Raw genomic sequence first — 144,179 nt, forward strand, 5'->3', positions numbered from 1 at the left:
TATTCTCAGTCCAGCAGTGACAGTGAGGTGTTTAAAAACTCCATCAGCATTGCTGTGTCTTATCCACTCATACCAGCACAACACACACTAACACACCCTAACACACCAGCACCATGTCAGTGTCACTGCAGTGCTGAGAATGATCCACCACCAAATAATACCTGCTCTGTGGGGGTCCTGATCATTGAAGAACGGGGTGAAAGCAGGCTAAAAAGGTATGTAGAGAAACAGATGGCCTACAGTCAGTAATTGTAGAACTACAAAGTGCTTCTATATGGTAAGTGGAGCTGATAAAATAGACAGTGAGTGTGGAAACAAGGAGGTGGTTTTAATGTTATGGCTCGGTGTATACTGTACAAAAGTATGTAATTCTAAGTAAGGTAAGTACTACTAAGTACTACTAAAGTAAGTAAAGTACTATTGTTGTTCTTCATGAGCTCTTAATAATCACTTATTTATTTTCTTTACCCATAATGCAACTTCTTTCCATTCAGTGTATTCTTAAAATCGGCAATTAAAGTCTGCTGCAACCATAGCGAACGCTCTCATACCCAAACTTTTTTATTTACCCTAACATATCAGGTCAGCCTAAAATATCATGTGTGCTGCATCACCTCCCTAACAAGTTCGATAACAAGAAGTGCCGGCTCTAACAACAGGGCTTCTTGTCATCCTACCAGCAGGGCTGCAGCCAAATTAGGAGGTAAATGAATACCTCCAACATACAGTGGAACTGCAGTATTTTCAAATTTACACTCTAGGTGTTAATTTAATGCTGGTGATTTGGGTGTTTTAGGTTGTTGTCAGTGCTGGTGGTGAAGTGTGTACAAGCCTACTCAAGTGTCTAATTCTGCACATGCATGCCCTCTAATAAGCAGCTATGGCTCCTTATGAGGCTTCAGCACTCAAAGGTAGTTTGCTGTACATCCATGATCAGCAGCCCCGGTTCTGGACTGCTTTGCTTGGGGGGGCAGTAAAACCTAATGAGGGGGCATGTTGATAGTCATGTTTTTGAAGCCAGAAATATATTCAAGGCTTGATTTGTGCATGAATGATGACAGCCAAGCTATTGATACTGGCTTAAAGTGATGTATGAGGTAAAGAAATAAAAATGCATGTTTTCGAACTTAAACTTAAAACCCAATGATTAAAAAATACATGTTGATTATGTAAATGGAGAAAAAAGATTATCTAATTGTATTTCATTTTAATACGCCCCCTTAATTAAATTGCCATTACTAATAGAACAACTCTATTTCTTGAAAGGCTTTAATACAAATTTAAGTCAAAGCTGACAAATGTACCTACACACAGACTGAGAATATTCAAACGTGGAAATAGGAATGAGTGAGAATATTTATATTATTGGGAAATTAAAATATAAAGAAAACAAAAGAATACTAATTCTGTAAAAAAAAAGTGTTTACCAGTATACCTGCCTCTCGCTCACACTAACAGAACATATACTGCCGAACTGAACTGTTTGGGGCAGTCTGCCGATTTTTATATGACTCAAAGAGCCAATCAGGAATAAGCAAGGAAATATCTTCACACTGTAAAACAAAATGCATTTTTGTGATTGGTTCAGAGATAATTTTAAAAATATAGCCGTTGCTTGCATTGTGCTTGGGGGGGCAAAGACACAATTTGGGGGGGCAATGCCCCCCTCAGCCCCCCCCTAGCGCCGGCCCTGATGATCAGTGAAAAAGATTTCTACTGGGAATGGTTGCATCAACAACATTCATTTATTGTGGAAAAAAAAACTCATCTCAGAGTTTCATTTCATTAATGAAAAGAATACAATGATAAATAATACGAAGAAAATAGTGAATGAATTTAATGAATATTTTGCAAAAGTTGGGTATAATTTAGCAAAAGAAATTGTGGAGCCAAAAAATAAGAAGGGTGTAGATAAAGATATTGCTTATAAAAACCCCCACCAAATTTTTATATGGAGAACTGATGAAAATTAAATACTGGATATTGTAAAAAAATTTAAAAATAAAAAGTCCACTGATTGGACTGAAATTGATATGACATTGGTTAAAACTATCATAGAATCTATTGTGAAACCGTTTACATATATCTGCAATCAGTCCTTTCAAACAGGTGTATTTCCTAATTAGCAAAAATTATTCCGATTTATAAAAATGGTGACAGACATCAGTTCTCCAATTATAGACCAGTTTCCCTGCTCTCCCAGTTCTCAAAGATTCTAGAAAAACTATTTGTAGATAGGCTTGATAAATTTATAGAAAAACATAATTTATTGAGTGAACATCAGTATGGCTTTAGAACAAATAGGTCCACTTCGATGGCAGTGATGCAACTGGTAGAAGAGATTACAACTGCAATAGATAACAAAGAATACACTGTTGGGGTTTTTATAGACTTAAAAAAAGCATTTGACACTATTGACCATGATTTATTAATGGACAAAATGGAGAGATATGGTTTTAGAGGAGTAGCATATTCATGGCTCAAGAGTTACTTAGATGAACGATATCAATATGTACAAATAAATAACATTAAATCAAAACTAATGAAAGTCACTTGTGGTGTTCCACAAGGTTCAGTGCTTGGACCTAAGTTGTTTATATTGTATATGAATTATATCTGTACAGTGTCTAAATTGTTAAAATTTGTTTTATTTGCTGATGACACTAGTTTATATTGTTCTGGGACAAATTTGGAACAGCTTCTGAATATAGTGGAAAGTGAATTGAATGTGTTAAAGATATGGTTTGATATTAACAGGCTATCATTGAATTTAAATAAAACAAAATTTATACTTTTTGGAAATCAAAAAAATTAAGAATGAAGTTAAAATTATGATCAATGATGTTGAAATAGAAAGGGTGTATGAAAATTAATTTTTGGGCGTAATAATTGACCATAAATTATGTTGGAAACAACACATAAGTAATGTGAAAACAAAAATGTCTAAAACTATTGCAATATTGTATAAAACCAAAGATATTTTGAATAAACAATCACTCTATATATTATATTGTTCTTTCATAGTTCCATATATGACTTACTGTGTGGAGGTATGGGGAAACACATACAAAACCAACATTAAACCAATATTCATGCTACAGAAAAAAGCTTTAAGAATTATAAATCGATTGGATTATTATGCACCAACCAAACAACTATTTACCAAATTGCAGGTTTTAAAATTTTGTGATCTAGTCGATTTTAATATTGCACAGATAATGTATAAAGCACAAAATAATTTACTTCCAAACTCTATTCAGGGGCTGTTTGAAATAAAAGAGAGCAAATATGGACTTAGGAGAACAGGTATATTTAAAAAAATAAGAGTAAGGACAAATCTAAAAGATAGGTGTATATCTGCTAAAGGGGTACAGTTGTGGAACAGCTTTGATAAAGATTTAAGAATGTGTTGCTCACTCGGTAAATTTAAAAAAATGTTTAAAAATAAGGTGGTCAGTACTTATTAAACTGAGGATTGATTATTATTATGTATGAAATGTTTTTGACATGTTGATTTGTTTTTATTATTAAATTTTCTATTTTTATTTATATGTACAGTGTATCACAAAAGTGAGTACACCCCTCACATTTCTGCAGATATTTAAGTATATCTTTTCATGGGACAACACTGACAAAATGACACTTTGACACAATGAAAAGTAGTCTGTGTGCAGCTTATATAACAGTGTAAATTTATTCTTCCCTCAAAATAACTCAATATACAGCCATTAATGTCTAAACCACCGGCAACAAAAGTGAGTACACTCCTTAGTAAAAGTTCCTGAAGTGTCAATATTTTGTGTGGCCACCATTATTTCCCAGAACTGCCTTAACTCTCCTGGGCATGGAGTTTACCAGAGCTTCACAGGTTGCCACTGGAATGCTTTTCCACTCCTCCATGACGACATCACGGAGCTGGCGGATATTCGAGACTTTGCGCTCCTCCACCTTCCGCTTGAGGATGCCCCAAAGATGTTCTATTGGGTTTAGGTCTGGAGACATGCTTGGCCAGTCCATCACCTTTACCCTCAGCCTCTTCAATAAAGCAGTGGTCGTCTTAGAGGTGTGTTTGGGGTCATTATCATGCTGGAACACTGCCCTGCGACCCAGTTTCTGGAGGGAGGGGATCATGCTCTGCTTCAGTATTTCACAGTACATATTGGAGTTCATGTGTCCCTCAATGAAATGTAACTCCCCAACACCTGCTGCACTCATGCAGCCCCAGACCATGGCATTCCCACCACCATGCTTGACTGTAGGCATGACACACTTATCTTTGTACTCCTCACCTGATTGCCGCCACACATGCTTGAGACCATCTGAACCAAACAAATTAATCTTGGTCTCATCAGACCATAGGACATGGTTCCAGTAATCCATGTCCTTTGTTGACATGTCTTTCTTGTGTAGAGACTTCAGAAGAGGCTTCCTTCTGGGGTGACAGCCATGCAGACCAATTTGATGTAGTGTGCGGCGTATGGTCTGAGCACTGACAGGCTGACCCCCCACCTTTTCAATCTCTGCAGCAATGCTGACAGCACTCCTGCGCCTATCTTTCAAAGACAGCAGTTGGATGTGACGCTGAGCACATGCACTCAGCTTCTTTGGACGACCAACGCGAGGTCTTTTCTGAGTGGACCCTGCTCTTTTAAAACGCTGGATGATCTTGGCCACTGTGCTGCAGCTCAGTTTCAGGGTGTTAGCAATCTTCTTGTAGCCTTGGCCATCTTCATGTAGTGCAACAATTCATCTTTTAAGATCCTCAGAGAGTTCTTTGCCATGAGGTGCCATGTTGGAACTTTCAGTGACCAGTATAAGAGAGTGTGAGAGCTGTACTACTAAATTGAACACACCTGCTCCCTATGCACACCTGAGACCTAGTAACACTAACAAATCACATGACATTTTGGAGGGAAAATGACAAGCAGTGCTCAATTTGGACATTTAGGGGTGTAGTCTCTTAGGGGTGTACTCACTTTTGTTGCCGGTGGTTTAGACATTAATGGCTGTATATTGAGTTATTTTGAGGGAAGAATAAATTTACACTGTTATATAAGCTGCACACAGACTACTTTTCATTGTGTCAAAGTGTCATTTTGTCAGTGTTGTCCCATGAAAAGATATACTTAAATATCTGCAGAAATGTGAGGGGTGTACTCACTTTTGTGATACACTGTATATGTATATGTGTGTATGTGTATGTAGATGTGTATGTATGTATATATGTATATATGTATGTATGTATATGTGTATGTATGTGTATATATGTATATTTATATATATTATGTATATATTATGTATATATATATATATATATATATATATATATATATATACTGTATATATATATTTTTTTTTTTTTGATAATTATTTGTGTTACTTATAAACAGAAATAAAAAAATTGTATAAGTATTAAAAAGGGTAGTCAAAATAAGCTAACGCTTCAGACTACACCTTTTCGGTTAGTACAAATATGGATGTATAAACAACATAGATGTATAAATGTTGAAAAAGGAAAAAACCGAAATAAAATAAATGAATGAAAATCTCAGAGTACTTAATAAGCTGTGTTCCTCGGGTTGTCAAAATCTAAACATCAGTACGGAAACTTTTACGTTAAATAAATTATCCTTTTTGTCTTTAGCCTGGGCGGCTCAGTGGGTAGCACTGTTGCCTCACAACAAGAACGTCCTGGGTTCGATCCCCAGGCGGGGTGGTCCAGGTTCTTTCTGTGTGGAGTTTGCAAGTTCTCCCCGTGTCTGCATGGGTTTCCTCTGGGAGCTCCGGTTTCCTCCCACAGTCCAAAAACATGCAGTCAGGTTAATTGGAAACACTGAATTGCCCTATAGGTGAATGGGTGTGTGTATGTGTGAGTGTGTGTCTGCCCTGCGATGGACTGGTGCCCTGTTCAGGGTGTTACTGTGTGCCTTGCGCCCATTGAAAAGCTGGGATAGGCTCCAGCACCCCCCACCCGCGACCCTAATTGGATAAGCGGTTAAAAAAAGTGAGGGAGTGTCTTCAGCCCACAAAACAAAAGAAGGACTTGTCATACTACAGCTCGTTTTTACTGTCAGTCTCTGGTGATCATGAGCCTAAAGAAATAAGCAGCATTTACAGATGTTGTAGATATATGGCTCAGGCTTTGCATAGTGAGTTTAAACACACATTTGTAGATGTGGAGATAAACTAGGTTTACTCAGAAGGGTTTTTAGAGGTGGTTGTGGAGTTATATTCATTACAGAAGCATGTGGATTTTAATGCAATGGCATCTAAGGGATCAAACGTTACAGTCATTCAGAACTCTTTTGGCCTTGCCCTTTAGATTTGTTGGATTCTTTAAATCCTTTAATATTTTAGTAGAATATATATATATATATATCTCTGAAATTCCTTGCACATTTTTAGAATGTAAGGCTTAATCCACTCTTGCTTGTACATGACTAAGCTTTTTGTGAAAGCTCCTTTTATTATAACATCGCTGTTACCTATTCATCTGGGGAAAGTTCCAAAGCAGATGTTTTTGATCTTTTTTTAATTACATCAGCTATTGAATTTTAAAATATTTAGTCTAATTACACGTATTGTAAAAACCCAATTAAAAACTAAGTGAATTCTGATAAAAATGGAAAGCTGTGGTTTGTAGAATGTATTTACAGATACGTCATTAAAACAGAAAGAGAATACATACTCATTGTTTTACCTTTTAAACTATATTGATTTTAAAAAATGCATGATATTCCTATTTTGATGCCTGAAACATTCCAAAGATCAAGCATAGCATTATGACCACTTTCCTAATATTGTGTTGGTCCCCCTTTTTCTGCCAAAACAGCCCTGACCCGTCGAGGCATGGACTCTACTAGTCTCCTGAAGGTCTGCTGTGATATCTGGCACTAAGACGTTAGCAGCAGATCCTTTAACTCCTGTAAGTTGTGAGGTGGGGCCTCCATGGATCGGACTTGTTTGTCCAGCACATCCCACAGATGCTCGATTGGATTGAGATCTGGGGAATTAGGAGGCCAAGTCAAAACCTCAAACTTGTTGTTGTGCTCCTCAAACGATTCCCGAACCATTGCTTTGTGGCAGGGTGCATTATCTTGCTGAAAAAGGCCACAGCCATCAGGGAATACCGGTTCCATGAAAGGGTGTACATGGTCTGCAACAATGCTTAGGTAGGTGGTACGTGTCAAAGTAACATCCACATGGATGGCAGGACCCAAGGTTTCCCAGCAGAACATTGCCCAAAGCATCACTCTGCCCCCACCGGCTTGCCTTTTTCCCATAGTGCATCCTGGTGCCATGTGTTCCCCAGGTAAGCGACGCACACGCACCTGGCCATCCACGTGATGTAAAAGAAAACGTGATTCATCAGACCAGGCCTCCTACTTCCATTGATCCGTGGTCTAGTTCCGATGCTCACGTGTCCATTGTCGGCGGTGAACAGGGGTCAGCATGGGCACCCTGACCCCATACACAACAAACTGCAAAGCACTGTGTATTCTGACACCTTTCTATCAGAACCAGCATTAACTTCTCCAGCAATTTGAGCTACAGTAGCTTGTCTGTTGGATGTGCTATAATGCTCTTCCTGCATTTAAGAACTGTCTTATTTGTAAAATATATAGGAAACAGATAACCTAAGACATGGAGATTAAGCCTGTCAGCATATACTTGCTGTTTTTGAGACACTATAACCCAGTTATATGCCCATAAAGGTTTTGCCTTACCCAAGTCACTCAGGCCTAATCATATTATGTACCATCATATACCCAACTTTTAAAATATTTCAGTAGTTTTAAAAATGACTATGACGTACAAGTGACGTGTACAAGTGTTACAAAATAGACATTGCCATTCACATGTTCTGGGTGGAGCTCTCCATGTTTTGGCTCATCAGTGTATACGTCGTGTTACAATATTAAAACCACCTGCTTTATTTCGTGTATGCCATTCTTGTGCCATCAAAACAGCTGTGTTGTTGAAACATGTACTTCATAGGGCAGCAGATTTTTAAAGTACTGTACATTGCAAGATGAATCCTGTTTGTCCAGCACATCCCACAGAAGCTCGGATTGAGATCTGGGGAATCTAAAGGCTAGTCAACAAGAGTTCTTTGTCATGTTTCTTACGTCATTCCTGAACAGTTTTTGTAGCGTGGCAAGGCACATTATCCTGCTGATCAAGGTCACTGTAATTAGGAAATATTGTTGCAGTAAAGGGGTATACTTGGTCTGCATCAGAGTTTAATTAGGTGGTACATGGACAAGTAATTTCCTGATGAATGCCAGGAGCCAAAATTTGCAAGCAGAATATTGCCCAGAGAATCACCCTGCCTCTGTAGTCTTGACTTTTCCCTATAGTGAATCCTGGTGCCTGATGAGCAACAAAAAAGCCTTCAACTGTCTACGTGATGTAAAAAATAAATAAAAAATACATTTATCTGACCAGGCTACCTTCTTTCACTGCTCTTCATTGCTCATGCACCCATTGTAGGTACTTTGTTTTGGTGGTGGACAGAGAACAGCATGGGCTAGCTGCAAGGCACTTTATGTTCTGACACATATTAATTAGAGTCAGCATGAACATTTTCAACAATTTGTCTAACAGTAGCTCTTTTGTGGGTTTGTACAAAAGAGCAGAGCCTTCAGTCCCCACAAGCATCAGAGAGACTTGGATGCCCATGACCTACTACCCACTGAATGCCAGGAAAACCCCACAGGAACTACTGGATTGGAGATGTTCTGACCCAGTCATCTAGCCATCACATTTTGGTCCTTGTCAAGTTGCTCAGAGCTTTGTGGTTGCCCCTTTCAACACATCAACTTCAAAAACTGACTGATACACTATATTGCCAAAAGTATTCACTCGTCTGCCTTCACACGCATATGAACTTAGGTGACATCCCATTCTTAATCCATAGGGTTTAATACGATGTCGGCCCACCCTTTGCAGCTACAGTATAACAGCTTCTGGGAAGGCCTTCCACAAGATGTTGGACAAAAAGGCCTGGCTCGCAGTCGCCGCTCTAATCCATTCCAAAGGTGTTCTATCAGTTTGAGGTCAGGACTCTCTGCAGGCTAGTCAATTTCTTCCATGCCAAACTCGCTCATCCTTGTCTTTATGGACCTTGCTTTGTGCACTGGTGTGCAGTCATGTTGGAACAGGAAGGGGCCATCCCCAAACTGTTCCCACAAAGTTGGGAGCATGAAATTGTCCAAAATCTCTTGGTATGCTGAAGAATTAAGAGTTCCTTTTACTGGAACTAAGGGTCAAGCTAAACTCCTGAAAAACAACCCCACACCATAATCCCCCCTCCACCAAACTTTACACCTGGCACAATGCAGTCAGACAATAACCGTTCTCCTGGCAACCGCCAAACCCAGACTCATCCATGAGATTGCCAGACGGAGAAGCATGGTTCATCACTCCAGAGAACACGTCTCCACTGCTCTAGAGTCCAGTGGCGGCATGCTTTACACCACTGTAACCGACGCTTTGCATTGCTCTTGGTGACGTAAGGCTTGGATGCAGCTTCTAGGCCATGAAAACCCATTCCATGAAGCTCTCTACGCACTAGTCTTAAGCTAATCTGAAGGCCACTTAAAGTTTGGAGGTCTGTAGCAATTGACTCTGCAGAAAGTTGACGACCTCTGTGCACTATGCTCCTCAGCATCCGCTGACCCCGCTCTGTCATTTTACGTGGCCTAACACTTTGTGGCCGAATTGCTGTCGTGTCCAATCGCTTCCAGTTTGTTATAATACCACTGACAATTGACTGTGGAATATTTAGTAGAGAGGAAATTTCCTGACTGGACTTGTTGCACAGGTGGCATCCTATCACGATACCACGCTGGAATTCACTGAGCTCCTGAGAGTGACCCATTCTTTTACTAATATTTGTAGAAGCAGTCTACATGTCTAGGTGCTTGGTTTTATACACCTGTGGCCATGGAAGTGATTGGAACACCTGAATTCAATGATTTGGATGGGTGAGTAAATACTTTTGGCAATATAGTGTATTTCCCACCACTTCACTGGTGCCACCATAACAATATGTCATTTACTCCACCTGTCTTTGATAATCTGTTTGCAGATTGACCAAAAACTTGCTTTGTTCCTGACCACATATTTTGGATTGGGATTTTGAACTGTTTGCTTATAATTTTGTCCCAATTAAAATGCCTGCACTTGCATCCTAACTCGCCTCTCCAAGTCTTCAATACAGTATTCTTTTAATGTATTTTTAATAATCTTTTTTAATGTAGATTTTTTTTTACATTCTTCAGTCAATCTGAAAGATTTTAATTACTTCTGACTACTTCACACAGATCTGTCCTACATCACACAGATTTCAACATAATTAGCTAACTCTGAGTCTGAATAATTTTTCTGGTTGCTATGGTAAGTGGGACATCATGTAGAATAAGTTGAAAAAAAAGTTTTATATGAACATATTTTTTCAGCATTGTGGAACCTCATCTACACCACATCAAATGGTTGATGACCTTTCTCTTTCTAGATTTTTTTTAATAATCATTGTAGACCAGTTGAGTAGGGTGGGCTCCATGTTAATTAATCTGTTTGAGTTAAGACACCGAGAATGGCACTGAGTTTGCAATATTTTGTGTTAATTAAAATGGTAATTAGACAGAATCCCTGAAGCCTTAGTGTGAGTCACAGACCTTTTTAGGTCAAACTGAACTTGTCTCCCCTGGACACTGCCAATACTCAGAAACTGTGAGAATAAAAACTTGGAATGCTACAGCATACTGATAAACTATATAGCCAAAAGTATGTGGATACCTTTTCTAATCTTTAAATGAAAATACTACAGCTACACACATTGGTGAGTGATGTATTAGATTAATTACATAAAATAAATTACATGCTTTTATATTTGTGTGTGGAGGACCTTAACCTAAGCCTAGTGAACACTTTTAAGATAAATTGTAATGCAGATTCTACACCAAGTCTGCTTGTTCAACATCAATGCTTAATCTGTTAAACACTCTTATAATTGAATTAGCACAAAGTTCTACAGATCCACTATTTCTTTGGGGGAGTATTATCTTCATAGAGTGACATGATTAGGTAAAAAATATGTTATAGTAGTTTATAGTTTGAATTTAACTCTTGTTAATAGAGACATCCATTCATAAGATGGGCAAATGTATGTGGACAGACCTTCAGACCATAATCATTTTTGACATCTTATGTCAAAAGCATGGACAATAATATGGAGTTGCCTATATACTCCCCCTCCTAGTTATAGTATGTCTATCATGGTTATAGTATTCTTCATTCTAGTGGAGTTGGTCTGGAGAAATGTATCTGTGGAACTTGGTTTAGGAATTGACATTTTTTGTGTCTGTATGTATCACACTATGCATGGAGAAAATAAAGAAGAGCAGAAAGTTGTCAGAGAATGTAAACCTGCCCAATTGTATCCTTGAGATTGTCCATGCTTTTGCACAAGTAAATAAGAAATAGTTTGGTGTTATATCAGAAAGCTGGGTCTACATGGTCTACATTAGAGTATATCAGACAGTAGGACAATGACTTTATACTTCGAAATACACATGGATTAAGCCAAGGTGCTGGAGAGTTCTAAAGTGGCTGGCAATGAGTCCAGATCTAAATCCCATCAAACACATGCAGAGAAATTTAAAACAACAGTTACGAGTCAGCACCCTTCATATCTGAGAGACCTGGCAAAAGAAGAATTAATTAAAATTAATTGATGTTTACAGGATAATATTTATTTTAATTTTTGTTTCCAAAGGGTGTGCTGCTATAAGTTAAAGTCTGTTGCTTGAGTTCTTTCTTGAATAATAGATTTTATTTTATTTTTTCTTAGCTTTTTGTGTTGTTCCAATGCAAACATAAGAAATAAACATTTATACCAAATCATTTGTAATTGCATCAGTTTTCTGGTAGAAGTGGTACATTTTTCTCAAGACGTTCAGGGGTCATCAGTGTACACTGACAAACCACAATATTAAAACACCTGCCTTATTTTGTGTATACAAAGAGACATGGACTCCAAGACTTCTGAAAGTGCCCTGTAGTATCTCACACCAAGATTTTAACATCACATTTTTAAAGTCCTGTAAGGTCTTAGGTGGGGCCTTTTTGAATCTGAATCTTGTTTGACCAACACATTCCACAAATGCTCGGATTGAGATGTGGGGAATCTGGTGGCCAAGTTCACACTCAATTCTTTGTCAGGTTGCTCAAAGCATTCCTGAACATTTTTTGCATGTGACAAGGCACATTATCCTGCTGATTAAGACCACTAATATTAAGAAATACCATTTTATACACCTAAAAAAAAATGCAAAGGCTGTCCATTTGGTATATACACTGATCAGCCATAATATTAAAACCACCTCCTTGTTTTTACACTCACTGTCGATTTTATCAGCTCCATTTACCATACATAAGCACTTTGAAGTTCTACAATTTCGGACTGTAGTACATCTATTTCTCTACATACCTTTTTAGCCTGCTTTTACCCTGTTCTTCAATGGTCAGGACCCCCACAGGACCACTACAGAGTAGGTATTATTTGGGTGTTGGATCATTCTCAGCCCTGCAGTGAAACTGACATGGTGGTGGTGTTAGTGTGTGTTGTGCTGGTATGAGTGGATAAGACACAGCAGAGCTGCTGGAGTTTTTAAATATCATGCCCATTCACTGTCCACTCTATTAGACACTCCTACCTGGTTGGTCCACCTTGTAGATGTAAAGTCAGAGATGATTGCTCATTTATTGCTGCTGTTTGAGTTGGTTATCTTCTAGACCTTCATCAGTGGTCACAGGACGCTGCCCACGGGGCGCTGATGGCTGGATATATATTTGGTTGGTGGACTATTCTCAGTCCAGCAGTGACAGTGAGTAATTGCATAAACAATGCAACTACAAAAATAGAAGACGTTCAGGAAGGTTTAGCATATATTAAGATTTATTTGGTTGCATCCTTCCTCAAGCATTATGGCTAACAGGACTTGTCCATATATCATTTCACTTGAGTAATATACTCACTAATTATCTTCCACTAACAGAAGTATCACTATTAACTGAGACAGTGCTTGCATCAATAAACATCAGTCAAGTAACAGCTAGTCATTTCATTTTATAAATATGCAGAGTTTAGCTCTTTAGAGCAGCACTTTAATTTTCAAATAATTCTAAAAGTTAACTAGGAGAAAGGGCTTGCTCTACATTGCTACATAATGCATCAAATAAGTTACATTGCAGAAAGACAAGAATGAGGGGCAGACAATATATTAAGTTCTTTCTTCATCCTTTGAAACTGAATGGCAAGGACCCCCCTCCCCTCGGCTCTGAGGCTGACTCATGACATCTATAATAAAGCTGTCGACTGAAGTTGGAGAAATAAACTGAAAAATTCTTAACTTCAGCTGTGACGGCTTTTGAATGAGTGGCTAAAAAAAGAAACATAGGCAGCAGGTCACTGATAATACACTGTGTGTATATATACAGTATATATACAGTGTATCACAAAAGTGAGTACACCCCTCACATTTCTGCAAATATTTTATTATATCTTTTCATGGGACAACACTATAGAAATAAAACTTGGATATAAGTTAGAGTAGTCAGTGTACAACTTGTATAGCAGTGTAGATTTACTGTCTTCTGAAAATAACTCAACACACAGCCATTAATGTCTAAATAGCTGGCAACATAAGTGAGTACACCCCACAGTGAACATGTCCAAATTGTGCCCAAAGTGTCAATATTTTGTGTGACCACCATTATTATCCAGCACTGCCTTAACCCTCCTGGGCATGGAATTCACCAGAGCTGCACAGGTTGCTACTGGAATCCTCTTCCACTCCTCCATGATGACATCACGGAGCTGGTGGATGTTAGACACCTTGAACTCCTCCACCTTCCACTTGAGGATGCGCCACAGGTGCTCAATTGGGTTTAGTCCATCACCTTTACCTTCAGCTTCCTCAGCAAGGCAGTTGTCATCTTGGAGGTTGTGTTTGGGGTCGTTATCCAGTTTTCGAAGGGAGGGGATCATGCTCTGTTTCAGAATGTCACAATACATGTTGGAATTCATGTTTCCCTCAATGAACTGCAGCTCCCCAGTGCCAGCAACACTCATGCAGCCCAAGACCATGATGCTACCACCACCATGCTTGACTGTAGGCAAGATACAGTTGTCTTGGTACTTCTCACCAGGGCGCCGCCACACATGCTGGACACCATCTGAGCCAAACAAGTTTATCTTGGTCTCGTCAGACCACAGGGCATTCCAGTAATCCATGTTCTTGGACTGCTTGTCTTCAGCAAACTGTTTGCGGGCTTTCTTGTGCGTCAGCTTCCTTCTGGGATGACGACCATGCAGACTGAGTTGATGCAGTGTGCGGCGTATGGTCTGAGCACTGACAGGCTGACCTCCCATGTCTTCAACCTCTGCAGCAATGCTGGCAGCACTCATGTGTCTATTTTTTAAAGCCAACCTCTGGATATGATGCCGAACACGTGGACTCAACTTCTTTGGTCGACCCTGGGGAAGCCTGTTCCGAGTGGAACCTGTCCTGGAAAACCGCTGTATGACCTTGGCCACCATGCTGTAGCTCAGTTTCAGGGTGTTAGCAATCTTCTTATAGCCCAGGCCATCTTTGTGGAGAGCAACAATTCTATTTCTCACATCCTCAGAGAGTTCTTTGCCATGAGGTGCCATGTTGAATATCCAGTGGCCAGTATGAGAGAATTGTACCCAAAACACCAAATTTAACAGCCCTGCTCCCCATTTACACCTGGGACCTTGACACATGACACCAGGGAGGGACAACGACACATTTGGGCACAATTTGGACATGTTCACTGTGGGGTGTACTCACTTATGTTGCCAGCTATTTAGACATTAATGGCTGTGTGTTGAGTTATTTTCAGAAGACAGTAAATCTACACTGCTATACAAGCTGTACACTGACTACTCTAAGTTATATCCAAGTTTCATGTCTATAGTGTTGTCCCATGAAAAGATATAATGAAATATTTGCAGAAATGTGAGGGGTATACTCACTTTTGTGATACACTGTATATATACAGTGTATCACAAAAGTGAGTACACCCCTCACATTTCTGCAGATATTTAAGTATATCTTTTCATGGGACAACACTGACAAAATGACACTTTGACACAATGAAAAGTAGTCTGTGTGCAGCTTATATAACAGTGTAAATTTATTCTTCCCTCAAAATAACTCAATATACAGCCATTAATGTCTAAACCACCGGCAACAAAAGTGAGTACACCCCTAAGAGACTACACCCCTAAATGTCCAAATTGAGCACTGCTTGTCATTTTCCCTCCAAAATGTCATGTGATTTGTTAGTGTTACTAGGTCTCAGGTGTGCATAGGGAGCAGGTGTGTTCAATTTAGTAGTACAGCTCTCACACTCTCTCATACTGGTCACTGAAAGTTCCAACATGGCACCTCATGGCAAAGAACTCTCTGAGGATCTTAAAAGACGAACTGTTGCGCTACATGAAGATGGCCAAGGCTACAAGAAGATTGCCAACACCCTGAAACTGAGCTGCAGCACAGTGGCCAAGATCATCCAGTGTTTTAAAAGAGCAGGGTCCACTCAGAACAGACCTCGCGTCGGTCGTCCAAAGAAGCCGAGTGCACGTGCTCAGCGTCACATCCAACTGCTGTCTTTGAAAGATAGGCGCAGGAGTGCTGTCAGCATTGCTGCAGAGATTGAAAAGGTGGGGGGTCAGCCTGTCAGTGCTCAGACCATACGCCGCACACTACATCAAATTGGTCTGCATGGCTGTCACCCCAGAAGGAAGCCTCTTCTGAAGTCTCTACACAAGAAAGCCCGCAAACAGTTTGCTGAAGACATGTCAACAAAGGACATGGATTACTGGAACCATGTCCTATGGTCTGATGAGACCAAGATTAATTTGTTTGGTTCAGATGGTCTCAAGCATGTGTGGCGGCAATCAGGTGAGGAGTACAAAGATAAGTGTGTCATGCCTACAGTCAAGCATGGTGGTGGGAATGCCATGGTCTGGGGCTGCATGAGTGCAGCAGGTGTTGGGGAGTTACATTTCATTGAGGGACACATTAACTCCAATATGTACTGTGAAATACTGAAGCAGAGCATGATCCCCTCCCTCCGGAAACTGGGTCGCAGGTCAGTGTTCCAGCATGATAATGACCCCAAACACACCTCTAAGACGACCACTGCTTTATTGAAGAGGCTGAGGGTAAAGGTGATGGACTGGCCAAACATGTCTCCAGACCTAAACCAAATAGAACATCTTTGGGGCATCCTCAAGCGGAAGGTGGAGGAGCGCAAAGTCTCGAATATCCGCCAGCTCCGTGATGTCGTCATGGAGGAGTGGAAAAGCATTCCAGTGGCAACCTGTGAAGCTCTGGTAAACTCCATGCCCAGGAGAGTTAAGGCAGTTCTGGGAAATAATGGTGGCCACACAAAATATTGACACTTCAGGAACTTTCACTGAGGGGTGTACTCACTTTTGTTGCCGGTGGTTTAGACATTATTGGCTGTATATTGAGTTATTTTGAGGGAAGAATAAATTGACACTGTTATATAAGCTGCACACAGACTACTTTTCATTGTGTCAAAGTGTCATTTTGTCAGTGTTGTCCCATGAAAAGATATACTTAAATATCTGCAGAAATGTGAGGGGTGTACTCACTTTTGTGATACACTGTATATACACATGAGATAACAGAGTGGAAAAAACTACAAGGGCACAGATTTGAACATTCAGAACTGAAACATACTTTGACATGGGTATGCCGATGCTAAAAATTCGAAATCCAATAAAAGTACTGCATCTGTATCAAAGGAGTTACTTTTTTTTTTTATGTGCCCACTTGCCACATAAACTGTAGTTGCAGTTACAGAATCATGCCCATCTGCCATGCACTTTTTTGGTGAACTTGATTGACACATGCTGGTAGATTGAGCAGCTGGTTCTATTTTGACCACCAGTTTTTATTCTATATTTTATCTCTTTTCTGTCCATTATCTCTGCAGTGCGATATATACACTGATCAGCGATAAAATTAAAACCACCTCCTTGTTTCTACACAAATTGTCAATTTTATCAGCTTCACTCACCATATAGAAGCACTTTGTAGTTCTACAATTACTGACTGTAGTCCATCTATTTCTCTGCATGCTTTGTTAGCCCCCCTTTCATGCTGTTCTTCAATGGTCAGGACTCTTCCAGTGTTCTGTGGGCGTTCTGACCATTGAAGAACAGGGTGAAAGCTTTCATGCATTTGTTTTGAAACTGGTTAGTTTCTATTATTTTGGACACTGCTTCACTCTTGCCAGTTCTGCAGGTTTATATATATATATATATATAAATGAAGTAAGATGGAGTAAGGGAGATCACACAGAAAAGACAGAGAAAAGGATCTTCACCCCACAGGGACATAAGCATATGCTGCCTTCAGCGAACGTTAGATAAGGCAGATAGCCATCTGCTCCCCTCACAGGGGCATCTGTAATAAGCCCCTGGTGAAATGTATGACCACAAGGAGAAAGTGAAAATAATATATTAAAAGGAAAAATACAAAAGCTGAGTTGCCACATAAACCAGCTACTTAATCCACAAGCCAATGGCAACCCAGCCTTTCAAGAAAAAATGGCTACACATCTGACACTACCTGCGCTTAGGAGGAATATCACGTGGCAGCCCGCTGCAAAGATGAAACACCCCTCCGGCTGAGTCCCCAGGAATCAGTTCAAAAGAATGCCGGCAAAAAAGGCCAGCAGAAAAGAGAGCTGAGCATAGTTCAGCCCAGTGGACCAGTCTTGGAGGTTATGCAGGTGACTCAACACAACCTACTGAGCACAGTGAGACAATGATGAGGTGTTTGACAGTCTGGTCTTTAAAGATCCTCACACAATTAACACTTAACGAGGCACAGAGGGTGTTGATTCAAGTAACACTAATTTATGCCTGACTGTGCTTGATAGTGGTCGTCATCCTGGTTTAGGGTCCATATACATTATTTTCTTACACTTGTGAGCACACTTGACTTTCAAATGTTCTGATAATCCTTTGATTTTATTGTTCCTGTAACACATTCTCAAGTTCTCCAGTCCTAGAGGCACCAAAGCAACCCCACAACATTATGGATCCTTAACCATGTTCCACTGTTGGCAGGGTGCTTTTTGTCCTTGTACACATTGCCAAAGAGTATGGTTTTCTCTGTCCATACATTGTGTTTTGTATTTTGAGTTCAGTTGCTCTTTCTTTAATGCCTTTTATTTAAGCGGTGGAATTCTTCTTGTCTCTCACAAATGGAGCCCAATTTTGATCAATTTGCAGGCATGGTACGGGTTATAACCATTACTACAGATGTCTTTAGATGTTCTTTAGATGATGTTTGTGGTTTCACTGCCACATTTCATAACACTTTTTGTAGGGTTCTCTCCAACCTTTCTTATATATACTGGAAGGTTCTTGACAAGTTCCATAAGCAGCAAACTTCTTACTAAGCCAGGATGTCAAGGTCTTTGGAGATTTTCTTGTACTTTTTAGACTGCTTGTGCTTAGTGATAATAGCATTTCTGGTCTTCTCAGACAGCTCTCTTATCTTTTCAATTGTGAACAAGAAAAAAGAAATAAAACCGTCTTTTTAAGCAACAGAGCCACCATTCATAGGCAAATTAAAGTCATGTCAGCACTGACAAGTTGGGTACAAGGAAGTCTAATTTCTACTTAATCACAGGTTAGTCTGATTTTGTCCTTTGTTTTAAACTGAACAATCCTGGCATTGTTTTCAACTTTGTCTCCTTTTTTTCCTGCCAAGTTTTTATGTATTTTTTTGTGTTATGTATTTGTGAATGTATGTATTCAATTACGTTTTTATTTATTTTACCAACAGGTGTTTTTGTTTTTCTAGACTTTAGACACACTACAGCATAAAATATAAATTGCGCTCTGACCCCAGCCTCCAAACAAGCAGAGATATGAGGAAAAAACATTTCACTGTACACACACACACACACACACACACACACACACACACACACACACACACACACACACACACACACACACACACACACACACACACACACACATATATATATATATATATATACAGTGGGGCCAAAAAGTATTTAGTCAGCCACTGATTGTGCAGGTTCTCCTACTTAGAAAGATGAGAGAGGTCTGTAATTTTCATCATAGGTACACTTCAACTATGAGAGACAAAATGAGAAAAAAAAATCCAGGAAATCACATTGTAGGATTTTTAAAGAATTTATTTGTAAATTCTGGTGGAAAATAAGTATTTGGTCAATAACAAAAGTTCAACTCAATACTTTGTAACATAACCTTTGTTGGCAATGACAGAGATCAAACATTTCCTGTAAGTCTTCACCAGGTTTGCACACACTGTAGCTGATATTTTGGCCCATTCCTCCATGCAGATCTCCTCTAGAGCAGTGATGTTTTGGAGCTGTCGCTGGGCAACACGGACTCAACAAATTTTTTATGGGGTTGACGTCTGGAGACTGGCTAGGCCACTCCAGGACCTTGAAATGCTTTTTACGGAGCCACTCCTTCGTTGCTCGAGCGGTGTGTTTGGGATCATTGTCATGCTGGAAGACCCAGCCACGTTCCATCTTCAATGCTCTCACTGATGGAAGGAGGTTTGGGCTTAAAATCTCACGATACATGGCCCCGTTCATTCTTCTCTTAACACGGATCAGTCGTCCTGTCCCCTTTGCAGAAAAACAGCCCCAAAGCATGATGTTTCCACCCCCATGCTTCACAGTAGGTATGGTGTTCTTGGGTTTTTCTTCTTCCTCCAAACACGACGAGTTGAGTTTTTACCAAAAAGTTCCATTTTGGTTTCATCTGACCACATGATATTCTCCCAATCCTCTTCTGGATCATCCATAAGCTCTCTGGCAAACTTCAGACGGGCCTGGACATGCACTGGCTTAAGCAGGGGGACACGCCTGGCACTGAAGGATTTGAGTCCTTCTCGACGTAGTGTGTTACTGATGGTAGCCTTTGTACTTTGGTCCCAGCTCTCTGCAGGTCATTTATCAGGTCCCTCCGTGTAGTTCTGGGATTTTTAGTTCTGTGGACAGGTGTCTTTTATACAGATAACGATGTCAAACAGGTGCCATTAATACAGGTAACGAGTGGAGGACAGAAGAGCTTCTTAATGAAGAAGTTACAGGTCTGTGAGAGCCAGAAATCTTGCTTGTTTGTTATTGACCAAATACTTATTTTCCACCATAATTTACAAATAAATTCTTTAAAAATCCTACAATGTGATTTCCTGGATTTTTTTTTCTCATTTTGTCTCTCATAGTTGAAGTGTACCTATGATGAAAATTATAGACCTCTCTCATCTTTCTAAGTAGGAGAACTTGCACAATCAGTGGCTGACTAAATACTTTTTGACCCCACATATATATATATATATATACAGTGTATCACAAAAGTGAGTACACCCCTCACATTTCTGCAAATATTTCATTATATCTTTTCATGGGACAACACTATAGAAATAAAACTTGGATATAACTTAGAGTAGTCAGTGTACAACTTGTATAGCAGTGTAGATTTACTGTCTTCTGAAAATAACTCAACACACAGCCATTAATGTCTAAATAGCTGGCAACATAAGTGAGTACACCCCACAGTGAACATGTACAAATTGTGCCCAAAGTGTCAATATTTTGTGTGATCACCATTATTTTCCAGCACTGCCTTAACCCTCCTGGGCATGGAATTCACCAGAGCTACACAGGTTGCTACTGGAATCCTCTTCCACTCCTCCGTGATGACATCACGGAGCTGGTGGATGTTAGACACCTTGAACTCCTCCACCTTCCACTTGAGGATGCGCCACAGGTGCTCAATTGGGTTTAGTCCATCACCTTTACCTTCAGCTTCCTCAGCAAGGCAGTTGTCATCTTGGAGGTTGTGTTTGGGGTCGTTGTCCTGTTGGAAAACTGCCATGAGGCCCAGTTTTCGAAGGGAGGGGATCATGCTCTGTTTCAGAATGTCACAGTACATGTTGAAATTCATGTTTCCCTCAATGAACTGCAGCTCCCCAGTGCCAGCAACACTCATGCAGCCCAAGACCATGATGCTACCACCACCATGCTTGACTGTAGGCAAGATACAGTTGTCTTGGTACTTCTCACCAGGGCGCCGCCACACATGCTGGACACCATCTGAGCCAAACAAGTTTATCTTGGTCTCGTCAGACCACAGGGCATTCCAGTAATCCATGTTCTTGGACTGCTTGTCTTCAGCAAACTGTTTGCTGGCTTTCTTGTGCGTCAGCTTCCTTCTGGGATGACGACCATGCAGACCGAGTTGATGCAGTGTGCGGCGTATGGTCTGAGCACTGACAGGCTGACCTCCCACGTCTTCAACCTCTGCAGCAATGCTGGCAGCACTCATGTGTCTATTTTTTAAAGCCAACCTCTGGATATGACGCCGAACACGTGGACTCAACTTCTTTGGTCGACCCTGGCGAAGCCTGTTCCGAGTGGAACCTGTCCTGGAAAACCGCTGTATGACCTTGGCCACCATGCTGTAGCTCAGTTTCAGGGTGTTAGCAATCTTCTTATAGCCCAGGCCATCTTTGTGGAGTGCAACAATTCTATTTCTCACATCCTCAGAGAGTTCTTTGCCATGAGGTGCCATGTTGAATATCCAGTGGCCAGTATGAGAGAATTGTACCCAAAACACCAAATTTAACAGCCCTGCTCCCCATTTACACCTGGGACCTTGACACATGACACCAGGGAGGGACAACGACACATTTGGGCACAATTTGGACATATTCACTGTGGGGTGTACTCACTTATGTTGCCAGCTATTTAGACATTAATGGCTGTGTGTTGAGTTATTTTCAGAAGACAGTAAATCTACACTGCTATACAAGCTGTACACTGACTACTCTAAGTTATATCCAAGTTTCATGTCTATAGTGTTGTCCCATGAAAAGATATAATGAAACATTTGCAGAAATGTGAGGGGTGTACTCACTTTTGTGATACACTGTATATATATATATATATATATATATATATATATATACAGCCCCAAATCATAAAAAGTTGGGACGGTATGGAAAATGCAAATAAAATAAAAATGCAGTGTTCCTTACATTTATTTTAACTTTCATTTGATTGCAGACAGTTTGAACCCAAGATATTTAATCTTTTGTCTGCTCAACTTAATTTCATTTATTAATATACCTCCATTCCTGCATTTCAGGCCTGCAACACATTCCAAAAAAATTTAGGATGAGGGCAATTTAGGGCTAGTAATGAGGTAAAAAAACTAAATAATTATGTAATTCCAAACAGGTGATGTCAACAGGTGATTGTTATCATGGTTTGGTACAAAAGCAGCATCCAGTAATTCAGTCTTTAATGAGAAAAGATGATCAGAGGATCTCCAGTTTGTCACAAATGCGTGAGAAAATTATTCAAATGTTTAAAAACAATGTACCTTAAATAAAGATTGGAAGGGATTTGCATATTTCTCCATCTACAGTGCATAATATCACTAAACGATTCAAGGAATCGGGAGGAATTTCAGTGCATAAAGGCCAAGGGCGCAAGCTTAAGCTGAATGCCCTTGATCTTTGATTCCTCAGACGGCACTGCATCAAGAACCACCACTCAACAATAGCTGATATAACCACATGGGCAAGGGATTACTGTGGCAAACCTTTGTCAGGCACTACAATACAGAGTTACATGCACAGAAGCGACGTTGACTTCTCTGGGCTCAGAGGCATCTAGGATGAACCATCACACAGTGGAAACGTGTATTGTGGTTAGAAGAATCAGCATTCCAGGTCTTTTTTTGAAAAAATGGACGCCGCATGCTCTGGACCAAAGACGAAAAAAACCATCCAGTCTGTTATCAGCAACAAGTCCAAAAGCCAGGGTCTGTCATGGTATGGAGCTGTGTCAGTGCTCTTGGCAAAGATCATTTACACTTCTGTGATGGCAGCATTAATGCAGAAAAGTACCTTGAGATCTTAGAGCAACATATGCTGCTTTCAGGACATCATCTTTTCCAGGGACGTCCATGCATTTTTCAACTAGACAATGCAAAACCACATGCTGCACACATTACAAAGGCATGGCTGCGGAAGAAGAGGGTACGAATACTGGACTGGCCTGCCTGCAGTCCTGACCTGTCCCCAATAGAGAAAAATGCGACAACAACGACCCCGTACTGTTGCACATCTTAAGACGTGTTTGCAGGAAGAATTGGACAAAATAAAAGCTGAAACACTAAATCACTTGGTATCCTTGGTGCCAAAACGTCTTTTAAGTGTGGTAAAAAAGAATGGCAACATTATAAAGTGGTAAATGCTTTAGTGTCCCAACTTTTTTCGGAATGTTTTGCAGGCCTGAAATGCAGGAATAGACATTCATTAATAAATGCAATGAAGTTGAGCAGACAAACAAGAAATATCTCAGGTTCATTCTGTCTGCAATCAAATAAAAGTCAAAGTAAATGTAAGAAACTCTGTGGTTTTTATTATCTGCATTTCCCTTGCTGTCCCAACTTTTTCTGATTTGGGGTTGTATCTTGTTTGCAGCACAGCGCAATAAAAACACTTGTTAAAAGCGTAATGCTTGAAAGTAATACAATTTGGTTAATATAAATACACAGACATATTGCCACATTTTCGGATACCTCTCACTGTATGATACAAGCATATGGTTGTAATTGTGGATGTGGTTAGTCCAGTTTTTAGTTATAAATGTTGACATTGAAGGTACCGTAGCTAGCTGGCAAGTGTCAACCTTCACAGATTCACAGACACTTTTATATAATAAATGAATTTGACATCAGTCATTTTATAAATAAATTCACTGTTATTGTATTGCATGATAAATCGTTGGCAATGTGGTTTAGCACTCTGCATGTATTTTCGAATGGTAATTTTCTCTGCTTTCTCATTTCCATTGTGATATCAGTGCTAGCTTTAATGAGCAGAAGGCCGGGCCTTTAATTCACTATCAATCATGTGTCACAATAATCCTTTCCACACTGGCTGTCTCTCCTTGATTTTCTCTCTGAGGGCACAAATATGTTTGGATGCATTATCCGTGCATTGTTGAGTGCCTCCTCCATTTCCAAAATCCTCTGTATATGTCTTCATTCTTTTCTCTCTCTCTTTCTCTCTCTACCACACATTACCCTCATCCATTCTTCTCTCTCCCTCTCTCTCTCTCTTTCTCTGCCATAACTAACACCCACTCATTACTTGCAGCTGTTCCAATTCCCCTGTTCATGCTGCCACTGTATCCGTCACACATGAAAATAATGTGTACTCACATGTACTTTCTCTTGTAAAAGACATTTCTCTGCTGTTTATTAAACTTAAAAACATTTATATGTTTCTATTATGACAGCATGAGAAATATAGACAATCCATTTGGTCTTCATGGCATTTACAGTATTTTACCTCTGGTTGTTTTATGGTAAGGAAAAATATTTCATCATCAGTGATGGAGTAAGCTACAATTTATAAATGTTAATGGTGTCTGAGGGAACCATTAAAAGACCTTACATCAGTGGCAGACCAATTGATTGCACTTAATGATAACAAATAAATAATGCAAGCCTTTTGATTTAAAGTAGTTGTGTGTGTGTGTGTGTGTGTGTGTGTACAAAGGTAGTTGGGAATCATGATTTTGTTAAGAGATATTGCACTTGGCTTTACACTTCATTACGGACACAGTTAATACCTCTCAACGATAAGGGTCATTAAAATGAGCAATTAGTCACAAGTTAATTGCTTGATTCATTGACATGACATTTAGAATGCATTTAGATATTATCTTTAAGGAATCTATCAGCTAAATCAGCCTCCACTGTGAGAAAAACACTTTTAATTTTATTCTTATGTATGTTGGCGTATGATGGACTAGTGTGTCCAGTCTAATGTGTAAGTCTCAAAACCCACTGCAACCCAAATAGGAAAATAAAAACTAAACATAATGATTCCCCCCCCCCAATTTTCCTCCCAATCTAGTTGTATCTAATCCTATTGCGTTACGCGTTCTCTCTACTGATGTTGATCTCCACCCTGGTTGAGGAGAGCCGAGACTAACACACTGCCCCTCCGACACTTGTGCAGTAGCCGACTTTTCACCTGCAAGAGGCAAGTTCATATGCGGATCAGCTTTGTGTATGGAGAGACACACCCTGTTCCCATTATCCCTCAACTCTGTTCTGTTCTGCTCCTCAAATCAGTTATGAGGTCTCCCGGCACCCTGCCCTTGAACAAAAGCCAATTGTTGTTTAGAGGCAGTTGTGGCTCAGTGGTTAAGGGACAGGGCTAGTAATCAAAAGGTTGCTGGTTCAAGCCGCACAATCTGCCGCTGTTGGGCCCTTGAGTAAGGCCCTTAACCCTCAATTGCTTGCAATGTATACAGTCACTGTTGTAAGTCGCTTGGGATAAAAGCATCTGCTAAATGCCAAAAATGTAAATGTTGTTCATGTAGGCGCCCAGCCTGCTGGATGGCAGAGCCGAGTTTCAAGCCGACGAGTTCAGCTCTGGTGTGCTAGCATGTTTTACCGCTGCGCCACCTGAGCGCCAACATAATGATTTTTAGACAACAAAAAATACCTTGTCATAAATACATTCATTGCTTCAATTGTTTATACATTAATTTATTAATTTGTTAATTATTACCTACCTCTTCATTCCATTCAAGACCCTGTTTGGTCTGATGCTATACTGTATTAAGCATGGGGCAAAAATACAATAGTACTGCTACAATACATCTTTTACATACATGATTTTTGGAGGTGGAAGGTTACCTGAATACATAGAGAACATGTCTGTACTAAGAATTATGCATAATAATACAAATACAATTATGCATAATAATACAAAAAATAAATACAGGTCCCTAGGACCAATGTTGCTGTGTAGCACCCGCACCATCTCCTGTGCCACTGTGCTTATCATTTAACAGTTGCATGACACATATAAGTTACATTTTACTTGAACCCTCTGTCATTAGACATATAATTACATTTTAGGAAATGACTTTGTGTTGTTTGACTCTTAAGTTTGGTCTTACTAACCAGACATTATAAACCAGTACTGATTTTTAATTGGCCAAGAGGCCTGAGCAAGGGTAATGCTGACAGTACACAAGGCTTTAGATTAAGTGATGCTGAAGGAAGTAAAGGACTGCTGACATTACACATGGTGGTCTGACTAATTGTGACTGGAACTCCTGTTGATAATACACTAGCACTGTAGTAAATCCAAACTGTTCATAAGTGTTGCTATGTTACCCAATTCAATTTAATACTTATTTAATATTAGAAATATTTACTATTAGCATTAAAATTGAGTGTCCTTGTGATGGATGACTACCTGTTCCTACCTTTCGCCCAATAATTCAGACTCACTGTGACCCTGACCGGGATAAAGCAATAGTAAAACAGACATTGAATGAATTGAATGATGGAGTGGTGGTGGCCAAAGCCCTGCAATGGATTGGTGCTCTGTCCCGGGTTTTTCTGCCATGCAAACAGTGTTTTCTGGTAGAACTGAACCCACAGTGACCCTGCCCAGGATAAAGCAGTTAATGTAAATGAAATAAAAATGAATAATGCATTTTTATATAAATGATTTTGTATGAGCAAATATTTAGCAAAAGGTGTGACTGGAGCACATGGACTCTGTCATTAGAAGGATTTTCTATAAAGACAGAACAAGACATAAAGATTCATTGTTAGATGAGTTTGTAATCGAGAGTCAATTAAGAAGTCATGTCCTTTTTTTGGCTCAGATGATTGATGTAGTGGAAACTCAGCAGCTAAGGGACTGAACTATTTATCAGAAGGTTGCCAATTGATGCCCCCCAATTTGGGCCCCTAAGCAAGGCATTTAACCCATAATTTTAGGTCATTATGGATAAAAGCTTCTGCTCAATGCAAACGTAAACGTAATGTAAATGATGTGTCAGTCTCTTTTGTGTGGATTCACCTTGTGATTGAATAGTGAGGTGTGTCAAGCCCTGTTACAGAAACCAGGACCAATCTTTCAAGATATTCTACCTTTTCTGACAGGTTGGGATAAGTTACTCTATATATCAAGAGGTTAATTAGCTGTGTGCACATTCCTCAAATGCATTTTATCGGCAGTTTTATGATGAATAAAGTGGGAGATGATTTGATATTTTTGGTTTTTAGTTGTAACACATCAAGCCATGGTAAGTGTTAAGCTCACATATTAGGCATTGGAAAGTAAATGGCATGATACGTTTGTCAAAGATTGGGTGTGGCTTGATCATTTTACATTATTATTATAATAATTATTATTGGTAAAAACTAAATGTTATTTGAAAGCAATGGAAGGCCTGGTAATTATTTGTATTTATTGATTTTATTAGTTGGCTTATAAACATTTATTTTAATTACTATTGTCCATCTTCAAAAAATGTGTCCCTCTACAACTGCAACTTACAATTACAATTGCCAGAGATTAAACCTGGATTACTGGAGAGAGGAAGAGATTTAACCTGGTTTACTAGAGCTGCCTGGCATCAAGAGTACAATTTTTGCATCATACCACCCCATATTCACTGATCAGCCATAACAAACCACCTCCTCGTTTCTACACTCACTGTCCATTTTATCATTTTACCACTTACCATATAGAAGCACTTTGTAGTTCTACAATTACTGACTGTAGTATCCATCTGTTTCTCTGCATGCTTTGTTAGCCCTTTTTCATGCTGTTCTTTAAGGGTCAGGACTTTCCCAGGAGCACTACAGAGTAGGTATTATTTGGGTGGTGGGTGATTCTCAGCACTGCAGTGACACTGACATGGTGATGGTGTGTTAGTGTGTGTTGTGCTGGCATGAGTGGATCAGACACAGCAATGCTGATGGAGTTTTTAAACACCTCATTGTCACTGCTGGACTGAGAATAGTCCACCAACCAAAAATATCCAGCCAACAGCGCCCTCTGACCACTGATAAAGATCTGAAAGATGACCAACTTAAACAGCAGCAATAGATGAGCGATCGTCTCTGACTTTACATCTACAAGGTCGACCAACTAGGGTGTGTCTAATAGAGTGGACAGTGAGTGGACACGGCATTTCAAAAAATCCAGCAGCATTGCTGTGTCTGATCCACTCATACCAGCACAACACACACTAACATGCCACCACCATGTCAGTGTCACTGCAGTGCTGAGAATGATTCACCACCTAAATAATACCTGCTCTGTGATGGTCCTGTGGGGGTCCTGACCATTGAAGAACAAGGTGGAAGCAGGCTAAAAAGGTATGTAAAGAAATAGATGGACTACAGTCAGTAATTGTACAACTACAAAGTGCTTCTATATGGTAAGTGGAGCTGATAAAATGAACAGTGAGTGTAGAATGTTTAATGTTATGGCTGATCGGTGTAAATCCTGCATAATGTTTTCTTTTTTTTTTTTGATCTGCTTGATATATTCTATGCATACAGAGTCTGTAAATTTTTCCTTTGTTTCACCAGTAATAGTGAAAGAACTGCATCATTTCATGTCAAAATGTCTAAAAAGTCTGAGATTTTTTCATTTGAACCCACCTAATTTGGCCAATAAATATCTGGGATACTGGGCTGCCTTAAACTGTGATCAAAAAACATTTTCCAGCTGAAAGTTAAAAGTGCTTTTGAAGTCTGGAAGAAAAAATTATTTATGCTTTTATCTTGTCTCCACTAACATAATTCTCAGTATCTTTATCTTCTGTCAGTATTTTGGTTAACAGGACTACAGCTGGTTGAGCACTTAGTGGGCTAAAAAGCATGACTATATACTGTACCACTTATTTTACTTCATTTTATTGGCTTTCCATTATTTTACAATGCTATAAACGTTTTTATATGGGTTTTTGAAGCATCGATTGACCCTTGCTCACATAAATTTCAAATATGTTTCACTTAGATCAGCCATCTGTTTTAACAAGGCTTCAAACAAAAGACAAAAGTCAATAGATATCCTTTTAAATGAATCACATTTTTATTCTTTAGTCAGCAGAGAGAGCTGATAGTGTATATTTCCTTTATCTTTACAGTGCCAGTTCATGTGTTCTGTCTAATATTTTTTTATTTATTTGTCATTTCCTGATTGCTCTTTCCTGATTAAAAAAAATGCATCACTGATACTGAAACATATCTTAAATTTGCTGGAGAAACAAAAACACAGTTAAGGGCAGTGATAGCTCAGTGGTTAAGGTACTGGACTAGTAACCAAAAGGTTTCCGGTTCCAGCTCCACCACCGCAAGGTTGCCACTGTTGGGCCCCTGAGCAAGGCCCTTAACCCTTAAAAAAATGTGTTCAGTTGTAAGTCGCTTTGGATAAAAGCGTCTGCTAAATGCCGAAAATTTAAATATGTAAATGTAAATCAGAAAGAACAGTTAGGACAGTGAAAAAAATACATCCATTCTCACATTTCAGGCCTGTAACACATTATTTAGATAGGATGGGGGCAATTTAGGCTAGTAATGAGGTTAAAATAAAATAAATAAATATATGCATCTTTTCACAGCGCAGTGCAAAACCACTTGCTGCACACATTACAAAGGCATGGCTTCAGAAGAAGTGGGTATGGGTATTGGACTGCCTGCAGTCCTGACCTGTCCCCAATAGAGAATGTGTGGAGAATTTCTCAACAAAAGATGCAACAACGACAACCCTGTACTGTTGCACACGTTACATGTTTGCACGAAGAATGGGACAAAATAACACCTAATACAATTGGTATCCTAGGTTTCGAAAAGTACAGTGGTACACAGCACAATGGGTGACCCCTTGCTCTTACCCCAGCTTACAAACATATACTAAATATGCAGAACAAGCATTCTCCAAGGAAACAGCCATTGTGGCTGTCACTGAAAAGCTTATTATCAGTCCTGATCCGCCCAAATCTATCTGCAGCTTTTAACACAGCAAATTACAGCATTTGCCTGTCCACCCTCTCCAGCTATCGAAAAAATGGTTTAGCATGGCAGTGGATGGCTTCCTTAGAATGCAAGGGCATTATAACTGAATGGCATGGAGGGGATCTACAGCACCTGAATGCATACCTTTAACCGGATTCCCACATGGTTCTCATTTGTTTTCCACATCTGTTTTCCGCTCTTATGGTAAGACATCCCTATGATGTCTTACCAGCAATGTCTGAAAGCCTCTCCACTTCAATGCAGGGGCCCACTCAGTTGCTGGAGGGTTTTGATGAGCATCCCCTTTGGCAGCAAGGATTGTCGCTCAAGACTTGCTCCACAATTTACAACTCTTGATGTGGTGGTTGTAGGCCCTCCACTGCCAGTTTTCCTTGGACATGGCATGCTGTCTTGCAAGCGGATGCGCACACCACATAGTCTCACAAGTGTTCAGCTTGAAGCTGATCTCACTGAGCATGGATTAATGAAGACTGATTGCGGTGACACACAAAGACTTGCATCTCTTTCTCCGCAACGAAGGTTCTGCACTGGCTTTAAGTCTCTATCTGGTTTAGCACACTTGATCTAAGGTCATGGGGACTGGCAGATGCTACTTTATTATGCTTCTGCTCCAAAGACAGCATTTTGCGAGTGGCCAACACCAACACATGGAGCTTCCTGGGTTTAGTGTGGCCTGACTACTACATGCCCTCACAGAGAAGAACTGGCCATTCCAATAAACTGACGGTTGCCAGCACAAATCTGCAAACCTAAATGTGATGTGAAAGATGGGTGAAAAAAATATCTATCAGACACTATTGCCAGTGATCAGAGCACAAGAGCTGTTCTCAGTCAGATCAATATTAGTGTAGAGTCAGTGATTGCAAATTTTAGTTATGTGCTAAGCCAGCAGGAGTGCAACTACTGCATCATGTGGGGAGAATTGTTGGCCACGGTAGTGGCGACAGAACACTTTTAACCCTATCTCTACGGTCAGCACTTCACTCTCCACACAGCTCACTTCAATTGCTCTGGCTATTGAACTTTAAGTCCAAAGAAAGCCAGCTGGCAAACTGGCTGTAGTTGCTACAGTCCTTTCAGTTTGACATGGGTCAGATCTATGTCAATGTTTATGGTTTGTCCTGGTAGCCATTTCTGTCTAAAGGATGCACCAAGTATACGGCCATTAAGAAAAGGGCAGCAGTCAGCACACCAGCAGCAAACCAGGGTCGTTGGCACATTGGAACTCTTGGAGTGCGCTCAGCTAACTGGCCGCAGACTAGAATGTCGATCCAGTGATTGGGCCAGTAGTAAGCTAGCTAGAACAGCAGCAAAACCTGATCACTGCACAGAAAAGCAACCATGCAGCTAGAGGAGATGTTGGACATACTGCACAGCGGTTTTGACAGCTTGTTGTTGCAGCAGCAATATGGCACTTGGCAATCCCATCAGTGCACAGGCAGGCGGGGTCTGGCAGGTTGGCTTTTTGCTAGAGGGGATGTTTAGCTTCTGGGTGTCTTCCAGTCGGCTGATGGAACATGGAGGTTGTTTTCCTGGTAGCCATCTCCTCCCTTATGCCCTTCAGTAAACGTTTGCTGCAGTCTGGGTGTCAATTAATCAGTGGCATCAGGGACATCGTTCTTGGAAGTGGCAGAGTTTTGCCATCACTTCATCATCACTGATGTCAGTGTCATCCTCTTCTGCAACACTGGTTTTGGGCTACCGTGTTTGCTGAAAATGTTATCTCATCCACTCATAGTAGTTAAATTGTCTGGAGCTGCTGTTGTAGGCGTGTGGGCTGTACCGCTCTAAGGAATGCATCCACAGTGAGGCTTTTTATGATGGCGGTGGTGAGCCATCCAAGCTTTTCACCCTGTTGTTGATCTTTCTGCTGCAGATTTTGTTATAGGTATGACAGCCGTGCTCTCTCTCTCCAAAGCACTGACTCAGATTTTCTGTCAGCATCTCTGATGTCAGGCTGTTCTTCAGTGGGAGGTCAACTAGCGCCTGAAGAACCACTTCAACTAGTTTGGACTTCAACTGTTGTTCCAGCCAGCCTCAGCCACTAACTCAAACTGCCTCAAGTTTGCCATTCAGCTGTTAATATTGTCATAGCACCATATTTCTGAAAGCTTTGCTAATTCCATATAGGTGACAGAAGCGCTTGATTCCAGAGCAAGGACACCATGGAGAACCGCAGCTCTACTTTTAAGTAGGCCTGATGACTTCTGCAAGTTGTATATCTCCAACAGTAGCCTAAGTGTGGGGAAGGGACTGCAAACCTTTGTCCAGAATGTCAATTTTCTTCAGGAGAGCAATCTATTGCAAACGCTACAGTATTTATAAAATAGTCAAATTAAGTTATATTACTTAGGCCGCTCAGGTGGCGCAGCAGTAAAAACACTCGCTGGAACAAGAGCTGGGATCTCGAATACATCGTATCGAGTCTCAGCTCTGCCTGCCGACTGGGCTGAGTGGCCACATGAACAACGATTGGCCTGTTGTTCAGATAGGGGTGGGAAATTAAAAGCTGGATAGGGACTCTCTCATAACTAATGCAATTACAACCTCTGCTGGTTGATTGATGGTGCCTGCACAGAGACGGAAAAAGAGTGCTGTCAGGGTGTGTCTCTCCGCACACAGTGCTGATCCGCATTGCACTCGTCAAAGTGTAGGCGACAAAATGCATACTGCTACTGCCCATTTGTCGGAGGGGGTGTGGGTTAGCTTTGTTCTCCTCAATCAGAGCGGTGATCGGCATTGGTGGAGAGGAAGCATGATGCAATCGGGCAGTTGGACGCACTAAAACCACATTAAAACCGCATTAAAACCACCTCTTTGTTGCTACAGTCACTGTCCATATTATTAGCTCCACTTACCATATAGAAGCACTTTGTAGTTCTACAATTACTGACTGTAATCCATCTGTTTCTTAGCCCCCTTTTACCCTGTTCTTCAATGGTCAGCACTGCAGTGACACTAACATGGTGGTGGTGTGTTGGTGTGTTTTGTGCTGGTATGAGTGGATGAGACACAGCAGCGCTGCTGGAGTTTTTAAGCACCTCACTGTCACTGCTGGACTGAGAATAGTCCACCACCAAAAACATCCAGCCAACAGCGCCCCATGGGCAGCGTCCTGTGACCACTGATGAAGGTCTAGAATATGACCAACTCAAACAGCAGCAATAGATGAGCGATCGTCTCTGACTTTACATCTACAAGGTGGATCAACTAGGTAGGAGTGTCTAATAGAGTGGACAGTGAGTGGACACGGTATTTAAAAACTCCAGCAGCGCTGCTGTGTCTGATCCACTCATACCAGCACAACACACACTAACACACCACCACCATGTCATTGTCACTGCAGTGCTGAGAATGATCCACCACCTAAATAATACCTGCACTGTGGTGGTCCTGTGGGGGTCCTGACCATTGAAAAACAGGGTGGAAGTGGAAAAAAAGCATGCAGAAAAACTGATGGACTACAGTCAGTAATTGTAGAACTTCAAAGTGCTTCTATATGGTAAGTGGAGCTGATAAAATGGACAGTGAGTGTAAAAACAAAGAGGTGGTTTTAATGTTATGGCTGATCACTGTATATATAAGGTTATATTACTTAGTTAAAGTTATAATCAAGAGTTGTGAAAGTTAAATATTTGAAACCATTAACATCAACAGATCCAGATAAAGCTTCAGCTGGAGATGAAAATCTTCACTTGCTGCATTCCAAATGTACTGAAGCTGAGTGTTAAAACTGCAAACGTAGCATATATTCTTTGATCAGTTAAAACACTTAAAAAAAAATCAACACATTCTTCTCTGATTTATTTATGCTGCAATATCCAGTAGCTCATATCTATGGAAAGCTGAAGGGGAGAAAAAGACCAGTAAAAGTGCCAGAAGCTGCTCATTTCCACACAAATAACCATGCAATGTTGACCAAATTAACAGAGACCCCAAAAATCACTCATGACTTCTCTCCATATCTCCCATTTCACACTCTGCAAATCTCTCTTTCCCTTATTTCCTCCATCCTGCTGATTACACAAACCCAGTGATGCTGGCACTCTCAAATATCAAATGTGGATTTCAAGTGGCTTTTTATCTCTTTTCTCTCTACAAAATAAGAAATGGATGAAAAGTGACAGGCTCATTTCTTCAGGACTTCAACTGAATAACAAGATCGCTGCCAAGATGAACAGACTGAATAATTGGCTGAACAAGTGAAAGCTACCTTCCTATTGTAAAAACTATTCCAAGTTTCTAAAATGGGTGATCTTTTGAATGACAGAAGCAATATTAAATGTATCTGGACAATCTAAATGCCTTTCTGATAGAAATGGTTTTTACTGTATTGACACGTACAGCACGTTGTAGCTGAGGCTTTGTTGAAATAGTGTAAACCATGAACTAGACAAGGTCATTTCTCAGAGCATTTAAATCTAGTAATATAGAACATTTCTAGCACTCATAGACAGGGAGCAAGCATGTCAAATGTATACATATATTATTTGTATATTATTCATTCATTTATTCATTAATTTATTCATTCATTTATTCATTCACTCATTCAGCTTTTACTAACCACTCTGTCTAGGGTGATTTTTTTCTGCTTAGGCTCTGATGAGACTAATGTGAAGGGCCATGCAACTTCAAAGTCATTAGGACCTAACTCCTACCTTCTCTCTAAAACATGCTAATAGGTATATGGGTGCTTCAAATTGGGCCTAGAAGTGAGTGAGTAAGTGAGTGAGTGGGTGAGTGAAATGTATGGTGTAGTTTAGTAGATTAGTGCTCTCTTCAGGGTGTATTTTAGACTTATTGCTGATAACAGTCTGGACGGTCCTTTTCATCTTTGGTTTGGAGCACAATGCATAGATAGATAGACAGATGGATGGACAGATGGGTGGATGGATGGACAAACAGACTGGTTGATTGTTGAAAAAATCTGGAATACTGGTATATCTGACCACAGTGTGTGTTGGTCCATCCCAGATGCCTCTGAGCCCAGAGAACTTGATGCTGCTTCTGGACATGGCTTCTTTTTTTGCACAGTAAAGTTTTAAGTGGCATTTGTGAATTTTACTGTGTATTGTAGTGCTTGACAAAGGTTTGCCAAAATAATTTCTCACCCATGTGGTTATATCAGCTAATTATAATTGACAGTTCTTAATGTAGTGCCATCTTAGGGATCAGGAATAATGGGTTCATCTTACACACTGGTTTCTTGGAATTGTTTAATAATATTATAAACTGTAGAGGGAAAAGTATGTTCTCTTTCAGGAACATTGTTTTGTTCTTATATTTGTTGACAAACTGGATATCCTCTGCTCATCTTTGCTCCTTAAAGTCTTAGCCTTTTGTTAATACTGCTTTTGTATCAAATCATGATTACAGTCACGTGTCACGTTGACATTTTTTAACCTCATTACTAGTCTTAAGTTGCCCCCTTCACAACTTTTTTGGAATGTGTTGCAGGCCTGAAATGCAAGAATGGAATGAAATTGGCCAGACAAACTAATAGCTTCACTACAGTTTTAATTACTCCCTTATGTTTTGCTTCGTATACCACTTGTATGTGTCAGATGAGATACAAGCAACTTATACTTTTAAATGTCTTGCCAATTTACTTGCTGATGGTCAATAATTGTGTATATTATGTTGATTATGTGCTTTAGTCACAATAATAAATATCCAGTTCTTTTAAGACTTTTAAAGGACTAGTCAATGAAACATGATTTAAAGAGTTTGTTGTAGAGAAACTTCAATGGCCGGCACATAGCTCTAAACTCAACCCCACTGGAATTCATTGGAGTGTTGAGCCAGGACTCATCTAACATTAGAGCCTGTCCTTATAAATGGTATGTGGACAAAATGGGCACAAATTCCATTTGCTTGTGAATAGCCTATCTAGAAGAGTGGCAACTGTTAATCATAAAGGCTAACAATTTCAAATTAATACCAGGTTTATGGAAAGATTTATGGGAATATATGTCCAACAAGCTGGTCAGGTGTCCAAGTGGTAGGTAATTAATCATAAACACAAATGCAGCATTTTATTTATGTATTTGTTTATTTATTTATTTTGGCTGCTGCTGAAAAATGAGAACAATAGTGCACTTTGCTAAATTTACTGTGACTTTTCTGAAATGCTAAGCAGACACGAATAGATGCCAGGAAAACCCTGTTTAGTAAACCTTCATCTAGGCATTTACAAAAGGTTTTATGGGTTTTTTTTCCTACTTATTGCTGTATGAGAAATTGAACTCGGAGAGAGAGAATAATGTGACATTTATTGGATAAACTAAAACCAGAGTGCACCCACAGAGTGGACAGAATAATGATGACGGCTGGAAAGGTCATGTCTAGATGTGTTTATGAGGTTTATACAGAGGTGTCACCTTGTCTTAATGATTTGTTTACTTGAGTCTTCACAATACAATTCTTAACCTTCAGATGAACTGACATGAAAAGAAATTTCTCCTTAAAAGCACATTAATGAGTGTTTGTTTGCAGTGTTTGCATTTCTGATGATAACTGGTTGCTATTCTTTTTCTTCTTTTTTCTGTTAAAAGATTGTTTACCATGCCACATTGTCAGGTTTCATTATCATCTCCTAAACAAAAAAGCAAGGGCTTTGTGGTTTACTTACCAGCTTTTAGTGATGTGCACCATCAAACAAATGAAAAACATGCTGTAGATTTAGAAAAGGCAACAACATGTAGCTACAGTATATGAAATAGTTATACAACAATGTTAATTTTAATCACACTGACAGAAACTGACATGTAGTGGAGACACAGTACTAAAATGTGTAGTGACCCAGCAGCTAATGCACATGATGTGAGCACTCTAACAGATTTTACATTTTACTTCTACACAAAAAAGCAGAGTGGTTCAGTCATCAGACAAACATGAAAAATCAGTGTATAATCAAGGAAGGCAACAAAATGTAGCTGCTGAATGCAATGTTGTCATACAGCCCAGTTTTTAATTACGATAATGGCAATCAGTTCAGTGAGATATGAGAGTGTAGCTGAAATACCAGTATTTTAATGAAATATAAAAGTAATTTCATTGTATGGTTTTTTTCCCTTAAACACCCTAAATGTAATAATAATATAATAACATAATATATCTCAATATATATAATATATAATAATAATATAAGTAAATACAGTTTGGACATGTATTATTATTATTATTATTTTTATTATTATTATTATTATTATTATTATTACAATTGATAAAAATAATAACATTGCTGCCACATGTACAGATATGACTGTGTATGAGCCAGCTTGTTCTCTAAATGTAAAAGGCTAAAACAAAGAAAGATTATACATCTTCTGGTGAACCATGGTAGAAACTCACTGATCAAATGTACAGAATTCACAGCACTTCACTTTTTCCACATTTTGTTATGTTACAGCCTTATTCCAAAATGGATTAAATTGATGAAATGTATTAAAAATAAAACATTAAAATATAACATGTACATAAGTATTCACAGCCTTTGCCATGACACTTAAAATTGAGCTCAGGAGCATCCTGTTTCCACTTATCCTTCAGATGTTTCTACAACTTGATTGGAGTCAACCTGTAGTAAATTCAGTTGATTGGACATTATTTGGAAAGGCACACACCTGTTTCTATAAGGTTCCACAGTACACAGTGCATTTCAGAGCACAAACCAAGCCATGAAGTCCAAGGAATTGTCTGTAGACCTCCGAGACAGGATTTCTGCAGCATTGAAGGTCCCAATGAGCACAGTGGCCGCCATCATCCGTAAATGGAAGAAGTTTGGCACCACCAGGACTCTTCCTAGAGCTGGCCACCTGGCCAATCTGAGCAATCGGGGTAGAAGGGCCTTAGAACCCAATGGTTACTCTGACAGAGCTCCAGTGTTGCTCTGTGGCGAGAGGAGAACCTTCGAGAGGGACAACCATTTCTGCAGCACTCCACCAATCAAGCCTGTATGGTAGAGTGGCCAGACGGAAGCCACTCCTCAGTAAAAGGCACATGACAGCCCATCTGGAGTTCACCAAAAGGCACCTGAAGGACTCTCAGGCCATGAGAAACAAAATCTTATCTCTGGTCTGATGAAACAAAGATTGAACTCTTTGGCCTGAATGCCAAGCATCATGTCTGGAGAAAACCAGGCGCCACTCATCACCTAGCCAATACCATTCCTATAGTGAAGTGGTAGCAGTATGGTGGTGGCAGCATCATGTTGTGGGGATGTTTTTCGGCAGCAGGAACTTGGAGACTAGTCAGGGTCGAGGGAAAGATGACTGCAGCAATGTACAGAGACATCCTTGATGATTACCTGCTCCAGAGCGCTCTGGACCTCAGACTGGAGCAAAGGTTCATCTTCCAACAGGAACGACCCTAAGCACACAGCCAAGATAAAAAAGGAGTGGCTTCGGGACAACTCTGTGAATGTCCTTGAGTGGCCAAGCCAGAGCTCAGACTTGAACCTGATTAATCATCTCTGAAGAGATCTAAAAATGGCTGTGCACCGATGCTCCCCATCCAACCTGATGGAGCTTGAGAGGTTCTGCAAAGAACAATGGGAGAAATTGCCCAAAAATAGGTGTGCCAAGCTTGTAGCATAATAATCAAAAAGACTTAAGACTGTTGCTGCCAAAGGTGCTTCAACAAGTTATTAAGCAAAGGCTGTGAATACTTATGTACATGTTATATTTTTGTGTTTTATTTTTAATAAATTTGCATGGGGTATTGTGTGTGTGTGTGTGTGTGTGTGTGTGTAGTTTTGAGGGAAAAATTAATTTAATCAATTTTGGAATAAGGCTGTAACATAACAAAATGTGGAAAAAGTGAAGCGCTGTGAATACTTTCCGGATGCACTATAACAAGTTTTGAAATAAGAAGCAGATGGTCAAGCTAAATTCCACAAGCACTTAAGTATCTCGTCCTCTAAGAGACTAAGATATTCTCACACAAGGCTCATACAAGTTGATAAGTGTCTTGTATATTCTCTTCTCAGTAAATGGCACCGTCTGTGCAATATTTAAACAGGTATTATATGTTTTCCTAAATCCTCAATGCCATATTTGTTTAGGTTCTGCTAAAATGCTAAATTACATATACACTGATCAGGCATAACATTAAAACCACCTCCTTGTTTCTACACTCACTGTCCATTTTATCAGCTCCACACCAAATTGAAGCACTTTGTAGTTCTACAATTACTGACTGTAGTCCATCTGTTTCTCTGCATACTTTTTTAGTCTGCTTTCACCCTGTTCTTCAATAATCAGGATGCCCACAGGACCACCACAGAGCAGGTATTATTTGGGTGTTGGATCATTCTCAGCACTGCAGTGACACTAACATGATGGTGGTGTGTTAGTGTGTGTTGTGCTGGTATGAGTGGATCAGACACAGCAGTGCTGATGGAGTTTTTAAACACTTCACTGTCACTGCTGGACTGAGAATAGTCCACCAACCAAAAATATCCAGCCAACAGTGCCCCGTGGGCAGCATCCTGTGACCACTGATGAAGGTGTAGAGGATGACCAACAGCAGCAATAGATGAGCGATCGTCTCTGACTTTACATCTACAAGGTGGCCAACTAGGTAGGAGTGTTTAATAGAGTGGACAGTGAGTGGACATGGTATTTAAAAACTCCAGCAGCGCTGCTGTGTCTGATACCAGCAAAACACACACTAACACAACACCACCATGTCATTATCACTGCAGTGCTGAGAATGATCCACCACCCAAAATAATACCTGCTCTGTGGTGGTCCTGTGGGGGTCTTGACCATTAAAGAACAGGGTGAAAGAAGGCCAAAAAGCTATGAAGAGAAACTGTAGTTCTACAATTACTGACTGTAGTCCATCAAAGTGCTTCTATATGGTAAATGGAGCTGATAAAATGGACAGTGAGTGTAGAAACAAGGAGATCGTTTTAATGTTATGGCTGATCGGTGTATTTGCAGGCACTGCTAATGCTCATGAAGTTTGAACAATTGTGCTAGCCTTAAAGACAAAACATGACTAATAGGTTGATAACAGAAATAAGCTCACATTTATTATGCAAATTAATAAAGACCAAAAAATTAAAATAAATAAATAAATAAAAAGAAAAAAAGCATTACAACAACATAGGAACAGCAAGTGCACTTACGCATGAACAATCTGCATCAGATAAAATGAGAAAACTTCAAAGCAGTTTAAACAGCGCAGAACATTACATAGCAAAGCAGAACTTCCAGCAGAACATCTATTAAGCCACAATATTCACTTAAATGTCAGTGCTTTATGTTCACATTAACGTCAGCGTTCTTGCACACATACTATTCCAGAATGGATGCAAGCTGTACAGAGTCCAAGAAGGCTCAAAATCAAATCTTTATATATGTATCTGTACGTATATATTAATATATTACACAAATATAAATTATTTCCGGCTTGAGAACGTCATTAAATTCACAGCTGGATATAAACAGAAAATTACAGCAAAGTAACATATGCATGAAAGGTAAGTCTGTAATTCATTCCATCGTGTTGTGTTGTATCATCAGGATCACTACATACATGTCCATAGTCTTCTGCTCAAGGCTTTTGACCAGAAGTGATTCTGGTTTACTTATTTAACATTTTGGGTGCAAATACTGGGGCAAGTATGGAGTCCTTGCTATGGAAATAGCAGGTAATTTTTCTCTTGGCTTGAAAGGAACAGTAAAACTGAAGAAAAACCAGTCCTGGATTATAGCAGAGCTCCCGTCACACAGCCACTGGCGAATAGTAGAAGAGCAAGACCATAGCTCGTAGCTATTCTGGTGCCTAGAGAAGAAATTACAGGCACATCCGTTATCTTAAATCTGACAGAGGCAAACAGTAAACAGTAAATCATGGGTATCAATTACATCTGAGCCTGCAGACAAGACTTATCACGGCGAACACAAATTTTGTCAGTTACAGATTGTATTGTTGCTACAAAACAGGTTTGATTTGTACACTAAAATAATCATAAAACAAAATGTTATTTATCTTTTTTATTTATTTGTGTTTATTCATTTTTTTTGGACTGGATAAAAACTGAGAAGAAAAGCTGCAGTTTGTAACAGAACTGAAGCTTGTGTCAGCAAGTTAGGAGATGTGACAATATTTTATGTTGTCAGCAAGTCTGAAGACAGCACTTTTTACTCAGAAATTCTTCTTTTTCCAATAGTTTGCATTCAAAATTTCAATACTTCAATTAACTTTTTGTTTGTTTGATTTTAAAGACTGCTACAGGTTATGTAATTGATGTTACATGGTTTTGTGATTCACACTGGTCTCAGCAATGTTCACTTCCCACCCATTCTTAGTCCTCTGATTTAAAGCTTTGTTTTTGCACCTGTTTTCAGTTCTGTTAATTACCTTGATTTAATGCATCTGTTTTGTTCGTAATTGCCTTGTTTCTCCCTATTTAAATGATCTTGTGTTTGCAGACCAATGCAAAGCATCAGAGCAATACACGAGCTTGTACTGAGCATTAGTTTAGACAGCTGTATTTCCTGAGAAAGGCTGGGGTCCTTCAACATATGTAGGAAACTCCTGCTGTGGTGTGCTGGGGAGTTTGTCCAACAAACACGGTTAGAAGACCGGTCAGAAGAGCCAGAGTGCTGGTCAGAATGGAGCTGGAATTACTAGCAACTGTGACAAAGAAACTGACTGCATGGCTTGGTGCTTTATTTTATACACCTGTGGCAACAGGACTGAATGAAATACCTGAATACAATGATTAAGACGTGTGTCCCAATACTTTTTTTTTTCATATAGTGTATGTATAAACCCTTTTTCAAAGAAGTTGGTACATTTTGTAAAATGCAATCAACTTCTGTATGTAAACAGATTTTGAATTTGGTGCCTGCTACAAACTCACACTATAAAACGTTTGGACAAAGCAAAATAAGAATAATAGGGTAATACAATATGCAAGTTCTACCTTTTTGAAACATTCCATACTAAGCAGATGAATTGGTACCATTTGAGGACAACTACACAAGCCTGTACTGAGCATTAGTTTAGACAGCTGTATTTCCTGAGTAGGCTGGGGTCCTTCAACATTGTATGCAGGAAACTCCTGCAGATGTTTTATTAATCTGTTTTTTCTATGCTGTGGTGTGCTGGGGAGGCAGCATTAAGAGGAGGGATGCAACACGGTTGGACAAACTGGCCAGGAGAGCCGGAGTGCTGGTCGGAATAGAGCTGGAATCACTAGCAACTGTGACAGAGAAACGGACTCTGTGCAAAGTGCTTTCCATTATGGACAATCAAAATCACCCACTGCACACAACTTTTCTGAAACAGAGAAGTGCATTCAGGGCCAGACTACTATCACAGTGCTGCTCCATAGACAGACTCAGAAAATCCTTTGTCCCCAGAGCCATTAGGCTCTTTAACTCTATGCAGGGAGGGTGGGGAGGAACTGAAGACTGAATGTATCAAAATTGTGGCACATGTATATACTGTATCTATGTACGTGGGTGTGCACATATGCACCTCTTTGTACATCTGCACAGTTTATATCTTTGCACTGTAGTACACTTTATAATTTATACTTTACAGTTGATAATTATAATCTATACCAGCCTTACGATGTATACCCAAAAAAACACCTCCACATGTAAACTCATGCCCTGTTGTTGTAGTGTGTTGTTGTGATTATGCAGGTACTTGTTTGTATAATGTGAATCTTTATAGTGTGTATTATTATTTTGATCTATGTAACTTGCTACTGAGGCAAGTACTAATTTTCTTCTCGGGATCGGGATTTCTAAAGTATATAAACCGATCAGCCATAACATTAAAACCTCCTTGTTTCTACACACATTGTCCATTTTATTAGCTCCACTTACCATTTAGAAGCACTTTGTAGTTCTACAATTGCTGACTGTAGTCCATCTGTTTCTCTACATACTTTGTTAACCTCCTTTCATGCTGTTCTTTAATGGTCAGAACTCTCCCACTATAGAGTAGGTATTACTTGGGTGTTGGATCATTCTCAGCACTGCAGTGACACTGACAGTGACGCTGGAATGAATGGATAAGACACAGCAGTGCTGATGGAGTTTTTAAACACCTCACTGTCACTGCTGGACTGAGAATAGTTTACCAACCAAAAATATCCAGCCAACAGCGCCCCGTGGGCAGCGTCCTGTGACCACTGATGAAGGTCTAGAAGATGACCAACTCAAACAGCAGCAATAGATGAGCGATCGTCTCTGACTTTACATCTACAAGCTGGACCAACAGGTAGGAGTGTCTAATAGAGTGGACAGTGAGTGGACATGGTATTTAAAACTCCAGCAGCGCTGCTATGTCTGATCCACTTACACACCACCACCATGTCATTGTCACTGCAGTGCTGAGAATGATCCACCATCTAAATAATACCTGCTCTGTATTGAAGAACAGGGTGAAAGGGGGCTAACAAATCATGCAAAGAAACAGATGGACTACAGTCAGTAATTGTAGAACTACAAAGTGCTTCTATATGGTAAGTGGAGCTGATAAAACGGACAGTGATTGTAGAAACAAAGAGGTGGTTTTAATGTTATGACTGATCAGTGTATCTATCTATCCGTCTGTCTGTCTGCCTGTCTGTCTGTCTACTATTTTGTGTCTTGTCTAATTTTTTTTAAATACTTTGCCTTGACCCATAGCCTTGTCTATGATGGCCTTTGCAGATTGACTGACTTCGCTTTGTTCTTAATTACGTCTTTTTGATTGTTTGATTTTTTTAACTTGCTAAAATAATTGCATACTGTTCTTCCAACAGTACTTGACAAAGTGAATTATTTAAACGATCTGAGGCTTTTAGGGTAGGCAAGATACGTTATTTTTAGGACTGGTAAGCTTTGCCTCGTTCATTCATTCATTTATTCACTGTCTGTTTTACCACTATTACATCATGGTCAGTGACACTGTGCGTCTGATTCATTGGTTGAAAGGCAGGAAACACCCCAACCAGGTTGCTATTCAATCACAAGGCAGACACACACATACACAACACTCCTTACTGAGAGGACCCATGTTGTTCCTGCTGTGTGGTGACCAAAGTCCTGACTGCATGTCTTTGGACTTGTCAGAAGAAACTGGATCACCCTGAAGGAACCCATGCAGACATGTAAAATCCACAAAGTTAGAATCCTGGCTGCCCAGCTAGGGTATCGTACCCAGGTTCTTCTTGCTGTGAGGTGACAGCACTACCCACTGTGTCACCATCACTGTGTCCTAGTTAAGGAGAATTTTCCTTCACTTGAAATAGGAGTCCTAGGGCAACTCCTTAAAAAGAACCCCACAGCATTTTACCTCCCCCACCAAACTGACCCAAGTTGGTACAAAGCAGTCAGGCAGGTAATGATCTCCTGGCATTTGCCAAACCCAGACTCGTAAATTAGAATGCCACATAAAGAAGCATGGTTCTTTAAGTTCACATCTTTACTAAGTCCAGTTGCTGTGTGCTGTACACCACTCCATTGCTTGGCACTGAAACTGTTGATGTAAGGCTTGCATTTAGCTACTCGGCCATGAAAACCCACGGCATGAAGCTCCCGGCGCAAAGTTTTTGTGCTGATGATAACCAGAGGAGGTTTGGAACTCTGCAGTTACTGATTCAGTCAAGAGTTGGTGATGTTTATGCACCACAATCAAATTCTGTGAGCTCTGTAGAACAACTCATTCTTAAACAAATGTTTGTATTGCATGGCTGGGTGCTTTATTTTATACACCTGTGGCAATAGGATTGAATGAAATACCTGAATTTAATGGTTAAGATGTGTGTACCAATACTTTTTATATAGTGTATGTATAAACCCCTTTTCAGAAAAGTTGGGACATTTTGTAAAATGCAATCAACTTGATTGTATATTGTGAGTGTAAACAGATTTTGAATTTGGTGCCTACTACAAACTCAAACTACAAAAAGTTTGGACAAGGCAAAATAAGAACAATAGGGTAATACAATATTCAGGTTCTAACGTTTTTAAACATTCCACACTAAGCAGGTGAATTGCTACCAGGTGAGGACAACGTAACTGGTAATAAAAAAATAGTCCACCAAGCAAAAATGGTTGTGGCTCATCCTGTGCCAAACCATATTAGAAAGTTCTCACTCTGAACTTTTTTAATGCATGATTGCAGTTAATGTAGGTATTTCACCATCTGCTACACATAATATTATAAAAAGTCTGGACAGGAAACAGGAAATCTGGACAATCTGTTTGTGTAGGACAAGGCCAGAAGCCACTGCTGAATCTGTGCAACCTTCAAGCTTTTGCATACTACAGTGATCAACAGTCCACCACTGCATCAAGAAATCTCATTCTGCATGTATTACAACAGTGTGGCTTCACAGACACAGAGTGCATGTGCTTGGAAGGCCTTCCTGTAGTCCAGATCTGTATTGAAAATGTATTGCACACCATGGAAAAGAGGATTCCTGTATCAAGCAATAATACTCAATGATTTAAAAGGGTATCTAATAGATAAACATGATGTACCACAGTGATAAACCTGTCACTGTCCAACTGTTTTATACAATTAAGTTGGTCAGTGGAAATTTTTAATTTGTACTTCTGTCATTTAAATAAAGGTTCAAGAGAATTGAGAAATTACACTTTTTCTGTTTGTTTTTATGGCAAAATGGACCAACATCTAGAATGTGGGTTTGTATATCCAGACACTTGTTTGTGAAGTATTTTTTAAGCTCATCATTCAAAGAGATGATTCATGAACGATGAACATTTTACATTAGATGGAGTGAATTAATAGGTGTTGTAATGGGACTCATAAAATAGAGCAATGATTCATGGATTTCCATCAGAAGACTCATGATTTGAAATATGGGTAATTGAATGTGTGCACTTATTAAGATAGAAGCTTGTTGACTAATAATAAGGATGATATGTTTCTCAATTTGCATAAAAATGTTAAAATATATGAGCTACAGACAAACAAAACACAAGTTAAAAGAGAGAGAGAGAGAGAGAGAGAGAGAGAGCTATAAAGTCCCTAATAAAAAGGCAACATTGAGGAAATGGAAAATGAAATTTTCACTAAATCACTGTGACATTTACGGGATTCTTCTGTCAGAGCAAGCACAGCAATTCTTTGAGAGGAGGAGCATCTGGGGAGTCTTTTTCTCCGGAACTACAGGAGTGAAGGGGGAAGAAAAAAAAAAAGATAGCAGCTCACAACCTCATGCTCCTCCCTGCCAGATTTCATTTAGTCCACGGTTATCAACTAGACAGGAGTGTTGCTCAGAAGCAATCATTGTTGGCTGAAGGCTTCAGTGGCCTCCTCCTCCTTTTTCTCTTTAAGGGGAATAATTAATCATTTGCCACATAGTCTCCACCCTAGGAGCCTGTGCGATGTGAATGATGTATGCTGACGTTATGGTAGAACTGCAGCCTGGGTTCATTTGGTTTGCCCATTAGATATCTGTAATGGTGTCATATCTGCACCTTTAGATTGTAACGAGCTCTGGCCAATTAGCTATAAGTAGAGTCAGGAGTCATCTCAGAATATCACAGCTTGTAATTAAAGCGAGCTGGTCTTGTAGATGTGGAGGTGTTAGGGTGCTCGAGGCACTTCAGTTTAGCAGACTGGTACTCCCAATAATTGTGAATATAATGTCGATTTTTGAAACTTTATTTTCATTGTGATATACAGTATTTTAGTAAGCTTAACAAGAATCATAAATTTTTTTTATTTTGCATAATTTTAACCAGTATTTTTAATTTTATATTTTTTTATACAGTACAACAATATCTGAGGGGTGGTTGCATGGTTAATGTACTGTATTATCAAGCTTGTGGGTTTTCTACTGTTGGACCCTTAATCAAAGCCTTAAATCATAAGTTGCTTGGACCGTTTACTGCAATATGGTCATAAGTATGTATACACCACTTCTTCTAATTACTTTAATTACTAATTACTAACTAATTACTACTAATACATTTAGATAATATGTCGTATTTATTGGTGGAGGACCTTCATTGGCCTCCACAGAGCCCCAACTTCAGCCTCAAGGAACACCTTTATGAGGAAGTGAAACCTTGATTACGTACCAAGCCTTCTTTTCCAGCATCAGAGACTGAACACACAAATGCTCTTTGGACTGAATAGGCATATGTTTATACAAACACACTCTAAAATCCTGCGGAAAGCCTTTTTGGAATAGTGTTATAGCTAGGGGGCTCTATGTTGGTTTTGAAATAAGAAGTCCAACAGGCTCATGGTCTGGTGTCCACAAACGTAAATATCGAGTACAAAGGTATTGAGGTGCAATGCAAATTTGCACAATATGTCACCACAATCTGTGCCTGCATTAACATTAATTTCACTAAAGCTGTAGCTTATCACACAAATTGTGCCTCTTAACACCTACTAACTATGCTCTGCTTTTCACATTTAAGTACAAATAAATATTTTTAGGGCAGCTCAATGAAGTTTAAAAATGATCTTTCATTGTTACGATCTAGATCTTGGTAAATCAAATAAAATATTAATGACATTATTTTAATCTCTTTACTTTTCGTGTGATCACATACATTTTTATCTGCATTTTCATGATGAAGAGACACATAATTAGCGTATTGCCATTAACAGAGCATGTAAAGTCTACATCTTTGCTCATATACCTGCTTCATACATATCATATATGTCTTTAAAAACAACACTAAACACTAAACTGAACCTACAAAGCTGGTACAAAAGCTTAAAACATCTAACCTACAGTGTCTATATACTTTATGTAAATATATACTTCCAATTGGCCATTCTCTGACAACATAAACACTTTATCATTAACATACACATATCTGTTACTAAACACTTTTTTGTGAATTTGGATGTAAACTATATGGCCAAATACTCTATATGGCCAAAAGTATTTGGACACCTGACTATGAGCTTGTTGGAAATCCCATTTAAACATGTATTAAAAGACTGATCTCTATGTGATCTTTTCAGCTATAACAAAAGCCACTTTTCTGGGAAAGGCTTCTTACAATACTTTGAAGTATGACTGTGGAAAGAGCATTTGCATGACTGGGCACTGATGTTGGTAAAAAAAAAAAAAGACACCTAAATTAATTCCAGGTAATTTCAAAGCTGAGTGTGGATGAGTTCAGGGATCTGTGCAGGCCACGAGAGTTTCTTTAATCCAAGCTTTTCTTTATGTTTTTATTGCCTTTGCTTGGTGCACTGGGGCACAATCATGCTGGAACAGGAAAGGGCATTGCCTAAACTGGAACACAAAAATAATAAAAAAATAAAAAATAAAATAGAGTTGATGTATTTTAGCCACACCAACTGCTAAAGATGTATAAAATGTACTAAAATAAATATGTTTTCAACTTTGCTAGAAAAAAAATAGCTACTTATTAGGACAATAAATAAAAGTTCTAATCAACTGTAACTGTGACAAACTTGTCTGGATGGGGATCCAAGTTTGTTAGACACAGTGCAGATGATGGTAAGGATCCCAAGGATCACTGTCTCCAAAAACTACCATTAAATCACCTCCATGCCAACAGATTATTGGAAACCTTGTCAAAAAAAGCCTTTCCTGTCTTCTAACCACAAATATGAGTGCATCAGATTTGTTTAACACTACTGGGACTTTGACTGTACCAAAGTTTGTTAGTCACTTGAAATAAAATATAGATAACACTAAAAAGAACCTGATGCCCACTGTTAAGTATGGTGGAGGGTCCGTGGAGTTGATTTTTTTTAGGACAGTAATGTCCCTGAGGACATCATTAGGGTACATGGCATCATGTACTTTATTAAATATCAAGACATTTGAAATCAAAATCTGCCTGCCTCTGCCAGGAAACATGAAGTTATCATTGGATCGTCCTGTACGACAATCCGCCGACACATCTAGATTAACAGAAAAAGTGTTTGTTGTATATTATATTATTATATTAAAGTATATTATAACACAAAAACAAGATTTTTCCATTATCATGTAAATCCCCTGATCTCAAACATTAAAGAGGCGAGTACATAAAAGATGACAGAGGACCAAGGACCCTGGTTTCAAATTCCCTGCACGATATTCTCCAACCTTTTATGATTTTATAGGAAAAGACTAAGAGCGGTTTTATTGGCAAAGGGAGGTTGTACAAAGTGTTACATGCAGGGTTGCCAATAACAGTGGCGCATGTGGTTTTGTTGTAAATATTTATTTCGTGATGATGAAGATGAGCCAGACTTGTGGCTTGAAGGGTTAGAGGTTTGATAGAAATCCAGATGGACAGGGTTTGATAAGTGCTCTAAAATAGGTTGTTGTTGGTTCATTTTTGGCGTTTTTGCCAAGCATCATTGTTTGAAATTGAATGCAGGCAGTTACAGGAAGCCAGTGAAGAGAGCACAGCAGAGAGGTAATGTGCCAGTGTTTGGGTTGATTAAAAATCAGGCATTCGGCTGCATTTAAAATCTCTTGCAGCAGTCTGATGGTGAAGATTGGGAGACATGCAAGGAGGGAATAATCCAGGCATAAAAGAGGCAGGACAAGAATACATGGTAAAAGCATGCAGTGAGTCAGGTCCATGTTTCATCATCCTGTGCCTTTTTCAGACTAATGTATTTTATTGTATTGAATAGAGTTTTGGTTCTGCTATAAACTGACACAAAAATGTGATATATGGCATATACAGTATATGCCATATATCAAAAATATTTTTTTCACATATGTTACCTGTAAGGTAATATATTATTGTAACATACATATATCCTCTAGATATATGTAGATAGAAGTTTATAACATATATAAAATACCCACAATAAAATGTGTGTATGTACATATATTAAATGTGTGTTTATAATTAATTTTATATGGTATTATATGTTGTATCCATATATGTTAGCATATACACTGATCAGCCATAACATTCTTGTTTCTACACTCACTGTCCATTTTATCAGCTCCACTTAACATATAGAAGCACTTTGTAGTTCTACAATTACTGACTGTAGACCATCTGTTTACCTGCATGCTTTGTTAGCCCCCTTTCATGCTGTTCTTTAATGGTCAGGACTCTCCCAGGACCACCACAGAGCAGGTATTATTTGGGTGGTGGATCATTCTCAGCACTGCAGTGACACTGACATGATGGTGGTGTGTTAGTGTGTGTTGTGCTGGTATGAGTGGATAAGACACAGCAGCGCTGATGGAGTTTTTAAACACCTCACTGTCCCTGCTGGACTGAGAATAGTCCACCAACCAAATATGTCCATCCAACAGCGCCCAGTGGGCAGCGGCCTGTGACCACTGATGAAGGACTAGAAGATGACCAACTCAAACAGCAGCAATAGATGGACAATGAGTGTAGAAAAAAGGAGGTGCTTTTAATGTTATGGATGATCAGTGTATGTGTCTAAAAAATGTATTACACATACATGAGCATACATATTTCTATGGGCACCACATATATGTCAATATTTTAAATTGTTCCAATTTCTAATATGTTACATGTATAGTTTGCACAAATATGGGCATATATTTTATATATGAACATTTTACATATGTACATGTATTACATTTGCATATGGGAACTCAGGTCTTTTTGGATTTATATTTTTAAAACACTATGCAGTACTGATGGTAAACTAAATCCATCTCCAGCAATTGCAATCTTTGGAACCCCAGAAAATCTTTCACTACTAACAGCAAAGCAATCTTAAGGGCATGATGCTTTCCATAAAACTACAGTAAATTAGGTTTATGTGGATCAACAGACCTGACAGCTGTAAATGCCTCAGTGTTTATAAATACATCAAACCATTTTGATTTGGTGACACAACATCATGTGACACTTCAATTGACAATATATATTTTATGCATGTCTGTTGACATAGAGGAGATGTTATTGGTAAATGTAACTCACTGTTTGTGATACTGAAGCCTAATATAGTTAGGGTTAAAGACTGACATACACTTGTTAGACAAGTATGTCATAACATGTATGGGAGATTTATTTCTAAGACTGAAGCATACTGTTAGATACTTGCTGTCCAATAACATTAAAAAAATAAAAACATGACACAATCTACTGAGTCAAAAGTATACATACAGCACAGCAGATTCTATTTATATGTCTTTTAGCTCTTTGTACCTGCATAAGATACTTTTGATAGGAATTAACAACCTAAGGCTTTTGCATACCACTGCATCCGTTGTATTCCGTTGATGTGAAACATGTGTGACTCTGACTTTTTAAGACTTTCATATATCTCTTTTATAAACAATATTGCTAAGAACTGACTGTCTTTCTTGGCCAAGGCACATATGGCACCCACTGATATGTGGTGGGTGATAGGGGACAGTTGATAAGGGCCATATTTTTTGAAGTCTATCTAGTAAAACTGTAAATTACTTTTCTTTCTGTCATCTTGTGGAAATAGAGAGGAAGCAACAATTTCAAACGACATTGAGTGATCCTATAGTGGCAAAGGGTCAACGCAGGATAATAAATGCAGGATCGCCAATATGAAAAAAAAAAATCTTATTTCTATTTTTAGCATGTGTATAATGTAATTAACTGTAAGACTGTGATAAATGAGCCACCAGTAAGTTCCATGAGTTATGCATAGACCGTTTATAGAATTATATAAAACACAATATTACTTAGTGAGATACAGTGGCCATTTATCATTGTTAAAATAGGAACTTTTAAATCGCATTAACATTTTGATCACATTAAAATCTAAATTGACTGGCTCAGTGGGTAGCACTGTTGCTTCACAGCAAGAAGGTCCTGGGTTTGACCCCCGGATTGGGCGGTCCGGGTCCTTTCTGTATGGATGTCCATGATTGTGTTTGACCTTAAACTTGTGAACTGATAAATCTTGTGTAATCAGTAACTACCGTTTCTGTCATGACTGTAACCAAAGTATGTAAAACAGGACGTTAAAATCCTAATAAATAAGTTGACTGGCAGGGAAAATAACTGTTCTGTTGAAGTGCTATTTTGTTTCTCTATTGTATCTTTGATCTGGCTGCTATTTGAAATGGTGTGCACTTAATATTATGTTTTTTTTCTTCTGTTTATCACCAGAAGCAATACAAATTATCATCAGCAATACAACTGTACCAGGACTATGGCTCAATGACTTACATCTAATCTCAATCTCAAATCCAGACTTAAATGCTTTTTGTGTTGTTTCAGACTTGCATTGACTTGTCACTGGTATTTATTTAACCAGGAAAATACGGTATCCCAAGATACTGTATTTTACTTAGGACAAACTGCTACTGATACCTTTTTTTCTATTTATTTATGCATTTTCTTCCTATTTTCTCCGGTTTTAGCATAGTCAATTTGTCTTCCACTGCTGTGGAACCTTGATCTGATGTGTGCACAGTCCTAGCAGACCCCTTCTTTACGCCCGTGCCTCTGTACAGGTGCCTTGGTCTGCTAACCAGGGTCCTTGCACAGCGTTTAAAGACCCCACCCACTTTTGTTACGGACTTTTCCCCACCCAGCAGAAACGGTGGCAAGTTTGTGCTTGCTGCAGGCACTGCCAATTGTGCCCACTAGATGGCACCCAGCCGACCGGATGCAGAGACGAGAATAGGGTGTTCAGAATCCGGCACTGGTGTGCTAACGGAATATCCCGCTGCGCCATCTATATTTATTTATTTTTTAATTAATTGTGCAACTACTGAAAAGGACAATTAATAACAACATACTTTATGAAATCAAACATGTAATCCTCTTCACCATGATTCTTTTAGATTGGCAGTGCAAAAAGTTATTTTTTTTTATCAATGCAATAATGGACACCACTGCAGGTGGAAATACAGTCAGCACAAATTCATTAAATAAATAAATTAAATAACTATTGTCCAAATTTATTGAAAGGCAGATAAAAATCTAGTAAATAATAAAAAAAAGATTATGTTGGACCAAAGTATCTCTGCATATTTGTTTAACTGATGGGGGAAACAAATCATAACACATTTCTTATTACATTATTAGAGAATGACATTCTATAATATGGCTGTCTGTAAATTAATTAACTTGTTATTTTGACTCATAAAATTTAGTTAATTATTGAGAAATTTAAGTTCCTATTAAATTTCTTCTATAAGACTTCAGAAGTAAAAGTTTGAATTCATATTAATGCAAAAGCTCGACTGGAGGTGCCTCTTACCTGATCCAGCGCTGTGTTTGACAGGTTTGGCCTGAGATGACTGCGAGGTAGAGGTGGACTGGGAGTGCTGGTCTGAGCTCATGCCGTTGCTGTCTTGTCCTAAAGCCGAGCTGCTCTTACGAGGTTTTTTATTGGTCAGGTGCAGAGGAGAAGTCTTCTTGATTAGTCCTCTGCGGACTGTAGCATTGACCTTTAGATAGGCCTGGGCTTTGTATTCCATCAGTTCTCCATAGTTGGCATCGGTAACTCTGCACTCATATAAACCCTCATCGCCCTTGCTCACCCGTGCAATTTGTAGCTTGTGGGAAATGTCATTGCCTTGAACCTTGACTGTCTATAGAGGGGATACACAACACAATTGAAGTATTATTCTATCTGTCCAAATTTATGTGATCATTATTTAATAAAAAAAAAAAAAAATTGCATACTTACACTTATCTTGGTTCCTTCATCATCCGGGTCAGGCTCTGGTATCAGCTCCATCTGAAATTCAAAGTAAGCAATTAAAAAACATACAAGACGACTCAGTAAAAACGTTATATATATTATGTATGTTCTGATTTGAGTTTCATAGTACCAGCGCAGCATGAACATTTCAAAGACTCTTTTTTGTTCAATAGAGAAGAGTGACAGCATGCAATTTTTACAATGCATTTCATTCTTGACAGCTGAAAAGATGGCTGGTTCATTAAAACAGTCACAGGGACATATGGCACCTCAAAAGCCATTTTCTGCTGTTTCAGAAGTTTCAAATATTCACAAAAAGTGCCACATCAAGAAAACATGAATAGCAGATGCTTGTCAGATTGATGACATACAGTGTCGGATGCTTAAACTAAACTGAGTAATAAATGCGAATTATGAAATGATATCAGTAATATACACTGATCAGCCATAACATTAAAACCACCTCATTGTTTCTATACTAACTGTCCATTTTATCAGCTCCACTAATGATATAGAAGCACTTTGTAGTTCTACAATTACTAATTGTAGTCCATCTGTTTCTCTGCATACTTTTTTAACCTTGTTTCATGCTGTTCTTCAATGGTCAAAACCACCACAAAGCAGGTATTATTTAGGTGGTGAATCATTCTCAGCACTGCAGTGACACTGACATGGTGGTGGTGTGTTAGTGTGTGTTGTGCTGGTATGAGTGGATCAGACACAGCAGTGCTGCTGGAGTTTTTAAACACTTCACTGTCACTGCTGGACTGAGAATCGTTCACCAACCAAAAATATATCCAGCCAACAGTGCCCCGTGGGCAGCATCCTGTGACCACTGATGAAGGTCTCGAAGATGACCAACTCAAACAGCAGCAATAGATGAGCGATCGTCTCTGACTTTACATCTACCAGGTGGACCAACTAGGTAGGAGTATCTAATAGAGTGGACAGTGAGTGGACACGGTATTTAAAAACTTCAGCAGCGCTGCTGTGTCTGATCCACTCATACCAGCACAACACACACTAACACACCACCACCATGTCAGTGTCACTGCAGTGCTGAGAATCATCCACCACCTAAATAATACCTGCTCTCTGGTGGTCCTGTGGGGGTCCTGACCATTGAAGAGCAGCATGAAAGCAGGTTTAAAAGGTATTTAGAGAAACAGATGGACTACAGTCATTAATTGTAGAACTACAAAGTGCTTCTATATGGTAAGTGGAGCTGATAAAATGGACAGTGAGTGTAGAAACAAGGAGGTGGTATAAACTCTTTAATTTTAAAGAAACCTAAAGTATTTAAATTATATTAGTTTATACTAATTTATTACCAATAATGAACATGACAAGAGTATATTTTAGGGATATAATGCTAATGTGATAATATAGGGTGTGTTCGAAAACCTAGTGAGCTGCCTTGCTGTCTTACTGCCTACATAGGCAGCTGCCTAGAGAGGATTCTAATAAGTCATTGACTTATAATAATAAGTCAGGTCATTCGAACGCACTACTTAGACAGAGATTACAGCGAATCCATCAGTTTTTGCTTACTAACACAGTTAGCCTCATGCCATTCAAACCAAAAGGATGGGGTGACACAACCGCTAGCAACTCCGTGTACCGAAAACGGTTAAATTTGCAAGCCCAAATGTGCAAATAAAAACACTTGTGCACGTTTATACAAATTAAAAATCAATAATAATTTACGTTTGAAAATAACTGTTCGTTTCTCTGCATCGTCTGTCATATTTTTTCTGTGAGAAAAGTTGTGCCGCACTGAATTTAAGCATTTTAAGGCATCTAGGAATTCAAACAGCCTACTTCTCTGGAGCGAGCATAGGATGACATAAAATGCTGTCTATGTAGAGAGCTCTACTAATAATATGCTTATATATTTTTGTTTCCCTCATCACAGAGTAAAGAAATACCAATTAATTATATGTATGGAGCTAATTGTAAGTAAATAATTATGACTAATGATTATTGGTAAATAGGACACCCTTTGCTTATTTTTCTAATTGGAAAAGCAAGAAAAAACATTATTTTTTACCTCAATCTCTGACATTACAGTGTTTTGCAACCAGTCAGGGATCTCTGTTAAAAATGGAAATATCACACAAGCCGCGGCGAATTTAAAGTGAATAAAATTTTTATTGATCATAAAATCATAACCATAACACATAAAAATAGATTAAATACCTAGATTACAACAGTAACTATCATAACAGTGGGATATACATATTATGGTGAATGACGAAGAACAACCTGTGTGGAATATGGATATGAGAAAGTTTCTAATTTTAGATTTTATATGAAATGCTAGTAAGATCTTTATAACCTGAGACACAACTGGAGCATCTTAGAAGCGTTTACCTGCCTTGTGCTGTTTCGATGATGAGAGTCACTGTGTGCTAGAGGGTTCTAGGCCGGCTGTTGCTCGGCAGTAAGGAATAAATTTCGCGTTTAGCAAATCGCTCACAGGCCCCTTTTCAATCTCACACATCACAGATGCTTGTGTAGGACGATCTTTAATGACTGGTGCACACTTGTCTGTCTAGGGTGAGAAGAGGTATGAGCCTCATCTGTCCCAGATCTGTGCTTTATTACTTCGCAACTGTATAACCCCAAAAAACTCTCCAACTTAACGCTGCGCCATAAGTTTGTATGTTCGGGACAATACTGCCAATGGTGTCTAAAGGTTTAAAGGTTTTCTTATGATCATTGTCCTGTAGAACTCTGCAGACCTATCCAAATTCCTTCTGGTATATTCCAGTCGACTCTTGCTTCACTTCTTGTTCAAGAGTGGTATGCATCATGGAGTCCAGCCATGAAGTTGTAGTTAAGTGTTTTATACCTTTTTTTATTTAATAAATGTAAATATGCTCGGCACATGCCTAGTATATAATTACAAGGTGAGGGGATTAAATATTTGTGATTGCAACTATATACTATATCACATAAGAGAATGGAAACCAACCATAAAACTACATGTATAGATTATACAGATAAACTCTCCTTGCATACAATCAAGCAGCATATAAGTTTATACATGCAGAGATACTAAAATCTATCTATCTATCTACCTATCTATCTATCTATCTATCTATCTATCTATCTATCTATCTATCTATCTATCTATCTATCTATCTATCTCTATCTGTATATCTTTCTATCTGTATATCTTTCTATCTCTCTATCTTCATTAATGTATAAATTTTATTTTCAAAATGATTCAGCATTTTAGTTATTTAATGATTTTACTTAAAGTACATGGCAATAGTGGTAGGAGGCCATTTTCTCTCTCAACTGTCTCACATATACAGCACACACATACAGCACACACATACATACAACAATTCATTCAGATGAAATAGTCAGGATGAACTTATTTTGATTTATGAAACTGAATGTAAATATTGCCAGTGTGTGGTAAAACTGGGTTCTTTATTTGATCACTGCACTGGGCACTATAGTGCAGAGCACATGATGGAGGGGTCTAGTTTAAGTGTTATTTCTTCTACCATAGCTATCAGGCTCTTGAGAAAATCCTCTAAGTTTGCTCAAGGGATGCCACTAAAAGAACCCTATTCTGTCTCTATATTTCACTTTAACGCTGTAGCCAAGTACTCCTACTTATTCCTGGGAAAAAAAAGAATGTTTAGAATTTTAAATTAAAAAGAAATTAATCAACATGTCATTTTAAGCATTTGTTTATTTATTTTCATTTATAAAATATTAATTTATTAAAATAAATGTTCCCAAAACCACTTTGTACCTTGCACCTTGTGGGTGCAGTGTTATCAACTGCTAAGTGGTTTAGGACATGGGCATGAAAACCCTGGGAGAAATAAAAAGTTAAATTCAAAAATATTGCTGTACAACTGCTTTAAAAAGTACAGTGGTACCTTGAAACTCAACGTCAACTGGTTCCAGGAGTGAACTTTATAAGAAGAAAAACAAGTGGATTATATAACTAATGGAACAACACAATATAGATTTGGTCTCAATTTGATGAAGAGAAGCTCAGGTAAGCAGCGGTTATGATTTTATGCTGGTGCTGCTGTTTACTGTGCGCTTTCATTTTGCAATGATAGCAAAGCATTATCAAATCATAAATGTGATTGTGAGATTCTGCTAGTTTGTTTGATATAAATATTTTTTACGCTTTACTGCACCGCTCAAGCCGAGCACTGAACAAAGCAACAGTCACACACACGTTGAGTTTAAGGGAAACATCGAGTTTAAGGGTACACATTACTTTACAAAGGGTGTCGAGTTTCAACGATTTTGAGTTCAGGGGACGTCGAGTTACAAGGTACCACTGTATTTAAACAAGTGATTTTAACTCATTTTTTATTTACTTAATTAAAAATAAAAATAAATAGATAGGAACTCTAATTTCTGTCATTGCTAACCTCTTTATTTGTCCAACTATTTCATGTCAAAATTACTTCTGTGAAAAAGGTCTATTACACCAGGTTTGTGCAAGACATGCTTGAGCATCACATACACACATTGTATGAGTTTAATTCATGGAAAGTGAATGTTCATTCAGAATGCCAGAGATCACAAAATTTTACAGACATAAAATCATTTAGCATCAGCAAGGCCACTCTCAAGTGGAAACATACTGGACACTCAGGATGTGGTATTTAGACTAATATAAAGATATTTGAAGAATCAGGAGAGGGCAGGGACAAAAACAGGACTGAACGGCCATAATAACTTTCAAAATCTGAGTTTTTTTCTTTTAGAAACCAGAAGAAGTCCAGCAGGCTTTATCAGAAATAATTTTTTTGGAAAGGTAGCAGCCAGGAAACCACTTTTACTGAAAGGGAACGAAGGTGAAAAAAAGCTAAGATAGGTTAAAGCTTCTATTAAATAATAGAATTAAAATCAGTGGAAAAGAGTATTATAGAGTGACAAATTCATATGTAAGAAGATTGTGGAGAGATTAAGGAATAAGTGCTTGCAGCCTTCAGTGAACCATGGTGGAGGATCTGTACTGATTTGTGGCTGCATTTCTGCCAGTGATGTTGATCATATTGTCTGAATCGATGGGATTACAAATGCTTAAAAATACAAACAGGCTTACAAACAAGCACCTGACTGGAAATGGTTTTATTTTTAGCATGATTCCAAGCACACAGCTAATGCAGTAAAATCATATTTGGAGAGAAAAACAGCTGATAAAACACTGACAGTCAAGGACTGGCCTCCACAAAGTCCAGGCCTGAGTATTATAGAGGCAGTGTGGGATCACCTAGAGAGAAAAAAATCTGAATTCCTTAAAGGCACGACTCTTGGCGTACCTTAACCAAAAAAATAAAACAAACCACCTCTATGTGCTCCCGGTGAGAGGGGCGTGGCACATAAACAAACTCTGGGAGCACAATGAGGCTGGATTTGTGACACTTTAGAACACTTCAGGACAGTCTCCCCAAAAGATGTGCTAAGTGCCAGGAAAGGTAGAAGCCTTTTTTGTGTACTTATTTCATAAATATTAAAATTTGCTAAAACAGCAAAACTAATGGTGGCCTAAGACTTTTGCACAGTGCAAAACAAATAAAATACCATCCGATTTTTGTTTTAGTCCCCCTGTATCATAAGCATCTGGGCATTTTTTTCCCTATTATGAGGGATTACAAATTTTAAATGAAGCCCAAACTGATGAAAATAGAAGGTTAAATCTTCTACTTGTGATTCCTGCTACTCGTCTCTAGCCATAGTAATGGTTTAAAGGGAAAAACGTATAAATGTTCCACTAATTAAAGACATTATTAGTTGACTAGTTTGTCATTCCACTGACAAGTTTGTCATGAATGTGCTATGCCAGATACCATATGCTCCCATAAGTGGTCATAACAGTTGACATCAGAACCACTACATCTGGTCTCTATGAACCACCACATTTGATTAACAGATAATACTGCACCACTGTAAAAACCATAATAGTCTACAGTACATCAAATGCATGCCAATTTAAAGTCTTTTTTCACAGTAGAATACACACCATACAATTGTTTCCCTTTCAAATGCATATGTATCACTATCCCTGGAGTGACAAATCTTCAGTGTTTTTGATGAACCACTTATGACTGTTTCCACTTTACAATAAGACAATCTATTCAGAACACCCTGTCTTTCCTTGTGTTCACTAAGATTAGCTTCTTTTAAAAGGTGCCCCTCTGATAATTTTGAATTATGCATGAGGCTCTGAGGTCTGAGTGCTAAATTATTGTCACAAAAGGAGAAGGGCACCATTCCTGGCAAAAATGCAAGCACGGCTCCCATGAATAGACATGGTTATGTAGCGTTTGTACTTTATTAGAAAAGATTTAGCCTTCTATTCTCATCAGTGTGGGCTTCATTTTAGATTTTTAATCCTTCATAATAGAGATAAAAATACCCAGATGCTTATGATACATACCTTAGTCACTATAAAAGCTGAGCTACAATCAGCGACTAAAACAATAACAAAAAAGTTTTTGTTGTCATAGATTTAATTTTAAATACAAACCCCATTTCCAGAAAAGTTGGGATGTTTTAAAAAACGGAAAATTGTTAATTCTCATAAATCTTTAACTGACAAACATGGAAATATTTCCAATGTTTTCTCTTAATAATTTTTATTGTTGTTTGTACATATAACCACATTTATACTGTTATGCCTGCAACACACTCCAGAAAAGTTGGGACATAGGCAAATAAGAATAAAAAGTTGAAATACAATACAGTGTTTTAAAAATTCTACAATAAGCAGGTGAATTGGTTACAGATGAGTCAATCATGACTGGGTATAAAAGGTGGATTCACCAAAGGCTCAGTGTGTTGACTCAGCAATGACTCAATCTGTACAAGCACTGTGTTCCAAGCTTTTCATGAGAGAATTATCAGTTCAAAAAGAACATTTCTCAATGCAAGATTGCATTAAAAGGAAATCTCAGTTGGTGTAGTGCGAGAACGGAAGCCACTACTAAATGTGCGCAACCTTTAAGGCCTCAGACAACATTGCATGAGGAACTGTCATCCTACTGGAATGAATATAGCCACATGGACTCATTAATACTGTTGTTATTTGACACAGTCTACCATTGCATCAAGAAATGCAACCTGAAACACAACACAAAGAGAAAACATTGAGTTCCCTGGGCCTGAACTCATCTCAGATGGACTAAAAGACTGTTCTGTGGTCAGATGAGTCCATGTTTCAGCTTGTTTTTCTGAAAAACGAAGTTCTCTTTGCTAAAGATGAAAAAGACCATCCAGACTGTTATCAGCGAAAGCTGCAAAAGCCAACATCTATCATCGTGAAACTAGCTACAATCTCATGAAACACATTTGTAAACTCCAATGTAAGAAAATTAACAATCAGCTATATTAATGAATTAAAAATGATAAGTAAAATCCTCTCTCTCTCTCTGTCTCTCTCTCTCTCTCTCTCTCTCTCTCTCTCTATATATATATATATATATATATATATATATATATATATATATATACTGTATATATACATACACTGATCAGCCATAACATTAAAACCACCTCCTGGTTTCTACACTCACTGTTCATTTTATCAGCTACACTTACCATACAGAAGCACTTTGTAGTTCTGCAATTACTGACTGTAGTCTATTTGTTTCTCTACATACTTTTTTAGCCTGCTTTCACCCTGTTCTTCAATGGTCAGGACCACCACAGAGCAGGTATTATTTAGGTGGTGGATGACTCTCAGCACTGCAGTGACAGTGACATGGTGGTGGTGTGTTAGTGTGTGCTGGTATGAGTGGATCAGACACAGCAGCGCTGCTGGAGTTTTTAAATACACTGGAGTTTTTAAATCCACTCACTGTCCACTCTATTAGACACTCCTTCCTAGTTGGTCCACCTTGTAGATGTAAAGCCAGAGACGATCGCTCATTTATTGCTGCTGTTTGAGTTGGTCATCTTCTAGACCTTCATCAGTGGTCAGAGGACACTGCGTATGGGGCGCTGTTGGCTGGATATTTTTGGTTGGTGGACTATTCTCAGTCCAGCAGGGACAGTGAGGTGTTTAAAAACTGCATCAGCATTGCTGTGCCTTATCCATTCATACCAGCACAACACACACTAACACACCACCACCATGTCAATGTCACTGCAGTGATGAGAATTTTTCACCACCCAATTAATACCTGCTTTGTAGTAGTCCTGTGGGAGTCTTGGCCATTGAAGAACAGGGTAAAAGCGGGCTAAAAAGGTATGTAGAGAAACAGATGGACTACAGTCAGTAATTGTAAAACTACAAAGTGCATCTATATCGTAAGTGGAGCTGATAAAATAGACAGTGAGTGTAGAAACAAGGAGGTGGTCATAATGTTATGCCTAACTGGTTTATATAGTAAATAAAGGGAGAGGAAATAAAAAAATTAAGTGTCCAATTAATAGATTGTGGCAAATCCCAGGCTGGGGGAGCTAGAATATTAATAATAATAATAGTAATAATAATAATGTGTATTATTTCCATTGTTTATAACTGCAGTTTCCCTATTTATGCAAACTACTGTAGAGCAAATACATTATAACAGCAGTGTCAGGGGCTTAACAACCTCTAGGCCAGATGAAGCACAGCAGATTAGACATATGCTAAACACACTTGGCCTCTTGCTTAATGACCCTGGTGCTCTGCGTATAAAACAAATGTGTGTGCATCTGCAAATTTTTTATCAAGCCTTGGCTAATGCAAGGTGCACGAGCTCTAGACTTGTGTTTTAAGGCCAGGGAGATAAGAGCTAATTAAGAGCTTCCAGGCACTTAAACAGTTTTCTAAATAATCACACATCAGGATCTACCTTTAATGACCTTTAACTGTTCTGATTGCACTATAATTATCTCCTGCTGTCTGTAGTGGAATGCTAGTCTGATTTTGTAAATGTAGGACTGGCAGAAATTAATTTGTTCTGGCAGGAATATATTTTGTTGAAATTTTACAATTAGCTGATTTAAAAGAGAGTGTCAATATACAAAACACACATAAATAATTAATAAAACAGCCTCTAGTTACTGTCTGTGAGGAGTCTGGCGTGTTTCTTTAGTGTGCTGGACTGTGCACACCATTTTTCATGGATACGGCTGACGCAATACCCATGGTGAATTTTTGGAATCTTTGTGCCCAGTGTTTTTCGTCTGCTCTAAATTGTGTGTGAGTGTGGAAATGAATGAGTGTGCAACACCTGCCAACTGATTAGACCCTTTGTAAGGTAGATTCCCATCTTGTGCCAGGTTTTCAGAATGGTCTTTAGTCACAACATAGCCTTGATAATGATAAAGCAGTCATCATATAAATAAATGCATATGTTAAAAACAAATACAGAGCTACCAAGTGGTGCACCAGAGAACTGCTTGCTTGTTCACCCAAAGGTTGTGCGTTTGATTCCCAACTGATCTTGTCCGATCTCAGAAGCTAAGCAGGGTTGGGCTCAGTCAGTACCTAGACCGCTTGGGAATCCTGAGTGCTGTAAGTCCTTTGAAAGAGCCCAGATAGCTCAGTCGGTAGAGCATCAGACTTTTAATCTGGGGGTGGTGATCTTCTGGTACAGTGGTCGCCTAGTGAGTAGAGCTTTGGGCTAGCAACTGAAAGTTGAGAGTTCGAATCCCAGCTCTGCCATACAGCCACTGTTGGGCCCTTGAGCAAGCCCTTTACCCTGTCTGCTCCAGGGGCGCCATACAATGGCTGACCCTGTGCTCTGACCCTAGCTTCCAAACAAGCTGTGGTGTGTGAAAAAAGAATTAAGTTGTACTGCATGTCTGTATATGTATATATGACAAATAAAGGCATTATATTCTATTCTAAATCATAAGCATCCAAACGAAATGGCATTTTTGTCTCTTATTTTAGTCATGTGATACTGGTCTCAGAAGTTTGATAGTTCATGTGTATAGTCTAAAGCAGTTAGCCCTTTCTTTCAAAGTGCACCAGTCTGTCCAATGACAATGCGTATTCTGCAGCTCATAAATATTACATATTCCCTGGGTTTTCTTTGTCAGTAGATTTAAATATTCTGTGTGTGTGTATGTGTGTAAATTTAGACTCTATTTTGACCTAGTACACAATGTTCCCAGTTAGGCATTTAAACCACGATAACCCTAATCAAGATCAAGACATTGTTAATTGTACCCCAAACTATAGTAATGGAAACATTGCTGTATACATTTAAATTTGCTAATGGTGGCATGCTGATAGGATGGATATTACACAGCAGCATCAGTCATAAAGACCTGGGGTTGATCCCATCCTCTGGTCTCTGGCTGTGAGGAGTTGTATTTGTTCTTCATTTGTCTGCCTGGGTTTCTTTATGGTATTATGTCTTACCCTAACCCTTCATTTTAAGTAAATTGGCTCACTGAAAGTGCTCCTAGGGGAGTTAAGGTAAAAGGGTGGCTATGTGTTGCTCTGCAAAGGATTTTTGCCCTGTTAAAGGTGTGCTTCTGCCTTTGTTTTAATATTTGGGTGGCAGGTGGCAAAAATGAAGAACTGAGTTGTACCCTGGTACCCTGTCCCCAGTGATTTTTTACAGTGTCTGCTAAAACTTAGTGATTATAAAATGTGAATGTTTTGAAAGAATCAGTAAAATCTCTAAAATAATGAATATAATAAAATTTATTGTAAGTAATGTAAGTTGATTTAAACATACAGGTATGTTGACACTTGCCCATAAAGACCCTAATCCACTACTACAGTACAGTACTACAGAGAGTGTGTGGTGGATTTCCACATACTTGAAGGAATAAAAACAGAACCCAATTTGCAAATATCAAATCAAGGTAGAACATTACTGTGACTAAAATCACTATAAAAAAGGGGAAATTCGCAAATAAGAGGTGGCCAAATTAATAAAAACAAAGTAACAAATAGAAGACACAAAAACATCCACAACCCACAAAAGAGAAAAAGGATAGAACAGGGATAGCGCAGAAATCAGAACTGGATGTCATGACAAAAAAGGCTACTTCAGCTGTCTGCAACAAGACCAGCTTTGGGAAAACAGACAAAGCCTGATGGTTCCGACGGCACACAAGCTGAACCCCTACAACACCAATTTGTGCTCCCCTGCACATAATAGTAGATTCATGGGCAAATCCAGCTTAGAAAAAGGGACGTTACACTGCCTTTGGGGCAATTTGCTTTCCCTGGGTGGTTTCCTCTGTGGCCCAACTGCGAGACAAAAGCTGCACAGAGAGACACAACTACTAACAGCAGTCGAGCAGCTTTTAGATGGCTGCCACCAGGTTACACTACCTCTGAAATATTACCACTGCATTATCCTATTCAGGGTCGTGGTGGGTCCGAGGTCTCCAGTCCATCACAAGGCAAGCACACACACACATAGAGGGACTTTAATATTTCCACTTAACCTGACTCCATGTCTTTGGACTGTGGGAGGAAACCGTAACACCCGAAGGAAACCCACACAGACACGGTGAGAACATGCAAACTCCACACAGAAAGGACCCAAAGCGCTTTACCTAGAAATGGAACCCAGGACCTTCTTGCTGTGAGGCAAAAGTGCTACCCACAGAGACACTGTGCCACCATTTTCTTTTATTTGTTATTATATTTTTATGAGGGCCACATTGTGCTACATTACTACTTATGCCAACCATCACAAAAATGCAGAGAATAATCATCATTTTCTCATTTCAGGTTGCATTCAGCTACTATAATCTTAGATACACAGTATAATAGCTCTGTCTTTGACTGGTTCTGTTGTACAATATGATATTACACAACATATTCACCAGTGTCAATCACTATACTAAATGATCCATGAAATAGATATTTCATATTGTTAAGGTTGCCCTAGTTTACATTGCCCTAGTTTATGCCCTTATTCATAATGCATTTAAACTGCATTATGAACTGTGATCTTTGACATAACCCATGGTTACCTTTTTTAAATGTAATAATTCTGTTGCACAATATGATATTACATAACATATTCACCAGGACATGTGTCAGAAGCTTTCACTAAATCAGACATTTCTCCTAAATGACAGGTTCAGCACTGAACTCTTCCAGCGTTTTCAATATTGCATTATTCTTTTCATGATCTCCCCAGTAGCCTGCTTGCAGTGTTCAGTATGTCTTCACTTCATAAATCATGTTAATATTTTATTGACAGCATTTTATAACACTGCAAGGCAATCCTCAGAAATACTGGGATGGTATAGGCCAGTCTTTAGTGTCTCCTGACAACTGTGAACATAATGAATTTTTATAACTTGTGGATATAGTCAATTATTGTTTGCATTAAGGACGACTGTAGAACTGAATAATAACATAAAATGTATTATTAAATTAAGTAACTTAATATGGGGGATGATATGTTTCACATAAAATATATGACTAAAAGTATGTGTACAGCTGACCATCAGCTTGTTAGAAGTTGCATTTCAAAACCTTTGGCATTACTATTGAAACACCCTATCCACAGCCCTTTTGCTGCTATGCGAACATTCCACTATTCTATGAAATGTTTTTACAAGATTTTGGAATGTGTGCCTATTCAGTTAAATTTTGTGTTTTACTTTTCATAGGCCACTGAACACCACAGACGTGCTTTGTGGACTGTTGCAATCAAGTCAGAAGCATACAACTGATTTTAACACCTGTTAGCAATGGATGTGGCTAAACCACCTGAACTCAATAATTTAGACGTGTCAATTTTGGCACCCCTTGAATCCAAGGGTCACAATCCAAGAGTACGTAAATCAGTTGATTATAGATACATATAGGTACCGAATCTCTCCAAATCATCCATGCTTATACAGGATGCCTACTTATATGGTATTATGAAGTTTGAAATATCATTGGTCAATAACAAACCCCACACCATGACTTTCAAACTGTACTGGTAAGACACAGGATTATTGTTTTCCTATTTGCCCTGAAGAACACAACATTAAAATGAATGAATTAATGAATAAGTAAATAACTCAAAATAAAAGACAGACAGAAGAATTGTGGTTGTAGTGCCATACCAAAAATCTAAACTATGACGGTATTGAGTGTAGATGGTTTGTAGTTTATATCCCTAATTCTGTGCAATCACATCATGTGAGAATCATTCTTCCCAAATAATTTTCTCAAGCAACTTCAATGCTCCTTTTAAATCCAATCAAAGTAATTTCACCTGTTACTTATTTAGCTGTGAAATATTACAGTACAGGTGCTTTAATTATTACATTGCCGTTGTTCCAACAAGGGATGTGTTGCTATTAAGAAATAGCAGATATTCACAAAAATCAAAGTTAAAAAGGTAAAGTATAAATATATATTTTTGTACTGTTTTATATAATGATCATATCACTACTTTTATTTATTTACTTATTTCTGTAGTATTTTTATTGATTGTTATTTTTATTGATTAATATTATTATTTTGGAATTGGGTTAATAATTTACATTTGCATTAAGAACTTAACAATATCTCGAAAAAAAAAAAAATACAATTCTAAAGGGTGTAACTTTTACATAACACATTTCTCCAACCGTAAATTTAAAGTATTTACATCAAATGAACATGTATTACAGTGGTAAAGTGTAAGTGGATTGCAAGTTTACATAAACGTATTGCAACGCGAAGAACAAAGCTCTTCATGATGTCAGAAAGAAACAAATACAACATTGAAGCACTTCCCTTCCACTGTCTGCCAGCAAAGTGCTGGATCAAAGGAAAGCGCATTTAAAACTTGATATTCTAAGAAAGTGAGTGTGTGTGTGTGTGTTTGTCTGTGTGTGCTTATGTGTGTGTGTGTACTGCATTATTGAAAAGCTATGCTTTCCCTCATATTTTGAGTTTAAATGTGATTGATTTTTCATAGACGCCAGGGAGTTCAAAGTCAAAAGGGGCAGACATGAATGTCCTTTCTTTCTGAATTCTTTAAAAGACTATAATGACCAACAGGAAATGTCTCATCCATATTTTAAATGTAATGACGTACTTACCAATAAAGATAAAATTATAAGTATAAACAGCAGCTACCTACTGTATAGGACATACATATTAGGTACATACACTTGTTTTCCATCCTATGGCAAGCACTCAAACTTTGCTGTCCTGGTTTACTTTAGGTAAGGGTCTGTCTTTTGTCTACATGTGAGTGAGTGAATGAGTGAGTGACAGATCTTCACAGATGTGCAATTACATGTATTTACCATTACATTTTAATTTCCAGATACATTATATGGCTACAATATGTGGATATGTGGAACAGTGTTTTAGCCACAAAATTAAATAAAAAATGTCTGTCAAAATTAATACAAATAAAATTAATTATTAATAAAATAAATAAAGAATAAATTAATAAAAAACTACAAAATAATAACAATTATTTTTAATTATCATGTAATAATAATAATAATAATAATAATAATAATAATTAGTATTATTATTGTTATTATTATTATTATTATTATTATTATTATTATTATTACTATTACATGATTCTTATTGTAATGGTAGGTCAATGTTGAAGAAAGGACACATGAGCATAATATCAGTGTCTGCTCAATTAAAGGTAGATTTCAAACGTAAACCAAACATACATCAGAACCAGGAGACCAATAAAAACAAGGAAACATGAAACAGGATAAGATAAATGAGAGAGCACGAGAAACATGATAAGAATACAAAAACCAAGAATGCGGCTGGGATACTCAGAACTCTAACTAGACAAGATAAAAGAGCTAGGTGATTCATGGAACTCAATAATAAATGTGGCAAGGTTATGCTTTGTATTCATTTAAGAGAGGTTGTTACACTGATGTTGTAGCAACAGTTTGGGGACAGTCCTTTTTCAGTTATGACTGTGCTTCTGTGCGAAAAGCAAGGTGCGGAGGGCACCATATAACCCATAACCCTATTAAACACCTTAGGAAAGAATGTTTCACAAGAGTTTATTTAAGTAAATGAACACAAATTTTCACAGACACAATCCTCAAGTCTTGTAGTATACCCGTACAGGCTGTTACAGACACAAAAGGGAAGGGGGGCTTAAATCTAACCATATTTATGTGCAACAAGCTCATGATCAGTTGTCCACATATTTTTAAAATGCAGATTTTGCAAATGCAAGTTTTTTAAATGTTCTTTTTTGTAAATTTTCCCCATACATTTCTTTATTATAACTACAACAATTAAGACAGTATGACCACCTTCCTAACTGACTAGTCTGCGGCTATGCAGCTCCATACACACCACACGGGCCAGCCTTCGCTCCCCACGTGCATCAATGAGCCTTGGCCGCCCATGACCCTGTTGCCGGTTTACCAATATTCCTTCCTTGGACCACTTTTGATAGATACTGACCACTGCAGACCGGGAACATCCCACAAAAGCTGCAGTTTTGGAGACACGGTCGTCTAGCCATCACAGTTTGGCCCTTGTCAAACTCGCTCAAATTCTTATGCTTGCCCATTTTTCCTGCTTCTAACACATCAACTTTAAGGATATAATGTTCACTTGCTGCCTAATATATCCCACCCACTAACAGGTGCCGTGATGAAGAGATAATCAGTGTTATTCACTTCACCTGTCAGTGTCATAAATGTAATGCCTGGTCGGTGTATGGTCAGAAGTAATTCAACAACCACAAAAAAACAGGCTGTCATAAATTAAAAGCTGATGGAACACTACATGCGGGCACTGTACACAGTCAAGCAAGCTTTACATCACCATGGGTTTAAAGGCTATTGTTAATAAAAGAACCCCCTGCTGATGTTCTCAGCACCAAACTTCTAGATTAAAGATGCTGATTTGGAGTGTGTGCTTCTTAATTGTGTGTCTTACATCAAGACAACAGAACAGGCATAAATGCTGAAAGCCTACAATTAAGGAACATTTATTTTTTAAATGGTGTCTTCAATGATAACAAGGCCTTACCATAGGGCTCAGGGATCAATACATGGTTTAATGAATATTTAAAAATGTTGCTAATTATATGTTGCAGCTTTTACAAGCACCAGATCTAAACCTAATTAAACATCTGTGGTAGATTTTGGACCATTGTGTTGGACAATGCACGCCACAGCCATCATCAAAAACCAGTAAAATGAATCTTTTGTAAGCATGACAGTGACAGATGATGATGTTTAAGACTAGGTCCCTACAACCATAGGCATGTGTAGCTCCCACTCACACCTACCTGCTTTACCACTGAGTTGCATTCTATGTCATTTACCATAAAAGAAAATTGAAGCTACGTTCCTCACTCCTAAGTATCACTATACCTTGTCTATAGCATATGTGATTATAAAGTTTTATGACCATTCTAATTAGTTACATTTGTTTTATTGCTAAATATCCTGAAAGTCTGGCAAATAATCTAAGAACAGGTGCAGTTGTTTTATTTTTATCCAAATGGTGTAATCTGTATAAAACATTGTATTTAGTTATTTTTGATCATGGCTTTCAGCAGTCTTATTTACACAGCACTTATGAAACACAGCTGCTAGAATGCGACAAATGTACACAATGCCATTTAATCAGTGCTCATCGGCTGGCACGCAATTCAATATGCTTTTCCCACCCTCTGCAAATGACTTTCACACAATGAGGCGCAGTGGCAATTACAGCTTCAAATCGACGTCCTTAATCAAAACAGTGTGGCAGTTCCATTTGAGCGGGCTGCCTGAGCCAAAGCCCTCCTGAGTGAAAACATTTCATTTGGTGGCAGCGATGGGAGGAGAGAGACCCATTGGCGAAGCAGAGGGCAAGAGTCTAAACCCAGAAGGAGGTCAAAGTCATTCCACACATCAAGCAGAGCCCTCTGTATTTAATCTAATCTGCCATTTTTATGTGTGGGCACTCATCTCCTTTCTCAGCCGCATGTTGCCAACCAAAGGTCCTCTGACGAAAGGCTACAATTGACTCTTAATTCATTCCATTAAAGCAAAAGGCTAAGAGGTATTCCGATAGAAATGCTGGGTTATAGTTTAACTTTAAAGACCAAGAAAACATCTGAGCAGAGGCTGCTAGGAATTTTGGGCCTGCTAAAAAAATTAAGCCTTGGGCTTAATCTCCTTACTTTGTTTTTGTGACGTCTCTACAAAAACATGTCATGCAGTGGTTCCCCTGTCTCATCATAACCAGTCACATAAGGCTTTATATATAAGCTTCAGTTTTTTATCTGTTTTCTATTGACAATGTACACCGATCAACCATAACATTAAAACCACCTCCTTGTTTCTGCACTCACTGTCCATTGTATCAGCTCCACTTACCATATAGGAGCACTTTGTAGTTCTACAATTACTGACTGTAGTCCATCTGTTTCTCTGCATGCTTTGTTAGCCCCCTTTAATGCTGTTCTTCAGTGGTCAGGACTCTCCCAGGACCACTACAGAGTAGGTATTATTTGGATAATTCTCAGCACTGCAGTGACACTGACATGGTGGTGTGTTAGTGTGTTTGTTGCTGATATGAGTGGATCAGACACAGCAGTGCTGCTGGAGTTTTTTAATACCGTGTCCCCTCACTGTCCACTCTATTAGACACTCCTACCTAGTTGGTCCACCCTGTAGATGTAAAATCAGAGACGATCACTCATCTATTGCTGCTGTTTGATTTGGTCATCTTCTAAACCTTCATCAGTGGTCACAGGACGCTGCCTAAGGGGTGCTGTTGGCTGGATATATTTTTGGTTGGTGGACTATTCTCAGTCCAGCAGGGACAGTGAGGTGTTTAAAAACTCCATCAGCGCTGCTGTGTCTGATCCACTCATACCAGCACAACACACACTAACACACCACCACCATGTCAGTGTCACTGCAGTGCTGAGAATGATCCACCACCTAAATAATACCTACTCTGTGGTGGTCCTGGGAGAGTCCTGACCATTGAAGAACAGCATGAAAGGGGGCTAACAAAGCATGCAGAGAAACAGATGGACTATAATCAGTAATTGTAAAAACAATTAATGGTTTAAGTAATTTATTTTTCATTTCTTTTTTTCTTTTTTTCAGGGTAATTATGGGTCCTTAGTCACTCAAAAACACTGGTTGCAAGGCAGGATTTCACATGATGCCTTCCAGACTAACCCATTAACTATTTCGGCATTGAGCAGACACTTTTATCCATAGCGACTTACAGCTGTGACAGTATACAATCTAAGCAATTGAGGGTTAAGTGCCTTGCTCATGGGCCCAGCAGTGGCATCTTCTGTTAAGGTTGTTATGCCATGTGGCACCCTCACTACCTGCTATGCACCCAAATTCCTTGCATGTGTTGCCTGGTCAAGCTTAGTACCATGCTCCACTTACCTCTACCTTTATTTACCCCATTATTCTTTCAGTTTATTGATAGTCAGTCTCCATCGGTTGGCTACCAACAGTTTGCACGTTTTCTAAATGTCTGTATAGATTTTCTCTGGGTACTCACTAGGTGGATTGGCTCTCCAAATTGCCAGTGTAAGTGAGGTTATGGAACCTACAGTGATCCTAACCAGGGTGATTTGATTATTAATAATGAGCCTGCAGGAAGTGTAGAACTGTGGAGCCTAATAATTAATAGCCATACTCTAATTACGAGACTGTGAAATCATTTTAATAGGCTTAAATACAACCTTAGAAATTTTTTATTTTAAACATGATTGATTTCAGCCTGGGCGGCAGTTGTCACCTCACAACAAGAAGGTCCTAGGTTTGATTTCCCAGCCGGGGGTCAGGGTTCTTTCTGTGCAGAGTTTGCAGGTGATGGACTGGCAACCCATCTGGGGTGTGTATGTCTGTGTGTGTGTGTTTTTGTAAACATAATTGTTTACGGTCTAAGTAGCATGCTGGTGCAATGAATACATAGCACGTCTACGTCCATCACTCTCCTTTTCTGCCGCCGAAACCTTGATTCATGCTTTTATTACATCCAGAATTGATTATTGCAATAGCATCCTTTATGGTACATCTAACAAAATCCTAAAAAAACTTCAGTATATCCAGAATTCAGCTGCTCGCCTCCTTACTCATACTCGCTCCCGTGATCATATTACACCTGTTCTCCAAAAACTCCATTGGCTTCCCGTTGCTCAACGCATTCAATTCAAAATTCTTCTATTCACTCACAAAGCTCTCCATAATCAGGCCCCATCCTACCTCACCGACCTGCTCCATCAGCACATTCCCTCCCGTAGCCTTCGCTCTTCTGAGGCTAACCTACTGTCCATACCCTCTAGGACCAAGCACCGGACCTGGGGTGACAGGGCCTTTTCCATAGCTGCTCCATCTTTATGGAATGCTCTCCCCAAACACCTACGAGATTGTCCTGACCTGTCCAAATTCAAGTCACTTCTCAAAACTCATCTATTCAAAATGGCATTTAACTTGTAACAACACGAAATAAATGCTTTTATTTTTGCTATTCTTTTTAATAGTTTTTATACTTAGATCACGACAGAAATGTGAAGTCCTAGATCCTAAAACTTGTAAAGTTTTCAGTTTCCTGATTGCATGTGAATCTGTCCTGTTTCTGTCTAATTTTAAGAAATTGTTCTATATTTGTTGTTCTCTCTCATAATTTAGCTAATTTTTAATGAACTGTCTTATGCTGCTCTCTTTGTTTTTATCTTAATTATTCTTGATGTTGATGTACTATTTTGATTTTGTACTATGATTTGTATGGTGTATGTACGTATTTGTTTTGATTATTTGTCTTATGTAAAGCGTCTTTGAGTATCTTGAAAAGCGCTATATAAATAAAATGTATTATTATTATTATTATTAATAGCGCTATCGCCTCACAGCAATAAGGGTCTGGGTTCGATTCCTCAGCTGGATGGCAAGGTTCCTTTCTGTGTGGAGTTTGCATGCACTTACTGTGTCTGAGTGGGGTTTCTACCAGACCATTTGGAGCTAGTAAAATGTGTGTGTGTTCCCTGTGATAGACTGGCAACCTGTCAGTCGGGTTGTTTCCTGCCTTTCACCTTATGAATTGGACCCATCACAACCCAGAACAGGATAAAGTTTAGAACAGACAATCCACCTTCTTCTTAATAAAAAAAATACATTCCATAGAGATATAGGGAGAACAGGTAAAAGGTGATCCAACACATATCTTCCTAAAACCAATAGTGCAGTGAGGCACCTTCTCTACCAGCTGTCAGGTGGTACTAATGTAAAAAAGACTCTTTTTCCATTTTTTTAATGTCAAATATGCTAGCTAAACTTTTTTTTGCTTTTCAGTCAAGCAATTTCTCATTTCGCTTGTGCTGGATTTTAAGAGCACTCTGACTTCAGGCTTTGTATTCTTACCTTTTCATATTGAAATACTTTAATGCAAAAATTGGCAGGCAATAAAAGTAGAATGCCACATCATGCTTCTACAAAAGCACACTTTCCCCTGCATGACATGGCTCTATTTTTTGGAGAGCAATTTATTGCTCACATTTGGGGCTGGAACATGCCCTCCTACTATCCAAGCACCACTATTAATATGAATGAAAAGTAATTTCATAGCCTTACGGTTCATCATATTTACAGTCCACAAAGATTCACACATCATTTACTGTACTTAATCATGAACAACTCAACACAGCTTATCGTGGGTAATCATTACAAATCCATCAGTAATTTTTATTCAAACAACCTGGTCTGGTGCTAATTTCCCAAATAAATTTTCCAGTAAGATTATCCAGTGAACAATTTGAGGAAGAACTAAGTAAACATGAAATGAATCTATACAATTCACTAAAGGCTACAGAGCAGCAATTCAACAGTTTTTGTCATATTCCAATAATCAGTACATTACAGTGCCGGAAAAAGTAGTTATTCCCACAGTTTTTCAAATGAATGAATATAACAACCTAGGATTTGTATTAAGTTGACTAAGATGTATAAAACAGATACATACGTATTTTCATAATTAAAACCAAATAGGAAAATAAGAAACCACAAATTTTTAACAATTCATAAGTATCTATCCCCAACTGCTTATTACTTAATAGAACCACATTTGGTAGATATTACAAAAAAAAAAATAATAATAATAATTAATAGAAAACACTTATTTGGCACAACACGTTTGAGCAAACTGGCTCATTCATTTGTACAAAAAATGTTCTAATAGGTTAGGCAGAGAGCAGTAACTGCAACTGTATAACAGTGTCAAGATCAGGAATTGCCCAATCAGGGATATACACCGAGCAGTAATAACATTATGACCACTGACAGGTAAAGTGAATAACACTGATTACCTCTTCATCACGTCACCTGTTAGTGGGTGGGATACATTAGGCAGCAAGTGAACATTTCATCCTCAAAGTTGATGTGTTAGAAGCAGGAAAAATGGGCGAGCATAAGGATTTGAGCGAGTTTGACAAGGGCCAAACTGTGATGGCTAGATGACTGGGTCAGAGCATCTCCAAAACTGCAGCTCTTGTGGGGTGTTCCCGTTCTGCAGTGGTCAGTATCTATCAAAAGTGGTCCAAGAAAGGAACAGTGGTAAACCGGCGACCGGGTCATGGGTGGCCAAGGCTCATTGATGCAAGTGGGGAGCAAAGGCGAGCTACTGTAGCTCATATTGCTACAGCTCATATCTCTCAATCAGAAGTTGATGCTGGTTCTGATAGAAAGGTGTCAAAATACACAGTGCATCGCAGTTTGTTGCGTATGGGGCTGCATAGTCACAGACCAGTCAGTTAGGAAGGTGGTCATAATGTTATGCCTCATCGGTGTAATGCTTCTAGTATAATCCATTCAATGTATACCCACCTAAATCTGCTTCTAATAATATTAACACTACTATATTTTACAGTTGTTATGTTGATACCCACGTAATTTGCATTTTTATGGTTGCATTTTTTTGCATTCATATATACTTCACATATGACTTTGAATATAAGCTACATATGAGGGATTTTTGATTGTCTAATTTGCTCGCAACTTCAACTAACACCAAAGCACTCCAAAAAGTTCAATTGTCTGCTGCTTCAAGTAATGTTTTCTACTTTTAAAATGAAGAAAAGGTGTTGTCAGGTTTGATGAATCTACATTTTAATGCTGCTGGTGGTGAAATTATGTGAAAATGGACACTGACCCCTCAATATCAGAGAAGTAGCCTTTTTATTTTTTTAAATTCCATAGGCTATATAAGCATTGTTGACCGTGTGCATTGAAATATAAATGAATTCAGGAGACAACAATGCTGTATTCCATTATAGTATGATGTGGACATGTACATTTGTACATGTGGCAAAAAGAGAAAAGAGTGCTAGACATGATGCTGAGAAACAGGGATAGATCAAATGCAAGTCATTCACTAATTGGATACCTCAGTGTCTTCAAAGAGAATGTTTGTTTTGATCCAGCAAATTGAATTGGTTTATGCATGCTCAGTAAATAGGGATCCCTTATTGTTTTCGTCTTCTCTCTCTCTCTCTTTCTCTCTCTCTCTCTTTCTCTCTCTCTCTCTCTCTCTCTCTCTCTCTCTCTATCTATATATATATATATATATATATATATATATATACGTATGTGTGTGTGTGTGTGTGTGTGTGTGTGTGTGTGCACCAGACGCAGTGATCGGACAAGGAAACTTAGTGCAGCAAATGAAAGACACATCTGAAGATGTCCAGCAGTGCCATCAGCTCAGAACTATGCAGAACAACACAGGAACTGGGGAGCAGTTTGTTCGCCAAAGGGCTGAAGAGCGATACAATAATGAGTGTCTGCAGGCAACAGTGATGCATGGTGGAGGTTCCTTTCAAGTATGGGGCTGCATTTCAGCAAATGGAGTAGGGGATTTGGTCAGGATCAATGGTGTCTTTAATGCTTAGAAATACATACAGATACATGCAGTACCATCAGTAAAGCGTCTGACTGGCTCCAAATGTATTCTGCAGCAAGACTACGAACCCACACTTACAGCCATTGTCATAAAGAACTATCTTTAGCATAAAAAAGAATAAGGAGGCCTGGAAGTGATGATATGCCCCCCACAGAGCCCTGATCTTAACATTATTGAGTCTGTATGGGATTACATGAACAAACAGAGATACTTAAGAAAGGCTATATCAGCAGAAGATTTGTGATTAGTCCTCCAAGATGTCTGGAACCACTTCCTAGCTGAGTTCCTTCAAAAACTATGTGTAAGTGTACCTAAAAAATTATGATGCTTTGAAGGCAAAGAGTGGTCACACCAAATATAGATTTGATTTAGATTTCTCTTTTGTTCATTCACTTTGCATTTGCACTTTGCACTTGCTCTTTGACAAACATAAACTATTTACACTTCTTTTTTAAGCATTCTTACTTTGCAGCAGTCTACATACAGTATTCTTTTTACAATACTCTTTATCTTGGTACAGTCTATATACAGTACTTTTTTTATATACAGTACTCTTTTATATACACTACTCTTTTATATTCACTACTTTTTATATACACTACTCTTTTTATATACACTACTCTTTATCTTTGTACAGTCTATATACAGTACTTTTTTTATATACAGTACTCTTTTTACAGCACTCTTTATCTTTGTACAGTCTATATACAGTACTTTTTTATATACAGTACTCTTTTATATACACTACTCTTTTATATACAGTACATATACACTACTTTTTATATACACTACTCTTTTTATATACACTACTCTATCTTTGTACAGTCTATATACAGTACTCTTTTATATACAGTACTATGTTTACAGTACTCTACTTTTGTAGTCTATATACAGTACTCTTTTTACAGTACTCTTTATCTTTGTACAGTCTATATACAGCACTCTTTTATATACAGTATTATTTTTACAGTACTCTACTTTTGTAGTCTATATACAGTACTCTTTTATATACAGTATTATTTTTACAGTACTCTACTTTTGTAGTCTATATACAGTACTCTTTTTACAGTACTCTTTATCTTTGTACAGTCTATATACAGTACTCTTTTATATACAGTACTATGTTTACAGTACTCTACTTTTGTAGTCTATATACAGTACTTTTTTTACAGTACTCTTTATCTTTGTACAGTCTATATACAGTACTCTTGTATATACAGTACTATGTTTACAGTACTCTACTTTTGTAGTCTATATACAGTACTCTTTTTACAGTACTCTTTATCTTTGTACAGTCTATATACAGTACTCTTTTACATACAGTACTCTTTTATATATAGTACTCTTTATCTTTATACAGTCTATTTACAGTACTCTTTTGATATACAGTACTCTTTTTATATACAGTACTGTTTATCTTTGTACAGTCTATATACAGTACTCTTTTATATACAGTACTCTTTATCTTTATACAGTCTATTTACAGTACTCTTTTTATATACAGTACTGTTTATCTTTGTACAGTCTATATACAGTACTCTTTTTATATACAGTACTCTTTGTATACAGTACTCTTTATATTTGTAAGTCTATATACATTATTCTTTTTACAGTACTCTTTTATATACAGTACTTTTTTTACAGTACTCTTTATCTTTGTACAGTCTATATACAGTACTCTTTTACATACAGTACTCTTTTATATATAGTACTCTTTATCTTTATACAGTCTATTTACAGTACTCTTTTGATATACAGTACTCTTTTTATATACAGTACTGTTTATCTTTGTACAGTCTATATACAGTACTCTTTTATATACAGTACTCTTTATCTTTATACAGTCTATTTACAGTACTCTTTTTATATACAGTACTCTTTTAATATACAGTACTGTTTATCTTTGTACAGTCTATATACAGTACTCTTTTATATACAGTACTCTTTTATATACAGTACTCTTTATCTTTATACAGTCTATTTACAGTACTCTTTTTATATACAGTACTCTTTTTATATACAGTACTGTTTATCTTTGTACAGTCTATATACAGTACTCTTTTATATACAGTACTATTTTTATATACAGTACTCTTTATCTTTGTACAGTCTATATACAGTACTCTTTTATATACAGTACTCTTTTATATACAGTACTCTTTATCTTTATACAGTCTATTTACAGTACTCTTTTTATATACAGTACTGTTTATCTTTGTACAGTCTATATACAGTACTCTTTTTATATACAGTACTCTTTATCGTTGTACAGTCTATTTACAGTACTCTTTTTATATACAGTACTCTTTTTATATACAGTACTGTTTACCTTTGTACAGTCTATATACAGTATTCTCTTTACAGTACGCTTTATCTTTGTACAGTCTATATACAGTAATCTTTTATATACAGTACTCTTTTTATATACAGTACTCTGTATCTTTGTACAGTCTATATACAGTACTCTTTATCTTTGTACAGTCTATATACAGTACTCTTCTTTTCTTTGGAAAACTTTAATGTGCTCTCCATTTCCTTTAGCCTTCAAACAGTGGAGTTTCCAGAGATCTGACGTCTCTTGTGACATTCAGAGTATACTTTAGAGTCAACTTCTAGTCTAAGCTATACAGGTGTGCCAGATGAGTGGCACCCTTTATAGAAGAAAATGTCCTCAGTGGCATACCCAATCTCCCAGAACAGACGTGAGAGAAATGGAAGGAGAGCTGACACCGAGAGAGCTCAACGAAGCACTGCAAGGAATGAAGAATAGGAAGATGCCAAGCATAGATGGTCTACCACACGAGTTTTACAAAGCATTATGGGCAGAAATAGGGCAAGACCTGCTGGAAGTTTTCTCCCCGCTGAGCTGCAGAAAAGCAGTTCCAACCTTACTGCCAAAAAAGAAGACCTAACAATCCTGAAAAACTGGCACCCGGTGTCAATGCTGTGCACTTACTGTAAACTGTTCTCAACAACATTACCCTTAAGACTAACTAAGGTTATAACCAAAGCAGCAAATATAGCAAAAATAAACAATACAATCCATGAAGGCTAAGAAACCTAAACAACAGAATGTCTTTTAAAAAGAAAAGCTGAAATAAATAATGCAGTAAGACCATCAAATGAAGACCAAGAAATAAAAATAGATGAAATCGAAGAAACAGAATCAGAAGAAGAATCTTTTCAGATTGCTCAAGCCTTTCAGAAATTTTAATGAGAACTCCACAACAACAAAACAAACTGTATGACCTAAAAAAGTTAGACAAAGGGTAAACACAACATAGAGATCCAGAAATACTTCCCTGCTCAAGTCAAATGTCTGAGAACTATTCAATACTTAAACAAAGCAAAGAACCTAAAAATGCATTTACACCTAGAAAAAAATATTGATTAAAAAATAGGCAACAACAGTAAGAAAAATTTGAAACTAACATAAACTGATCAAGTAGCACGGTACTCCTACAATATAGCCTTTCAGTCGGTACCAGCATATTTCCCTCTTCTTTTCTTTCTCCTGCTATCTCTCAAAATGGAAGCTCTTAGTATAGCTTCCATTAACATCAGTGGCACAAAAGGTACAGGATAAACAGGAAGCACTTTCAGAGTATATAAATAGCAAATTAATAATAATAATAAATAAAATAACATTAAATACATAAAAAAAATAAAAGTTCTACAGAAAACCCACAGCGACAATTATATGATACAATGGCAGTTATGGTGGAAGGGACAAATAATAATGAATAATTTTACAAATACAAGTACAGATCTTCCTCAGTTTACCAGTATTAACCTTTCAAAAAAGAAGCCATAAGAGAGCAAATGCTAAGTCAGTGACAAGGAAAAAGGAGCTTTTTTTTAATTTGGTAAAAAAAATTACTGGTCTAATATTATAAAATACATTTCTAATGACAATGGGAGATTGGAACTGCACAGTAGATTTCACCAAGGCCAGAAATGGAGTTAAACCATACTTGATGCCTGCAGACATCCTAAAAATTGTCACACATTGAGCACTGAACATCCATTACAAATGAAATCTACCTGGTATAAAACAGTCAGAGGACGAACCAGTGCAGCAACACCTGACTGTGTTTATATACAAAATCAATTCTGCGACAGATTAGATAATGCATCTATCCGTTGGCTTTTCTGATCACCACGCCACAGCCTTCTAAATAGCTACAACATCTAAGCGCAAAACATCAACATACTTGATATTCAACTCAAGACCTCTGCAAAATACAGCTTTTTGCTTCTTCCTCTTTCCCTTCTGGAGTGAATGGAAAAGAAAAAGTGAAGCAGTGGTGGGACATCAGAAAGCCCAGATCAGATTATTCTGCCATCAATTTAGAGCTTGTTCATCATCAGAAACCACAAAAGCAGAACGTTCTACAGCACAGAGAGAGAGACTGAAGGTCAAGAAGGTGGAGGTAAGAGTTGGAACATTAAACATGAGCCTATGACTGGCAAAGGAGAGAGCTAGCTTATATGATGGAGAGGAGAAGGGCTGACATAATGTGAGTGCTAGAGATCAAGTGGAAGAGGAGTAAGGCCAGAAGACACTGGAGATGGGTTTAAACTGTTTTACCATGGTCTACATGGAAGAAGAGATGAGGGAGGAGTAAGAAAGTACTTAAAAGAAGAGTGCATCAAGAATGTAGTGGAAGTAAAAAGTGTCTGGTAGAGTGATGAGTATAAAGCTCGAAATTCATTAAGTGCTGATGAATGTCATCAGTGCATATGCCCCACAACTGGGTTGTGAGATAGAAGTGAAACGAGATTTTTGAAGTGAGGACAGAAATAAAGAATGACAAATGGTGTTGGATTTGCAAAAAAAGGATGAAAATGGCTATAGTGAACACAGTTAGGGAAGAAGGGGGAATACAGGGTGACATAAGAGTGAGGGATGATGCACACAGGTTGAATGTAGCCTATGCAGGAGATTGAATATTGTAAGGTGGTGGCAGTGGGGAATGTCATTAGACAGCATTGGATAGTGGTTTGTAGGATGTCTTTGAGGGCAGAACCAAAGATCCGATGGTAGAAGTTAAAGGAAGAAGACTGTCGTGTGAAATTCAAAGAATAGGTAAGACAAGCGCTGAGTGGTCATGAAGGTGGAGCTAGACATTTGTGCAATGACCGCAAAAGTGGTACAGAAATCAGCTAGGAAGGTACTTGGTGTGACATTTGGACAAAGGAAGGAAGAAAAAGAGACTTTGTGATGGAGTGAGGAAGTACTGGAAAGCTTAAGAAGGATGCTGGAATCTACAGAGAGATAAAGTAGATGTGGCATAAGGCAAAGAGAAATGTGGTGAAGGCTAAGAAAAAGACATATGGCTAGATGTATGAGAAGTTGGACAGTAAGTAAGGTAAAAAGGGATAGATTAACAGCAGGTTAGAATGATAAAGAATGCAGCACATAAAGAATGTGCTGATGATTGAGAAGAGTGTACTGAGAAGGTGGAAACAGTCATTGAGAAGCTGATAAATAAAGAAAATTAAAGAGAACGTTGGGTGACAGATAGTGAGCCAGTAAGTGCTTTGGATTAGCAATGAAGAAGTGAAGGCAGCTATATAGAGCATGAAGAGTGGAAAGGCAGTTGTCCCAGATAACATACCAGTGGAAGCATGTAAATATTTAGGAGTGAGGGCAGTGGAGTTTTAACAAAATCTGGAATATAAGAGGATGTCTGATAAATGGAGAAATGTAATGGTTCCAATTTTAAGGATAAGGAGGATGTGCAGAGCGGCAACAACTGCAGAGGCATGAAGTTGATCAGCCACAGCATGTTAATCTGGAAAAAAGCAGTGGAAGCTAAGTTGAGATGTGAAGATTTGAGAGGAGCAATATGGTCTCGTACCAGCAAAGTACACCAAAGATCCAATGTTTGGCTAAGTAAAGGGAAGGCCAGGAGGAGGGTGCCAAGAAAGGAGATGTGGTACTTATCTTGTCTGTATGAAGAGATCAGGAGTGGCAGAGAACTGGTGTAAGATATGTATGAGTACAGTGTGACAGCAGCAAGATGTGCAGTAGAAATGACAGACAGGTTAAAAGTGAAAGTGGGACTGCATCAAGGGTCAGCTCTGAGTCCTCTCTTGTTTACAATTATCATAGGAGTGACAAGGATAGACAAGATAAGGAACAACTTTATTGAAGGACAGGCAGGTAGGATGTTTTGGAGACAAAGTTAAAGTTAGGGAGGAGAGTTTTTGATGATTTGGGCATGTGAAGGGGTGGGATGAGAGTTATATTAGGAGAAGGGTGCTGAAGATGGAGCCGCCAGGCAGGAGGTGGAGAGAAACAAAGAGAGTACAAAGAAGAAAGCTGGGGACATGCACACTGATGTGCTTCACATAGAATTCTAAAATGTATTCTGGAACCAGAATTTGCTGAGAGTGCTCAATGAATGTTTTCAAACAGGGCTATTACAACTTAACTGCAGGAAAGCAGCAATAACACTACTCCCCCAAAAAAGGAAACCCATGTGACGGAAATTGGAGACCCATAGCTTTACTCTGTGCAGATTACATTTTTTTTCCCGAATGCACTAGACAACAAACTCATTTTAGGACATGCTTAACTGCTAGTTTAACACATGTTGTTTTGGAGATTAGTCTGTATGGTGCTAAAGGATGGTGCTGATGATTTAAACCAACTGATGGCATTTAAAGTTGATGGATTTGACTATGCTTTTTTTGTAACACTTGGCAGGAATTCTTATTTGTGCTAGTTATGAGCAATGGCTGCAGTGATTAAGGTGAGAAATTACTTTTGTTTAAAGTAACCAAATAAAATAAAGAAACAAATTTTCTTTAAAAAAAGTAATTAAAGGGCCAAAAGGTGTTAAGGTAGAGGAGCATATCCCAGATAAAACATAGTTTATTCATTGCTGTTTAACATTTAATAGGAAGAACAGTCTTTTAATGATCTTAAGATTTTTCGTCTAAAGCAGCGGTTCCCAACCCGGGTGGGAGGATTTAAAATAGAATAAACATACACTGATCAGCCATAACATTAAAGCCACCTCCTTGTTTCTACACTCACTGTCCATTTTATCATATAGATAATAGAGTGGATCAGACACAGCAGTGCTGCTGGAGTTTTTAAATGCCGTGTCCACTCACTGTCCACTCTATTAGACACTCCTACCTGGTTGGTCCATCTTGTAGATGTAAAGTTAGAGACGATTGCTCATCTTCTGTTTGAGTTGGTCATCTTCTAGACCTTCATCAGTGGTCACAGGACGCTGCCCACAGGGCGCTGTTGGCTAGATATATTATTGGTTGGTGGACTATTCTCAGTCCAGCAGGGACAGTGAGGTGTTTAAAAACTCCAGCAGCGCTGCTGTGTCTTATCCACTCATACCAGCATAACACACACTAACACACCACCACCATGTCACACAGTGTCACTACAGTGCTGAGAATGATCCACCATCTAAATAATACCTGCTCTGTGGTGGTCCTGTGGGGGCTAACAAAGCATGCAGAGAAACAGATGGACTACAATCAGTAATTGTAGAACTACAAAGTGCTTCTCTATGGTAAGTTGAGCTGATAAAATAACCAGTAAGTGTAAAATCAAGGAGGTGGTTTTATTGTTATGGCTGTTCGGCATAGAATGGAAAATCAGTGTGAATCCTAAGCTTTTTTTTGATGCAACAAGACGTTGCTCCCACCTAGTTGTGGTTGGAGACAAAAACACTCGAAGAGTTTTGGAAATGTAGTGATCTCTAATTATATATTCTTTCTGTGCAGCCTGGTAATAAATGACCCATGGACCGGTACCGGTCCGCTGCCCGGTGGTTGGGGACCACTGGTCTAAAGAACATACTGACAAAACTTAGAAAATAATACAGATGAAAATACAGAGGGAATATTTAAGTGAATCAATTAATTGTGACGTAATTATATTAATTTTAATTAAATATATAAATTATATTTCTAATTAGCAATATCAAGGTTGACATCTTCACATAATTGGTTAATGAGATTTGATAAAAAGGGCAAAACCATTTAAAATGGTAAAGCAGAGAACACTGACATTATCTCTCTACAGTAAACACACTGTGATATAAGCAATAGCACTGATTTAACAAAGGAGTAGGGTGGCCTTAGAATTTTAAGTCAAGACATTTCTAATAGCGATGGAGTTGCTGTACTTTTTCCAAGAAAATTCATTTCCTGCTCTTATAATTTCGAAGAAAGTTTAAATGGAAGAATTCTGAAAGTGAAAGCATGTGTCAAGGATGAGGTTTTTATTATTGTTATTATTTATTTTATTATTTATCTGTCTTCAACTGTGTGGAGAGAATGCTGTTCTTAAATGCAGCATGAATGAACTGAAATCTTGAGTGGTTATTTTAATTGTACTGCAAGTAACTTGGACAGAAATTACTTGGAACCACATAGTGCTTCTCATAAATTTTTGTGTAAACATATACAGACTTTTGATCTATGTGACTTTCACAGGGAACAAAAACAGTACACATGGACACATTGCATAGATAACTTGCGTTCAATGTCAAGGCTGGCTAGGTTTAATGGTTTTAAGCATACACTAAACATTTTATACAGTGTTGCCTTCCTGTTGGGCTTACGGACCACTCCATGGTTTAATGCACCATCAGTAAATCTAATGTAAAGCCCCATGCATACTGGCATTTTAACACCAAGCTTTAACACCACGGGACAAATGCAGCCCGCCACGTCATTTTATGTGGCCCGTGAGAGCTTAAAAGACGTATGATAGTCTTAAAATACACTGTAAAATCGTACATAATCTGCATCTTCCACAATGCATGCCTATTTTGCCACTAGATGGCAGTGTTTCCACATTAGCATTTAACTGAGGTGGTTTTCCAACAAGTGATGTTGAGAAATATTTACAAATAAGCCCAAAATCTACAAGAGAAAATTAAAGCCGAAGGAAGAGAATTTAATGAAAGATGGGAAAGTGAATACAAGTTTGTGTTTTAAGAAGAAAAACTGGTACGTCTCTTGTGTTATGAAGCTGAGTCTGTGGTAAAGGAGTACAATATACACTACAATCTACCCTTTGAGGGCCACCATAATGTAGATGTGGCCCTCGGTGAAAATGAGTTTGACACCCCTGTTTTAGATGATGCTAATGTTAAAGAACACTTTTTGGGGGACACTTTTAGAACACAGAAACACTATTTTACCTTATAGCTGCAATGATGGCACATGACCAAAATTCTAATAAAAAGTTCAGTGAACAGTAATGTTGAGTCAATGTTCAGTCAGCAGTCAAAAATGTCAGAAGTACACACTCAGTGCCACAAGGGATATAACCATGTCTCTTAAGGCTGTGGATATAGTGGAACTTAAATATTTAGGAGAGGTCACAGGAAATCTAGAGCATACTGAAGCTCAAAAAAGAGACATTTTTTAGTCAACATGGTGCTATAGAGAAGCCGTGTGTTTGATGTACAATAATGTCCTCAGTTTTGCAGCAGAGCTCTGCTGAAAGAAATGCTAAACATCAGTTCTTTTGTGTTTTTAAAGATCATGTGTCTGTTTTATAAATGAGTTCTATAGTATTTTTTGAATTGTAAATAATAGTTTGTTAAAAGTCAATGCCTTTCTTTCTCTTATTTGTTCTCTCTCATTTTCTTTTTTTCTTTTTTTAGCTTGTTGCTGTCTCTTTTGTCACAATTTGATGGCTCCCATGCAAAGATCATTATATCTTAGACCAGGGGTTTTCAACCTGTGGAGCGCGAGTACCTGTCTGGGGGGGGGGGGGGGGGGGGGGTGACATTATGAGATGTTTTTTACTTCTAAAACTAAAGCAATTCATTTTCTCGCTGACCACGCACACAAGCACGTTTAATGTTATCCAGTTCAGTCTGAAAAAAAGGACCGTTGGCTAGCAACACTTAAAAATATGGCTAACCATGAAGCTAAATCGTGACAAAAGCAATGACTGCTGTTATAGGACATGGGTGTGTGTGTCTTTAAGAGAGGTGAATAGTGTGAGATGCTCTGTTCACAATATTGCTTTAAGTGATTCAGGAGTTGATTCGCGAAGCTTGTGCACGTTGAGTTTCTCTCCTCAGTCAGCTCTCCGTTTTTACTGTTATTAATGAATGCTGTGGTTTTAAATAAACACCAGCTACTGGAACACCTTGTGAGACTCGCTTTCCTTACAGGTGGGAGCCTTAATTAAACTGAGCGGTAACCAAGTTGGACTTGTCAAAGCAGAGTATCCTGAACCAGCGAATTTAGCAATTGATGTACTTTTGCCTCTACTTGGTTCTGTACTAGTTGAATTTCTATATGTGCTCAAAGAATATGTTCAGCCATCACATTGAAATAGCTTCCAATATTTTAATTAGCAATATTGCATCATATGTATGATGCGCATAACGTTAATTATATTATTGTCAAGAGCTTTTGCAGTGGTTTCTGTGCGAGGGTTGATGCGGGGGTATGGGTTGTGTGGGGGGGGGGCAAGTTCAAGGTCGGCACACGAAGGGGGGCGCATGTCCAAAAAGGTTGAAAACCCCTGGTTAAGAGGATGATGGTGCAGTGAGTAGCACTGTCACCTCATAGCAAGAAGGGTCTGGGGTCTATTCTGCTGCTAAGCGGCCAGAGTCTCTTCTGTGTAAAGTTTGTATGTTCTCCCTGGGTTTCCTCTTGGTGCTTTGGATTTGTTCCACAAGTCTAAAGACATACATTCAGGCCAGCTGGAGCTACATAAAAATTGTCATATGTGGGTGTGTATGTGTGAATGTGTGTATGTGTGTCTGCCGTGTGATGTAAAGGAAATCTGCCCTAGGTGTTTCCTGCCCAATGAATCACACCCACCATGACCCTGACCAAGATAAAGCGGTGGTAAATGAATGAATGAATAAATGAATTGTAATTTAGAAATGCAGCAGATACACAAACACATCCACTTATTTACACTATAGTCACAGTAAATCTTAGCAGTCTGCTTTGGGGGAAAAATTGACTTTTCAGTCATGATATATGTGCATGTCCTTTCAAATGGCTTCAAAGACAAATCTTAGCCTTTTGGCAAATGCACATCACAGAATAAATGTATATCTGAAGATTATTATCCAAAGCTTGCAGTTTTAGCAAGCATCCTCTCTGTCTGATCATTTAGGCTTTGCAGCCTAGTGATGGTACGATTATTATATCAAACACAGTTTCATTGCTAGTGCAATATTTAGAAATGAGGGATTGGGTATTTAAATCATATACTGAAGTCTGTATTGTAAAAGTAATACATCTTAGATGTCTGAACAAGATGACCTGTTTACCAATTACTTACAGTACTTTAGTTATGCATTTTTTCTAACCACTCACTTTTCTAACCACACAAACAAAATACTGGATGCAAGGCAGGAACACACCTTGGACACATCATACATTTACTTAGACAGTGACTGATGGTCAAAGTGACTGATGATCAAACCCAGGACTTGTTGTATTCTCACAAAATAAATATATAAGTAAAGTGCAACTCATAAAAGGACCAGTTAATAAATACAACACAAAGTGTGTCTAAAAGGTGGCCAGTGTATGCTTAATAATTTATTTTTTTATAAAGTTATACAAATGAAAACTTACGTTATACATTTACTTTCACATTTCCATTATTTGATTAAGTTTGTGGACACACAACAGCTAAACAATAGCATTAACAGTCTACATTTTGTAAACATGAGTTAATGGATTTACATTCATAGTCAATTGTGCATTAGTAAGATTTGACACAAGTGTTGTGTAATATGTCCTACTCAGTGTTCCAGTTTATCTTAATGCCATTTGACATGTGTTTAAAGTATGTTAATATAAAAGTAATATGAAACACGCTAGCACACCAGAGCTGGGATTTTAAACACATTGTTTCGAATCTCAGCTCTGCCATACGGCTGGGCTGGATGGCTACATGAACATATGATCATAACTGATGCAGCTACGGCCTCTGTTGGCTGATTGATGGCGCCTGCACAAAGTCGAGGAATAATGCATTGACCAGGGTGTGGCCCTCCATACACAAAGCTGATCCGCATATGAACTCGCCTCGTGCAAGTGAAAAGATGCAGTCGGTACTGCACACATGCCGGAAGGGGCGTGTGTCAGTTGCAGTGCTCCTCAGTCAGCAGTGGAGGGTTGTATTGGTAGAGGGGAAGCGTAATGCAATCAGGGTAATTGGATAGAAATGGATTAGGGAACAAAATTAGGTGAAAAATTGCGGTAAAAGGTATATGTTAAATATGTTAATAGCTTTAACATTACAGTTTATTATAGAGGCTACTCTAAACCCACATTTTCTGTTAAACTGTCAACTGTATTTATCATTATTATTATTATTTATTTTTTTATTATATAATTGATTACTTTATTTAATCATTTTGGTATTTTGCTGAGATGATTATTTGAGCTTTTATTAAAAATTAATTAAACTGAGTTGTCAGACTATGTCAAATCTCTCATATTGCAAACAGCACCTACCTAGTATAGGTGCAGCACATATAATATTCCAAGCAAGCTGGGTTTAAATGCCTTAAAGAAAGTTTCTCTCTGTGCCCATGTGGGTTTCCTCTGGCTGTCTAAGCTATGTCAACTTTTTGCCCATATTTTTTGTTATTTTGGGGTAGTACTTTAGTTTTTTAGCATTGAATGTTCTTAATTACTGCTAGATGATTACGTGTTGAGAAAGTAGCAATGGTACAAGTTATTATATATTTGTGGATTATACTTTTATCTGTGTCTTCTTGTGGATTAGTTAACATTCAGAACCTTAAAGAGCAATTAACTTTACAATTCTTTGTCCAGGGCTCCTCTCAATTTTGTCTTGATTAGGGCACAGTTTACATGAACAGGTTTTCTTAACAACAGCAGACTGTTTTGTTTGGAAAGGGAACCTCAAAACCCAATGCCTCTAATATTTTGTCAATAATTAAAACACCTGAACTTGAGTAGTTTTTAGCATTGAAGTCTGTATACTTGTTAAAGCTTAGACTATGAATGATTAATTAGTTTGTTTAATAATAAAATAAATGCATTACAAATAAGGGCCCTATGCATTTGTCTTTTATTATCCGACCACATTTGATATTTAATAAATGTTGGAATTCAGATCATTCTATAGGTTTTCTTGCTATTGTAAATTTAAACTGCTTGCATGTGTTGAGAATTTTCTTCACATCAAGGTTATACTGATCATTTGATACTGCACTATTATTTCACATACATAAAACACAAAAAATAAATAAATGACTTTATGTAAATTTTACCTACCTAATCCGTAAAGGTCATGCATATCTGCGCTTGTATATTATGCCCATTCATCATGTGTACACAATCCCATGAACTTTTGAGATGTTGGAATGAAATTACATACACTAACAAAGAAAACAAACAAAAGAACCCTGATCAATGGCCTCTTGTTCTCTTTTTGCTGCTTCTACACTTTCTTTTGTATTGCATAACGATATTCTTAACTATGTCTACGTGTGCAAATCAGAACCCCCTCTCCATGCACTTCTTACTGCAAATTCTATTACCGGCTATTTGCAAGGACCGTGACATTTATTCTATTAGTTGATATTACATTATGTCCACAGGGAAGTGTTTATAACTAATGGAAAACTGAGCAGGACCGAATGCTCTTCCCTCACACCCCCTAGTTATATAGTGTCCGTTGGGTCACATACATTATGAGTATAACCCAGAGGAGTGCTTCTATATTTAAGTAACAGGCAGTAAAGGTAACTTTTACTCTTCCGCCACTGTGTTTTTACAAAAAAAAACTGTTTATTTTGTTCTGATGGTCTACAGACACCTTAATTACTCAAGTTGTTAAAGAACTGCACTTTTGTTTGTTTGTTTTGTGTTTTAATAATGGAAGCTAAAAAGTCTGCTTTCTTTCACAAACATAAAGTTGCTATGTCCCAAACCACACACTATATTGTTTACTTATTATTGCACTTGAAGTTGGTTTTGAATTGGTACACTACTTAGTGGGCAGAATTTGGTTTCGTATAACGACTTCTGTTTCTCTTTCCTACCTTGTAGGTGTGTGCTAAAGAAAGAACGAGGAGTGTGCAGCCCCATTACAAAAGCAGGACAGTAAGAAGCCATGGTAAATAGGAAACCTTCCATGCAAAGCAATTTTGCAGGTGTCTGTCAGTTAAGAAATTATTATTATTATTATTGGTATTATTATTATTATTATTACTGGTATTAATGTTCTTGTAATCATTATTATTATTATTGGTATTATTATTATTATTATTGGTATTATTATTATTATTATTGGTATTATTAGAAGTTTTTTTTATAGTTTAAAAAATTATGGACTAGTATATTTGGAGCTCAGTTTGGACAACACTGATTCTGTAGAAGTGTATGTGACATTTACAGTGAAGTTCTCATAAAATTTTAGGGGAGGCATTTAAGAAATTAATTATACAAAAAAATATATTATATTTATTTGATGTTTGACAGCTCTATTATGTATTTGTGGTAAGCTCCTTCTAGAATCATCTTAGTGATTGTGATTCACTGTAAGTAACTTCTTTGTGCACTTATAGGTAGGGCTAGTTTATTTGCTCCCATTGGTAAGTATGCTGAGAATAGATATGTCTGAATAGTCATATATAATTCAAGTATTATTAAAAAATAGATCTGCCATGAATTAGAATCTACTAAAACATGTGTTACTGTTTGTACTTAAGCAAGCTTTATATCACTATAGAAAAAGCCATTGCTTTAGAATTGGCAACCAAAGGTTATTTCTGATCACACAGACAAAAAATGCAGGTTTGCTGGCTTCCTACTTGCATTACAGCATCTGGACTCATAGGACTTTAAAACTTTTTGAGTAGGTTTAGTGTTAATAAAGAAAATTGCCGTATGTGCAAACCCCATTTTGTTAAATGCAATAAAAAATAGAATCTGCAATCTGTTTATTCTTGTGAAATGTATTTAACTGGAAATTATTGTTTTGGCTGAACAACTTGATTATATTTAAGAAGCATAAACAAATGTTCAATTTGATTCTTGCAACACAATAAAAAATAAATGTAAAACGTTTACAGAATATTGAAGTTGGTGAGGGTATAAAAAGATGATCCTCCAAAAGCTCAGTCTTTGCCTGTAAAGATGGATCATAGCTCACAGACAGTATCTATGTATCTATGTATCTATGTATCTATCTATCTATCTATCTATCTATATATATATATATAAATGCAAATAATTTAATCCTTTCTCCATCAAAAAATTTAATTCAGAAAATCTTAGTGTTAGAGCAGGGCCAGAAACCACTGTTAAATATACTTGACCTTGCATCACCTACATCGCATTGTGTCAAAATATGTCATGCTACTGTGATAAGGATAGCCAGATGAGCTTGGGATTGATTTGGAAAACCATTGTCACATAATACAGTCTACCACTGCATGTAGAAATCGGAATTCCATGAGTGCAGGAGCGCCTACAGTATGTGTGACTTGCATATGTGTAAAGATACCCTTGAAACAGAGATGTACAGTGGGATTTTAGTGAGACATATTTCCCGGGAAGTCCATGGTTATTTCAGCAGGACAATATTAGGCCTATTCTGCATGTGCTACAACAGTAGCAGTGGCTTCATAGACACAAAGAGCATGTGCTTGACTGGTCTGCATGCAAGATCTATTTTCTATTAAAAATGTATGGTGTGTTAAGAATAGAAGGAATAGGTGGCAACCAAGTATTGTTAAGCAATGGGAAGAATTCCACTTGTAAAACTGTAACAATTAGTATTCCCAGTTTCCAAACAATAACAAATTGTAATTAATAGAGAATGTGTGTACAGGAATCACATTCAAAACAAATGATCTATCCATCCATCCATCCATCCATCTTTTATTTATTTATTTGTATTATTATTGTACAGCAACTGTTTAGATATATACTTTGTAAAATCTATCTTTAAAACATTCCTAGGTTAATCTGTTGATGCATGCTCAATAATCCAGGTACACAAATCCACAAAGTTGAATCAGTTCATCTGGACACAAGTTTGTTGTAGAGATCCGTTTCGCCACTCAATCCAAGTGACTTCTTCAGTCTGAAGAAGTCACTTGGATTGAGTGGCGAAACGGATCTCTACAACAAACTTGATGAACTGATGACAAACAGATGAACTGATTTAACTTTGTGGATTCCTATGTTAACTTTAGGAGCCAAATGTAAAAATAAAAATTACCATAAAATCTTAATGTTAAATAAACAATTTAATAATAAAATAAATAAATAAATAAGAATAACTAACTAGAGTAAACAATTTTACTAAAATCTTGACCCCCCCCCCCCTGGGTTTAGTTCCCCAGCCAGGATGACAGGATGTGTAGAGTTTTCAGGTTCTGCATACATCTTAACATATGCTTTATTCTGAACCAAGATTGGTCTTGTGATTTTGTAATCTTACTTATTTAGCTTTAAATAGCAAGTGGAAACTGGTGGTAGATCAGCATAAAAGGGCAATATCTTCTGAGACCAAATACCCAACTGCAGGTAACAGAATGATCAGGATAGCAATGGCACTGAATGTCGATGTGTCTTCTTAATGAGATGCTGGTCGATGAGAGCAGTTATCAAAGCCAAGCGTTTTCATTGAGCTGCCATTCTTAATGTCTTCTTATTGTCTTTCTTATTGTCTTTCTTATTGTCTTTCTTATTGTCTTTATTAGGTTTTGGTAAAAAAATGTAAGTATTGTAGTATAAATAAGCAAATCCTGAGAGAAGGAATTTTTATTTACTGTGCTTGTCCAACAACATGCTCTTAATCAAAAGGCCATTATTGTAGAAAATAAGAACTTTCAATGTTTTATTTTCAATATTGACATATTTTCAATTATGTAAGTGTTTTGCAGCTTAAGTGTTTTTGTTCTGTTATGTCTCTCATGTTGTTAGATTTAATTATCCTTGTGATGGGTCTAGAACTTAATTGTCCACCTGTTGTAATTTAAATTAATTGCACATGAAAAGGTACACACCTGTCTTTATAAGCCTGTGTCCCAAAATAAATAAAAAATAATAATGAAAAAATAACAAAAACAAGCCATGAAGTTCAATGAATTTTCTGTGGATCTCTGCAAACAAATGCAAACGCTAAAGCTGATCATCCAATCAAACTAGACATTTGGGCAAGTTGGCTATATTACACTACATGGCCAAAAATATTTGGAAACCTGACCATGTTCATTCAAAAGAGCGTTTGTATGGCTAGGCACTGGTGTTGGTCAAGAAAGCCCTAATTAATGTTCCTGTTCATTCCAAAGCTGTTCAATGGGGCTGGGGGTAAGGCCCTTAAAAAACAATCTGTCTAGAAATTACTACTACTACAAAGGGGCACAGTAATGTTGGAACAAAAAAGGGCCTTCCCTGAAGTGTTGATGAAAAGCTGAAAGCATATAACTTTCTGTATATAATTAATTTGCTGCAAATGCCAATGCTGATTATTAGTAATAATGGAAATCAGCTGCACAAAATATTATCTTTTCTTCTTTACATCTATTTATTTATTTTATTTATAGATATGTAAAATTATTGTTAAATGGTAATACAGTAAGAAAAGGTAGTCTCCCATGCATATACACTGATTAGCCTTAACATTAAAACCACCTCCTTGTTTCTGTTTTTGATGGATAATGGTGGTGTGTTAGTGTGTGTTGTGCTGGTATGAGTGGATCAGACACAGCAGTGCTGCTGGAGTTTTTAAATACCGTGTCCATTCACTGTCCACTCTATTAGACACTCCTACCTAGTTGGTCCACCTTGTAGATGTAAAGTCAGAGATGATCTATTGTCATCTATTGCTGCTGTTTGAATTGGTCATCTTCTAGACCTTCATCAGTGGTCACAGGACGCTTCCCATGGGGCACTGTTGGCTGGATATATTTTTGGTTGGTGGACTATTCTCAGTCCAACAGTGACAGTGAGGTGTTTAAAAACTCCAGCAGCGCTGCTGTGTCTGATCCACTCATACCAGCACAACACACACTAACACACCATCACCATGTTAGTGTCAGTGCTGAGAATGATCAAACACCCAAAGAATACCTGCTCTGTGGTGGTCCTGTGGGGGTCCTGACCATTGAAGAACAGCATGAAAGGGGGCTAACAAAGCATGCAGAGAAACAGATGCTCTACAGTCAGTAATTGTAGAACTACAGAGTGCTCCTATAGGGTAAGTGGAGCTGATAAAACAGACAGTGAGTGTAGAAACAAGGAGGTGGTTTTAATGTTATGGCTGACAAAGGACATCAAAGTAAAAACACCTTGATTTTAAAATGCACCTTCACAAGATTTCGTACAGTCTAATGATGTTGTGGTTGTAAAATTGTCTACAGAACTATGCTTGTCTAAATCATGCTTGTGTCAAAGCTGCACCTGACATATAAAACACTAATACTGACATGCAAGTAGATAAATGTGCAGCTCCTAATTATCAAAAAACAAAAAAAAAGAAGAACAAACTGCAGTGGCCCAATAATTGTGAATTCTAAGAAGCTCGGCACAACCTTGAACCGTAGTAGATTTGTATGTCCAATTAAATTAGATGTCCAGACAAAAATGTGTTTGATAAGGAAGGTTTGAAAGAACCCAGTGGTCACTTTAAAATAGCTTCAAAGCCTCTGTGCAGAGATGTGAGAACCTGTTGGAAAGACAATCATCTCTGCGGCACTCCATAAATTGGGCTTTTAGCTGAGTGGAAAGACGGAAGCCCTAGTTGAAAATAAAAGGCTTATGACAGCCCACTTGGACTTTGCTAAGCGGCATATGAATGTATTTTATGGTTGAATGAGACAAAAATTAATCGCAGTGGTGGCAGCATTATACAATACTTTTTTTTCACTGGCAAAGAAAGGAAAACTGGTAACAATTGAGGAGCTGATGAATGCATCACAATAAAGTAAAATTATTGAAAGAAACCCTCATCCAGAGTGCACTCAAACCCAGACTGTGATGACAGTTTACCTTTTAACATGACATTGACCTGAAGCATATAACAAAAACAAACCTGGAGTGGCTTCGGGGCAAGCCTGTAAATATCCTTGATTGGCCCAGCCAAAGCTATATTATGTAATCCCAAATCAGGACTCAAGAATAGAAAAGATAGACAACCGCATCGCTGAAGCAGAAACATGGCACGCCAAGCAAAGTAATTTCCAGAAAACACACAAAAAAAAAAAGAGTACCTGGGTGGGTCTTTGCCAGCTACTCAGTCCACCAGCAAGTACAACCCAAACACTTACGACATGAACCAGAGAGGAGAACTTAGAAAACCGGTAGCAGTAAAACAGCCTAAAAGCTGCAACACTACCACTACAGGCAGTGTTGTAACCAAAAAGCTGCAACATTAGCAACCCTCTAGACCCATGTACGGCCCAATAGGCTGTTTGAGCCGGCCTTTTGAGTATTTAAAAAATTGTCCTAAAGACTGCATTCATTTCGCCTTTTTTCTTTAATACCCTGCATTTCAGTTGATTCCACTAAATGGCGCACTCCAAACACTACCAACCTTTGTTAAAGTCGAGTCTATCGACCATACACACAGTCATTTTATACTTTGATTGATAATTTATATTAGTTCACCCCCCATCTGCTACTGGCCCAGCCAGTTTGTCAAATTTTTAAACCCAGTGTGGCCCTTGAGCCAAAAAGTTTGCCCACCTATCTATGTCTATGAAAGCTACTGAATCATATCATAGCTACTGTTAATGACGGAGTTCTTGGGAACCAGATATGCTTAAAGAGTGTAACATGCTTCAGCTGGTGAAGAAGTTTGGCAGTGAACCATGTTCAAGTTCTTCATGCATTGCCATTTTTGTCCAGCAAGGGGAGGTAGGGGGGTTTGGAAACACAGATGATTGATGTGTCAGTTTTACTTAATTGACCAGTGCTTAATGAGCATGAATTTGTTTCAGATATAAGTCTTTTATATTTTTCAAAGCTTCTCTCTTACAGATTTGCCAACTTCTCTATTTATCTAGGTTCTGTTTTTTTGTTGGCATATGAGGCCAGCACACGTTTAGCTTTTTCTGGGAAGTTGCAGCATTTTACAGAACTCACTTAAAAACTGCTTCTCCCATTTTCTCCCAATTTAGCATAGTCAATTTGTCTTCCGCTGCTGGGGGATCCCTGATTGTAGCCCTTTTGCGGAACCCTTTTTTACCTACGCACTCTGCACAGGTGCCCCTCTATCTGCCAATCAGGGTCCTTACACAGCATTTAAAAAGACCCCACCCACATAGTCCGGTTATCCCGCCCTTTCATATTGTAAAAACAGGTTGTCAAATCTGCACTATCCCTTTTCTATCCCCTTTCTCCTGGGTTTATTTTCAATTCTTGCAGCTTCAGTTACAAGGCGTTGCCCATCCTGTTACAAAAAAAGTGACTAAAATGTACTTTCTTTTTTTTTTATTTTATTTATGCATTTTCTCCAATTTTCTCTCAATTTAGCATAGTCAATTTGTCTTCCGCTGCTGGGGGATCCCTGATTGCAGCCCTTTTGCGGAACCCTTTTTCACCTACGCACTCTGCACAGGCACCTCTCTATCTGCCAATCAGGGTCCTTACACAGCGTTTGAACACCCCACCCACATAGTCTGGTCATTCCGCCCAAGCAGAACCGTGTCTGCTGCAGGCACTGCCAATTATGCCCGCTAGATGGCGCCCAGCTGACCGGTGGCAACGCCGAGTTTCGAACCGAGGGGTTCAAAATCTCGGCGCTTGTGTGCTAGCGGAAAATGTACTTTCTTAAATTAAGTTTATGCAGACAATATGAACTTTAATCAGATTGAACTCATTTATATTAAGGAAAACCTTTGCATGTATTATTTGCCATTTACAGATCAAAGAAATTCACACCAAAATGAGGTGTGGATATTAATTTACACCGTTAGAAGAATTGAAAGACAAAGAGCTCCCCACTTATATTTTTTACACTGGCATGTATAAAATTTACTTATTACTGTATAACACAATTATGTAAGTGTCTCAGTATCAGTTTTTTTTCTACCTAACCAGGGTAAAATTCATATTTTTGTCTTAATGGATACCTTTCAGAGGTGAGAGCTTTCAGTATAACATCTTCAAGTCCATTTGCAGTAGTCACCCTTTTTTTTTTACTCTGACTTGTCAATAACACTTTTGAAAGATACCTCTTCACTTTTCTTTCTTTTGTCTGACCCCAGATTACCAGGGACCCAGCTGCCTGTCATCTGAAACATGCTGCTCTGGAAAAAAATGAATTTCTATAAATGACACAAGATAGTGCACAGCAGCCATTTCATATCCAAAACTGATAGAAGCTGAGAATCAAAGCCTCAACAATATGTGCATGATGAATGACAACAATAGTGCAGTAATAGCGGTGTTAAACCCAAGCAGATTTTTCTAAGGAATGAAAAAAGAGACAACTTCCCTTCATTGTGCAGTCTGGGTGAAGGAAAGACACTTATCAAAGGATTCATCCCTGCTCTTGATGTAAGTAAGGACAGCTGTCAAATGCCCCCAAATGCCCAATAACTGACTGAAGTCCTAACAGACACAAGAAGGGTTGTAAATGTAGTGCCACTGACCGTGATCCCATGGTAATATAAAAAAAACCTTTGATGACTTGCAAGGGCAAGGGCATTTACTCAAAATGATTATAAAATACTGTATCCAAATTAAGAATATCTGTGTATACAATGGTACCCTGAAACTCAACGTCAGTTGGTTCTGGGACTGGCGTTGAGTTTAAAGGCGTTGAGTTTCAAGATATTTTTTCCCATAAGCATGTATGGTAAACCTGTTAATGCGTTCCATGGTCTCGTCGACTTGCATATATACTGTATATTTAGGCTTATGTAAAATAATGGGGTTGTTTTTGACACTTATACACTGAAAATAACACAAATATAATATAAAAACACTGAAAAAAAGCTAATTCTAACAATTTCTCAGAACCCCAAGCTATAATACAAGTTTAAAAGTGAAACACTGAGAAAATCCAGCTAAACACAGATACATGTGGACACTTTTAAAGTGAATCTGATAGTTATTCCACACAAATGCTGTTTCGCCTCATATGCATACTTTGACGTATATGAAGTATTACCGCACCGCTCAAGCCGAGCGCTGAACAAAGAGACTGTTCATTGTTAATTTGAATTTAAATAAATACATTTTTTTTTAAACAAACTGTTGAGTTTAAGGGTACAAATTTCTAGACGAAGGGCGTTTAAGTTACAAGGTACCACTGTAATTGTAAAGGTAAATTCAAGACATAAATTAAACATGACATGCTATAATGATTCTAATTTGCTTTACACTTCACACACTTCACATCTGCATGTCTATGGGTTTTTTTCCCAGCCTCTGTCACTAATCTGCCAGATTGAGTTCCTTTTAGAAAAATCACAAAGATGTCCTGTCAGACACAGACTTGTTGAAAGACAACCAGAAAGTTTTCACACCACCCATGGACAGCAGGGTGATTGTGACAGCTACAGAACCAAAATGTGGCTACAATTCACTGACTAATTACATGTAAACAAAGCTGGGGAATGCTAGTGAAAGAAGGTCAGAAAGTCAGAGGACTTAGCCCAGTGCTAAGTCCCAGGTAAGCTTTCAGGGGCTTTCCCCAAGGTGTAGAAATTCACATTGTATAAGGCCTAATCAGATTGAACTCATAATGGAAATCTAAGCAAAATCTTGACGTAAGGAAATACCCAGTAACTGCTTGACATTCTAACAAACACAAACAGTGGTGTAACTGTAGCGCTACTGATTTCAATCCCACTCAGTTAAAAAGCCTTTAATGACTTAATGAAATTTCACAGTAAGCAAGGGCATGTACGTAAAATGACTATAAAGAACTGTGACAAGGTTAAGTAAATCAGTGCCTCGGTAAGGACAAAGCAAAACATTACTTATACTTGACAGGCTATAATGATTCCAGTTTGCTTTATTAATAAACATGTAACATGTCACAGTTCACATCTGCTTGTGTACTTTTTTTTCTCAGTTTCTGTCACAAATCTGTCAGAATCAGTTCTCTTTAAAAAATCACAAAGATGCAACCTGTCAGACACAGACTTGTTGTCATTCAGCCAATGCCATTCCTAATAAAGATGCCTGAAGCCCGAGATGGCATGTTCAGATATTCCTCAGTCCAACATCCTCTCCTTCAAAATGAGCCGCAGAGCAAGTATGTCATAGCAAATCTACAGGGATTTTAAGACCAGGAAAATCTTAAATTTAGTGAGAATAATGAAGGTTGAATTGAATGTCACACTGACATTAAACCCCACTGACAGTTTTACTTGGCTTTGTTATACTTTTTTACATATGTATGCATTCATTCACTGTCTGTTGTACCACCGCTTTATCCTGTTCAGAGTCGCAGTGGGTACAATTTACTGGGCAAAAGGTAGGAAATCGTAGACACAGGTTGCCAATCCATTCCAGGGCAAACAAACACACACACATATGCACCTAGGGCAATTTTTAGTATCTCCAATTAACCCGACTGCATGTCTTTGGACTGTGGGAGGACACAGGAGCTCTTGGAAGACACCCACGCAGACACAGGGAGAACATGCAAACCCAGGACCTTCTTGCTGTGAGACAACAGTGCTACCCATCGAGCCACTATTGGACCCTTTATTTATTTATTTGCATGTAACAAATGCATTTTACAGCTATATTAACACTTTATTAGGAACACCTGCACATTTGCTTCATTCTGTGATTATGTAATTAGCCAGTCATGTGGCCATCACAATACATATAATTATACAGACCCTGTAGTAGTTAAAATAAGTTATTGTTTACATTAGATTTAAACATAGGAATAGGGGTCAGTGATAGCTCAGTGGTTAAGGTACTGGACTAGTAAACAGAAGGTTGCCGGTTCAAGCCCCGCCACCACCAAGTTGCCACTGTTGGGTCCCTGAGCAAGGCCCTTAACCCTCAATTGCTCATCGTGTTCCGCTCATTGTGTAAGTCGCTTTGGATAAAAGCGTCCGCTAAATGCTGAAAATGTAAATGTAATGTAAATGAATAGGGGAACAATATCACCACTGGTCACAAGTGGTTTCGGGCATGATTTAGTCATCGATGCCAGAGTGACTTGTTAAAGTGCAGATTTCCTGGGATTTTTTCATGACTATTTTGCTACACGGAATTATGATTGAAAACTTGTTGGGGAAATAAATGGCAAACTTTTACTCTTTACAACTATATTAAGCATAAAAGCATCCAATGAAACATGTCAACACGACTTTGAGGCAACTGATGCTCTGACAGCAGAATACCACATCAGGTTCTACTCCTGACAGCCAAGAACAAGAATATGCTACAGTGGACACAGGCTTATTGGATAGTGTAAAAAAAGTGTTTGGCCCAGAGAGCAGGTTGTTGTCTGATGTGCTTTTAGGATGCTTGTCTGTTCACCACAGTGTAAAGGGTGGTAATTTAAGTTCTGTGTGAGCATGAGAGACTCAAATGAGCCTGTTTGGCACCAACAACTATGCCACGGTAAAAGTCATTTAGATCACATTTTTTTTATTTTGATGTTTATTGTAAACACTAACCAGTGGCTTTATAATTATATGCATTGTTATGGTGACATGACTAACTAAAAAGATAATCACACAAATGAGCAGTTGTTGAATCCTTTCAGCTTGAACCAGCCTGGTTATTCTGCTCTGACCTCCATCACCAACTATGCATTTACATGACTGCTGGATAATTACATAAAAAAATCTATGTACTTAATAAAGTGGCCAGTGAGTGTCTCTGTGTCCAGATGTGTGTATATATAAACAGCCATACAGATTAATAGATAAATCACTCTAGAAAACACACATTATTAACCAAGATGAAATAAAAACCCACAAGGTGTGCTTCCACAGTAAACTAAAAATAACATTAATTTAAAAAAATATTGCAAAACATATTGCAGTAATTTATAGTTAACATAAATAATAAAGCAAATACATAAGTAAAAATCAAATGTCATTACTGTAAATACTTCTGATCCATTTTAGTCATTTTAATCTGGTAATAATGAAACAGGCCTAATGATATTAATATATATATATATATATATACTTTTATTTGTCTAGCTATCTTATATTCTTATTTTATAGGTCTATCATATTAAATTCTTCTTATGTCTATCTACCTATATGTCTACCTTTTTTTTTCAAATTATTTCATATTATATAACATTTGTACATTGTAGAGCCTTTTTACCAATGCAGCAACATGACGCAGGATGTGAAAAAGTCACACAGTTGTTATTACATCACTAATATGCTTGCTTGAAGCTACAGCAAGAAATACATTAGTGCAACATCCTGCCAAAATGAGATCAATTCTAGGGGGTCTCACAGCCTGGTAATGAGTAGAGGAACCACAAAGTAAATAAAGTGAAGAACAAATAAGTACATAATGTACAGTAATTTCATTCACCTTAACAGTTTTTATATGTATTTTATAATCTCAAATTACATATTTTAAATTATTAAAGTTAGTTTTCCACTTAATTTACAGGTGTATATTTTATTAGTCAAAACTAAATACTACAGTTTTTAACAATTCTCCCTAACTGGAAACATAAAGTAGTAAAATTGTATTATGTTTTGTAATTTCACTTGTAAAAAGTGCAAATGGAGTCAGTAATCTAAAAATAGAGAAGTACAGTTTTATGTAGGGGTACAAAGACTGTGGAAAAAAAGGCACATCAGGTAATATCATGTATCATGCTGTAAAATATAGTGGTGAATGCATTATGTAATAAAAAACCTTTTTCTCAGCCACAGGGGCTGGCAGTCTGGTTATTGATTAAATTCATTTATTTATTTATCATTTATTTATTTAGTAGTTAGTTAGTTATTTGGCATTTAATGGGAAAATTTACGTCTGGTCCATGAATTTCTAAATTCTTTCAAAGCACCATATTACAATTTTAAAAAAAAGATAAATGCAGAAAAACTGAGTAGTGGCACAACATAATGCAGCAGACTCACCCAGTGAGGAAAAATACTTAAATCAAAATACTTCACTAATCAGTAGTGACGATGCAACCAGTTGTACCGCATTTGGTTACTTTTTTATACAACAGATTGGATATTATGGATCAGGACCATATGTTAAGAGCACACATTTTTCTCATGCTGTAACACCATATGATGCGTGATTACCTCGCTCTCCTCCTCTTCCTCCTCCTCATCCTCTTCGCTCGTTCTCGGCTCCTCGGGAGCGCGGATAAACCACCACTGGATCTCCAGGTAAACGGAGGTGGTGCCGCTTTGGAAGGCGCACGCCATCTCTATGTTTTGACCCTCCTTGGCAGTGACGTTGGAGGGCAAATCGGTGAATCTGCCTGTGGAGCAAAGGCGCCCAAACATGAGATGAATGAGCCATCGGAAATGCGCACTACAAAGCACGGTCTGTTGCGCTCATGCGCTTTTCCCATGACTGCATCCGTACACCAGCGTATATACAATTCATTACACACCAAGCAACACAATCAGAATTGCCTCCCGATGGACAAATACTGACGTTTTTCCTCAAATAATCGATTCATATTTTACAAATAAATAACTACATCAATCAGCAGTTCAGGTACTTTGAACTTTTTTGAGATTTATTGATGCTTATGTCGTTACAAAATCGTTGGTGACTTTTGCGTTTGGCATTCCAGTTTTCTGACGCAGTTACAGTGGTGTCACCCCGCCGCGAAGCATGAATACGAGACGCACTTCTGCATATCCGCCAACTTGAGATGCAGGTCGCGCCTGGCGCTCCATCAAAGTTTATTCCCACACGGTTAACGAGGGAAAAGGGGCATCACATGCGCTCAGTAACATCGCCACAAGGCTCACCATTCAGTCGAACGAGCTCCAACAAATCAACAGTTGGCACCCAGTTAGGCTGCGAATAAAAGGCGCACTCCGTCTAAAAACAAACCATTTGTCTCATATATATATATATATATATATATATATATATATATTTTTGACATTTGTTTTGTTTGTATGTGCGGTGACATATGGTTTTTTGTATATATAAACAAAAATGCGCTCACCTTGAAGAGAAAATCCGATTTGAATAGACAAACAGGAAAAGAAAACCAATCCAAAAGAGTCATGTAAGGTCCACATCGTTTCCATAAGACGGCCAAGATCGCGCATCAGCTTAAAAACAACGTATTCCAGAAGAGAAACAAAATTAGGTACAAGCGTTAAAAGCAGCTGGTAGGATGAAGTTGGGGCGTAAAAGGCGATGGAGGAGCATGTCTAAGTTGAAGCGGACAGACTCCCTCAAGTTGTGTGCAGGTGCTGCTGGTTCTCTCTGGATGTGTGTGCACGACAAAGAGAAAAGAGAGAGAGAGAGAGAGAGAGAGAGAGAGAGCACAGGCTGATAAATTTAAGGAGGAGAATCGCGATGCTGCTGCGGCTGCTGTTGCTGCTGTAACAGCAGCGCGTCGCATCCCAAATCCCGCATATCAGCGCCATGCTTTCATCACTGTAAAAACATTATAGACATAAAGGTGCTGTTACAGTCTTATAACGTTTTTTTTTTTAACTACAATTTGGTCGTTTCTAGTTACTATATCAAACACTTGTAGTTGCTGTAACAGCAACGTTGTTCTTCAATGTTATATTGGTAACCAATTGTTTTGCAACGTATTTTTCTTTAAAACAGCATTGTGATAAACATATTGTTTGCTAGTAATTTTGTGATCAGCAATATCCTACCAGTTGTCAATCACCTGATTTCTTCTATGATTGCTGATTTTAAATCTTCCAACTCATTTTAACATGAGTGAACACAAAATGCATTTTTCCCATTATTAAAAATAAAGATTTATTTAAAATCCATGTGAAAAAGTAATTGTAATTGCACTCCTAAACCTAATAGCTGGTTGTGCCACTCTTGGCGTAAACAGTCGCAATTCAGTCTTCTAAATCGCTGTGGAGAAATTGTGGCCCACTCCTCCTTGTTTCTAATTCAGCCACATTGGAACTGCCTGTTTAACTTCTTGCCACAGCATCCCAGGGGGATTCAAGTCATTCTCGCTTAGCCTTTCCTGATAGCAAGCAGAATCCATGGTTCCATCAATTATTGACAAAAATACATTCAGGTTCTGCAGAGGCAAAGCTACACCAGACCATCACACTACTAGCACCATGTTTAACTGTTGGTATGATGTTCAGATAGTGTAATGCAATGTAACAGAACCCAAGTCTTGCAAAGTGTTCCACATGACTCGTAAGTCCACAGTATGCTATCTTGAGGTCATCTTAAGTTGTTATTATTGTTATATATTTCTTCCAACAGATTTGCTAGCTTCTCTGTTGAAAACCTGCTTTTCTGTTGAAATCATTTTTATTTGGGCTGAATTAATTCAATTTATTTGAGATATTAATTACTAATTAATTCATTTATGGGTTGATGAACTTTACCAGAAAAGTTATTGACAAGTTTGCCCAGATACTTTTCAAGCAATGAACGTCACTAAGTCTGTTTTGCAAGTTATTTTGGCTGTAGGTTAAGACATGGAAATTATTGGGTTTTCCTGCTCTTAAACATTTCTTTGGATGTGTTATTACAGTTGCAGACAACAATGATTGTATACTGTTGGATAAATTTAGATTTGTAATGTGATGATCTGTAGCAAGGTAATATACCAGTTGTATGAGATCAAATGCTGTTATTGGTGAAGTGGTTACTTATAGTCTGGTCGCCACTTCTGCTAACTCTTGCTTTATATTTATGTGTGCATTAATAAGGTGCTTTGTGTTTGAATTAATTGAGCAAGTGGGTTTTTACTGCTGTCATGGCCTTTGTCTTACTCACACTAAGCTAAAGTCTGTTCTGTTCTCATAAGGCACTTTAGGGCTTTCTGATTTTCTGCTATGATGGTTTTGTTTTCTCCATTTTGAAGGTTATTGATGTTTCTTCCACCAATCTTGAATCCTCAATCTTGTTCCTCCAGTCCTGCTTCACTCAAAACATGTTCAGTGTACAGGATGAACAAGAATGGTGACAGATTGCAGCCTTCTTATTCCTTTGCCAGTTTGGGATTAGACTGTTTGTCCATTTTCTGTCATGACTGTTGACTTTTGATCAGTGTAGGTGTTCCTCAGTAGAACGAGATGCTCTGGAATTTACATCTTCCTCAGGACATTCCATAATTTTGTGTGGTCAACAGTCAAGAGCTTTGCTGTAGTCAATAAAGCACATGTTGACTTACCTTATGAACTCATTAGATTTTTTTATAATTCAGTGTGCATCTGAAATGAAATCTTTTGTTCCTCTGCCATTTCTAAATCCTGCTTGCATATTCAGCAGTTCTGTTTCAATTTAAGGCTCTATTCTAAATTGAATGATCTTTAGCATAAATTTACTGGCTTGTGACACAAAGGAAATTGTACAACAGTTCACTTGCTCCATTTGTCTCCTTTCTTTGGTGTTGGAATATAAACTGATGGATTTTTTAAAATATATTGTATGATTTTTATATGAGCTCTTTTCTATCGCAATAAAGTTTAGCATCTAAAACCAGGTTCTGACGTTTTATTTGAATACAGCTTGTTCATGTAGGTAATTTCCTTAGCTTCATTTAGAGCTTGCACATTGAAAGATTGTCTGTTCCATGATCAGTTCCAGCCCACATATTAACATTCCATTTCCTGGTGCAAAGAATGTGATATATTTGGGTTTGGTGTATTCCATCTGGTAATGTTCAGGTGTAATAACAGCTTTGGTTGCTTGAGGAATATATTAGTAATGTAAAAGAAAAAAAGCTTACCTTGATTGCTATTCTTTTAAGAAATATGCCTTTTGACACCCTGTGGCATTTTACTGTGATTGACGACAGCTAGCTGGGTACACTTGACCAGTCAAATACTGTCCCCTGGTTTTATCTATTGTGCTTGTAAACTGTATATTCCGTATTCCTTCTCCAGACTTTAACAGATGTGTGTTTTTTATACCATTTATTAGTACACATATACCCCTTTTCCACCAAAAAAAACGTGGTTCTTGAACCGGTTCTGTTCAGGTTTCTCTGAACCTTGGTGTTCTGTAGAGAACCGACGCACGTTTCCACCAGTTTTTGAGAACCAAGCAGCGTCATCATCGGTGGGCGTTACTTACTAAGAGTTTAGAGCAGTAATAACATGGCGGAGTGTGTGGATTATGTGCGAGCATTTGTGCTGCTGTTACAGATGTTTGTTTATATGTAAAAAGCAGCAATCTAACTATCGGTGATAAGAAGACGTGACTTGTTTGTCTCAGTTGTTGTTTTCTTTAGTTTATTGACGTGAGAGGAGTTTTGCGCTTCGCTTTCACCACGACTCTCGGCGCAAATAGCCGATTTGCTAAGCGCTCGACTCGAGCGGTGAAAGATCACTAAAGTTCCACAACATGAACATTAATCTGTGTGAAATAAACATCAAATCCACTCTAAAATACCACATGTATCTGTGTTTAACTGGATTTACTTCTCGTGTGTTTATGCAGCTCGGGGAGTTGAAAAAGCTTCACGCTTTATTTTTCACGTTAAGCGTTTTTTGTTCTGTCCAGGTCACTTTTATCTCGTAATATCACACAATTCACCTTTTTAAAGGCGCTTTGAAAATATCAGCGGCAAACTGGTCAAAATGTAATCAGGTGAAGTTTAAAAGATAAAAATGCAGCATTAAGCTCCATACGAGACCCCAGCTGACGCCATTGTTGCTAACGCGCTATGCTGTACAACATGACACGCCCACAGACGGACGTCACGGTTCGGGCTGAAAAACCAAGTATTCTGTGGTGCCAGATTGGCCCGCTAGTTTACTGTCTAGAACCTATTTTTTCCGGTGGAAACAGGCGGAACCGGTTCAAAATCAAGTTCGGGAACCGGAACGGGCTCCGTGCCGCGTCGGTGGAAAAGGGGTAATAGATTATCAAGTGCCCTTAAAGCACTAGCTTATTACTAATAACACAGTTTGCCCTATTACAGTTTACTATTACGTTTGTTCATATATTTTTGTTGAGAACAAATGATCAGAATAATTTAATCAATATGTATTATTAAAAAGGAACACTTTTTATTAGTTCTTTGCTCAGTAAGGCATGAATTAGACATTTAGACAATAAATTAGACAATAATTGCATTGATTTATTCACTATGCATTAAGCTTTATTCAGGGTGACCTTTACTAGTACATAATTAGGCTCTGTTATGTGGAAATCACTAATAATTGCGTGGAAAATGCCAAGGATGCACCTCCAGGTGTTGTGCATGTAACTGTTCATATTTCACCTGGACATACAGTAATGTTACAGTTATCAAATGTCTGCTAGAAAGTATTTTCTGTTATGCCACCTGTTAAATCAAAGCATGCATTTTGACATCTTGACAATCCTGTGTATAGAAGGCCAAATATGGGACTCAAATTTTTGTGGTTGTACATTTAGGTAATAATTTATGCTCATAACTGGGTCCTAACAATGTGTTTATTGTGCCTTATTACAAATAATAATGCTATTATTAGTGATTTCCACATAAAAGATTCCCAAATACTCTTACCATATAGAATCACTTTGAAGTTCTACAATTACTGACTGTAGTCCATCTATTCCTCTACATACTTTTTTTAGCCTGCTTTCACCCTGTTCTTCAATGGTCAGGACCCCCACAGGACCACCACAGAGCAGGTATTATTTGTGGTGGATGATTCTCAGCACTGCAGTGACAATGACATGGTGGTGGTGTGTTAGTGTGTGTTGTGCTGGTATGAGTGGATCAGACGCAGCAGCACTCCTGGAGTTTTTAAATACCGTGTCCACTCACTGTCCACTCTATTAGACACTCCTACCTAGTTGGTCCACCTTGTAAATGTAAAGTCAGAGACGATCGCTCATCTATTGCTGCTGTTTGAGTTGGTCATCTTCTAGACCTTCATCAGTGGTCACAGGACGCTGCCCACCGGGCGCTGTTGGCTGGATACTTTTGGTTGGTGGACTATTCTCAGTCCAGCAGTGACAGTGAGGTGTTTAAAAACTCCAGCAGCGCTGCTGTGTCTTATCCACTCATACCAGCACAACACACACTAACACACCACCACCATGTCAGTGTCACTGCAGTGCTGAGAATGACCCACCAACCAAAGAATACCTACTCTGTGGTGGTCCTGTGGAGGTCCTGACCATTGAAAAACAGCATGAAAGGGGGCTAACAAAGCATGCAGAGAATTAGATGGACTACTGTCAGTAATTGTAGAACTACAAAGTGCTTCTATATGGTAAGTGGAGCTGATAAAATGGACAGTGATCATCTTATAAAGCTTATGAAGCAGTTTAGGAACATTAATATGTCCCTAAACTGAGTTCCTTACAATAATGTGTTACCAGTTACACAAATACCACTCCTGTGCACAATACATAACATGACAGCAGATCTGTTATTGTATGTTGACTGATATAAGTGTGGTTATAAAATGTCTAAAACACTTTGTGTACATTTTGTGATAATGTGAGCCAAATTGACCCATGAGGTATTTGGATGTCAGGCAGTTCAAATAAGCATCATGATGCTAAGATTGGTATGTGTGACAGGAGAAGGAAACATAGGCTTCCTGAAAAAAAGATGATTACTATTCAGTGATGGACACATTGTTCTTTTCATATTTCACTAATTAGAAATCCAGCAGCTTTATTGTTCTAGAATTTAATTGAATTCAAAAGCTTGTAGCATAAACCTATTAACCCAGGTTTATTCAGGTGAAAGCCTTTGTTGCACTTTATGAATATTGATTCGTCTCAACCAAATCAGTTCAATCTGAAAATGTTCAGTTCATTTTAAATAAAAAAAAAATGTTAAAACAATAATCCACGTTCTCATAGGTATTAATAAAAATATAGTAAACACTCTTGTTTTTGTTCTTCTTTCTGTGGCTATTGTCACATGCCACAGTGAATCATTCATCTACATCTTGTCCTGTCCCGAACATCCACCTCCTTCACACCAACAACCTGCCTGATCTTCCTTACCACATCCATAAACCAACCCTCCAGCCTCCAGCCTGGCATCCCCATCCTCAGCACCTTTCTCCCAATATAACTCTTAATCCAACCTCCCTAATGTTGTCTCCGAAACATCCTACCTGTGGTGTTCATTTAATAAACTAATTCCCACTCGCCCATTTTGCCCATCCCCGAGTTTTCATCTTCATCTTCAGCAGCTCCTGTCTTGATACACTACAAATTATGATCAGTTTCATAATTATAAATAAAATTATAATATAACATTAAGTGACTAGTTTTATAAATGTTAGTTGCACTGGATTCTACTATTTATGTGTGTTTTGGCATCACTTTTGCTTCATATGTTTGTGCATATTGTTGTTTCATAGTTTATTTACTTTATGTGTTTGCCTCTGTTGTTTAAGTCCTTCAGGTCCTACAGTCCTGTGCAGTCCCCAATGTGCCAGTATTTATTGTAGGTAAACTGTCTGTCCTTATCAGCATAACCTTTGCAATAGCCAATAAGAAGCCATTTGTCCTGAGCTCTAATTCTCTGTGTGGTTCCTGGCCTGATTTTTGCAATGAGGCCACGGATGAGCAGCTCACAGTCGGGAGAAGCCAACACACTGTCACTGTGAAAGTCAGGTGGCTCCCCACTAGATGGCTTTATGAGTGGAATATTATGATGGCACCATCATTAAGATGGCTTTTGCTATAATATTTCTCCCCACTTAAATACAAGAGTCACTAGTAGACATCTGCAGAATGTATTCAGCTATAGCATGGGAGAATGTTGACTGAAATTTATAACTGTGGTAAAAGTGACTGCACAGAAAAGATGTGTTAAGAAGTAATCCATTAATTTTAGTGGCCAATCATGGGAAAGACAATTATTAAATAATAATTTTAAAAAGGCATCACAGAAGGCAACCAAATGTAATTAAAAAAGTGTCAGGACACTGGACAGTTTCAAACAAGAGCAATCTCTAAAATGATGTTTGGTATGGCTTTCAACCAAGGTGAATACCTCAGCCTGACCTGCAATGTACCAAATGAGGCAAGACAGTAAACTTGAGCCAGTAAAGAAGTTTCTTGCAAGCTAGTTTGCAAGTGTAAAATATCTTTAGCAAGACATTAGCCTCCATTTTAACAAATGTTTGGTAGGAGAGTCTACCAGTGTTTAAATTTTTAATTTAGAGCAAACTGACCAATAATCATTGGCTAATTGTGAAAGAAAATGTTGTGTCAAGATATACCATGTTGGTATTGTGGCAGCAAGACAAAAAAGCCAGATAGAAACCTGTTGCATAGACTTTGCATATATGAGTTTTGTGCTGTAGCATATTTAATACATCAGGCTTTTTATTTATTGTTCGCAGCATTTTTTAACATACAAAAACGTACAGAACATAATTTTTTTACCACTTAAACTTTGATTTCCCTTTAGTTTCAGGTAATTTACAGCTTATAAATAAATAACTGGGGTCTTAAATAACCCCAACAACCTTTGGATCTCAACAAGCAATGACCAACCCGCCAGTGTAATTGGAAGAGTGTAAAATAAATATTCCAATTCGTTTTGTCCATTTTTCAGTTCAGCCTGAAACCTTCACATGGCCAAGGTTCCAGGCATTGATTACTGTCACTTTAACAGTGTGCCAAATCTACATATCCCATCTTCGAGGTCAGCAGGTTGCATATATAAATAATATAATATAGGCTATGAACTTAAAAACTTTAAAAGCCATTTCTTCTGTTACAGCTGGCAAAAAGCTAACACTGCATGCCATCATAAAAACAGCATACAATCAGTTAAACATGGTGGCGATAATGTGATAATCTGAGGCTGTTTTGCTTCCACAGGACCAGAATGACTTGAACAATAATTGATTGAACCATGGATTCTGTTGTCTGTCAGAAAATCCTGAATAAGGCTATCTGCCCATCAATGTGTGACGTAAAGCCTAACCGCAGAAAAGAACACAAGAAATTCCACAGTGTGAATGACATGTGAAAGTATAAATGAGTGATTGTGTGAGGTGCTGTGTTGTGTAAATTAATGAAAGTGTGAACAAAAGAAATAAAACAAATTGCTTAGTTTCTTTTAATAATACAAGGCGATGAACAGTTAAGGTCTTTGAAAGTGAATATTTTGACAACAGATTAGAAATACAGTACATCTACATAGCAGTGTGGACTGATAATAGTGATTCTATGATTGTACCCCCATTATATACAGTATATATATATAATTTATTTTTTTAAGTGCTTATGTTAAGTGCTTTTATTCAACAGTAGCAGCTATACTGAGTTTTTTTTCCAGTTCTTCTCATGTATTATGCACAGTTCTTTGCAATATATTTCTTTATTATTTGTCTTTCAAGATCAAAATGAATGCCAAAAAAATTCCCACAATACATATTTTATCATGTACATTGAAATAAAAGCATGTGAAATGCTTTGTAAGGAGTGCATTTTTATGTATATTTGAAATGAAGAGGATTGATCATGTAAAACAGCCAGTCTACTGTGATTTTTGTATTAGTATCACATGCACTTTAACCCACACATTAACATGCCAGAATCAAAAAAAATATTTGGTGCTGTAATTGTCTTTATTGCATAATTTTAAGTCATTTGAATCTTTATTTAACAGACAAAAAGACAAAGAAAAGATTTGTTAAATAAACAAATTTAGAAATATTTTCTTGTCACTCATACTTTTAAATCATTTGGAATTGAAAATACTAATTATTACAGTTTTGCAAGTAGAATTTTTGACTGCACAGCAGTCTGTAGTCAGCGTTGACCCAATTTCCCCTGACTCCTTGAATCGTTTCATGATATACACTGAAGGTGATATAAGACCTAAATGCTTTGCAATCTTGTACTAAAACATTGAACTGACTAATAATTCATCATGAAGTTTGTTTGTAACAAAAGCTCTTTGGCGGTCATGGTAAACTTCCCCTCAAAACTTTTATTGGGTATTCACCAGTGCAGCTAGCTCCACTGATTGGTTCACTGATGTTAAGCGCCAGCCCTCAAAACTCTGATTGGGTAAACGTCAGTGTAGTTGCCGCTGAATGGTAACTGATGATGTGAGACATTCAATCCAGTGCCTCTGGTCAGACCCTTCATTCACTGGCTGCTTACTTGCTGCAGCCCTTCACATGACATGGCTGCTGGAACAAGCTGTCAACTTTCATGTGCTTCGGACCCGCACGGTGGAATGTTTTAAACTGGCACCAGACATGCTGCTAACTGGCCCTCTGGTGAGTTAGTAGCCAGGGGAGCAAAAAGTGGTCAGTGCAGAGTATAAATGTCTGGCCATATATGTAGGGTCTAAGACTTTTTTGGGTTCAGAGACAGCTTTAAGTGTCCTAAGGGCTGTGGAAAAATCTGTGGTGTGTACTAAGAGATCATTAAGTACAAGTACACAATAAACTTGCTCAGGACCTTCTCCATCAACGGTTCAAATGTTGCTGAACATCGTTCAAATTTACTAAATTCCTACAGTCCTTTGACTAATGAAAATGACATTTTCAGGAAATAGCAGCACCTTCCAGTATCCACTTCTTAGGTCCAGTGAACTGAATCAGGTGGATCCCGACAGCCAATCCAGTGCCTTGTGATTGTTAGGGATAGGGTAGAAATCTTTGTATGCCACTGCATTTAAATGGCAAGCCACGTAGAACCTACACACAGGTTTTCTGAATACCAAATCACTTTGGCTTTTGCCATTGCCTCCACCATCTGGTCATACTTATGTCGTAGCGTAAGTGGGAGATGACAGGCTTGTTGACGAAATGGGGCAGCATTTTCTGTGTGAATCCCGTGTTGGCATATGTTGGTACAGCGACAGTCACTGTCATTAACGGTGAAGACATGGTAGTAGCAGTAAATTATGGCAGATGTGCAGTAATTATGCCAATTTATTCATTTATTTATTTTGGCTGCACTAATTTATCACCTGCAATGCATTCCCCACACTCCAGCTGCAGTGCCGAGTGGATTTTATGGTGGCTAGGATGTCAAAATCCAGGGTGCACTTATCTCCCACGTCTGTTTCGAATGTCGAGTTCTAGCAGCACCTGCTTTTTCATTTTGTTTATACAGCTTGTCCAGTTACCTTATATTTTCCCTTAGTGGCTGGTTTCCAGTGTTGGTGGTGTGAAATGCCAGGCTGAATGAGGCTGATTGTTGAACCACTGTTAATCAGTACTGCCTTTCCATCAAGTGTGCATACAATGATTAACTGTTTTTGGGAGCCCAGTCTTTGATTCTAGTATGTTTTCTCAGCAGGCGTTTCCTCTTTTACGCCCACAGGTTGCCATGTTCAGTCATCTGCATCACAACTGAGCAGTGTTGGCTTGGGTGTTGGGCCTAAAAGTGCCCAAATTGTTTGCAGTGGTGATAGGTAGTGTGACTGGCCGCTCTTACTGCTTACTTGTCGCTGCTGTTGTCCTCTTCTGCTGAAGATGCATATCAATTTCAAATACGGACTGCTGCCCATTACAGCCTTGATTTCCTCAGTCTTTTGGAGAGCTTCTCTGAGTGGGGCCGGACAGGAGAGGTGTAGTTGCCTTTGTAGCTGTTGGGGTTGTACTACCTCGAGAAAGCTGTTGAGTGCCAAGCTTTCTTTGGCAGTGGCTAGAAATTCACGGTATGCCATTTCTACTGTGCTTTTGATTACCATGGAAGACAACTATGTAGTTGCTCTTTCAATTGAGTCAAATATTTGTGTCACTAACCTAACCGCATCCCTCCTTCTAGTATATCAAGTGTCTTCAGGAGTGCACACTACATGACCCTGGGCATGTGACACCCTGAGGTCACTTGCTGCTTGCTTTGCTGTCTTCGGGAGGGTGTACTCTTCCTCCGGGAAGGTTAGCTCATTTTTAGCAGCTGTGGTTGCTTCCTGTGCCATCACCTTTATCCACGCCTTTCCAGCTTTCCTGTCATGCTGGTAGTTTGGTTGTTGCATCTTCTACTTGGTTGAGCAAATCCCACTTCTGAGACCAGTGTAAAGTAGAGTTAATTATCCAAAATAACCAAGCTACAACGGAACAAGATCTTTGTGGCTATTTCAGAAAGTCTGTTTAGAAAACAGGTACACCCATATGCGGAGTATCACAAACCACATTATAAGCAAATGCAGACATACATCAACATTTAACAGTCAATAATCCACCCTTACTATAACAGTGGATCCAGTGGGTGCAATCTCCTTTGAATCTTATGTCTATAACACATAATTTCCTTTTTTAATAACCTTTTTTTCACTTTTCTAATAACTGATGTTTCTCTTGGATATTTTTGCCGAGCAACTATTAGAAGACTGGCCACTACCATATGGATGTTTTTTTTTTCATTTAGAGATTGATATTTTAATATGAAGATATTGACTCTTACAGATTTGTTTTTGTTTTATTTTTTATTCATTAATTTTTTTTATTCAATTCTTTTCAGACTGATTTTTGTACATTTTTAAGCTCCTCTGTTACTTTCACAGCATAGTGTTTTAGGAAAACCTCATGGTGAGTGCTTGACATTGATATGTCATGTCTGTGTTCGATTAGTTAAATTAGCCTACCAATTACTTTTTTTAATTACTTAATTTAAGTGCAATTAATTACTCATTCAAGACTGATATGGGTGTTGAATAACTTAATTTCTTCAGTGAGATTTTAGTATTTGATTTTTCTAGTTTTAGGTAGTTGTAGCTCAGTGGTTAATGCACTGGACTTGTGATCAGAAGCATGCTGGTTTAAGCCCCACTAACACAAAGTTGTTAGTGCTTTTTGTTAATATGAACTAATGTAATTAATAGTAGCCCAACATTTTGCTGTCACAAATCACAATCAATTAGTGAACTACCAGTTTTACAGTACTACAGCTATAACAACCCTACAATTTCGCTTCTCATAACATTGCAAAGTGTGTCTGTGGGAATTTGTACTGTCAAGAGAAAGAGCATTTCAGCAAATCAGAATCAGAATACTTTATTGATCCCAGAGGAAAATTGCAGTTCTTACAGTAGCACCCATTTATGTAGAAAAAAATAAACACTCTACAAGCTTAAAAACAACGAAAAAATAAGAAAAAATTGCAAATAGAAGTTAAAAAAGTTATTTACACATAATTAAATAATTAAAATGCTTACATTATTATTATTGCACATATGAATACTGAATACTGCACAGATGAGTCACACATTAAGGGAGGAATTATAGAGTTTGATGGCCACAGGTAGAAAAGACTTCCTGTGGTGCTCTGTGGTGCATTTTGGTAGGATGAGTCTTGCACTGAATGTGCTCCTTTGTCTCATCACCGTGTCATAAAGTGGGTGGGTGCCGTTCATGATAACCTGCAGCTTAGACAGCATCCTCCTCTCCAACACTGCCGTCAGAGAGTCCAGCTCCACACCCACAACATCACTGGCCTTGCGGATCAATTTGTTAAGTCTGTTGGCATCTGCCACCCTCAGCCTGCTTCCCCAGCATGCAACAGCATAAAGGATAGCACTCGCTACCACAGACTCATAGAAGATCTTGAGCATAGTCCGGCAGATGTTGAAGGACCTCAGGCGCCTCAAAAAATAGAGCCAACGTTGGCCCTTCCTGTAGAGGGCATCAGTGATCTTAGCCAAGTCCAGTTTATTGTCAATGTGCACTCCCAGATATTTGTAATCCTCCACAATGTCCACACTGACCCCCCTGATGGACACAGGGGTCACCGGTGCCTTGTCCCTCCTCAGGTCCACCACCAGTTCCTTTGTCTTTGTCACATTTAGCTGCAGGTGGTTCAGCTCGCACCATGCGACAAAGTCCTACACCGTTGCCCTGTACTCATCCTCATCACCCCTTCTGATACATCCAACTATTGCAGAATCATCAGAAAACTTCTGTAGATGACAGTTCTCTGTGCAGTAGCTGAAGTCCATGGTGTAGAGGGTAAAGAGAAAGGGAGAGAGGACCGTTCCCTGCAGAGCTCCAGTGTTGCTTATCACTCTATCCGACACATAGTGCTGCAGGCGTACATACTGTGGTCTGCTAGTTAGGTAGTCAACAATCCAGGACACAAGGGGGGCGTCTACTTGCATCACTGTCAGTTTGTCACCCAGAAGAGCAGGCCGAATGGTGTTGAATGCACTGGAGAAGTAAAAAAACATGACCCTCACAGTGCTGGCTGGCTTGTCCAGGTGAGCACAGACTCGGTTGAGCAGGTAGATGATGGCATCCTCTACTCCCAGACGGGGCTGATAGGCGAACTGGAGGGGGTCCAGAAGTGACTGGACTATGGGCCGGAGCTGATCCAGGATGAGCCTCTCCATGGTCTTCATGATGTGGCACGTCAGTGCTACTGGCCTGTAATCCTTAATGTCACTAGGTCGCGGCGTCTTCGGAACAGGAACAATGCAGGGCGTCTTCCACAACACAGGGTCCCTCTGGAGACTCATATTAAAAACATACTGCAGTACTCAACAAAGCTGGGTGGCACAGGCTTTAAGCACCCTGGGGGGGACCCCATCAGGTCCTGCAGCCTTGTTTGTGTGGAGTCTCTTTAGTTGTTTTCTCACCTGGTCAGCAGTTACCCCTTTTCCACCGACGCGGCACGGAGCCCGTTCCGGTTCCCGAACTTGATTATGAACCGGTTCCGCGTGTTTCCACTGGAAAAAAGAGGTTCCAGACAGCGAACTAGCGGGCCAATCTGGCACCACAGAATACTTGGTTTTTCAGCGCGAACCGTGACGTCCGTCTGTGGGCGTGTCATGTTGTACAGCATAGCGACAGCAACAATGCCGTCCGCTGGAGTCTCGTATGGAGCTTAATGCTGCATTTTTATCTTTTAAAGTTCACCTGATTACATTTTGAGCCAGTTTGCCGGTGATATTTTCAAAGCGCCTTTAAAAAGGTGAATTGTGTGATATTACGAGATAAAAGTGACCCGGACAGAACGAAAAACGCTTAACGTGAAAAATAAAGCATGAAGCTTTTTCAACTCCCCGAGCTGCATAAACACACGAGAAGTAAATCCAGTTAAACACAGATACATGTGGTATTTTAGAGTAGATTTGATGTTTATTTCACACAGATGTTTGTTCGTGTTGTGGAATTTTAGTGATGTTTCACCGCTTAAGTCGAGCGTTGAGTAAACCGGCTATATGTTCCAAGGGTCGCGGTGAAACCAAAGCACAAAACGCTTCTCACATCAATGAACTAAAGAAAACAACAACTGCGACAAACACGTCTACGTCTTCTTATCACCGATTGTTAGATTGATGCTTTTTACATAAAAACAAACATCTGTAACAGCAGCACAAATGCTCGCACATAATCTACACGCTAACTTTTGTTAAGTAACGAAGTGCTTGGTTCTCAAAAACTGGTGGAAACGCGCGTCGGTTCTCTACAGAACACCAAGGTTCAGAGAAACCTGAACAGAACCGGTTCAAGAACCATGGTTTTTTTGGTGGAAAAGGGGTAAGTGAGGCTCACTGTAGAGGTGACGGGTGGGGGAGGGGTAGAGGTGTGAGGTGGGCAATCACAGGAGACGAGCAGACTACCAGGAGGAGGAGGAAGGGGGAGTATAGTGGGCTGCTGCGTTGGGCTGCTCCTCTGTTATTGCTGGACCTGAAGCCAGTGATGGTCCTCATTCCACTCCAGACCTCCCTCATGTTGTTCTGCTGGAGTTTCCACTCCAGCTTCCTCCTATATGTGTTCTTAGCCTCCCTGATAGTTCTCTTCAGTTCCTTCTGGATCGTTCTCACCTCCTCCCTGTCTCCAGCTCTAAAGGCCCTCTTATTATTGTTAAGGAGAGCTTTAATGTCCTTTGTTACCCACGGCTTGTTATTTGGGTAACATTTAACAGTCCTGGTTGGTACAGTGGAGTTTACACAGAAGTTAATGTAGTCAGTGATGCACTCTGTGAGCCCGTCGATGTCCTCTCCGTGCGGCTCACAGAGTGCCGGCCAGTCTGTAGTCTCGAAACAGTCCTGCAATGCCTCATAAGTACCCTCAGACCATCTCCTCACTGTCCTCGTTGTCACAGGTTGACTCTTCACCACCGCCACATACCGGGGGCTGAGGTTCACCAAGTTGTGGTCTGACCCCCACAGAGGGGAAGAGCTGAACAGCTATATGCCTCCAATTTAACATTAGCATACAGCAGGTCCAGTTTTCTTTTTTCTCTGGTAGGACAGTCCACATACTGAGTGAAGTTTGGTAGTACCTTGTCCATAGTGACATGGTTGAAGTCACCTGATATTGCGATGAATGCACTCGAGTGTTGAGTTTGGAGACGCGCTATGGTTGAGTGAATGACGTCACATGCCGACGTTGGGTTGGCAGAGGTGGGGATGTAAACAGCCACAATAATAACATGTGAGAACTCTCGTGGTAGATAATATGGCCTGAGTCCAACAGCCAACAGCTCAATGTCCAGGCAACAGGCACATTCCTTGATGGTAATGTGACCAGGGTTACACCAACGATTATTAACCAGCACAGCGAGCCCTCCTCCCCTGCGCTCACCGCTCTTAGTGCAGTCCCGGTCAGCCCGAATAGTCTGAAAGCCCTCGATAGAAACGTTGTCATCCGAAATGTCCTGGTGTAGCCATGTCTCCGAAAAGCACATTAAACTACACTCCCGGTACTCCTTCTGACTCCTGGATAATGCTGTAAGCTCGTCCATTTTATTAGCCAGCGATCTCACGTTGCCCATGATGAGAGAGGGGAGACGCGGCTTATATCCTTTTTTCTCCATAAGCCTCCGTCTTCTTGCCCTCGCTTTTCCCGTGCGCTGTTTCGTTCCTCCTCTGCATCCCCTGTGCATCCGTCTCCAAAGTTCTTCGGGGATGTTAGTTGGTCTTGTCGCCATGCCATTTGTGAGGTCATGCACTGATGTTGGAAGTCCTGTCTTTCAACTATTGTCCCAGTTAATTCCAAAGGTGTTCAATATGGTTAATGTTAGGACTGTGTGCAGACCACAGGAGGTTCTCCATACCAAACTTGTTAAATCATGTCTTTATTAATATAATATAATAATATAAAATACATAGCTGGTCAACTTAAGATAGCTATTGAGGCATATCTACCTACCTTACTAAATGTTGGCATGGTGGTACATACTGTATGTATATATGTATGTATGTATGTATGTATGTATGTATGTATGTATGTATGTATGTATGTATACTGTATGAATGGCTGTATGTATGTATGTATGTATGGCTTCCTGTAGCTGCACGCATTCAGTTTAAAACACTGATGCTCGCCTACAAAGCCAAAAATGGACCAGCCCCAAGCTACCTTTGCGGTCTAATCAAACCCCGCTCTGTACAACGCAACCTCCGAGCCACTAGTCTCGCTCGACTTGAGCCTCCACCCAGGACTAAAGGAAGACAAGCATCAAGGCTCTTCTCTGTTCTAGCACCCAAGTGGTGGAATGAACTTCCTCTGTCTGTCCGAACATCTGTGTCTCTTGCTGTCTTTAAAAAACGATTAAAAACCCACCTTTTTACTAAGCACTTAAGCTGACGTACTTATTTACTAACATTTTTCTTCCATTAAAAAAAAAAAAAACACTTTTTCACTTTAACAGGTTTCAGCAGATTTGTGTTCTTCGACTGTTGTTTACTAAAACTTGAGAAATGAAATGTTTACTATGGAAGCACTTCTGTAAGTCGCTCTGGATAAGAGTGTCTGCTAAATGCAGAAAATGTAAATGTATAGACACATAGTAAAATGAGTAGATTACTAAATCTGAAGTTTTGCATACACTTTACCAGTGTGTGTTTATCATTTATGTTCATTCAGTTAGCCATGAATTTCCACTATTAATTTCCACTTGTGAGATGTTTTATATTTTAATACAGTTATCATTATTAGAAGTGAGTGGCAAATCCTCCTTGTCTTCTCTTACCTGGATTGTAGTGACAAATCTTCTTTACCCCCAACCTAACTGTCTAACAACCCTAAACAACATGTCTCCCCCCTGCCTGTAACTCCTAATCACCCATAAAAGACTTGGGCCCATTTAAGAGCAGCACCTTGTGTGCTGTCCAGAATTGGACTCAGAATGGCTGGCTAATTCTCTTACTCTGTTCCAAATGGATCTTTTGAAAATTGCAAGCCACCCCAGACAGAGCCTGTGATCAAGGTGTACCTGTTACTACATTAATTTAATTCTCTGAGTTTTCTGTTTACAGAGGACACACACAAATTCCAAATAGCAAGGCACACAATGTGACCAATAACAGCATGCTTAACCATATTATATTATGCTTATTTATTTTAATTTGTTTATTATATTCTCTATACTTTTGTTACCTAATATATACCAATTAGGCATAACATTATGACCACTGACAGGTAAAGTGAATAACACTGATTATCTCATCATTACAGCATTTGTTAGTGGGTGGGATATATTAGGCAGCAAGTGAACATTTTATCCTTAAAGTTGATGTGTTAGAAGCAGGAAAAATGGGCAAGTGTAAGGATTTGAGCGAGTTTGACAAGGGCCAAATTGTGATGACTAGACGACTGGGTAAGAGCATCTCCAAAACTGCAACTCTTGTGGGGTGTTCCTGGTCTGCAGTGGTCAGTATCTATCAAAAGTGGTCCAGGGAAGAAACAGTGGTAAACCGGGGACAGGGTCATGGGCAGCCAAGGCTCATTGATGCACGTGGGGAGCAAATGCTGGCTCGTGTGGTCTGATCCAACAGACGAGCTACTGTAGCTCAAATTGCTGAAGAAGTTAATGCTGGTTCTGATAGAAAGGTGTCAGAATACACAGTGCATCACTGTTTGTTGCGTATGGGACTGCATAGCCGCAGACCAGTCAAGGTGCCCATGCTGACCCCTGTTCACCGTCGAAAGAGCCAGCAATGGGCACGTGAGCATCGGAACTGGACCACGGAGCAATGGAAGAAGGTGGCCTGTTCTGATGAATCACGTTTTCTTTCACATCACGTGGATGGCCAGGTGCGCTTACCTAGGAAACACATGGCACCAGGATGCACTATGGGGAAAAGGCAAGCCGGCGGAGGCATTGTGATGCTTTGGGAAACCTTGGGTCCTGCCATCCATGGGGATGTTACTTTGACACGTACAACCTACCTAAGCATTGTTGCAGACCATTTACACCCTTTCATGGAAACGGTATTCCCTGTTGGCTGTGTCCACTTTCAGCAGGATAATGCTCCCTGCTACAAAGCAAAAATGAGGAGCACAACACTGAGTTTGAGGTGTTGACTTGGCCTCCAATTTCCCCAGATCGCAATCCAATTGAGCATCTGTGGGATGTGCTGGACAAACAAGTCTGATCCATGGAGGCCCCACCTCGCAACTTACAGGAGTTAAAGGATCTGCTGCTAACATCTTGGTGCCAGATACCACAGCACTTCAGGGGTCTAGTGGAGTCCATGCCTTGATGGGTCAGGGCTGTTTTGGCCGCAAAAGGGGGACCAACACAATATTAGGAAGGTAGTCATAATGTTATGCCTAATCGGTGTATATAATATATATTCATAATATTACTAAATAGTACTATATGTATTACTATAAAAAACATGGATGTTCACACATTAGCAAACAAGGGATATGTAGCAAGTGAGTAGATTAAATGTAATCTAAGTAATTTAGATAATCTAATTGTATGTTTTGTAAATTGCATTACCACTTTATCAGAATTATGAACCAATTGCAGTTGTGAGTTACTACCAGTTCTGTGCTCTCCTTACCACATGCCTCTCACCAGTGTCAGAGCATAGCAATGCATATCCAGTGAGAGCATTCATACTGGAAAAACACTGCAATTCTGATCTAGTGTGCATTACCATATTGGGTGAGATATGTCCTCCACAGTTTGCTTACTGCTCAGTGGGATTCACTGCCATGTGAGTGTCCAGACCTGTCAGCCTCCACCTGTGTTTGCAGGAGCTGTGAAATTTTTGACCTTTCTTTTATTAGATTTTATTAGCTAATTAGACCACCATTATTTATTAGCCTCCTGTACATTTTTTTCCTGTGAACCAATAGTATTCAATTGTAAATAATTTTGTTAAATTTAGAGTTTCTCCAAGTGTCCTTGGTTTAGTTACATGTTGATCATGCTATTCTTTCATCAGCCAGCTGCCTATTGATTGTCACAGTCCTCTGGCTCCGTAACATGTTTTTTTTCCCCAACATATCACATTATTATTTTACACACACCAAATCTGTTTTAAACATATTTGGCCATGCCTACAATAATTGACATACTGATTGTATATACACCGATCAGGCATAACATTATGACCACCTCCTTGTTTCTACACTCACTGTCTGTTTTATCAGCTCCACTTACCACATAGAAGCACTTTGAAGTTCTAAAATTACTGACTGAAGTCCATATGTTTCTCTACATACTTTTTTAACCACCTTTCACTCTGTTCTTCAATGGTCAGGACCCCAAACAGGACCTCCACAGAGCAGGTATTATTTAGGTGGTGGATGATTCTCAGCACTGCAGTGACAATGACATGGTGGTGGTGTGTTAGAGTGTGTTGTTCTGGTATGAGTGGATCAGACACAGTAGCGCTGCTGGAATTTTTAAATACCGTGTCCACTCACTGTCCACTTTATTAGACACTCCTACCTAGTTGGTCCACCTTGTAGATGTAAAGTCAGAGACGATCGCTCATCTGTTGCTGCTGTTTGAGTTGGTCATCTTCTAGACCTTCATCAGTGGTCAAAGGGCGCTACCCATGGGGCGCTGTTGGCTGGATATTTCTGGTTGGTGGACTATTCTCAGTCCAGCAGTGACAGTGAGGTGTTAAAAAACTCCAGCAGCACTGCTGTGACTGATCCACTCATACCAGCACAACACACACTTACACACCACCACCATGTCAGTGTCACTGCAGTGCTGAGAATGATCCACCACCCAAATAATACCTACTCTGTGATGATCCTTTGGCGGTCCTGACCAGTGATGGCATAGTTACCTTTAAAAAGTAACTTAGTTACTTTATTGATTACTTGATTTTAAAAGTAACTTAGTTACTTTATTGATTACTTGATTTTAAAAGTAACTAAGTTAGATTACAAGTTACTTTATTAGTTACAGTGTATCACAAAAGTGAGTACACCCCTCACATTTCTGCAAATATTTCATTATATCTTTTCATGGGACAACACTATAGACATGAAACTTGGATATAACTTAGAGTAGTCAGTGTACAGCTTGTATAGCAGTGTAGATTTACTGTCTTCTGAAAATAACTCAACACACAGCCATTAATGTCTAAATAGCTGGCAACATAAGTGAGTACACCCCACAGTGAACATGTCCAAATTGTGCCCAAATGTGTCGTTGTCCCTCCCTGGTGTCATGTGTCAAGGTCCCAGGTGTAAATGGGGAGCAGGGCTGTTAAATTTGGTGTTTTGGGTACAATTCTCTCATACTGGCCACTGGATATTCAACATGGCACCTCATGGCAAAGAACTCTCTTAGGATGTGAGAAATAGAATTGTTGCTCTCCACAAAGATGGCCTGGGCTATAAGAAGATTGCTAACACCCTGAAACTGAGCTACAGCATGGTGGCCAAGGTCATACAGCGGTTTTCCAGGACAGGTTTCACTCGGAACAGGCTTCGCCAGGGTCGACCAAAGAAGTTGAGTCCACGTGTTCGGCGTCATATCCAGAGGTTGGCTTTAAAAAATAGACACATGAGTGCTGCCAACATTGCTGCAGAGGTTGAAGACGTGGGAGGTCAGCCTGTCAGTGCTCAGACCATACGCCGCACACTGCATCAACTCTGTCTGCATGGTCGTCATCCCAGAAGGAAGCTGACGCACAAGAAAGCCAGCAAACAGTTTGCTGAAGACAAGCAGTCCAAGAACATGGATTACTGGAATGCCCTGTGGTCTGACGAGACCAAGATAAACTTGTTTGGCTCAGATGGTGTCCAGCATGTGTGGTGGCGCCCTGGTGAGAAGTACCAAGACAACTGTATCTTGCCTACAGTCAAGCATAGTGGTGGTAGCATCATGGTCTTGGGCTGCATGAGTGTTGCTGGCACTGGGGAGCTGCAGTTCATTGAGGGAAACATGAATTCCAACATGTACTGTGACATTCTGAAACAGAGCATGATCCCCTCCCTTCGAAAACTGGGCCTCATGGCAGTTTTCCAACAGGATAACGACCCCAAACACAACCTCCAAGATGACAACTGCCTTGCTGAGGAAGCTGAAGGTAAAGGTGATGGACTAAACCCAATTGAGCACCTGTGGCGCATCCTCAAGTGGAAGGTGGAGGAGTTCAAGGTGTCTAACATCCACCAGCTCCGTGATGTCATCATGGAGGAGTGGAAGAGGATTCCAGTAGCAACCTGTGCAGCTCTGGTGAATTCCATGCCCAGGAGGGTTAAGGCAGTGCTGGATAATAATGGTGGTCACACAAAATATTGACACTTTGGGCACAATTTGGACATGTTCACTGTGGGGTGTACTCACTTATGTTGCCAGCCATTTAGACATTAATGGCTGTGTGTTGAGTTATTTTCAGAAGACAGTAAATCTACACTGCTATACAAGTTGTACACTGACTACTCTAAGTTATATCCAAGTTTTATTTCTATAGTCTTGTCCCATGAAAAGATATAATGAAATATTTGCAGAAATGTGAGGGGTGTACTCACTTTTGTGATACACTGTACATTCAGCAGCTGCCGTAATGCAACTGGAGCTGCGTAGGCGATTGAAGCAGAATATGAAACAAGAAAGATAGCGGAAAACGGAGTCCTCTGTTCACAAGTGTAAGTAAGATAAATAAAATAAAATTTTTAAAGACAAATAAATAACAAAAAGACGATAAATATCCAAAATTTTGGCGAGTGGGGTTTGTAATGAGTCTGTAACTATGGGGATATTACGTCATCACGTCCCCACGTGTAGTACGTAGCAGTGTTGTGTGCATACTGTACACTTCTGTACTGAAAGTATGTACTTCTTTACCGGCCGAGTAGTGCATACTTCCAACAATCTAGTGCATTTTCTGTAAGTATGCGATTCCGGACGCAGCTCGTGACTTTATTGTTGCATAGGCCAGACGTCACTCTCCGAGACGCAAAAATAGTAACGCACAGTAACTTGGATAAGTAACTTTAATCTGATTACTGGATTGGAAATAGTAACGCGTTAGATTACTTGTTACTGAAAAATGTGGTCAGATTAGAGTAACGCGTTACTAAGTAACACGTTACTGACATCAGTGGTCCTGACCATTAAAGAACAGAGTAAAAGGAGGTTAAAAAAGTATGTAGAGAAACAGATATACTACAGTCAGTAATTGTAGAACTACAAAGTGCTTCTATATGGTAAGTTGAGCTGATAAAATGAACAGTGAGTGTAGAAACAAGGAGGTGGTTTTAATGTTATGGCTGATCTGTGCATATATACATAATGTATATAAGATTAGTCATAACAAGCACACATTAGTGTCCATTTTATCTGTTTTATTTAGCCTCACATATCACAGTCTATGTACGTCTATACATATACACTGCCTGGCCAAAAAAAAGGTCACCACCTGGATTTACCTAAGCAAATAGGTAAGAGCCTCCCATTGGATAATTACTGCATGGGTGATTATGTTTCAGCTGGCAACAAGTTATTTAACCCTAACTGATGCAGTGAGCAGCTTCTCATTTGTTAAACAACCATGTCGAAAGACACATCCTGTGGTCGTGGAAAATATGTTAATCTGTTTCAGAAAAGTCAAATTATTGGCATGCATCAAGCAGAGAAAACATCTAAGGAGATTGCTGAAACTACTAAAATCGGGTTAAGAACTGTCCAACGCATTATTAAAAAGTGGAAGGACAGTGGGGAAACATCATCTTCGAGGAAGGAATGTGGTCGGAATAAAATCTTGAATGATCGTGATCAGTGATCACTTAAACGTTTGGTGAAATCAAATGGTAGAAAAACTACAGTAGAACTCAGGGATATGTTTAATAGTGACAGTAAGAGCATTTCCAATTGCACAGTGTGAAGGGAACTCAAGGGATTGGGACTAAACAGCTGTGTAGCCTTAAGAAAACCACTTGTCAGTGAGGGAGCATAAAGATTGGACTGCAATGGAAGAAGGTCATGTGGTCTGATGAGTCCAGATTTACCCTGTTCCAGAGTGATGCACCCATCATGCTTAGTGCCTACCATACAAGCCTGTGGGGGCAGTGCTATGATCTGGGGTTGCTGCAGTTGGTCAGGTCTAGGTTCAGCAACGTTATGTGCCCAAAGAATGAGGTCAGCTGACTACCTGAATATACTGAACGACCAGGTTATTCCATCAATGGATTTTTTCTTCCCTGATGGCACGGGCATATTCCAAGATGACAATGCCAGGATTCATCTGGCTCAAATTGTGAAAAAGTGGTTCAGGGAGCATGAGACATCATTTTCACACATGGATTGGCCACCACAGAGTCCAGACCTGAACCCATTTGAGAATCTTTGGGATGTGCTGGAGAAGACTTTGCGCAGTGGTCCAAATCTCCCATCATCAATACAAGATCTTGGGGAAAAATTAATGCAACTCTGGACAGAAATAAATGTTTGTGGAAACGATGCCACAGTGAATGCGTGCCGTAATCAAAGCTAAAGGCGGTCCAACGAAATATTAGAGAGTGTGACCTTTTTTTTGGCCAGGCAGTTTATATTAATATATATATATATATATATATATATACTGTATATATATAGCATATTTGTAATTTTCATGCTATATGTAAACGATGTTTGATTTGATGCGGTATGCTCAGTTATGTGATATTTAATGTATGCTGGGTAAAGCATTGCATAATTAGTCTGTTAATCATATTGTTTATACTAAGTGTATGAGTTATAAATGCCAAACTGTAAATATGTTTATATCTTTCTTGTTTCTTTGTAGACCTCAGAATTTAACCACAGCATCTTTGCATAGCCGTTGAACACTGCATTTGAGTAACATTAAACAGCTATGTTATGACAACCATGTCCATCTCTGAAAGAAAGCTGTATTAAAAAGCAATTTAATGAGAAACCTCTCTCTGTCTAACTGAGTTCTCTGATCAGAATACAACATTCCATTGGTTCACCGCCTCAACTAGTGTTTCCTTTGGAGGGTATAATCATCTAATAATAATAAAGTCTAATATTTATTAAATAAATATGTACTCTGCATTCATAAGTGGTGCCTTTATGTGAGGACACTACATTTATATTGGTACCTGAGTGAAAGATACTACAAAACATATGAGTGTGTTTAAAAATATTACAGCATGAAGTGTACTTTACATATTATGCCAAAATGCAATGTAGATATAAAATCCAGTAAATAGGAGGAAGCAGAACTGTTGTAAACAGTGCAAATCTGGTGTGATGGTAATCTATATTTCTTCTAGCTCATAGGCTTTTTGTTTACAAAGGAATTGCTGGTACTTTTATTTCATGGCTATCGAGTAGACTAATCTTAGCCTGTCTGTGGAGAATCCGATTATAATCAAGCCCCCCCTGCACAGATGCACAACATCCAAGAGAAGCTTTAAGATGCATCACATGATTAAGTTCTGTGAAAGGATATATGCTGTAGCAATTTGTTAGATTTCTATAGCAATTATAGCTATTAATAGGTGCGCTTATTAAACTAAAGCTTGCATGCAGACTTCTACAGTAAATGCTATATCAGTTTTTATGATGTGTTTTATTAACACATGCCTCTCACCAGTGTCAGTGCATAGCAATTCTTATCCAGTGAGATCTTTCATTCTGGAGAAGCACTGCAATTCTAATCTAATCTGCCCTACTATATTGGAGAAGAATATTTCCTGTACGGCATGCCTACTGTTCAGTGGAAACCCTAACCAAGTAAATACCAGACCAGAATTTTTTACATTTCTTAATTTCAGCCCCAAGTTATAAAAAAAAAAAGTCGGGACAGTTTGGAAAACTGAAATGCCTGAAATGCAGAAATACATTTATAATCACAAATGAAATAAAGTTGACCAGACAGAACATGAAATGTGTTGGGTTCATACTGTATGCAATAAAATCAAAGTTAAAACAAAATGTAAGAAACACTGCACTTTTTACTGTAGTTGCACTTTGTAGGTATAGAGTTACTGAGTGCAGCTCAGTTTGTCAGCCCCTCTTATACACATCCATCAAGGAAAAGTGTCCATTTTCAACAGATCTATGGCACTGATATGATAATGTAATGGTAGTGTGTGTTAGGCTTGCAAAAGTGCTTCAGCAGTAGATGCATCAGCGTTGCTGCTGGTTTAAACTGTGTATGTGCTTGCTGTCAAGTTAATCACACTTACCATTCACTGCACTATGCATGTTTTCTTTCTTGCATAATTTGCATTACTCCTCTTTATCATTGAGTTACTAAGTTTCAGGGTGTGTTGACTGTAGTTGGTCAGATGTTCTGTAGTGCCAGCAATGGTGTTGTATTATTGTAGTATGTTTTATACAAGGTAGACAGTAGTTTAGAGGGAAATTTCATAACATTTCTAGCATTAAACAACCTTTTCTGGTGTAATAAATAGCCATATGATCAGCAAATATCAAACACAAGGCAGACATAGTCCCTGCTTAACATTTTAGGCAGAACAGTTTGTCTTCATGAGTCCATTACATGCAGAGTATCTACAATTAAACTGTCATCCAAATGTTTTTTTCCACTCTTTTAGCATAATTAATATTTTGTTTTCATTTATTTTTAAATGTATTTTTTAATTTTATTTTTTTTAATCTCATTGGCGGCATGGTGGCTTGCTGGGTAGCACTGTCGCCTCACAGCAAGAAGGTCCTGGGTTCGGTCCCCAGGCGGGGTGGTCCGAGTTGTATGTTCTCCCCGTGTCTGCGTGAGTTTCCTCCAGGAGTTCCGGTTTCCTCCCACAGTCCGAAAAACATGCAGTCAGGTTAATTGGAGACACTGAATTGCCCTATATGAAAAATGGGTGTGGGTGTGTGTGTATGTGTGTCTGCCCTGTGATGGACTGGCGCCCCGTCCAGGGTGTTACTGTGTGCCCTGCGCCCACTGAAAAGCTGGGATAGGCTCCAGCAACACCCCGACCCTCGACCATAATTGGATAAGCGGTTAAGAAAGTGAGTGAGTGAGTGATTGAGTAAAAATCCCAGTCACTTTTGAAGTACTACTGTCACTGTTTTTGTCACATAGCTGGTCATATTGCAAGAAAGTGATGGTCACAGCCATGGCCTTTTATTTACTTTTTATTTACAATGTTCCTCATTAATAGCATTAGGAATGCCTGTCTGAATTTAGGCAATTGAATGGCTGACATACAGGGGTTGGACAAAATAACTGAAACACCTGTCATTTTAGTGTGGTAGGTTTCATGGCTAAATTGGACCAGTCTGGTGGCCAATCTTCATTAATTGCACATTGCACCAGTAAGAGCAGAGTGTGAAGGTTCAATTAGCAGGGTAAGAGCACAGTTTTGCTCAAAATATTGCAATGCACACAACATTATGGGTGACACACCAGAGTTCAAAAGAGGACAAATTGTTGGTGCACGTCTTGCTGGCGCATCTGTGACCAAGACAGCAAGTCTTTGTGATGTATCAAGAGCCACGGTATCCAGGGTAATGTCAGCATACCACCAAGAAGGACAAACCACATCCAACAGGATTAACTGTGGACGCAAGAGGAAGCTGTCTGAAAGGGATGTTCGGGTGCTAACCCGGATTGTATCCAAAAAACATAAAACCACGGCTGCCCAAATCACGGCAGAATTAAATGTGCACCTCAACTCTCCTGTTTCCACCAGAACTGTCCGTCGGGAGCTCCACAGGGTCAATATACACGGCCGGGCTGCTATAGCCAAACCTTTGGTCACTCGTGCCAATGCCAAACGTCGGTTTCAATGGTGCAAGGAGCGCAAATCTTGGGCTGTGGACAATGTGAAACATGTATTGTTCTCTGATGAGTCCACCTTTACTGTTTTCCCCACATCCGGGAGAGTTACGGTGTGGAGAAGCCCCAAAGAAGCGTACCACCCAGACTGTTGCATGCCCAGAGTGAAGCATGGGGGTGGATCAGTGATGGTTTGGGCTGCCATATCATGGCATTCCCTTGGCCCAATACTTGTGCTAGATGGGCGCGTCACTGCCAAGGACTACCGAACCATTCTGGAGGACCATGTGCATCCAATGGCGGTGCCGTGTATCAGGATGACAATGCACCAATACACACAGCAAGACTGGTGAAAGATTGGTTTGATGAACATGAAAGTGAAGTTGAACATCTCCCATGGCCTGCACAGTCACCAGATCTAAATATTATTGAGCCACTTTGGGGTGTTTTGGAGAAGCGAGTCAGGAAACGTTTTCCTCCACCAGCATCACGTAGTGACCTGGCCACTATCCTGAAAGAAGAATGGCTTAAAATCCCTCTGACCACTGTGCAGGACTTGTATATGTCATTTCCAAGACGAATTGACGCTGTATTGGCCGCAAAAGGAGGCCCTACACCATACTAATAAATTATTGTGGTCTAAAACCAGGTGTTTCAGTTATTTTGTCCAACCCTGTACATATGGACAATAGTATTGGGAAACCCTGTGACATTGCCACACAAAAAGTGTTTATTTTAGAAATTACATATTTACCACATTTAATTTTCAGAAAGAACTTTTCTGTGTGCATTTTAACATTTTAAATATGTGAGTTTTGCCGTTTGGTGGTCAAGCATTAAATAGGGGACTGAAATGAATTAGTTGAACTGTCCCTTTAAGAAGGCTGGGGGCGGAGCTCCTAGAGAGGTCTGCAGAAGGGCTTATACTGAATGAGAGACAAAATGGCGGGAAGAAAAAAGTTCAAATGTTTGGTGTGTTTTGGGGTTGTGTTACTCTATGGATCAATGCCCAAAAGCCTCTAATTTTACAAGGAAATCTGACTATGAGCTGGGAGTCCCAAGGAACAAGTGTGAAGTGGAGTATTAATCCTGGAGCTTGAAGAAACTTGGGGGAAAGGCCGGTAAGATCCAGCTGGTTTATTTTCTAGTTTTTTTTGCAATGCATTGCTAAAGACTTGGGTTTTTGCTGATCAATTAGTTTTCTTGAACGTTTGCATTTTGGAAATTTTTTGTATTTTTGACAATTTGCGCTTTTTGGACTTTGGAGAAACTGGGGAGGGGGAAAGGCATACAATGTTTAAAATTTGATGGAGCTTTTGATAATGTTTTCATGGTAGGAATTATGTTTTTTTTTTTCAGATGTTGTTTTCAGATACATAATGTAATTTGTTGGCAGGCTAAAAGGGCTGTTTACATTTTTTTTTTGGTTGATGTATGTGAGTAGGTCAGAAACCATCGTGTACTGCAGTAGGTCAGAAACCATCGTGTACTGCAGTAGGTCAGAAACCATCGTGTACAGCAGTAGGTCAGAAACCATCGTGTACTGCAGTAGGTCAGAAACCATCGTGTACTGCAGTAGGTCAGAAACCATCGTGTACTGCAGTAGGTCAGAAACCATCGTGTACTGCAGTAGGTCAGAAACCATCGTGTACTGCAGTAGGTCAGAAACCATCGTGTACAGCAGTAGGTCAGAAACCATCGTGTACTGCAGTAGGTCAGAAACCATCGTGTACTGCAGTAGGTCAGAAACCATCGTGTACTGCAGTAGGTCAGAAACCATCATGTACTGCAGTAGGTCAGAAACCATCGTGTACTGCAGTAGGTCAGAAACCATCGTGTACTGCAGTATATTTGTCCAACAATAAATGTAACCACTAAAACTGAAACTTAAAGTCAAAGTGATTGTTACAACTCCTTTTAATTGTTGAATTTATGTGTTTGCTAACAGGTGTGATAAATCAGTTAGAAGAAATGATAGGCTTCCAACTATGCAGCAACAGTTTACAATTACATTATCAGCATTTAGCAGATGCCTTTGTCCAAAGCGACTTACATTACAGTTACAGTATACAGTCTGAACAATTGGGGGTTAAGGGCCTTAGCAGTGGTGGGGCTTGAACCAGCAACCTTCTGATTACTAGTCCAGTTTCAACCACTAGGCAATGGCTTAAGGGAAGGCCCTGTTCTGTTTTAGCATGGCTGACCCTGTGCACAAAGCAAGATCTTTAAAGACATGAAGAAAAGCTGGGTTTAAATAAACTTCAATGACCTGCACATCAATTCAGGCTTTCTTGACCAACATCACTGGCTAGCCATACAAATGCTTTTTTGACTGAATGGACAAATATTTACACAGACATATCAAGTCTTGTGAGAAGCCTTCTCAAGAGAGTTACTCCTGTTATAGCTGAAAAGGTCATATAGAGGTCACTGTATTTATACCATTTGTTTTGTTGAAATACATTTAGCCCCTTAGATGATTTAAGAACAATTTGTGAATGTGGGCATTATCATCATGAAAGAGACCACTCACATTTTTAATTTTATTTATGCATTTTTCCTTTGTTCTCCCAATTTAGTCATATCTAATTATATCTGGTTATATCTCTTCTCCTGCTCTCCATTATCACCCATCTCTAGGCAGGTGCCATCGATCAGCCAGCAACTGTTTTAGAGATGAGTAATCCCTCCCACCTAGAGGATGTTAACCAATCATGTCTGTGGCAGACATTAGCAACTCATGTCTCATGTAGGCAGCCAGCCGGCTGGTAGCAGAGCTGAGATTCAAACCTGTAAGTTCACTTATTTTAGTACTATCTTACACAGTGATGAGGTGAATTCTCAGAATCACCTTGAAATTGTCATTTCAGCTATACAATTACTTGAACAGTAATGCACAAGTTACACTCGGGCAGCACGGGGTGCTCAGTGGGTAGCACTGTCGCCTCACAGCAAGAAGGTCCTGGGTTCCATGCATGTTCTCCCTGTGTCTGCATGGGTTTCCTCCGGGTCCTTTGGTTTTCTCCCACAGTCCAAAGACATGCGAGTGAGGTGAATTGGAGACACTAAATTGTCCATGACTGTGTTTGATATGACCTTGTGAACTGATGGATTTTGTGTAACGAGTACTTACCCTGTCTGTCTTGAATGTAACCAAAGAGTGTAAAACATGATGTTAAAATCCTAATAAATAAACAAACAAACACAAGTTACACTCACTAAATGGCCACACTCGGCTGCAGTCAAACTTATTTTATTCTTTTAATATATCTAAATGCAGAGTTTACCCAATTTTTTTTGTTAAAACATTAGCCAGTTAAGCAGTTTTTGTTTTACCTGCTTCTATTGTTTTTGTGCCTAAACCTTATTTGCATTAAGGTCAAATTCCCCTGCTTAGCATTGTTATACAGTACTGTACATGCATGGTAAGACACTTTTTAAGACATTTTACTAGTCAACCTGTATATATTGTGAATAAGGATTATAAAATAACTTAAAAGGTCATAGAATTATTTTCCTTTTTGTGTATACATTAAGTTTAACTAAACAGTCCATGGAAAAAATACACAATTAATTTGCTTGCTTACAGTTGTACATAAAAGTTGTGGTAATATAAGGTGGAAAAAAGAAAATCTTTCATATATAAAGGTTAAAATTGTGATCTAGAGTACATTACTAAAATAAAAGACCTAAATAAGAAGTCAGCCTGTGGAAAGATTTTTTTTTTTTTTTTTTTTTTTTTTTTTTCCCTTTCTTCCTCCCTTCCACAAAAATCCTCTTACTGTGAGCCACTTTTGAAATCAAAAGACCTACGTTTCATTATTTTTTTCCCTGTTTAACCTAGATTTGATCTCCCCATTTCTTTGTTCTTTCTTATTTTACTAAATGGGACACACTGCATTTAGTTATTCTGTTTAGTTTGTACTGATACTGGTTGAGTTACCAATCACAATTCACCTTTGCTTGTACAGAACAATTGTAGTGCAGCAGTAAGTGCTTGTGACTGGCTAAAGGAGACTCTGTGTCCTAATACATATTCTAGCACACACAGTTCTGCAAAGAAAGGAAAAAAAAGATGGAAATTGGGACAGGCATTGGATTGAAGCCCTTGTGTAAAACTTCAAAACACGGAGAACACACACAAAGCTGAGCGAGGTTATTCTTTAGTTAGACCTTCCATGTAACACTCAAGGGAAATGTTCTTGAGGCTACAGTATACCTACATAAGCCCTTCATGTCAGCTTATATAAACCTGCATTAATGATAACTGTCAAATTTTAACCCACAAGTATAGGCAACCAGGGACATGTACATAAATTATATTGGAAAAAGGCTGTTATTATGTAAAGGCTTTTGTGTTCATATACATGATTTTACTGATAAGTCCTTTCATAACAAAAGTCTGTAAAGATTAGTGCCTGGACATACTTAGTGGCATCTCTGTCTGGCACAGAAAACCTGGTAGGGCACAATACTCTGTATGGGCAGTATCAGACTTGTTAGTAAAACTACACACAAACCTATGTACTTGCTCAATGAATTCAAGCACAAACACACCTCATTAATAAAGTTATAAATGCACACATTAATGTAAAGCAGGAGCACAAGTGGAGACCAGAATATGAGTGACATCATTATGAACAGCATTTGATCTCACACAACTAGTATATAACCTTGCTATAGAGCAGGTGTTTTTAACCCTTCGTGTGCCGACCTTGAACTTGAAGTTTTGCTAGCCAATGGTACTTTTTTCAGACTGAACTGGATAACATTAAATGCGCGTGTGTGCATGGTCAGCGAGACTAATCAAATATGTCTTCTGAGGGTGAAAATGTCATGCTCCCCTGGACAGGTACTCGTGCCCCAGCTTGAAAACACCAGCTATAGAGCATCACATTACAAATCTAAACTTGTCAAGTAGATCATCGTGGTCTACTCTAATAACATATTCAAAGCAGCATTTCAGAGAAAGGAAACTCGATGCTTTCTGTCTATAAACCTACAGCCAAAATAACACACTTTGTAATATTGTAAAACAAACTCACAATTGACGTTCATTGCTTAAAAAAGAAAAAAAAATTAATAATGATCTTTCATCTGGGCAAACTTGTCAATAACGTTTCTGTCAATGTCCACCAATCCATAAATAGGTTCATGTTCAATTAATAGCTAAAATAAATTTATGCAATATATTACATTGGTATTAGTAGTGCCTAACAGAACTTTGATGACTTTAGCTAGTTGCATAGCAACGTTGATACCATAAACAATGTTCACTAAATGCCTTGATGTAGACCTATGTAAACTTTGTATTAGCTGTTTCTTAGCATGGGACCAACATGATTGTGCCCCACAGCTTATTATTGAAAGCACATTCAGCATGCACACATGTTTTTAACTGCTCACTTGGTTAGTCAAATTCTTTAGTATGTTCATAAAATAAAAGTGCAAAAATATTAGTTATGAAAAAATGCATAGAAGACATGTAACCTTGCTTTTGCTTTAATCCTGGTTACAAAGCTCTGGTGTTTTGAGGTCATAAAAGACTTTACTATCCACTGATACAGTGGGTTTTTAAATGATCTATATCCCCTGATTTTGTGCCTTATATTGTGGATTTGATTTTGAATAGATATCTTATTTTTTTATTCATCTACACTGAATCAGACATTATGATTAAGTACAAACAGGTGTTTAGAGGTTTTTTTTTTTTTTGGAAAATTAAAACCTAAAACCTCTTATTCAGGAAGTAATTCTGTCCCTTTACTGTCACACTTCTGACTGTGGTCAGGTGTATTGTGTCTACGTTATTATTCTTGAGATGTGCCTACAATGCAATGGAGACCACCTGTTGCAATCTGAATTGGACACAGATTGGAAAGGCACAAACATCGGTCCATTATGAGGTTTAAATAACTGTTTGTGGATCGCCACTGTTAAATTTTGTTAATGCATACATTAATGCATTAACATTATGCATTTTGTCTCTTTTTCTCCCAATTTTAGCATGTCCATTTTTTTACCCAATTGCGTTATGCTTCCACTCTACTGGAGCTGACCCCCGCCCCGATTGAGGAGAGCGAGACTGACACACGCCCCCCTCTGACATGTGCGCAGTAGCCGACTGCATCTTTTCACCTGCACGAGGTGAGTTCATATGCCGATCAGCTTTGTGCATTGATCAGCATTATTCCTTGTCTCTATGCAGATGATATCAAACAGCCAGCAGAGATCATAATCCGTATCCGGCTTTATCCTACCCTATGAACAACAGCCAGTCATTGTTCACGCAGCCACAGCTCAGTCGAATGGCAGAGCTGAGATTCGATACGATGTATTCGAAATTCCAGCTCTGGTGTGGTAGCGTGTTTTACCGCTGCGCCACCTGAGCAGCCTTATCCAAATCTTTAAATGTTCCCAAACCCTTGACTGATCCTAGAGTTCACCGCCAATTAAGCATCCAAGCAAGAAGGACTTTAGTCAGGGAGGTAAAAAAGAACCCAATGGTCAGCCTAAAAAACTATAATGTGCTTGAAGTTTGCAAAACAGCATATAAAAGGCTCTGGTAAATGAGAAAAAAAGATAATCTAGTTTGATGAGACAAAAATATAATTCTTTGGGCAGAACAGTAAGTAATATGTCTGGTGGAAAAACAGGCAATGCCTACCACCTGGCAAACAGTCTTCTCTATTATGAAACATGATAGTGCAGGCATAATGGTATGGAGGTGCTTTTAAGCGGCTAGGACAGGGAGACTGGCAAGACTAAGGAACAGATGAATGCAGCCAAATATAGAAACATCCCCAAAGAGGGTCATATGGTGTTTTAAGTTAAGCCAACTAACATAAAGAATTAATAAAAAAATAACAATAAATGTTTTGACAATTGTAACTACTTAAAACTAGAAACTTCAGTGTGGTAAAGTTACTAATTTTGTAGTATCTGTGGTTCTTTATGGATGTAAAAGCTGAACAACAAAAAAGCAGGACAGGAAGTAATTTGATACATAACACATATGAATGTAGAATTATGTTGTTAAATTATATCTACCTGTTGACATCGGAAAACATGAAGATTTTACTGTGTAAAATAATCTTTCTGAGGGGTGACACTAATATACAGTGTATCACAAAAGTGAGTACATCCCTCACATTTCTGCAGATATTTAAGTATATCTTTTCATGGGACAACACTGACAAAATGACACTTTGACACAATGAAAAGTAGTCTGTGTGCAGCTTATATAACAGTGTAAATTTATTCTTCCCTCAAAATAACTCAATATACAGCCATTAATGTCTAAACCACCGGCAACAAAAGTGAGTACACCGCTAAGAGACTACACCCCTAAATGTCCAAATTGAGCACTGCTTGTCATTTTCCCTCCAAAATGTCATGTGACTCGTTAGTGTTACTAGGTCTCAGGTGTGCATAGGGAGCAGGTGTGTTCAATTTAGTAGTACAGCTCTCACACTCTCTCATACTGGTCACTGAAAGTTCCAACATGGCACCTCATGGCAAAGAACTCTCTGAGGATCTTAAAAGACGAATTGTTGTGCTACATGAAGATGGCCAAGGCCACAAGAAGATTGCCAACACCCTGAAACTGAGCTGCAGCACAGTGGCCAAGATCGTCCAGCGTTTTAAAAGAGCAGGGTCCACTCAGAACAGACCTCGCGTTGGTCGTCCAAAGAAGCTGAGTGCACGTGCTCAGCGTCACATCCAACTGCTGTCTTTGAAAGATAGGCGCAGGAGTGCTGTCAGCATTGCTGCAGAGATTGAAAAGGTGGGGGGTCAGCCTGTCAGTGCTCAGACCATACGCCGCACACTACATCAAATTGGTCTGCATGGCTGTCACCCCAGAAGGAAGCCTCTTCTGAAGTCTCTACACAAGAAAGCCCGCAAACAGTTTGCTGAAGACATGTCAACAAAGGACATGGATTACTGGAACCATGTCCTATGGTCTGATGAGACCAAGATTAATTTGTTTGGTTCAGATGGTCTCAAGCATGTGTGGCGGCAATCAGGTGAGGAGTACAAAGATAAGTGTGTCATGCCTACAGTCAAGCATGGTGGTGGGAATGCCATGGTCTGGGGCTGCATGAGTGCAGCAGGTGTTGGGGAGTTACATTTCATTGAGGGACACATGAACTCCAATATGTACTGTGAAATACTGAAGCAGAGCATGATCCCTTTCCTCCGGAAACTGGGTCACAGGGCAGTGCTCCAGCATGATAATGACCCCAAACACACCTCTAAGACGACCACTGCTTTATTGAAGAGGCTGAGGGTAAAGGTGATGGGCTGGCCAAGCATGTCTCCAGACCTAAACCCAATAGAACATCTTTGGGGCATCCTCAAGCGGAAGGTGGAGGAGCGCAAAGTCTCGAATATCCGCCAGCTCCGTGATGTCGTCATGGAGGAGTGGAAAAGCATTCCAGTGGCAACCTGTGAAGCTCTGGTAAACTCCATGCCCAGGAGAGTTAAGGCAGTTCTGGGAAATAATGGTGGCCACACAAAATATTGACACTTCAGGAACTTTCACTAAGGGGTGTACTCACTTTTGTTGCCGGTGGTTTAGACATTAATGGCTGTATATTGAGTTATTTTGAGGGAAGAATAAATTTACACTGTTATATAAGCTGCACACAGACGACTTTTCATTGTGTCAAAGTGTCATTTTGTCAGTGTTGTCCCATGAAAAGATATACTTAAATATCTGCAGAAATGTGAGGGGTGTACTCACTTTTGTGATACACTGTAGCCTGTGTGGTCAATAGTAAATATATTTCTGTCAGTTGATTAGAATTATATGTCCCATAAAAGCTGAGCCACTTATTAAAATAAAGAAAATGAAATTATAATAACAATTTATATAAAAATGTTGCAAAAATTACCTTACTTGGTCATTTTAGGCACACTTATGCATCCTAGGTTTTTTTTAAAACAACCTACTTCTTCTCATTACTTTGGCTGTAAGCTGCCCTATACCAGTGTGCATTTAAAAATTTAAGTATAGTAGGTGTTAAACAGACATTTCAAGAAAAAAATCGTGAAAGGAGAGTAGAAAAATTATTTATTTAATTGATTGATTTTTGGTGGCTGTGGTCAGATGACCATGCTCAGTGCTTTTAGATATCAGTAGATTAAACAGGGGTGGCACTTAAGAAGTCACTAAAATTCTCTTTGACATAGAAAGGTGTGGTGATACACAAAACAAGCCAATCCTCACTACTGAATGTTATTTGTATGGGGAATTATCTATTATGTTTTTGGACTGTTTCATCTTTTAAAAACCCTAAACATTTTTTGGTTTAATGACATCATTGACCACAAGGCATGTCATGCTATTTTAAATAAAAATCTGATCTTGATTTAATTTTCCATACCACCATTATACAAAACCATATGTCAAAATCCATAAAAATGGGTAGAGGACTGCACAATCAAACGTTTTCTTTGGCCATGTGGGTCCCTTAACCTGCATCCCTGTGAGTTGTGCTGAGTAGAGTCAACAGGAGAAAACATAGTAGTCTAAAGAATCTGGAGAGATTATGTATTAAAAAGAGCAATTTTTTTTTTGCTCTAAATCTTTCAGTCTTATTTCAGTGTAATAGATAAAGTAGCAATGAAGAGTTCATGATATGTTGGCTGAACCAAATGTAATTTGCTAATAATTAAGTGGTTTTGGTAAAACAAATATATATTTCTTTTAAATAATATTTTTGCTCCTGGACTAATATTTCTGAATTATTTTTTTTAGATTTATTTGTATATTTTAGTATTAGGTTAAGCTCGTAACCACATATGACTTTATCCCATATTTACAAAGGGTGCCAATATTTCTGGAGATGACTGTACATGGGAACATTGTCAACAAGCAACAGGCAAATAGCCAAGCTGTCCTCATTCCTGCTTGGTTTCACATAACCCCATAACTAATCTAATATTAGAAATAATTGAACTCTAAATTCAATTTAGTTTTCCACCATGCCATTTAATGCACTTCCTATTAAATGAAAATGGCTGCCATCCAGAATCAATCTTTGGTTTCTGAATGTTAAGGACTGATGGGAAAAGTTAGCCAAAGTACAGTGTAATTGATTTGGAATGTTTTATCTGTGACAAGATTTTTTCCTCTCTTCTTTTTTTATGCCTATGCCTTAGGTTCATATTGCATAAGACATATTTTAGTGAGTAATCAAAAGACAGTAGTAGGATATATAAATTGCTGTACTATTTAGACAACACTTGTGCATTCAAACTCCTGTGAGCTAGAGAACAAATATTCATTCTTTATTCTTGTTCTCAACATGATGTTTAAGTTATATATATATATATATATATGGTCCATCCTAGATGCCTCCGAGCCCAGAGAAGTTAACACCGCTTCTGGACATGGTTAACATAAGGTTTCTTTTTTGCACAGTAAAGTTTTAAGTGGCATTTGTGCATTTAACTCTGTATTGTAGTGCTTGACAAAGTTTTGCCAAAGTAATCCCGTGGCGGTTCTTGATGCAGTACCGTCTGAGGGATCAAAGATCACAGTCTTGAAATTGCCCCCCTCCCAACTTTTTTGGAATGTGTTGCAGGCCTGAAATGTAGGAATGGAGGTATATTAATAAATGAAATGAAGTTGAGCTGACAAAACATGAAATATCTTGGGTTCAAACTGTCTGCCATCAAATAAAAGTCAAAGTAAATGTAAGGAACACTGCATTCTTATTTTAATTGCATTTTCCATACTGTCCCAACTTTTTCTGATTTGGGGTTGTGTTTATATATAAATATATACATTGTTAATTCCATCCATTTGCCACTTTGTCATGAAGTGTTTCAGGTGTTATTTTTATCCCATTATTCCTGCAAACATGTTTTACGGTGTACAAATAGTGTATGATGTTGTCATTGTCACAATTTTTGTCTTTAAATTTGCCACACATTCTCTATTGGGGACAGGTCAGACCTGCAAGCAGGCCAGTCCAGTATCCATACCCTATTTTTCCACAGCCATGCCTTTGTAATGTGGGCAGCATGTGGTTTTGTCTGCACTGCTGTTGCAATCACAAAAGTGAAAATTACCTTTGTCTAGTGCAGTGACACAGTTCCATACTATGACAGACCCTGACCTGCCAGATTAAATACATAACTCACAAAATTTGAACTTCAAAGCCCTGACTTACCCTGCATGGATCTTAGTATCCATTGTCGGATAAAAAGGTCATATGGAACTTTTGGACTCGGCGTGCTCTTCCACTGAAAACCTATGAACTGTGTTATAAGTCACAGTTTAGGATTTCTCTGTGATTCCCTGACAAAACAGACATTGACTGACGCAACAGCCAGGGCTCTCAGTCTCTGATCCAAGGATATATGTGTTTATATGTCAGTATTGTTTATTCCCGATTTATTTAATAAAATATAATAACTTTTCACCTACCCTAATATAATCTGCGTCATACTCTCACTTAACCTTGAAAGAAATGTGTATATGCTCCTTTTTGGTTACCATGGAGTTCTAGTAGACTAATAAAGGATTTTCTAAACTTGAATTTTTAAGTTAACGTAACTTCAGAAACTAGTTCATGCATTGCTAATTATGTACATAAGCTTTTTTAGTTCTATATATATATTATGTTTCATAACAATAAGAATAATTCAACATTTTTAAAGCAGTAGGAAAACCACTCCTTGGTTCATTTACAGATTTAAAAATGTCTCTATAAGCAGTTCATTCTGGTTTGGTGCAGTCCAAGATAATTATAGATATATAATTGTATTTTACTGTTGTAGTTTATTGTTACGGATTAAATAAACTTTTCTTGAATAAATGTTTCACAAAATCTGCTGTGTTCTTATGTGTGCTCCCTTTGTGTAATAACATTTTCTGTAACATTCAGTTTTCTTTAATAATTGAATTTGACAAATATGCAAAAAACAGAGGCAACTGGGAAGGTGGCAATTACTTTACTTAATATACAAACTATATTCTACTAAGAAGAGTTATTAGGAACAATTAAACATACTGTCGGTACACATTTTACTTTATTGGTGAAGCAAATTAAATCCTCTTTATTGTATTTCCATATTAGAATAAAAGTACAGTATATAAAAACAATGGACATTTCGGCTTGCTGATAACAGGTGAATAAACCTAAGCATGCAACATTACACTTCCATAAACAAATGGTAACTGTGGTATTATATTTTACACAAACAGCTGAAGGACATTCAATCTAAAAGTATCATACTGTGCTGTGAAAAAGTATTTGCCCCCCAAAGTCTTTTAATTTTGTCACACTTATATCATTCAGATCATCAAACTATATTTAATAATAAAATTAACCCAACCCAACTTTTCAACTTGATTTTGCATATTAAAGGAACAAAGCTGTTCAGCCCTACCTGGCTCTATGTGAGGAAAAATGCCCCCTTGCTACCAAATCAATCACAAACCAGATTAAATTGTCAATTGGGTTTAATTTTACTTGCTACACCCTGGTGTTAATTTTACTGCTAAACCTGAATAATAAACTTGAATCTAAAATCACTTAAATGTTTGTCAATGTAAACAGGCTGGAATGTCTTAAAAAGAGACAGTAACTTGTGTACTACATATAGTGTAACTATACTATTGATAGTACACTGCTACTCAAACTTTTTTAAGTGCTTCATGTATACATTGTCTAATGCACTAGTCTCTAGACATATATAAATTCTGCCCTAGTCTTGTGGGGCCAGTATGTCTAATTATTGTACTTGAAATAGGTTCATAGTGTGTAACTTAGAATGTGGTTTGGGATGCTTGAATTCAGTGCCATTTATAGACACATTTTGAATTAGACTTACCCATGCCCGGAGAAACTTTTGGGGTTGTTTGTGTAGATGGTAGCATACCTTTTCTGACACAAACATAGTTGTTGACCGGGTGAGTCAAAATTCTGTTAACACTAATGGATCTATTCCCCGTGATTTGTGTGTCCGGGCTTTAAATGGTACTGTTGCTCGCTGGTTTTTGTGTGTTGAACATGATGGCGAACAGGTTGAGACTGTCCTGTAAATCATCTTACACATACTGTATGAAGTATGTTTTGTGAATAAATGGTTTCTGCCATTCAAGTGTTAACATGATATTGACTCACACAGTTTTTGATTTACATTACCTGGTACAAGGAAAATCCTCTACCTACTCAATCCACCAGTAAAAAAAATAATGCTTCAATTAAAAGTTTGATTAAGGGACAATGGAAAACATTCTCTATTTGTATTTTCAAAGGGAAGGTCTTGCTTGCCATGCTTGATTAACAGATTACTCAATTACTCTTGATTATATAGCAGCACAATGCCTTTCTCATTTCTTGATAGGGCTGATGAGACTGCATCAGCCCTGCTTCAATCAATGGTAAGGCCAAAATAAATAAATAAAAAAGGAGAACAAATATCACTTCATCAAGGTCATTAAGGTCTTCATGCAATCATTTTTATGCAGACCATGTGTAAATAAACTTGTATGAATTGAAACACCTTGGTGCCAATTCCATTCCAGCATGTGATGATTCACTGCAGCATACAAAGGTTTAGACCCTGGAAATAAACACTCACCATGATTTCAGGCTTTCAGGCTCTACATTCAATGATTATTGGTTACTTTCTGGTGCTTAGTCTGGCCAGGCTGTATCATTTCACTTGAATTATTATTATTATTTTAATTTTGAGGAAGACAGTACACTTTACCTCAGTAATTCTCTTCAAATCAA

At 38.5% G+C, this 144,179-nt stretch overlaps 1 protein-coding gene across 1 annotated transcript; it reads right to left on the minus strand.

The window, feature by feature from the left end:
- Positions 1-40,044: 40,044 nt before the first annotated feature.
- Positions 40,045-103,681, minus strand: vstm2a (V-set and transmembrane domain containing 2A). Its single transcript, XM_062992053.1, has 5 exons — positions 103,576-103,681; positions 102,689-102,870; positions 53,630-53,680; positions 53,198-53,531; positions 40,045-40,825 (listed from the first exon to the last, which is right to left on the minus strand). Exons 1-5 carry the CDS (start codon positions 103,679-103,681, stop codon positions 40,749-40,751), a joined length of 750 nt encoding a protein of 249 aa, XP_062848123.1. The 3' UTR covers positions 40,045-40,748.
- Between the last annotated feature and the right edge of the window lie 40,498 nt (positions 103,682-144,179).

The sequence above is a fragment of the Trichomycterus rosablanca genome, chromosome 3 (genome assembly GCF_030014385.1).
Source record: "Trichomycterus rosablanca isolate fTriRos1 chromosome 3, fTriRos1.hap1, whole genome shotgun sequence".
NCBI classification, from domain to species: domain Eukaryota; kingdom Metazoa; phylum Chordata; class Actinopteri; order Siluriformes; family Trichomycteridae; genus Trichomycterus; species Trichomycterus rosablanca.

What these genes read in the sequence shown, in the direction of transcription:
- vstm2a (XM_062992053.1), bottom strand. Translation starts at nt 103,681, where the DNA reads ATGCGCGATCTTGGCCGTCTTATGGAAACGATGTGGACCTTACATGAC. An exon ending in AGGAAGAGGAGGAGAGCGAG is followed by an intron (nt 53,681 to 102,688) that starts GTAATCACGCAT and finishes TTTGAATTTCAG; the next exon opens with ATGGAGCTGATACCAGAGCC. An exon ending in CAAACACAGCGCTGGATCAG is followed by an intron (nt 40,826 to 53,197) that starts GTAAGAGGCACC and finishes TTTCTTCTCTAG; the next exon opens with GCACCAGAATAGCTACGAGC.